The sequence below is a fragment of the Ipomoea nil genome, unplaced genomic scaffold (assembly GCF_001879475.1).
Source record: "Ipomoea nil cultivar Tokyo-kokei standard unplaced genomic scaffold, Asagao_1.1 scaffold3056, whole genome shotgun sequence".
NCBI lineage: Eukaryota > Viridiplantae > Streptophyta > Magnoliopsida > Solanales > Convolvulaceae > Ipomoea > Ipomoea nil.
Genome location: NW_017619484.1, coordinates 1,697,853 through 1,842,031, shown reverse-complemented (window position 1 = coordinate 1,842,031; position 144,179 = coordinate 1,697,853). Strand labels below are relative to the sequence as shown.

The following is a 144,179-nucleotide window of genomic DNA, read 5'->3' as shown; positions in this document are numbered from 1 at the left end:
TTTAGTGGGAAAAATGACACTTTCCGAGTTATATACCTATAGTATTTTTCCCCCCTAAATTATTGAAGTGGCTGTTTTTCCCCCTAAAATATTAAATGGACATATTTACCCTTAAACTAAATATTTAATTTATTTTTTTCTCCAACAAATTATGACCATAATTTGGTTCAAACCAAACAAACACTATAGCAACCAAACCGAAATATACCAATTACAATTTAGAATCGAAATTCGATATTTAGAGTTAATTAAAATTGTGAACCGGAACGGACGGTTCATGTTCCGAACTGGAAAAATAAAATACATTTATTGTTGAATTTAGACTATTTTAAAATAAAAAATAAAATTTTAAAATAAAGACGGTTCAAAATCGCGAATCAGATCCGGAACCGCCGGTTCACGGTTCAAGATTCAATTTTTTTGATACATAATTTTAATAAATTGACATTTAAATATTGGGTTCTAGATCTGAATTATAACCGGAAACTATTAATTCGATTGCTTTAGTATCCGGTTCAATTCAAACCGAACCGTAGTCATCCCTACGTATACGCAATAATTTGTTGGAGTAGTAAAATAAATAAAATGTTTACTTTAAGGGTATAAATGTCAATTTAATATATCAGGGGGAAAAAACACCACTTTTAAAATAATTGAGGGGGCTAATGTGCTTACCTAAACAATTGAGGGGGAAAAAATGCTATAAGTATATAACTCAGGGGTAAAAAGTGCCATTTTCCCAATTTAGTGAGTATAAAAAATTTATATATTTAAAAATTATACTAAAAGTACTATTAAACACAACAAATCAAATTTACAATGAGTAAAAGATACTCAAGAAAATAAACAAAGAAGAAAGAGTTGATTTGACCAATAAATAGTAAGTAGGATAGATAAAATGTGTCAGAGAGTATTATGGATCATATTTGACGTTGTAATATATTATTAATAAATATTTATTTTTAGTGTTTTAAAAATAAATTTTTAATATATTAAAGAGTTAATTCCATGAATGTTCACTTAACTATTGTTATTTATTAATTTTTATTCTTCGACTTTCAATTAGATCATAAATAGTTCTTTTACTATTAATCTTTATCAATTTTTGTCCCCAACTTTCAATTTAATCAGAAGTGGTCCATTAACTATTGATTTTTAAAATAAAAAAAAAATTGGTACTCTAGTTAAATATTATTTTAATAAATATTAAATTTAAGGATAAAAATGTAAAAATTTTAGCTCTTCACAATGATGAACTCAATGTATTAAATTTATGAACTCAATTTGTCCATCTCAACAACAAGCTAATTTTACATTATTATTTTTAAATTTAATGTTTATTAAATGGATATTTAACTGAAGGGTCAAATTTGAAACAAAATCAATAGTCAATGAATCATTTATGGTCATATTGAAAATCGATGACGAAAATTGGTAAAGATCAATAGTCAATGGACCATTTATGGTCCAATTGAAAGTCAAAGGATAAACATTGGTACATGTCAATAGACAATAGATCATTCCTGGAATTAATTAACTCCATATTAAAAATAAACTTTTAATATATTAAAAAGAGTTAATGAACGATTTGGTCCCTCAATTATTAGCGAACTGTCAATGTAGTCCCGTAATTGCTTATTCATCGATTTAGTCCCCGAAAATAATTATTTTTAGTCGATTTAGTCCTTCAGGCCGTCTTCCGTCGACGGCCGGAGGGACTAAATCGACTAAAAATAATTGTTTTTGGGGACCAAATCGACGGCCAGAGAGACTAAATCGACTAAAAATAATTATTTTCGGGGATAAAATCGATGAATAAGCAATTAAGGAACAACATTAACAGTTCGCTATTAATTGAGGGACCAAAAATCTAGTTATTTTTAATAACTATTAAAAATAAACTTTTAATTTTTTTGTTGAGTACTAAAAAGTCTAAGCACTGCTACAGCATTTAGATTAGCGTTTTAAGAAAAAAAAATTGTTTACCAAAATGCCCATTCATTAATAATAATAAAAAAAAATAACTATTTTAATATTAGGAGCCTTAGGCTCCCTTTATATTAGGAGCCTTAGAGCAACCCTATTAAGGGGATTTTACCTGACTTTTTCAGATATTCTTGTCACATGGAAAAGAGAGGGGGAAGAGAGAGATGAAGGGAGGTGCTCCTGCAAAGACCCAAGATTTTGCAGTTTGTGGATCCCATCTTGGAAAGAGAGAGTTGCGCCTCAAACTGAGTGAGGCGCATAAATCTATTTTTTATTTTATTTTTTTTATTTTCATATTTTAATTTTTTTTTTCTTTTCTTTTTTTTCTCCCCTCTCATTTTCTATTTCCTAGTCACACCTGCAAAAACTATTCAAAAATCTCACACTATTGAGGATGCCCTTAGGATCCATTTTTGTTGCCCATCAGATGTGGGAACATCGAATGGGAAACTTTCAAAGTAGGAGGGGCGTTGGACCTAAGGATCCATTTTGTTGCTCATCTGATGTGGGAACATCGAATGGGCAACTTTCAAACGCCCTTCGTCCACAAATCTTTAGATGTGATGATCCCACATCACTATTGGTCCTAGTGGGGTTAGGAAACAAGTCTAGAGGTAGGGTGAATAGACTTGTTAGATTTTTGAAATCGATTTACGAAACGTTAAGGCAACCAAGAGGTAATTTTAACGACTCGAGAGTATGCACAGTGGAAATTGTTAACCCCCTTTTTAAAAATAGTTTACACATTTTTGTATTTATTAAATTTATGTTTGTTGTTGGCAGTATGCAATATGAAAGTAGTAAATAAAAGATAGAGAGAGAGAGAGAGGGGTTTTATAGTGGTTCGGCTAAACCAGCCTACTCCACTATTCTCCTTAAACCCAAAAGAGGTTTGCACTATCCACGAGTACAAAGAAACCACCCTAGCCTTGAACACTAAGCCGGCCTTGAATGTCTAGATTTTTCAACTCCACACGAGTTTACCCTGCCTCTTTCTACTTCGACGAGTAGAGTTACAATTGTTGAAGATAAAATTCTTCATTTCTCCAACTAAGAACACTTGGCTTTTGAACGTCTTGAACTTTGCGTGTAAGCAGCACAAGCTTCTTGTAAAAACTAGATTTAACATGCAGATTTGATCTCTTTCTCTCATTGGTCGCTAGATGGTAAAGATTGCTTGAAGGTTTTGAGCACTTGAAATTATTTTATTGACCAGTCCCTTCTTCAGTCTTAGAAGAGGGTATTTATAAGCGCATTGAAAAAGGTTCGTTTGAGGGAAACCAATTTCAAACGGCTATTAACTAGTGGGTAGAGACCGGCAGGTAATTCGGATGGTAGGTAAGCATGTCAAATTTTTCAATCCCGTTAAAGACTTAATTTGCGTTAAACATATTTTTTTGTTCTGCACAAAAAAGTCAATGCCTTAGGAAATATCTTTCTTGGAATGTGTTCCTAGGACTCACTTTGCCTTGGACACATTTGCTTAGTATTTAAGGTTTCGAACTATTGGCTCACGTAATGTCTCAAGCAGTTCTTGTATGAATAGTTAACTAGGTTAATGTTTCGAACCTTAAACCTCTCGGATACGAATGGTTGACTTTACATTTCCTCCCTTTTACACCTCGAAAGGTAGGTAGATCTATCTTTCGACCTTTGCAACCTTTTGGCAACGAATGGTTAACCTTACCATTTGTCCTACTAACACTTGGAAATGTAGGCCCTTCCACCTCTCGACATTTGCAACTTTTCGGTCTTGTAGTATTCTACACATTGAATCTTCAATCTTCTAGTCTTCTTCAATTCTTCTTGAACCATTCGAGAGGTAACTATTTAGGTTACTCTACGAATCGTTTGTTGAGACTGACCGAAACGTGACCCTTTGAGTTACCATTCAGATATTTTGTTTAACCGAATTGTGACTACTCGATGTACCATTTGGTTTGTTCGAATGTTGAGCAGAAATAAACGTAAGTCCAAAAATTAAAATAATTGGGGTCTAAAATTCCTATCATTTGGTATCATCAAAATCTAAAATACAATGTTCCTAAAAATTTCTCCCTTTTGACGATGTCAAAACTTATACCTAGATTATGAAGTTGTAATTATCCATGAAAAGGATTTTTCATTACAAACAACTCATAATTGAGTTTGACAATATGAAATTCTAGGAATTTAAATGTTGGAAATACTTAAACTCCACGCAACCCACACAAAATATTTTATTTATCAACTCAAAAATTACAATTACATAGATTTGACAATAAAAGCTCAAATTAAGTAAACATTACAAATTTACTCATTCCGTATCCTATAGCCATGTTCTTCTTGTTGCTTCGTCGCTTTGGTTGTTGCTAAGTCGAAGATCTTGTTGATCTGCTCTCTTGTGTCCCTGATGTTATCTCTTAATACCAGGTGGTCAAAGCAGTTTGGGATCCTTAAGCTTAGATAATTATGGAAAGCTTCAAGGATGTCACTTTCTACAACAACACTACATCTCCACCATCTGATTAATTCAGCAGAATTCATTCCATCTGCGAATGAAACATTGTTGTCCCTCAAAATTTCAAAGATAGCGCTGGTAAGAGTTACATCTGGCTCATTCCTTGTGATTCTCCTAAGGGAGTCAAATCTAGTTTTAATTCTCCTCTCGGCTTCAGCAGCTTCAACACGTTGTCTTTTCTTCGCTCATTCATTTAATCAAGCATTTTCTGTTTCTCAATAGCTTGATTACGAGAATGAACATAGTGTATCCTCCTTTGTTTGTCCCAGTTCTTTGTCCGAGGTGGCAAGTTTTCTCCTCTAAACCTATTGCCACTTCGCTCCTGGTAGGGTACGTAAGGGACTACTTCGCCACTAGTGTTGACGGTAGTTTTTTACCTTCTTGCGCTGCGACCTCTACCTCTTGAACTAGAACTTGGAACTCCAAGTATGTTGACTCTCCTCTCTTCCATCTTTTTGGCAGCATCAATATCAATACCGGAGGGTGAAACGTCAAACTTGGAATGGAGCTCACCGAGACTATTGTGAATGATCTCCATGTCCTCCTTTAGCTCCTCGATGTCTCCTTTGATGGTTATTTGACCATCTCCTAGTTTTCTAATACCTCTGACAACATCCTCGAGCATTTTTCCCTCTAAAAATGATAAAGTAATAATGACAAAATTAAATTGTACCGTAACGGCTCGGTGCGTAAGATTGACATGTTACTCTTGTCCCTTTGAATTCCGCACTCCTCGTTTTCATTTGAACCGTTTCACCATTCAAACCTTTGATCATTTAATCATTGAGAACCTTTTACCATTCGAACCATTAATGATGACCATTCGGTTTCCCTTGTCCATTCGCTCAGCTTTGATCATTCGAATTGTCCATTCGGCCTAACTTTAACCTTTCGACCATCTTTTCTTCTCAATACCTATTCGGATGTAACCAACCGTCCATTCAGTCATTTTTAATGTCTCGGTCTCTCTGTTAACCTTTCGGCTACTCTTCCAACCTTTCGAATCATTATTCTTACAACGATTCGAACCACCATCCGAAGGTACTTCATAACCTCTCGAATCTACAACACCTAGATGAATTTGACTTTAATTCATCTCAATCATTCCCAACTCTAGAACACTAAGGAAGAGAACGAGAAGGAGAACAAGAAGGAGAACAATGGTAAGAAAATGGTAAGAAATGAGAATAATATTGAAGGATAACAAGGAAATCTCCTAAGAGAAGGATGATATATATCTTCACACATATCATCCATATATCTCTATTGTATTGCATGTGTTGAACACTTCACTAAACACTTCATTTTTTAGTATAACACTTTACGTACATTTATTCCGCTGTGCACTTTAAGTTAGATTTTCGTTAATATGATTTACCTATAGTTATTTTGATAAAGTGTTTTATAATTTTTAAATTATTTGAAAAGTCTATTCACCCCCACCCCCCCCCCCCCTTCATCTACACTTTTCACCACTCATTCAGGACCAGCAAATCAAGCCACATAGATCATTGGTACGATATAGCTTCTTTTCTAATCTTCCAATGCATTTCAATAACATGTATTCAAGAGCCAATAAAAATATTACACAAAAGAGGCTATTGATAGGAGCTACTTTGAATTTGATAATGCTATACTTTTGTAACGATGTAACACTTTACAATGCTATACTTTTGTTCTTTTTATTGAATTTGAATTTCTTAATATAATATATTTTGCAATTATATTATTGAAGTACTATATTATAGGTTTATTACATGTACGGGGTAATAATTAGTGGGCATATTTAAAAAAAAAAAATTAAAAATTTAGCGACAGAAAATTCCATAGCTAAATGACGTCTATGTGTAAACAACACAAACAAACTAACAACAGAAAATTTTGTTGCTAAATTTAGCGACGGAACTTCTATCGCTATTCTGTAGCAGAAAGGTTTTCACTTGTATAAAATTGAAATAGTATAGCGACGGAAAATTCTGTCGCTAAATTTTTGTGATGAAATATTCTATCGCTATTTCCTTGCAAGTTTCATCCTCACAATTGTCGCAGAGAGGAAAATAGCTATGTTTTTTTAAGTTTAGCAACGGAAATATTCGTCACTAAATATCGCGATGGACTTGTAATTCGACGCAAAAATTTAGCAACGTCACTTTTAGTGACAAAAATTTCCGTCGCTATTGTTACATTTTTTTGTAGTGAGGCTTTAATTACAATTTGTTGGTAGTATGGAAGAGTCATCATTCTTGAATACTTTGGTTAGTAAGATGGTTTTTTAAGTAAACATTGGTTTCACCATTCGATCTGAGAGTTTTTTAAGAAGTAGGGTGTTGATCATGCAGACTAGTTGAAACATCACTTGATCCTCACCTGAAATGAGATTGACTTTCACATGATGTTAAAAATCTAAGCCTTGCAAATTGATATTGCTTAAGTGGTGTAATAATAGCGTTGATTTAAATTACAAAGTTATAAATAACTGGGGGCAATTATCCTTTTGAGAATAAATATAACATTTGTATTGATTTGTATTATACCAATGATATATATGAGTTATGTATTAAAGTTATGCATGTTGAATTCACCTTGTTGAAATTTATGTAGATAAATTATTCTATAATAAATGCAATTTGAATATATTCTTTGGATATGAGATATATTTCTCTCAAGAACATTATGTGAAATTTGTGATTATGGTGTTCAACTTGAAGTAACATGCAAACAGCATACATTACCTTTGTGACTTACTGGTAATGAGCGTGCATTTATACATATTATTTAAAATCTTGGTTGAATCATCTTAAAGATCTAGGATTTCTATTTAAAGGGAAATCTTGGTGCATGGTTTGAGGTAACTAAGTTTCTTGAAATATACTCAATTATTGAGTATGTATTAAACAAGTTCGGAGCTGTTATAAAGTTTCACAAAGTAAATTTTCAAAGCTCAGTCTACTAATAAGGAGCCAAATGTTTGGCACCAAAGACCAATCTAGGTAAGAGATCTAGTACTTTTGAGAAAAGTATTTAATTTGTAATTGTTGCATTGTGGGGTCGGGCAATTAGCTCCTTATATTTGTTCCCTATAAAAGAAAATATGGTTCATGTTCAGCATGAAAATCTCAAGGGAATTATTTGTGTGTAAATAAAGTACTCATCAAAGCCCAAGAGGTAATAAATTCATGGTGGACCCCACTTTTGTGGTCAAACGAAGCCGTGGAAAGAATCACAAAGTAGTACACTAATTGGTCATTCATGTGATATGTGTACTTGTGAGGTTGGGCTACAGCGCTTAATGAATTTATAACCCTATGAGACGGGTGGTCATATTGAGACAGACTTAATGAATTCATCGTGTAATATTTGAGAAGGTGAGCATAAATTGTTCTTAATGATTTCATACCCTAATTTAGGTAGTCTATATTGAGATAGACTTAATGAGATCACCTACTTGAATGAAAAAGGTTAGCTGCCTTTTATGGAAGATAATGGGCTATCTTTCAAGAGCACTCATGAGCATATATATATATATATATATATATATATATATATATATATATATATAGAGAGAGAGAGAGAGAGAGGAAGGTTCAAGTGCGGCGGTGTCTTACGGTGCGGCGTCACCAATAGTTGAAAGATTATACACCATCAACGTTAGGAAAATACACCACAAAAACACACACAAATTAGGTATGCATCACCAAAAACAAACCATTAGGTGTGAGTAAAACACCATACAGTTTTCGGAAATACACCATTGGGGTGTGGTGAGTTATATGGTGTATTTTTTTTTTGGGTCTGTTGTGTATTTTTTTGATGTTTTTTTTGCATTTCATTGTGGTGTATTTCCCTTACACTGGTGGTGCATGTTGTTAATACTGTTGGTGTATTCTGAAATTCCGCCGCACCGCCGCATTTGAACTTTCTTCTATATGTGTGTGTGTGCGTGCGTGCGTGATTTATCGCGGAACTTACACAAGATCTAAGGTGTGGTGCGTGTCACTTTGGTTTAAACCTCTAGTCTAAGAGTTCAAGATTCGTTCACTCATTAGATTAGAGGATACCATGTATCACTACGTGCGAATTCAAGATTTGTTCACTAGCAATTTAGTGTCAAACCTTTACACTTCTTAATGTCTTCCTTGGCATTCCCTTGCATTTGTGGGGATTGTTGGGAAAAATGCAAGACAAGGAATATTCTATGGTTCTCAATTATTATAAGATTTAGTCTGGACAAATCGACGGCTCAAATCTTACCCTATTTTTTACTATATTTAGCTTCCAACTCAAACCCTATGGTTACCTATATATTTATTTTCTATTTCTTAATTACCAAATAATTGAATATAATTTCTTTTTTATTCCATAAACTAACCAATCCAACAATAAAATAACAATCGTATTCTATTATTTTTTCCTATTACATTCAGGGCTTGTTTTTTTTTTGTTTTTTTTTTTTTTTTTTGCCCCATTCTTGTAAATAAATGAGACCCTACGAGATTCATGTTTTCTAATGTGAGGAGCCATGATATGCAAATATGCAATTCAGTGATTCAACAATTGAAACCAAACAACAATGAACAATTACGGCAAAGCAGACACAAAGGATTGAAACAACTTTACAACAAAGCAAACACAATATATATATATATATATATATATATATATATATATATATATATATATATATATATATATATATATATATATATATATATATATATATATATCTAAAAACATAATAAGTGTGAATGAAAGTTATACCCATCATTTATATCCATTTTTTTCGTTAAGTTTTTTTGTACATTATGCTATAAAAGTTGTACATTAAAATATTTTGGACAAACATACCCCTACCGTTATAACTTCCGTTATCTTTTCCACTATTGTTACCATGCACATGCATCCATCATATATTTTCTTATCTTCTTCATTAATAATAATATATACACATTATATATTTGAGTTATATGTTAATTATTACCTAAAATATAAATATCAAATTTATAAAAATGATTTACATTATTATACTAGTATTAGTGTGTGTGTATATATATATATATATATAATAATAATAATAATAATAATAATAATAATAATAATAATAATAATAATAATAATAATAATAATAAATTGACAATTCACAAAGAGCAAACACATTAGACATTTACTAAAATTAAAAATTTAAAGTAAAAAAGGAATAAAGGATTGAAACAACCTTGGTCTGCTACTCTGCTACGCCTACGGAAATACGCAATTGAAGAAATCAAGAATGCAGAATGGAAGAATGCCAGTCGCCACACTCGCCAGAAAGCCCAGAATGGCAGAACCCAGAATCCCAAATTACAGAATTGCAGAACGGCATCGGCCAGAACCCAGCCTGCGCAATTTCGTCGTGATTCCGTGAACCAGCCGACCACTCCGACCAGCCTGTGCAATTTCGCCAATTTGCTTCGTGACTTCGTGTCTTGACTGTCTTCGTGGACGACTCAGAATAGAACTCTTTCTGGACGAACTAACGAAGAAGACGAAGACAAATTGAACTCCTCTCACTCTCTTAGTCTAGAGCCATCTGCCAATGAGCCAATCGCCAATGAAAACGAAGAATCGAATTCAAAGAGTCAGAACTCGAAAGAGACGAACAATAGAATTAACGTCGGAAGAGTGGTGAAACAACGTTCTTCAATTAATTACCGTGTTAAATTTTTATTAACGTTGGAGTCTTGGAGAAACTGATATGTTTTAGACTTAGTCTTTTAGGATTAATTGTCAATTTTTTTTTAATTTCTTAACTAGCTAGGTATATTGGGCTCTCTAAAATTGAGAGCCCTTTAAAATTTAGAGTCCTGTGCTATAGCCCAACTTGTACAGTCCAAAATCTGACCCTGTTTCCATTCATTATGTAATCCTATTCATATTCCCTCTAAATTCATTTTATGAATAAAAAACCGTGTTAACATCTTATTGGAAACACCCTATAAACTTACACCATGACTACAACTCGGACTGAAGATGTTATTATTTCCAAATGGCCAGGTTAAACTAAAAATAGAGAAAGACAGTAGTCATTACAACATGACAAACCAATGAGGACCTACTAGCCAAGAGATCAACATGCATCTTTCTTCGTTGCTATGAACTGTAATCGCCCCAACAAGCCCCCATGTTCACACTCTTTCATTGGATTAAGAACTGCGGGCACTATTGCACAACCTAACATAGATACAAAAGTAGTCGAACTGAGATGCGACATTTGAAGTCTAATTGGGCGATAATATAATAATCATCATTCAACTCGATCTTGGTGTAACGTCAAATTCGTTGATGCTGCTGATAGACTATTCCAAGTTGTACATCAAATGAAAACATTTGACTTCCTTGTGCTGTACGACACATTGTCTAGTCTTCATTAAATATTCAATTATTCTTTTCACTTTTTGTACTACAACCACCAGGCCATTTTCATATTTAATCCATAAATATTAATTTAAAAAAAAAAAACATTTATGAAATGTTTGGTAAGATGGAATTACAATTTCATTCCTACCAAAATTCATTAAATTTTTATTCTATTATTTAGTTGAAGGGAATATAATTACAATTCATAGTATAGGGTCTCCCAGCCAGGAATTGCAATTCTACCATTTAGGGAATTGGAATTCCACACTAAATTACGGTTTTCCATTATTATTATTATTATTATTGTTGTTGTTATTATTATTATTATTATAAAATGACATTTTAGTCTTTATACACTTTTTCCTTTTCAATTCCCAACAATTATATTCCTATCTATCACCAAACACCCTTTTAGTTTATAATTTATATTTTTTTTTCTATTTAGTACTTACTAAATTTTTGTATAAAAATAAAATAATACAAGTGAAATGTATCACATTTTAATATTTGAAATCATATTTACACTACTACAAAAATAACATACAACATCAAACATATAACGTAGATTTTTAACAAAACCGCCACTATAACGTTAAATTAATTTATAATTTAAAAAAAAAAACGTTTAACGTCGATTTTTCAAAAAACCCAACGTCGTAAACTAAATATAAAAAATATAAAAAAATGAATATACTATACGACGTTGGTTGTTTATACAACCGACATCGGATATTATAACTAATTTTTTAAATTTTTTTTTTATAATTAGTATACGATATCGGTTTTTAATAAAACCTAGTCGTATGCTACTGAATTTTTTTGTTTTTTTATAAATAAATATACGATGCCGATATTAAGCAAACCGACGTTGTATTTTTACGTTTTTTTATTTTTTAATCAACGAGTATACGACGTCGGTTTTGTATAAAACCGACGTTGTATACGTAAATTATTTTATATTTTTATTAATGGTACGACGTCGGTTGTTTCTTATATTCTAAATTTTAAAATAAAATTAAACACTTACGACATCGGTTTTTCTGCAAAACTGACGCCATAGGTCTTTTAAATTAATAAATAAAATAAAATAAAATAAAAAAACAGGATACGACATTAGTTAAAACCGACGTCGTATCCTCCTAATATATTTTAAAGTTTGACCATTGTGCTTATTCTTCTTCTTCAAATTTTGACTGTTATGCTTCTTCCTCTTACTACTGCCGCCACTACACGGCCTTCTCCTCTATTACCGCCACTGCCATTCGCCACACTACCGCTACCACCTCCTTCATTGTGAGTTTTATATATTTTTTGAAATATTGTTTTAATTTTTAAATTTTTGTGAGTTGAAAATAATTATTTTAATATATTTGGAATTATTTTTTAATATATTTTGAATTTTCGTAATTATTATTAATACATTTTGAATTTTAGAAATTATTGTTAATATATTTCAAATTTAAGAAATTAGTGTGTATTTTAGGAATTATTGTTAATACATTTCAAATTTTATGAATTATTGTGTATTTTAGGAATTATACATTAATTTATATATATTTCTGAAATTTTAAATATATTATTATCATTAGATTGGATTATTATTATTGAATGTATGATTATTTTAAAGCGAAAATTTCAATTTTGGTCCACTGACTATTGGAGTTGTGTTAATTGTAATACTTGACTTTCAAAAATGTTAATTTAGTATCTTGACTATGCAATTTCTATCAATTTTGGTCACGCCGGCCAAATTGCCGGCCAATTCTCACCGGAAAAAATTAATAGGTCAAATAATGAGAGTATTTTAGTCATTTTACCATCTTTTCTTTTTCTGATGAGCTTCTCTCCATTTCCGGCGACGAACAATCTCCGATGACCCAATCTTTGATGAAAGGACCGGTTTCATCGATCACGACAGAGGCTATGTTAACCAGAACCTGGAGGGGAATGACGATCATCAACACCTTATTTTCCCTCTCCTGTAAGAACGGTTTCAGGAAAGACCAGCCGATGCCGATCAGGATGATGACTGTGAAGAGCAAAACCACGCGGATGATCTGGAAAATATAGAACAAGGCGTCCCAGCCGTGTGCGGTTCCGGTGACCTTCACAAAATGCTTTTCCTCGGCGGCGCAGAGGAGATTTAGGGCTTTCATAATCAGGAGAACTGTAACACCCCAGGTTTTCAAGACATTTAAAACTTATAAAATAAAGGTGAAATCTCATTAAATCCCAAAACATAATACAAGAGTACGGGGTGCTATGCCACACCTGAGCTAGAGAACTCAGGTGCATAGGCTAACTAACTAATATCCTCAATAATGTAAATGCATAAGCATGGCACACAGGCCGAAAGGGAAACTATCTACTTCTACGCTCCAAGTTCTAGCGCGCTCCAGTGACTTATTCTTCTGTGCCTGAAAGCCAAATATATCTATTCAGCGAGAGATGCTGGTAACCCACTCCAACGCGTTGAAATACAATACATATAGTTATATACATAGATATACGAAAAGTCATTTCGAAACATGAAGATATATCCTAAGAGACTCTAGCTTTCAAATCAGGAAACCGACTCGACAAATAGGGGTACACACAATCAATAGCCATAATCAAGCATAGACAATTCTCACATAGGGAACAGTTATAGATAAGCACAACCAACGGTCACAATTAAGTATTACTAGTAAGAGTCCTATGGTCATATTTCCATAACAGTCACATCATCAATTCTTCTCATCTCATCACATAGCACACTTTGTTGGCGCCACAGGACCAATCGCATGACCATACATGAGGGTCAGCACATATAGCTCTGACACGGCCCCGCAGCACCATGCCCCGTCTCACATTACGGAGGAGTCGATCGCAACCGACTGATGAACCGCAGTAATATATAATATTTATATACCTGACCGGTCTTTACCAGCCTGGTTAACAGTTGGGATGGTTCTCAGCCCATTCAACTGCCCGTATAGTGGACCTTTGTCCTATATAATATTTATATACCTGACCGGTCTTTACCAGCCTGGTTAACAGCCGGTATGGTTCTCAGCCCATCCGACTGCCCGTATAGTGGACCTTTGTCCTATATAATATTTATATACCTGACCGGTCTTTACCAGCCTGGTTAACAGCCGGTATGGTTCTCAGCCCATCCGACTGCCCGTATAGTGGACCTTTGTCCAATATAATATTTATATACCTGACCGGTCTTTACCAGCCTGGTTAACAGCCGGTATGGTTCTCAGCCCATCCGACTGCCCGTATAGCCCGATTGATCTCAACCAAATCGGGGTAACATGCACACATAACACATAGCAAGCACATGCAGCCCATATTAGCACATTGGGAAGGGGGAAAACGTATAACGAAACCTATGCGTGGTCATCCACAACTAAGAATACTCCTAAGGGGTTCATACTTCTTATACCTGGGTCAACGGGATACCAATTCAACTAGCATGCAATATATGAGACTCATACAACCTACGAACGGTACCCGAAACATCAACTAGACATAGGCACGATAGACGGAGTTCGCTGGGACACCACGGGGGTCGGGGAAACATCAAACGGGGAAGCCGAGGTCCCGAGGGTGGGAATTTCCAGCGGGTAGCCGGTGGGTGAGGGTTCACCCACCGGCTGCCCGCCGGCGTTACTGTTCCGGGCAGCGGGTGCCCGGCGGGCAGCTGCCCGCCCGCCGGAGCTGCCCCTTTTTTACCGCGGGTAGGTGGCGGGTCCCCTACCCCCCACTGACTCATTAACACCAAAAACGCCCCGGGAACCTTCGTGGAACCCGAGACCATGCTCAGACACTTTCAAACGCTATTGACAACACACGTAGACAATTAACGGATCAAAATCAAGAAACAAACGGCACATAACCTATCATGCTTTTCTAATCATAATAAACACCCAATCATGAGAAATCCCACCCAATATACCAAGAATAACACCATACGAATTCCACGATATAACCTAGGGTTCTAATTATTTTTAAACCAACAAGAACACAATTCATCTTCTAAAATCAAGATTCGGTAGGAATATCATATAACTATCAAGAACCTCATATAATCATTAAGAACATCAAGAACACCATGTAATTATCAAGAACGTCATTTAATCATCAAGAACGCCATAATTATCAAGAACCCATCATCGTCAAGATCATCAAGAATATCAATGGAATCATAACACCAATATAACGAATCCTCAACATACAATAATATGGGGGAATCCTAAGGGGGAATCATAACTATGAAAATAGGTTTTGTTGAGACATGGGTTACCTCTTAGCCTTAATTAATTCCTTGGCTATGAAGGGTCTTTCTTTAAGCTTTCTTCTTTCTTGATTTCTCCTAAGGGGATTCTTGGAACTTCTTGTGTGGTGAGAGATTATTGTGGTGAAAGATCTAGGTGCCTTCTATATCCCTATTTATATATTTAAGACTCCTAATTAGGGCCTGAATGGTATGGGTTTACTAATTCTATTCCTTATAGGACTAAGGACTTGTTTTAGGGATAAGGGTCCATGGTCCATAGTGGACCATATTAATTAATTAAAGAGAATCCTAATCATAATCTGAATAAAAGGTTTACTTTCTTTATTCCTAATAGGCTTAAGACTCTAATTTAGGCAAGGGTCCACGGTTCATGGTGGACCTTATTAATTAATTAACCGAATAAAATCATATTTAATTATTATTAACGGGATTAATTTAAATAATTAATCCGGGATTGAAGGCCGTAACATGGGGTGTTACACTCTCCCCCCCCTTACGAGAAGCTTCGTCCCCGAAGCTTAGAAATCATTCCGGGCGTAACGAGTCAAAAGTAGTATGGTGGTTCTATAGAGAAAGTATTCTACGGGAAACTGTATAATTGTATGTCTATGTGTGCTGGGTTTTTGGGAACGATTAGGGTTAAAGAGCTACGGGAGTGGGTTTCAAGCTTGAGGACAAAGTGAATTTAGGAATTAAGATCGAAGTTTTCAAGGTTGCAACTTAGGGTGTGAGGTTGCCACCTTGTATGGAATCGTTAAAATAGGGAATCAAAAATGTGGTTTGAAGGGTAGAAAGGGTTTTGCAATAAGGAGGGGCTTGGTTGTTCAAGGGAGGGAAAAGGGATTCGGCTAGGATGAGTTTGAGGGTTCAGGATTCAAGTGACCATTTTGGGTTTGATGCTTTGATCACGATGTATTGATGAACTGATGATCTTTCTCCTTTGGTGTTGGCACTTTCCTTACTTTAGGTCCTTGTCGGACCTTGCTTCCCAAGCTTAAGTTTCATCCTTCTTTTCCATCTTGAGGGAATCTCCCGTGATGATTTAATACTTACCTTTTTAATGCGTCCAAGGTTTTGACCAAGTCTGGTCAACCAAGCCAATCTTTTAGGGTGTATTCCCCAAATTCTTCCCCAAAGTCTCTTGGGAGTCGATAAACTTTGGATTGAATTTCATCTCCTCTTTAGTGAATGAAATTCTTAGTAAGACTTTATGTCTTCCTCGAGGTTCGGCTTGTCGTGCCCCTTTTGTGTTACTTTTAATGATGGGGGGTGCCCTTGCATGCTCTTTTTCTTCTTGAAGCGCGGTTGGTTACCTAATCTCGTTGTGGAATGACTCGGTGACTTTACGAGTCATCTCATTTCCTTGTGGGTCCTTAATAACCCTTGAGGCCTGGACACAATGTGCTCTTTTACCTTTTTTCCTAGCACCACGGACTACGTCGTTCTTGATTTCATACAACTTGTAAGGAGCCCTCTGATTTGCTTGAACGATATCCATGGTTTAAAGGGGTCTCGGTCCATCCTTAGCATTTTGCCTTTTAAGGCCTTTGTGAGTCCCTAGCACGAGTTCCCAACTCGCCTCCTTGGTTTGCACAATCCTTCACGCCAACCATCCCTAGTCGGTTGCATCGTAGAGTCCAACTTCAACTCCACGTGTAATGCAATTGGTTGTGCTTTTCCGATGGTGTCGCGCGTGTCAAGGTCTTTTACCAAGGACACCATGTTTGGGCAACCCATGGTTCTTTACCCAAGTCTCGCGTTCATCAATCGAGGCACACAAGTGCGCCACGAATCAATAAAATGAGGAGTTAAGAAATCAGTACATTGTACCAGTGGGCGCGAGGTGGGCGGTCGTCCGCCTGCCAAGCTCCTGTCAGGGACCCGTCAAGGTCCCGCCAAGGTCCCGTCAAGGACCCGTTAGGGTCCCATCAAGGTCCCGTTGGGGACCCACGGGAAGTTGACTAGGAAGGGTGAATTCCTTCGGGAAAGATCCCAAGAATGCACAGATTCATGTCCCGACAAGTCCCATGCCTTTGTGCACAATAAAAGGGACTTGAATACATAGGATGACCCATCGCACAATGTTTATTGATCCTTAAGCACGAGTTCTAGCTGAGTCAAGACTCTCGTATGTTCTTTCCGCTTAGTAGGTCGGATCCGGTTTCCAATTAGCAACCTCGTCATCTTCACCGGGTAGTTGGTTATAAGCCAACTTCGTCTTTTCCTTGCTTGATTAATGATAAGCCTTCTTGGTTTTTCTTGGGGTTCGGCTTGTCGCTCGCTCTTTGTTCAATCCTTTGGTGACCAAGTGCTTGGTGATGCATTTCCCTTCCTTGGAATGCATTTGATTGACTGCCCTCGACGTCGCGCGGTGTTTTGGCGATTTTGTGTGTCTCATGTACTTCTTACGGTGTCTTAAAACCATCGAGGTCTTTGTTCCAAGGTACGACCTTGATTGCTGGGGAGCTTTAGTTGTGTGGTACTTTCCACACGTCTGTCGCCTCTTCTTGCCATGTCGAGTCCCTTTCGACAATTCGCATTAAAGGTTGAGGAAGGATGTTGTTTATGTGTTACCTTACATCCTTGTATTTAATTGGCGTTTCCAGTCCCTTTTACAGGTGGTCCCCCACTTCTGTTACTCCTTCCCTTGGGTTTGTTCCTAAATTTCTCGTTGTAGAGGTTGGATTTGATAGAGGTCTGCAGCACTGGTGTAGGCTTTGTTAGTGGTTCGGGGTTTGCTTATTATTAGGGTCTTCTGGGTTTCGTAGTTTGCGGTCCATTGCAGACTTCTTTATCTTGGTTTTCTTCCGCGGGGTTTGCGTGGTCCTCGTCTTCTGGGGTTTGGTTCCCTTCTTCGTGGTTGTTCTCGTTCCCGAGTTTGGCCTGGGTGCGGATCATGACAAATATCTTTCCGGGGGTGCCGTAGTTTCCTTGGCGAGTGGTGTCCTCGTGTTGACCCGTGGTGGTGGTGCGTGGTCTTTGGGGTTGAGTGCACTGGAAGGCCTTGTGTCCTTCCTCTCCGCAGTTGAAGCAACGCCAGGGGTTGCCCATGCAGTCTTTACCTTTATGGCTTTTGTTGCATTTTGGGCAAGGGAAGCTCCTTGCGTTAGCTTCGTTGTTCCCTAGGGGTGGCCTTTGGCTGACTAGGTTACTCGGTCTTGTGTTGGTGTCGTTTCTCGTTTTTTTTTTTTTACAGGTGGTGCTCCACCTCCGGTGTTTCTCTTTCGTATCTGTTCCTGAACCCCACGTTGGAGTAGTTGGATTCGATAGAGATTTGCTGCACTGAAGTAAGCCTCGTTGAGGGTCCGAGGTCTGCTTACCACTAGTGCTTTTCGGGCTTCGAAGTTGAGGCCCGATACTAATCTTTCTATTTTGGTTATCTCGGTGGGAACTAGTTCTGGCGCGAAGCGTGCTAGTTCGAGGAATCGTTTATGGTATTCCATGACGGTAGCTGTCCCTTGTTTCAAATGGAGGAACTCTTCGTATATGGATGCTTTTACGTGTGTTGGATAGAATCGTTCTCATAGTCGCGTTTTGAGGCTTTCCCAGTCGAACCCTGGTTCTTGTTGGTAAGGGATCGGCCTCGTGTCCGAAGTAGAATGAGGCTATCTCTACGCGACGTTCTTCTGGGCATTCCACTAACCTGAGGATTTTCTCTAAGGTTTGGATCCATTCTTCGAGGGATGTGGGGTCCTTGACTAACTTCTCGTTGGCGCCGTGCTGCTGGTTCTCTGGGCCAATATTTATTGTAATGATGCGTTGATGTGTTGTACCCTTACCTTGGTGTGGTAAGCGAATGGGAGTTCTTTAAATTAGTGAGGGATAAAGTGAGGGGAGGTTATGTGTAGGTTTCACAATCTCACCGCGCGTCCTAAGATTCCTGAGTCCTATGTTCCTAAATACCTAGAGTTCAAGCCTAATGTCCTAAAGTCCGGTCTTAAGAGTCTTATCCTAGGGTCAAACTTAGGCTCTGATACCAACTGTAACACCCCAGGTTTTCAAGACATTTAAAACTTATAAAATAAAGGTGAAATCTCATTAAATCCCAAAACATAATACAAGAGTACGGGGTGCTATGCCACACCTGAGCTAGAGAACTCAGGTGCACAGGCTAACTAACTAATATCCTCAATAATGTAAATGCATAAGCATGGCACACAGGCCGAAAGGGAAACTATCTACTTCTACGCTCCAAGTTCTAGCGCGCTCCAGTGACTTATTCTTCTGTGCCTGAAAGCCAAATATATCTGTTCAGCGAGAGATGCTGGTAACCCACTCCAACGCGTTGAAATACAATACATATAGTTATATACATAGATATACGAAAAGTCATTTCGAAACATGAAGATATATCCTAAGAGACTCTAGCTTTCAAATCAGGGAACCGACTCGACCAATAGGGGTACACACAATCAATAGCCATAATCAAGCATAGACAATTCTCACATAGGGAACAGTTATAGATAAGCACAACCAACGGTCACAATTAAGTATTACTAGTAAGAGTCCTATGGTCATATTTCCATAACAGTCACATCATCAATTCTTCTCATCTCATCACATAGCACACTTTGTTGGCGCCACAGGACCAATCGCATGCCCATACATGAGGGTCAACGCATATAGCTCTGACACGGCCCCGCAGCACCCTGCCCCGTCTCACATTACGGAGGAGTCGATCGCAACCGACTGATGAACCGCAGTAATATATAATATTTATATACCTGACCGGTCTTTACCAGCCTGGTTAACAGTTGGGATGGTTCTCAGCCCATTCAACTGCCCGTATAGTGGACCTTTGTCCTATATAATATTTATATACCTGACCGGTCTTTACCAGCCTGGTTAACAGCCGGTATGGTTCTCAGCCCATCCGACTGCCCGTATAGTGGACCTTTGTCCTATATAATATTTATATACCTGACCGGTCTTTACCAGCCTGGTTAACAGCCGGTATGGTTCTCAGCCCATCCGACAGCCCGTATAGTGGACCTTTGTCCTATATAATATTTATATACCTGACCGGTCTTTACCAGCCTGGTTAACAGCCGGTATGGTTCTCAGCCCATCCGACTGCCCGTATAGCCCGATTGATCTCAACCAAATCGGGGTGACATGCACACATAACACATAGCCAGCACATGCAGCCCATATTAGCACATTGGGAAGGGGGAAAACGTAAAACGAAACCTATGCGTGGTCATCCACAACTAAGAATACTCCTAAGGGGTTCATACTTCTTATACCTGGGTCAACGGGATACCAATTCAACTAGCATGCAATATATGAGACTCATACAACCTACGAACGGTACCCGAAACATCAACTAGACATAGGCACGATAGACGGAGTTCGCTGGGACACCACGGGGGTCGGGGAAACATCAAACGGGGAAGCCGGGGTCCCGAGGGTGGGAATTTCCAGCGGGTAGCCGGTGGGTGAGGGTTCACCCACCGGCTGCCCGCCGGCGTTACTGTTCCGGGCAGCGGGTGCCTGGCGGGCAGCTGCCCGCCCGCCGGAGCTGCCCCTTTTTTACCGCGGGTAGGTGGCGGGTCCCCTACCCCCCACTGACTCATTAACACCAAAAATGCCCCGGGAACCTTCGTGGAACCCGAGACCATGCTCAGACACTTTCAAACGCTATTGACAACACACGTAGACAATTAACGGATCAAAATCAAGAAACAAACGGCACATAACCTATCATGCTTTTCTAATCATAATAAACACCCAATCATGCGAAATCCCACCCAATATACCAAGAATAACACCATACGAATTTCACGATATAACCTAGGGTTCTAATTATTTTTAAACCAACAAGAACACAATTCATCTTCCAAAATCAAGATTCGGTAGGAATATCATATAACTATCAAGAACCTCATATAATCATTAAGAACATCAAGAACACCATGTAATTATCAAGAACGTCATTTAATCATCAAGAACGCCATAATTATCAAGAACCCATCATCGTCAAGATCATCAAGAATATCAATGGAATCATAACACCAATATAACGAATCCTCAACATACAATAATATGGGGAAATCCTAAGGGGGAATCATAACTATGAAAATAGGTTTTGTTGAGACATGGGTTACCTCTTAGCCTTAATTAATTCCTTGGCTATGAAGGGTCTTTCTTTAAGCTTTCTTCTTTCTTGATTTCTCCTAAGGGGATTCTTGGAACTTCTTGTGTGGTGAGAGATTATTGTGGTGAAAGATCTAGGTGCCTTCTATATCCCTATTTATATATTTAAGACTCCTAATTAGGGCCTGAATGGTATGGGTTTACTAATTCTATTCCTTATAGGACTAAGGACTTGTTTTAGGGATAAGGGTCCATGGTCCATAGTGGACCATATTAATTAATTAAAGAGAATCCTAATCATAACCTGAATAGTAAAAGGTTTACTTTCTTTATTCCTAATAGGCTTAAGACTCTAATTTAGGCAAGGGTCCACGGTTCATGGTGGACCTTATTAATTAATTAACCGAATAAAATCATATTTAATTATTATTAACGGGATTAATTTAAATAATTAATCCGGGATTGAAGGCCGTAACACAGGGTGTTACAAGAACCGCCATCAATAAATGGCCAGATCCGGTGCATTGATTATCGATTGCCGCAGCAGATGTGCGTCCAAAAGGAGGTGATTCTGAAATAAATGAGGGAGAAGAGGAAGTAGAGAGCGGGGAGTTGCGTGAGGCCGGCGGAGAGGTAGTCATTTATACGGCCTTTCCGATCCAGATTGTAGAGCACTGTGCGGACGTCAGTAGACCAAAATGAACGGCAGTGGGCAATTTCCGGTGATGAAAGCCCTAAATCTCCTCTGCATCGCCGGAAATGGAGAGAAGCTCATCGGAGAAGAAAGAAGATGAATAAAATGACTAAAATACCCTCATTATTTGACCTATTAAATTTTTCCGGTGGGATTTGGCCGGCATGACCAAAATTGATAGAAATTGCATAGTCAAGGTACTAAATTAACATTTTTAAAAGTCAAGTGTTGCAATTAACACAACCCCAATAGTCAGTGGACCAAAATTGAAATTTTCTCTTATTTTAAATATTATTGTTGAATTTAGAGTTGTTTAGTATTTTATTGAATTGTATTATTTTGAGATTTTTTGTAATATTATTGTAAACTTGTAGGTGATTAGTTTCATTCGAGGTTTGTTTATCAACGTGGACAACTCTTTAGTGAGGTCAGTTAAGATCTTTCTCTATCTTTTTTCCTACGAACTTTCGACTTTCCTTTGTGCATCCGGTTATTTGCCACACTGTGGTCTATGTTTATTTTTGTTTTCGTCTTTCCCTTGTGCATCCAGTATTAGCCACACCGTGGTCTATGTTTAAATTAGTTTTGTTCATTGTATTATTATTATTTTAGAAATTTGTTGAATTAGTGTTAACATAAGTTTAATTAGGGCTACTATTATTTTAGATTGGTTTGTGATGGATAAAAGTTGGATGAATGCTCCTATAATTAGTAAGAAATATGAAGACAGAGTTAGCTAATTTTTAGACTTTGCAAAATATAGTCTTCCGAATAATAATGAGAGATTCTTTTGTCACTGTAATAAGTATGGTAATATGAGAAAATCAAGTGCAGAAGACATATTTGATCATCTAATTTGTAATGGAATTAATCTAAATTATACAAAATGGATATGACATGGTGAAGGGGAAGTGTGGCTAGTACATCTAACATGTATGTTGACAACGAAGCAAATGAAGATGATGGCTCTGAAGATTAGTTGGATGAAATGTTTCACAATGTTGGAGAAGAGCTCATCGATCGATCAAATGAGTTAGATGAATTATTGAGTGATTCAAAACAACCTTTGTGGTTGGGGTGTAGTAAATATACATGGTTATATGCTTTTCAAAAATTATTCAACTTGAAAGCTGGGAATGGATGGAGCGATAATAGGTTTACTACCTTACTTGAGATATTAAAGGATATGCATCCAGATGGGTAAGGAGTATACAAAGATACATGCTTGCCATAAGGATTGCATATTGTTTAGGAATGACTACCAAGAATTTCATGCATGTCTAATATGTGGGGCATCTCGTTACAAAATAAGAGAGCATGTTGTTGTTAAGGCAAGTTTGAAAGGGAAACCAGCTAAAGTTCTGTGGTATGTCCCAATTCTTCCGAGATTTAAGTGTATGTTTGCAAATTCAAGCGACGGGAAGAACTTAACATGGCATGCAAATAAAAAAATTTCTGATGGAAAACTTCAACACCCGATTGATTCTCCTCAATGGAAAACATTTGATAATGATTTTCCTAAATTTGGACATGAGTCAAGAAATCTTAGACTTGGACTTTGTACTGATGGTATGAACCTTCAGGGGAACCTTAGTACCATGCATAGCTCGTGGCCAGTTATGTTGGTGATTTATAATCTACCTCCTTGGTTGTGTATGAAATGCAAATATATATTACTGTGCTTGATAATTTCTGGGCCAAAAGAACTAGGGAATGATATATATGTCTTTTTGGTGTCTTTGATTGAGGACTAGAAAAAATTGTGGGATGAAGTTATGTTAGTGTTTGATGCATATCGAAAAGAGAGTTTTAAGTTGCATGCCATACTTTTCTGCACAATCAATGGCTTTCCAGCTTATGAAAACTTGTATGGGTGTAGTGTCAAAGGACATAAGTCATGCCTTATATGTGAAGATAATACATGTTATCATCAACTTGTTCATGGTAGAAAGACAGTATACTTGGGTCATCGGAGATTTCTAGATAGATTTCACCCTTATCGAAGATTAAAAAAGGCTTTCAATGGGGTACAAGACTATACAGATGCTCCACAACTACTGACTGGGATTCAAGTTTATGAACGTGTATAATGTATAAATATTATTTTTGGTAAGACTCAAAAGCTTAAATCTCAAAGAGCTAAGAAGTCAAAAGCTAATGTTGAGATACCTCCAAATGAGAAGATCCCATGGAAAAAGAAATCTATATTCTTTGATCTTCCATATTAAAGACACTAGATGTGAGGCGTAGTATTGATGTGATGCATATGAAGAAATATGTGTGTGATAGTCTTGTTGGAACTCTTTTAGACAAAAGGTAAGACTAAAGATGGACTCAGTGCTAGATTAGACTTGATTGAAATGGGTATACGACCTATATTAGCTCCACACTGTGGTAACAAAGGCACACAGCACAAATCATCTAAACGATATCAATTAAAATGTGTTCCAAAGAACTCAGCTCCGCTGACTCACAAAGCCAAAAGATCAAATGTGTTTGTTAACAACGGGTATTATCGACTGCACCTTAGGAGTAAGGGAATAACTCTAAGGATGGGTGTTAGCAGATTATACCCATCTGATCATGATTGGCTTATGACTTATCATATGTCGAGACAAAGACAAAGTCATAGAAGGTGTCCTAGACCTCATTACACTTTTTGGATGCACCAAAATTTTCAAAAAACCCTCAAATAATTCTTAAAATGGTGCACCCAAAATGTTTTATGAATTTTCATTTGATTACGATCTTGAACGGGAAAGAATGATGGCTCAAGTACCTCACAATGGACTAGGGTTATTCCATAAACCGACAAAACTAACTATCAAGGACCCAAATTTGTTTGGGTACCAAAATTCTTGATCAATTGATTTATCAGGAGCAAGTGAATAACAGTTTAATTTAGAATGAGCTGAGAATGAAAGAGCTATCAAACAACAACTGTTCAAGACGAAAGAAATTCCAAAGTGATATCGCAAATAAACAACATCAACAAGCTTTAGGTAGTTCCAACAAGTGATAGCAGGCTTATACGGAAGAAGCTAGTATAATGTTGAATCAACAAATATATATCCAGCTGACAAAAGTTCAGAGCACAAGAACCAACCGTGATCATGAGGGCATGGATTTTGATGAAGGATAAACAAGCTTATTGAGAAAGCAAAGAATTCTTGCTGAACCCAGGCCTAAGTTAACAGCAACTGAATGATTAAGCTAACAGCTTGTCAAGGTTTTGTAGGTTGAGAGCATAGTAATTTAAAAACATGCTAGTTCTTAGGGGGAATGCTCAATTCCTGATCTAATGATTGAACCACTTTGTATTTTGGGATAGAAATACATAGTGAAACCTCCTCGGAGTTTAAGGAGAAGGGTGGATGTAGGCGGAGTTCCCAAACCATTTAAAAAAATTCTATCTCGCACTTACTTTATTTCTTGTGTTTATTTTACAGTTCATTTATTGTTTTCATGCAGCTGACTTTATCACAAGGCTAGCTGATCACACTTAACTAACTTCAAAACGGTTGTGTCTCAAAAACTTCGCTACATACGATAAATTATTCCGCGACGCACTTTTTAGCTAGCCAGCTTATTACACTTTGTTATAGAAACTAGCTTTTAAGCTGAGAATATTCTTTTTGAAAATTTGTGAAAGTCTATTCAACTCCCCTCCCCTCCCCTCCATCTAGACTTTCATCTCTATCTAATACTTTCGGGACCAATACTCCGGCCTATCACTTCTTGGGCAAATTATATCATGGACCAGGATTTACCTTGCATTGTAGACCCTTGTCCAAAACAACCTTCAGATAATTGTCTGTAGTTGACATATTCTGTACTTGCAGTTAACAGTTTATGTGCCTACAAATAAAGTGAAGACACATAACATCGTAACTACAGACACATAATATGGTAACTACAGACACATAATATAGTTAACATATTGTGTGTCTGTAGTTACCATGTGGTGCATCTGTAGTTAACATATTATGTACCTTCAATTTATTTATAACACATAAACAGTTAATTGCAAATATAAAATATATTAATTGTAAATATAAAATTTTTGAATCAGGATCTACAATGCAAGATTCACCCGTAAATGGTATAAGAATTACAATTCTTGACTAACTTTGTGTTTTGTGTTCTTAGTTCAACTAACATGTTTGGTCCAATTTCCGGATAGATTCAACTCCATCGTGCATAAACATATAATATTAACTCGATTGTGATGAAAGTTGGAAAGATTTTTTTTTTTTAATTATTAAATTGGTAAACTCGAGATGTCTGCGTACCACTGTAAAGTCACCAACTCAACTTGAACTGTAAATTTCAATGAGCGTATCTTACCATATAAGTAGTCACGGTGTTACTTTATTTTATATGTGTATATATAATATAATATAATATTTAGAAAATGATGAGTTGTTTTGATAGTAAATTTTGAATATTAAATTGCATCCACAGATTCTAAACCAAACCAGTCTAGAATCTACAAGATTCTAGAGCAGTATAGAACCATTGCCCGCATGTGGTGTGACGTCAAAAAGAAGATTGCGCTTCAATTCCAGATATACTACATTTAAATACTTCAAATAATATAATATAGTTCCAAAGCATTACATCATCATGAAATTCAGCTCGTATCTTTCAACAAAGTGGACAAAACGTTTTGCTCCTACAATTAAACATTTTATTAAAAGGTTGGTCTCTTTGAGATTCTCTCACAATTCTTAATCCGTAAAAGAGATCAATCTATTAAGACTCTATGTATTTGAGTTTGATTATGATTCTCTATCCCAGTCTCTCTGAGACTTCCTTCTTATATATACATGTAATTTGTATATTGTATTAGTCTATTCTATACACAACTCTATTAGCTCTCATATATATGGTATCAGCCAAGCGTGGGTTTTCTTTCCAAATGGCTGACGGATCTATTAATTCTTCTGAACGGACCGTCTCTAATGCTCATATCTCTTCCGCTACGTCGTTGGTTAATTCTTTATCCACCGCTCACCACTTCATCAGCATTAAGTTGACCTACAAGAACTACTTGTTTTGGAGAGCCCAGGTTGTTCCTTTTCTTGATGGTCACGATCTTCTTGGATTTGTTGATGGAACGAATCCATGTCCTCCAGCCACCCTAACCGGCGACGGCGATGATACGGTAATCGCGCAACTCAATCCGGGGCATCGTACGTGGGTCCGGCAAGACCAAGCCTTATTGTCCATGTTGATGTCGTCCTTCTCCGATGAGGTCACGCCTCTCGCCATCGGCCACCGCACCAGCCGAGCTGTCTGGATTATTGTGGTTGGTGCACTCGCGTCGGCTTCCCGCTCCTGGGGTCTCAATCTACTCGGACAATTGCAGACACTTGATCAAGGAGACATGTCTGCGGCTGACTACATCGGCAAGGCTAGGGTTTTGGTGGAGGAGCTCACTCTCGCCGACCGACCTATGACACTAGAAGAACAAAACCTGTACGCTCTTCGGGGGTTACAACCAGAGTTCAGGGGTCTCGTATCGTCTCTCAACGTACGCGGCCAGCCTATTACTCTCCAAGAGCTTGCGGATCTCTTGGGCGCGGAGGAATTTATGATGCGCGGTGGTCTTGGAGGTGGCTCGCCGGCCGCTTTCACGGCACAAAAGGGTGGCCAAAAGGGCCGCGGTAACGATGGTCGTGGTTCCGGCCAGAACAACGGTAAAAACAACGGCCAAATCGGCCAGCCGCGTGGTAGCAGTCGCCGTGGTGGAGGACACAACGACAACTGGCAACCCAAGTGTCAACTTTGTCATGTGTTAGGTCATACTGCTTCCACATGCCATCTTTGGTGTGCCAAGGATCCTCAGGCTAATGTCATATATCAATAAACTCCTTCAGATCCTCAAAGTTCCCACACCTGGCTTCCAGATACAGGTGTCACTAATCATGCCACTCTGGACATTGCTGCTCTCTCATTCTCGGAGGACTACAATGGTAATGACACATTACGTGTCGGTGATGGTATGGGATTACCTATTACTCGTATTGGTCATGCTACCTTTAATTCCCCCTCTAGATCTTTTCAATTGTCTAATATCCTTCATGTTCCTAATTTGTCTACATCTCTGTTGTCTATTCAAAAATTTGCATCAGATAATAAGGTGTTCTTTGAGTTTCACCCGTCTTTTTTGTTGTGAAGGATATCAACACCAAGGAAATTCTTCTACAGGGTAATAGTTCTGGGGGGCTTTACAAGCTTCCCATTCCGAGTTCGTCACCAACTGCGTTTCTTTCGGCTAGAGTCTCAGCATCTGTGTGGCATGACCGTCTTGGTCATCCTCATCAACGAGTTCTCAGTCAAATTCTTTCGTCATGTTCGGTTAGTAGGTCTAGTAGTAATATCCGTTGTTCTTCCAGTCTATGTAATGCATGTCAGTTAGCGAAATTTGCACGGTTTTCCTTACCACGTGTTGAGTCCTCTAGTTCGTGTGTCCTTGATTTAATTTACATAGACATTTGGGGACCTGCTCTTATTCTTTCTACTAATGGATATCGTTATTTCGTTATCTTTGTTGATGACTACTCTCGTTACACTTGGTACTTTCCTATGTCACAAAAGTCTTATCTCTATGCTATCTTTGATAAGTTTAGGGCTATGGTTGAACGTTCATTCAATCGCAAAATTAAATCCATTTAGTCTGATCTAGGAACTGAATATAAAAAGTTGCATACCACCTTGGCTCAATTAGGCATTCTTCATAGACAATCATGTGCGTATACTCATGAACAGAATGGTCGTGTCGAAAGAAAGCATAGATACATTATTGAAACTGGTCTAACTCTCTTAAGTCGTGCCTCCATTCCTTATAAGTTTTGGGATTATGCTTTTGAGACTGCGGTTTATTTAATTAATAAAATGCCATCCGTTGTGACAAATAAATCCAGTTTTCATCTTCTATTGCATAAATCCCCTCCATACTATTCTTTTCTTCGTGTCTTTAGTTGTCTGTGTTATCCTTATTTGCGTCCCTACAATCATCATAAGATGTCTTACAGGTCCTCTCCATGTGTCTTCCTAGGCTATCCTGAGTCATTTAGGGGTATAGGTGCATGGACCTTTAGACTAACAAGGTATATATATGCAGGCATGTCCGGTTTGATGAGAATGTTTTTCCTTTTACAAAGATAGTTTTGCAGGCACCACCAGTTCAAACGACTCAACCATGGGCTGAGTCTGTACTTATTCCAGCTTCATCATCCGTCTTTGCTCAACCGGTCTCGCCTGAACCGGTCCCGGCCAGCAGCGCATCTAGCCAGCCAGAACTGGCCCAGGATGGGCCCTCGGAGGACATCGAACCTGCTGCCGCTCAGCGACGCCATGGCCGGCCGAGAGGTCGGTCGTCGCGCCCCACGGTTCGGACTCACTCCATGGCCACTCGTAGTCACGCTGATGGTCCTCTCTTGGCTCTATCATCCCAGGTTTGCCCCATTAAACCTACTTGTTATACATAGGCTGTTAAACATGATGAATGGCGCAAGGCTATGGATGATGAATTTAATGCGCTCCTTCAGAATGAAACCTGGTATCTTGTCTCATCTCAGTCTAATATGAATATTATTGGGTGTAAATGAGTTTTTCGCACTAAAAGGAAAGCTGATGGGACAATCGATTAATACAAAGCAAGATTGGTAGCAAAAAGATTTAATCAAGTACCCAGTCAAGATTTTTTTGACACCTTCAGCCCAGTGGTCAAACCAACTACTATTAAGTTACTTCTATCTTTGGTTATATCCTCTGGTTGGGTTATCAAACAGCTTGATGTGCATAATGCTTTCTTGAATGGGTTTTTATCTAAGACTGTCTATATGAAGCAACCACCGGGATACATTGATAAACAATTTCCCAATCATGTTTGTCTGTTGAAACGTTCCCTATATGGATTAAAACAAGCCCCTAGAGCTTGGTTTACTCGCTTACATACCTTCTTGATGGCAGCAAGTTTTAAAGCTTCAAAAACATATGTATCTTTGTTTTACTACTCATAGGGTTCAGGTTTCATTTATGTTCTTGTTTATGTTGATGATATTCTTGTAAAGGGCAATGATCAAGGTCTTATCAGCTCCCTTCTAACTGCTCTATCATCTACATTCAAGATTAGGGATCTTGGTAAACCTGGTTTCTTCCTAGGGATTGAAACAATCAAGTGTAAGGATGTAATTTTGCTCTCTCAACAAAGATACATGACAGATATCTTAAAACGTACTGGCATGACAGACTGTAAACCTTTAGCTACTCTTATGTGTGCTTCTAAACCCACTATCTCCAATGCTGATTTATATGACGATGCCACACACTATAGAAGTCTGGCAGGTGCTTTACAATATCTTACAGTTACCCGTCCAGACTTGTTCTTTGCACTAAATCAGTTGTGTCAACACATGCATGCGCCTACAGTCTCGCATTGGGAGCAATTGAAGCGTGTTCTAAGGTATGTAAAGGGAACTATCACTTCTGGTTTGCGAATTCGTCGATCAGTATCCAGAGAATTACATGCTTTCTCACATTTTGATTGGCTGACTGTCTTGAATATCGTAAATCAACCAGTGGGTATGCAGTTTTTCTTGGTTCTAATCTTATATCGTGGGTATGCAAGAAACAACGGACTGTTGCTAGATCATCTACTGAAGCCGAGTATAAAGCTTTAGCAGATGTCTGTGCCGAGGTAATCTGGACTTTCTCGCTTCTACGATAAATCAGCATAACCGATGTGCCCGCTCCCAAGCTTTGGTGTGATAGTCTTAGAGCTACATATATGTGTGCAAACCCTATTTTTCATGCTAGAACCAAACATATAGAAATTGACTACCATTTTGTTAGAGACAGGGTTGCGAATGGTGATGTACAGGTTAACTTTATTTCAACCAAGGATCAGTTGGCAGATATCTTTACAAAGGCTCTACCCGGTCCTCGGTTCTCGTTTCTTAGGGACAAGCTACAAGTCACCAGTGTACCTTGTGCTTGAGGGGGAGTATTAGGACTCTATGTATTTGAGTTTGATTATGATTTCCTATCACAGTCTCTCTGAGACTTCCTTCTTATATATACCTATAATTTATACATTGTATTATTATATTCTATACACAACTCTATTAGCTCGCATCCAATCAAATAAAAATGAGTCATAATAAAATCGTAGAATTTAAAGATATAATTAATATTTTAAAGGGAAAATTGTAATTTATGCCCCTCCATAATATGTAAATTATCAATGTTATCCCTGAATTATTAGTGGTGTAAATATTGCCCCTCAATTTTAAAAAACGGTACATATAGTGCCCTCCCGTAGTGTAAATGTTGCCCCTCATTTTCCAACATAGTACATATATTGCCCCTCCCGTATAGTACGGGAGGGGCAATATATGTACCATTTTGAAAATTGAGGGGCAACATTTACACCACTAATAATTCAGGGGTGACATTGATAATTGGCATATTATGGAGGGGCATAAATTACAATTTTCTCTATTTTAAATTTATGTATAATACCTTATAATATAAATGTAGCACTTTATAGCAAAACTTTAAAAAACAATTTGTAAGAAATAAAGTAATGACATAGCAGAATTGTAAATATAATCAATACTTTAAATTTTATATATAATACTTTAAAGCATCAAACTTTAAGCTTTATATATAATACTTTATATGAAAACTATGATAACCAATTTCTAAAAAATAGTATCATTACATAGTTGAATACTAGAATTACATATATAATCAATACTTTAAACATTATATATAAAACCTTAAAGTATAAATGTAATACTTACAGCAAAATTAAATTGTAATAAATAGTTTATAGCAAAAAATATTACTAAACTCATATATTATAATATCAAGTTTTCATGATATGACATATTTCAAGAATTGAGACCCTGATACGGTCTCACATGAAAATTTACCCTTTTTAAATGGTTTGGGAATGTTGATTGTACTTTCACGTTAATTTATGTTTCAAGGATAATAAAATAAATTACAATATTAATATATCATTAAAAATGACAAGAGGTGATATTAAATATTAATCAAACACAAATACGCAACACACCATTTTGCATTTTCTTTTTAATGTGTTCACTAGATTGAGAAAGTATGTTTGAACAGATACTACAATGTAATAGCGTCAGTAGCATTCAAAAAAAAAAATAACCAGAGCGCTCAAGATTTTTTTATTTATTATTATTTTTTTATCAAAGCTGATGGGGATACCCAAAACACTAGTTTGCATCACTTCCCCTTTGACTAGCTTGGGGAATTCGTCTTGAGGTCGATGCTCCGACCTAGTCGTGATAGAGTATCTCCATGACCTCCGGCGGGGGTTCCTCAAGGAGACGCATCCCCATTTGGTGGGTAGTCGCCATAGAAGCCAATTTGTCAGCAAGCTTGTTTTGTTTTCTGTAGACATGCTCATACCTCACCTCACTAAAATTCACAGCTTCTTTGGCGCAACCCCTGATAATATTATGTCTTCGATTCATCCCCTCTGTTATCCTGCACAGGCTTCCCACAGTGGTCTTTGAGTCACACTCGAGAACGATCCTAGTTGCACTATAGTCTTTGGCTATGCGTAATCCCTAGAAAACGACCCAAACCTCGGCTTCATCCACTACACACCTGCCAATGTTATAAGTGAAACCTCGACGCCAAACCCCATGCATATCTCATAAGACGCCACCACAACCTGCCATTCTGTTTCCTTTAAGGCAGCCATCTACATTTAGCTTTAGCCAACCGTCCACCGATTTGGTCCAAGCGACTCGGGTGTCAACAGTCGACATGTTTCTTCTCAGAGGTCTCAGCTTCGTCGCAAAAGCCCCCTTCACCTCGTTGTCATATCGTCTCAGCTAGTCTATCTTCTGATCAAGCGGCAAAGAGCGATTATTAAAAATCCCATCGTTCCGCCAGCGCCACATCCACCAAAGTCTGATCCCAAAATGCTCAGGCCATCCTTCTTCAAAGCATTTCCTCGTGTCACCGTGAACATTCTCCGCAAACCAATCTTTCCAGCTCAGGTGGCGGATGGCATCTGCCATTTGCCGGTGCAACGACGAGTCCCAAATGTGTTGCGCTGCTGCACAGCTTCTAAAGAGGTGGTTTAAATCCTCCCGCTGCCCTGCACATTGAAAGCAAAATTCATTAGATGTGAGATGTCGTCTGGTTCGCTCATAGTTAGTTAGAATTTTCTCATGCTTCACTAGCTAGAGAAACATGCAGATCTTGACTGGCACGCGTAGCTTCCAAATTCTGCTCCAGTCGTTATCCGTGTTGTTGCTCTGCTCATTGACTATCAGGCCATAAGTCGAACGCACCGAGAACTTGCTATGGCTGTCCGGCCCCATCCCAGTTCGTCTTGCATGTTTTCCTTTGTCAAAATATAACCTGCCAGTTTCTCCTTAGCCTCCTGAGGTAGAGCCTGCCCCAACTTCTCCCATTTCCATCAATGTCTCTATCCCAATACTCTGCCACAGTTGCATACAACTCTGGAAGGCTCAAGGGGGTGAGGAGCTGTTCATAGAGAGGCCCCGGTGTCAGCCATTTATCCATCCAAAACTTCGTGGTCATGCCATTCCCAACGACGTGAGTGAGGCCTCTGTCCAGAAACTCCTTGGCTGCACTGATACCCCGCCAAACATTCGAAGTTTTCCTTCTGATCATTGTTGCTATTTGAGAAGTGCCCACCCGTTTATATTTATTCGTTAGACTTTGAATGTCCAAAATCAAAATTAAACTCGTGATTAATGTCAACTGTAATTCTTTCAAAATATATACACAACGTTTTAATTATATCATAGCTGAAGGGATATATCTTGTAAAACAAAGCATATACAAAACTTGATGTATATAAAAAGTAATGTTGATTTTTAGGCAATAATAATCAACCAGGCAGAGATTATGAAGGCTCTGATACCAAATGTTAGATATACAATAGTCTAACTATAATGAATAACAGTATACGAGAAACCTGACCTCGTATGATAGCGGAAGCGTAGCCATGTAGATCTCCAGCCATAGTTGATGTTCCTGTAGTATTGCCTCTTAACGGTAGACCGTTAGCCATGTTTTGCCTCAGACCTGACTCAGAACCCTAGATGGTGTATTGGTATCTACTGAGCGGTCTGAGTACCGTAACTGAATGTGCTATCTAATCTATAATCCTGTATCCCATCAATCCAGGTTATATTAGGCACAGAGTTTGGTTGACTAACAACTACTAGTTATTAAGTCCAACCAGACCACTTAATAAGCCTAGTCAACTTGCACCACTTAATTAAGGCCCTAATATATAATATATAATATATATTATTAGGGAAAATCTTACATTTGCACCCAGAGGCTCTGAGCTTCCGTGTTTAGTCTCCAAGGTAGTTTCACCATGCATGCTGTATTCATTTCATGGAGCCTCCTAATCCCCAGACCGCCAACCGCTTTCGCCGCCGTTACCAGGTCCCAACTTGTGAGGTTCATTTTTCTTCCTCCCTTCACACCGCTTCCGCCCCAGATGAACTTCCGAGTCCTCTTTTCGATCTCTAAACAAATGCCCTTGGGGAGGGCCGCTATTTGCATGGTGTACACGGGAATGGCATTAAGGACTGACTTGGCCAGGACGACTCTTCCAGCTAGTGAGAGAGTTTTTGCCTTCCAGCCCTCTAGACGCGCCGCTATATGGTCAAGCAAGCCAGAATATGTACTGCAAGTTACCCTACCGTGAAGGGATGACACACCAAGGTATCGTCCTAAGTCAGTAGTCTTGACAATTATAGAACTATATTCATATTCATAATTATTGAACTATATTCATAATTATGTTCACAACTCTATGTTCACAATTATAGAACTATATGTTCATAATTTTTGAACTATATATTCATAATTATGAACAGTTTGGGAACCAAGGTGGACACGATTCCACAGCATAATTTGCCTAGCATAGAGGGATACATCATGCAATGAGATTATAGTGTAAGAAGCTTTAGATTTGCCTTGCTGTATATATGACTGTGATCTTAGTTGTACTATGAACTCTTTATCTTACAAGCACCTATTGATATTTGATAGTGGTAGATTTCCCCCTACATGTTTCATGTGTTGTGAGATGTGTATCTGATAGTACTAATTCCCCCGTATAGAAGGGTGTATGTACTGGATGAATATGTATATGTATATGAATGTATAAACAATAAGGAACAACACAAGAAATAGCTCAAACTCCTCTTTTATTCATGTGTTCTTGTAATTGGATCTAGAGAGAAGGAAGAGATAAAGAGATTAGAGAGAGAGGGCCGAGAGATGGCCAAATAGGCCTAAGGTGGCGGGTTTGACCCATCTCGGGTTTGACCCGTCACCTTTGACCCCGACCCGCAGGCCAAGACCCGAACCGCGAGACCCCGACCCGACTGTAAGTGATGGCACGGACCCGAGGTATATAACTTATCATAAAGCCCCCACAGCCCGTGCTCTGACGACGAATTAACGAGGAAGGGCTCGGGCTGGAAAAACGGGTCCTACGGTCCGTGACATATGCCGGTTGTCTCGTTAAAAACATTAGGCTAACAAAAAACCCAGTGGGAAAAACTTTAGCCAAAGGAAAAAAGAGTGCAACGTTTAGACATAGTCCGGTGGACCGAAAGGGAGCGCCCGACCCAGTGGTCGAACTTGCAACGCAACTTGCGAAAGGTCGAGCCCAACCGGTTCAACGACTGGATTGCCGGGCACGACCGGGTTGCCGATTCGATTGCGATCGAGAGATTTGATTCATTCGGGCAAAACATTTATTTGGACAAAGCGAACGCGATTCGACCGTTTTGACCGAAGAACGTGCTACTCGGGCAAACTAAAACGCAGACGAGCTACTCGGCCGGTGCAGCCCCCACTCCCGTGGGTGTGAGAATTGTCAACACAAGGGAGTGGATACGACAAGTTGCCGAGCGGGAAACGACATCGCGGTCGTGAAATGACTCGACCGGGTCCGCGATGCGAATGCACCCAGCTACAACTACCGCGTCGACGATTGGGAACGACATCGCTAATGAGCAATACATACACATTGCTAAAAAAGCGGTAAAACATCGCACAAAGATGGTAAACACATTGCTAAAAGCGGCATCGCCTAAAGGCGGTATATATATCGTTGAAAAGCGACATCGCTAAGAAGCGGGATAAATACATCGCGCGGCATCGCCCAAAGGCGGTATATACATCGCTGAAAAGCGGTATCGCTAAGAAGCGGGATAAATACATCGCGCGGCATCGCCCAAAGGCGGTATATACATCGCTGAAAAGCGGCATCGCTAAGAAGCGGGATAAATACATCGCGCGGCATCGCCTAAAGGCGATATATACATCGCTAAGAAGCGGGATAATACATCGCGGGGCATCGCCTAAAGGCGGTATATACATCGCTGAAAAGCGGCATCGCTAAGAAGCGGAATACACATCGCTGAAAAGCGGCATCGCTAAGAAGCGGAATACATCGCTGAAAAGCGGCATCGCTAAGAAGCGGAATACATCGCTGAAAAGCGGCATCAACCGGTATAACCGGACTCATAGCCCCGGTGGTGCCAATGCCGACCTAACCGGTCATAGAGTGCCAGTGGTGGCGAGGCCAACCTAATTGGTCTTTAGAAACACCGGAGGCGGCAGTGCCAACCTACTCGGTCTAACAAGGCTCGTGGCTCACTTTCCCTTCTCGTCGGAGGTGGCAGTGCCGACCTACTCGAGGTGGAAAAGCGCGTTGGACGACCGGGCTCATGGCCTCCAGGCGACCCCCACGCCAGCATGCCTTATCCGGGACACCGGAGGCGGCAGTGCCAACCTACTCGGTTTAACAAGGCTCGTGGCTCACTTTCCCTTCTCGTCGGAGGTGGCAGTGCCGACCTACTCGAGGTGGAAAAGCGCGTTGGACGACCGGGCTCATGGCCTCCAGGCGACCCCCACGCCAGCATGCCTTATCCGGGCAGACGAGTTGAACCGGCCGCTCTAGGCCGACCGGGCGCATGGCCTCAGGCGACCCACATACCAGTAAGCCGACCGGGCGCATGGCCTCAGGCGACCCACATATCAGTATGTTACCAGAGCAGACGATTTGAACCGGCCGCTCTAGGCCGACCGGGCGCATGGCCTCAGGCGACCCACATACCAGTAAGCCGACCGGGCGCATGGCCTCAGACGACCCACATATCAGTATGTTACCCGAGCAGACGATTTGACCCGACCGCTCCTCAATCGACCGCCGCCCTACCCTGTCCAGCCCCCCACTGTCGGACGCACTTAAGTATAAGGGCGTGTGGTAGTGGAATTAGCGACAGGGCGAACTCAGGGCGTGGTCTCGCTATCGGGCTATTGCCCTCACCGGCTTTAACCGGAAAAAAATTTAACGACATTGCGGTCGTCGGGCTATTGCCCTCATCGATCGGTGACCGGAAAAAAAGTTTAACGACATTGCAGTCGTGGAATCGGAGACTCGTCCGATTGGTCCGGAGGCCAAAATTGCCTACGTGGTAGGGCTTGGTGCCGTGAGTTTTTCCCGAGTTTAACAATGGCGGTGGTGGCGAAGCCGACCTGACCGGACTCTAAGTGCCGGTGGTGGAAATACCAACCTGACCGGACTTATTACAATTAATTCTAATTATTATAATTTTCTTGTATAGACCCATAACCTATACAATTTGTAATTGGGCCTATACAATTTGCTATCTAAAATGCTACGGCCCATTTTAGTTTAATGGCATGGCTAATACACCTTAACAATGGCAAATTATGCCTTGGAAACGTGTTCACCGAGAATGGTGAACACAAGGCCAAACAACGTCGTTTTTAGGTAAAAAAAAAAAAAAAAAAATTCGCGGATGTGGACTTAACGGCGCGCGTTGATCAAATTATGAATTTTCTTTTATGAGATTATGAATTTTCATAAAATTCATAATCTCATAACAGAAAATTCATAATCGCATAACAGAAAATTCATAATCTCATAACAGAAAATTCATAATCTCATAACTGAAAATTCATAATCTTATAACAGAAAATTCATAATCTCATGGTTCCAAAGTGAATGTGTAGGCATGGTTCCAAAGTGAATGTGCAGGCATGGATTCATAATTTATAAATGTCCGTAATTTCGGACGGGAATGTGTAGGCATGGTTCCAAAATGAATGTGCAGGCATGAATTCATAATTTATGAATGTCCGAAATCATTGTTCACCTCAAATTAAAGTGAAACCGTAAAATGTGAAAATGAAAAAGAAAAGTCACGCAATTAATTAAGAAAAAAAAAAAAAAAGATAACAGTGTACTAACACCGTTGGAACCGTGTTCACCATGAATGGTGAACACGGTTCCATGGCATAACGCTCGCTTAATAATACACTTAAATCTTACAAGACATAAAAATTGTATTAGAGCATCCACAATGGTTGGGGAGAATTGAGGGAGAATGTAAGAGTGATTAGGAAAGAGAAGGTGGGAAGGGGAGGAAAAAAAAAAAAAACCAAAACCAAAAAACAAAAATAAAAAAAATAAAAAAAATAAAATAAAAAGTAAAGTATGTCAGGCGCGCCGCGAACGGCGCGCCTGACGCGCAGCCGGGCGCGTGCACTGCACGCGCCCGGCTGTGGGCATGCTGTGCGCCACGAGCTCACTTTTTTCTTTTTTTTCTATTCTCCCCATATTTGCAGGCCCATTCTTTCCACTATTCTTTCTTCTCCACACTAGTTATTCACCCCATTCAAAAAAAAGCATCTGACATTATCTCCACATTCTCCCCTTAGTGTGGATGCTCTTAGAGCATCTACATCAGAGGATAAATGGGGGAGAATTCACTACTTTTGAGGCCAAAATGCCATGGTGGCAGAGAGAGAATCAAGAGAGAGAAGGGGTGGGGAGCATCTGCAAATGTTGGGATATTACTTTGTCCAAGAAAAAAAATTAATGATGGAGGAAAGAGAACCAATAGAGAAATGACATGCTTATTTTTTTTTTATTTTTTTTTATAAAATCAATTTTGATTTTTTTTTCTCTCCCATCCCACATTATTCTCTTTCCTACTCACTCTTACATTCTCCCCCTAATATCTCCAACTGATATGGATGCTCTTAGTGAGGCTGCCAGCTTTTGAGAGGTCCAAGACCACCACCCACTATTGACCAATCACTATCCATGCATTTTTCCTTGATTTTGTAAAGAGCGCACAACACTCCACCGCCCACACATCCACTTATTTTTTCTTGACATTGCAAAGCATGCACAACACTCCACCGTCTGCTGTTTGCCAGAGGCCCCCTGCGCCAACCTGCGCTTCGCATTGTTGCAAGAAAGGCCACGGCGGCTTCGTCTCTACGCTTATCCGCTGTACCACAGCGCGACCAAAACTGGAATTTAGCCGAAGGGCCGCAACTTCCCGAGCGGACGGTGGGTGGTTGTGCATGTCGGCGATCTTCGGTTTCTCCGGCGAGCTGAGCACCGGCAGTGGTTGGGTCACTCCAATACCGACGTCACCAGAACCCTCCGGCGAGCGATCTATCGAAGGATGGTGGATGGTGAATCCGTTTACCTTGCGAAACGACAGAGCAGATTGTTAGACTAAAATATCACATGCATCATAAATATGTGATTACAGGATCGACTAACCTCCAGCCATAGCTCTTTACACGGTTGCACGATCCGGACTGCTGCAGAGATAACGAGTATTTTGTCTCTCACTTTACTCAGCTCTCTCTAGATGGTGTATGAGGTATGTAATGTGAGCAGTGAGAGGACTAGTGACCTTATATAACCACTGGCCATCATTGTGGTTGATTGTCTTTAGGTCTCCTAAACCCTAACCAGACTCCTAATCATAATGGTAGTCTAGCTATTAGGTTATTAGTGTTGCACCACATATCAAATACTGAATATTATCATAACTTATCCTAATGTTATAATAATAGTAACGGATAAACGTTACATTCTCCCACTTGGTGCAAGCACTAGCACTCAATAACAGAAAACACCAACCATAATGATATGTTCTCATTAGCACGAGTAGTATCCATTATGATCAAATGCAAACTGTCATTGGGCACTTAATTAGGAAACAAAACCCAACGAAATAAACCTTATGTTTATTCCAAGTCCCTGAAGTACATTTTCTCATCAATATAAAGTAAATGAAGGTGTACACACTTAATTGAGAAAATGTCTGAATGCCAAAGAATTTTAAACTGAATGTATATACAAATTCCATAGTGGGAAAAAGTCCCATTTTCTGAACCAGATCCTTGAATTTAACTGAAGGCATGCATTTAGTCAAGGGATCTGCTGACACCAACTCAGTATGAATGTGTTCAAAGAATACAACTTTATTTTTTACACGATTCCTAATTGCTAAGAACTTGATGTCGATGTACTTAATCCGACTCCCACTTTTGTGGTCTTAGCTAGGAAGACTGCAGCTGAGTTGTCACAGTAAACTTTCAATGGCTTAGATATGGAATCCATAATTCTAAGCCCAGAGATAAAATTCTTTTGCCAAACACCCTATGAAGTTGCCTCGAAACTGGAAACGAACTTGGCTTCTATGGTAGAAGTAGCTATTAAGGACTGTTTAACACTTCTCCATGAGATAGCCCCACTGCCATAATAAAGACGCACCCTAAAGTTGATTTTTGAGAATCAACACAGCCAGCAAAGTCCGCGTCTGAATAACCGACAAGATCTAAATTGTCCGTCTGCCTAAACCCAAGCTTGTAACATTTGGTTCATCTTAGATACCTTAGAACTCTCTTTACAGCTCTCCAAAAGTCTAACCCTTAGCTATGGGAGCAACATTAGATGAACAATTTTGCACATGAAATCTCTCTAAAACTTTGTTTATATAGGTTTCTTGAGATAAACCCAGTATACCCCGAGACCTATCTCTCTGAATTTTAATGCCAATAACATAAGAGGCATCACCCATATCCTTCATATCAAAGTTCTTAGAAAGAAATTGTTTCACATCACGAAGCATCCCCTTATCATTGGTGGCAAGTAAGATGTCATCCACATATAAAACAAGAAAGCAAATTTTACTCCCACTCACCTTTTGGTATATACAGTTATCTGAGGGATTTTCAACAAAACCAAATGAAGAAATTACCCCATCGAATTTGATGTACCATTGACGGGAGGCTTGTTTTAAACCGTATATGGATTTCTTAAGCTTACATACTAAATGCTCACCACCCCTAGAAGAGAAACCTTCAGGTTGTTTCATATAAACCTCCTCTTCTAGATCACCATTTAGGAAAGCGGTTTTCACATCCATTTGTTGCAACTCAAGATTAAAATGTGCAACTAATGCCAGAATGACCCGAAGTGAATCTTTCTTTGATACAGGAGAAAAAGTCTCCTTGTGATCGATTCCTTCTTTTTGAGTAAATCCCTTGGCAACAAGCCGGGCCTTGTATCTCTCAATGTTGCCTAATGAGTTTCTTTTAGTCTTAAAAACCCATTTACAGCCAATGGCCTTGGCCCCATTAGGCAACTCAACAAGATCCCAAACTCCATTGTCCTTCATGGAATTCATTTCATCCTTCATGGCTTCTAACCATAAGTCAGACTGTGCACAATTTGTGGCTTGAGAGAATGTTTCAGGATCATTTTCAGCCCCTATGTCAGATTCTTGTAGATACGAAACATAATAACTAGGAACTGCTGATCGCCTTATCCGAGTAGACCGTCTTAAGGTTGGACCCTCATCACCTTGTACAGGCTGCGGGGCAACTACCTCTTCAGGAACTGGTGGCAGTTCTTGAATCGGTTCAGTCTGCATCGGCTCAGAATCTTGCTGTATATCCTGAGTTGGTTCAACCATTGGTTCGAAATCTAGTTCAGGCGGTTGCTGCAAGTCCTGAACTGGTTCTTCCAAAGGCTGATCCTCAACAGTTTGTGCATATCCAATAAAGAAAGCACTAATCGTCCTTGGATCAAGTTTCTTCTCGTGTGGGTTATATATCCTCACCTCAGACGGACATCCCCAAACACGCATATGTTGCAAACTCGGTTTCCAACCTTTGAATAACTCAAACGGTGTCTTAGGGACAGCCTTGGTTGGAACACGGTTTAATATATACGTTGCCGTCTTAAGCGCTTCATCCCACAACGACTTAGGAAGCTTAGAGTTGCTAAGCATACTCCGCACCATATCCAGAAGGGTCCGATTTCTTCTTTCAGCTACACCATTTTGGTCCGGAGAACCAGACATGGTGTATTGGGCAACAATCCCATGCTCTTGAAGAAACTTAGCAAATAGACCAGGTGCTTGCCCATTCTCATTGTATCTACCATAGTATTCACCACCCCTATCAGACCTAACTATGTGTATTTTCATGTTACATTGGTTTTCAACTTCAGCTTTAAATGATTTAAAGGCATCCAATGCTTCATGTTTATGATGAAGTAAATACACATAGGAAAATCTTGAGAAGTCATCAATAAAGGTGATGAAATATTTCTGACCAGGTATTGTCATATCAGGACAACATATGTCAGTATGAATAATTTCCAACAACGTTGAACTCCATTGGCACCTTTCCTTTGACTTGTTTGTCTGCTTACCCTTAATGCAGTCAACGCAAGTCTCAAAGTCAGTATAGTCTAGAGTAGAAAGTACTCCATCATTTACCAACCTTTTAATACGCTCAAGGGAGATATGACCTAATCTCCGATGCCACAACATTGAGGAATTGTCGTTAATACTACACCGTTTGGTGCCGTTTTGAACATGTAAAGAATTGTAAACTGAATCATTCTTTAATTTAAGACGGAAAAGACCATTAGACAATGTACCAGTACCAACACAAGTAGAATAACGAAATAACTTGATATTATTGGTATTAAACTCAAAAGAATATCCGAAGGGTACAAGTCTAGATACTGAAACTAAGTTCCTAGAAAAACTAGGAACATAAAATGTCTTTTCTAACGTCATTACAAAATCATTGTCCAAAACTAAATTGCAAACTTCGACAGCTTCAGCTTCGACTGGTGACGCAATCTTGTTTCCAGAGAAGATGCTACACTCAGTTCCCGTTGGCTGTCTCAATTTTGTCAAATCCTGCAAAGAGTTTGCAATGTGGATTGTTGAACCAGAGTCAACCCACCAAGAATTAGTATTAACTTCTGACATATTAGATTCGAACCCAAGCTTAGCCACAAGCCTTTGTTCCTCCATTGCACACATGGTTATCAACTCATTGATAGACCAGTCCTCTTTATGTGTGATGTAGGAAATCTTAAAAGGATTGTACTCCTGAGGGAGGGTATCAAGTGCAAAAAGCACCAAATAATCATCTGGTAGAATGATTTCCAACTCCTTTAATTGAGCCGCAATATCCCTGAGTTGCATAATGTGATCACGCGTTCCCTTGACAGTGGAAAGACGCATATTGATAAACTTCATTATCAGGGTACTTGCCAGAGATTTGTTCGCGTCAACAAATTGATCATCGATGGCCTTGAGTAATGGCTCAATGTCCTCAATATCATCGACGGGACCACGAATCTCTCTGGCAATTTTAGACTTAATGAGGAATACGCCTAAGCGATTGGCTGTTGCCCATCGCTCGTATAGCGTTTTTTGTTCCTCAGTGCTTTGCGCAGTAAGCTCAGCAGGCTTCTTATTGCGAAGAGCATAATCAAACCCCAATATTCCTAAATTCAATAGAACAGCGTCTTTCCACTCTTTGTGATTGTCATAATTAAGGATAGGAATATCAATTGTTATTGATTGAGTGATTGGAAGAGTGACTGTAAAAGAAAAATTGAAAGCTTGGTTAGAATATTTTCGAGGCACAAAATTAGAGAGAGATACTGAAGTACACAATATTACCAATGTAAAATTATGCAAAAGATAAATTCGGATGCCATAAAAATTGCCTGTGGGCTAAATTTTTACGCATAATGAATTTACCAAAACTGAATGGTGGAAACGAAATGGGTGCGATTTTAATTTTTCCACCCTTAATGACAAAACTACCAAAACTATATGCCGATACATAATCCCTGTGGGCAAATTATGATCATAGTATGGTATTTCATCCTAATTAACCCTACAAATATAACAAAATTGCCTGTGGGCTAAAATTTTTGCCATATCACGCAGAGTGAATTACAATATTCTTGCATTAACTTTATGTGAGTAAAACTTAATATGTAATTTTGGAAAAATTAAAGATGCTGTGGCTACTCTTTAATTAACCAAAGAACATAATCACATTAGCAAGAAAGCCTAATAAACAAACAGATTAAACCAAAATATGATAGACAATCCTTAGGTATACTCCCAGGAAAGTTGGTCGAGACGAAGCTCGGTTAAAAACCAACTCCTTAGACAGAGTAGTGTCGCAAGGGGACTAGTAGCAACAAGGCTTTTAAGCCAGGGCCATAGAACTAGTATTCCTCCCCAAGAAACTTCCCTAATTCATGTGTTCTCATTTTTGAAGTAAAATCGTTTGAGAGATCTAAAGAGTAGTTTCACCTATGGATAAGGCTTTGAATAGGTTAAAACTACGAATTGTTTATGTACTTAATGTGCTTTAGGAACTTTATAAAACACGAGTGGAGTAATAACCGAAGGTTGAGTAATAATATGCATAATCTAACCTGAAAGGCACTAATTCACCTAAAAGGCACTAATTCAGGCATAGCATATAATTCAGACCTAAAAGGCTCTAAATTTTTCTTAATGAACATGCTTTTCTACAGGCATAATTATAACAGTCAAATAATTATTGCAATAAAGAGATAAATAGCATGCTCAGATTATGCATATTACTCACAAATACTCCACAATTAAATTGCAACACTTAATACAATTTAAACTGAAAAACATTATTAAATTAAAATTCAACTGAAAAATTAAAAATTGAATAATTATTCAAAGTTGAATAATAATTTAATAATGGACTTAATAAAAAAAAAACAATTGGATAATTTAATTAGAAGAAGTCCAGATATGATGATGATGTTAATCTGAATGAATTGATGTAGTCCAAATATCAATTCAGATTTGATCCAGAACCAAAACAGGCCCAGTAAAAAATAATAATATTATTATTATTATTATTATTTTTTTTAAAAAAATGAGCCCAGGTCTGGCCCAAATGGCCAGACCTGGCCCAATTAACTTAAGCCAAACATTCATCATCCATCTTCTTCATCTGAATAATCGCAAGTCAGCACCGGAATTCGAAAAACAAGAAGCAATTTCCGGCGAAGCAGCGAAAAGGCCAAAAATTAATTATCCAATTTCAATTTTTTTTTTTAATTTCTTAATGCGGAATAAACCAAATTTCCAGCAGCCCAGACAATTTAATTGCGAACCAAAGAATATTCACCATGTGTAATTTAATTATACAAATATGTATACAACATATGCAAATATTATATGCAATTAAACAAAAAAAAACTAGGTAGAGATTATTTACGGCGACTGATACCAACTGTTAGACTAAAATATCACATGCATCATAAATATGTGATTACAGGATCGACTAACCTCCAGCCATAGCTCTTTACACGGTTGCACGATCCGGACTGCTGCAGAGATAACGAGTATTTTGTCTCTCACTTTACTCAGCTCTCTCTAGATGGTGTATGAGGTATGTAATGTGAGCAGTGAGAGGACTAGTGACCTTATATAACCACTGGCCATCATTGTGGTTGATTGTCTTTAGGTCTCCTAAACCCTAACCAGACTCCTAATCATAATGGTAGTCTAGCTATTAGGTTATTAGTGTTGCACCACATATCAAATACTGAATATTATCATAACTTATCCTAATGTTATAATAATAGTAACGGATAAACGTTACACAGATTCCTCCGGCGAGTAACGTGGATGGCGATGGCGGACGTCATGCATGGCACTTCCAGAAGTGGCGGTGAAGATGACGATGTAGGTGATCGTGATGATGAGCGGTTAATACTGGAATAGCAAACATTGACATCACCGATTTTCCCATCCACACAATCTGGAAACAGAAATATCAAATAGAAGATCTATTAGATCGTCCAAATGGCAAAAAAAAATAGAGAGGAAAAGCAAGAAAGCAGTGCGGCAGAGTGGTTGGGGGTTGATCTGGCAATCGAGCTTCTGGGTTCAAACCCCATTCTAGCATCTTCAGTGTCTTCTTGCCGTTCTCCAGAATTTCGCCATTGAATTTTCTTTGATTGCCGGAACGTAGCCTTTTGCCACGGTACCCGCAGACGGCGCCATTTGATAGTACTAATTCCTCCGTATAGAAGGGTGTATGTACTGGATGAATATGTATATGTATATGAATGTATAAACAATAAGGAACAACACAAGAAATAGCTCAAACTCCTCTTTTATTCATGTGTTCTTGTAATTGGATCTAGAGAGAAGGAAGAGATAAAGAGATTAGAGAGAGAGGGCCGAGAGATGGCCAAAATGGCCTCCCTTGCCACAAAGGGCTTTAGGCCCTTTTATAGGCCTAAGGTGGCGGGTTGGACCCATCTCGGGTTTGACCCGTCACCTTTGATCCCGACCCGCAGGCCAAGACCCGACGGTAAGTGATGGCACGGACTCGGGGTATATAACTTATCAATATCGCAGATTATCATGTGAAAGTATTGAACAAAATATTAATATTTATTATATTTGTATAAAACACTTGGTAAATAAATACATATAACATATTTTGTATTATAACTTTGATATTTAATTACAAGATAATGTAAAAAGAAGACAATGGACAATGTAATGAATATAATAAATTATTAAATTTGAAGTAAGGTAGGGAATCTTTGACTTGTAGAAAATAAATATAATATAACTAATGAAGTTATATCTCTTTTTAAATTTTTTATAATGAATAATTTTTTAAAATAAAGGCATTATAGACATCTAATTCTAAATTAATTAAATGCACATGTATTAATTAAATGCAAATGTATTATTTTTTTGTTGTAGCTACTAATTTATTTAATTTAATAAGATTAATAAAGTGGCGTACATGCTTTTCATCCACAATAATGAAATCATTGATTTTTTAAATTTCTATTCGTTGTTGAGACAAATTGTTTTTAGAGTTTGTTAATAACAATTGCTACAATTGATGTCAATTCATAATAACTAATTCAAAATATTATGGTCACAATAGATATTATTATAATGATATAGTAAAAATTAAATTAACTTACAAATTTCTTTAGAAGTTTTCATGCATTGATAATATTCTGATGTGTAAACTTATTCAATTGGGGCCAGTGTGATGTCAATATTGTCAATTATTTAAAAAGTGGTCGTACCGTTTTAGAGTCCAGGTGTAATTGTATTTATGATCAATAATTTTGTAGTTAGGTCGCGCAGGTCTGACAATGATGTAAAAACAATTTTGTCCGATAAAAAAAATAATATAATATTTATAAAGTAATTTACAATTGTACCATTATACAAATACATACATACAAAAAATATTAATACCATAATGACCTAAATCATTCCAATAATGCAAAAGCATAATTAAAATATTAAGTTTTGTTCTAAATACTCAAAAGAAGATTAATTAAAAAAAAAACTTAACCTATTTTTTTATATATATAAAATCAAATAGTTTTTAAAGTTCCTGATTTATAATCTTTGATACTCAACTTTGAACGCTATGTATTTAGTCGGGTTAATTATTTGACCAAAGTTTATGTTAAATTATATATATATATATATATATATATATATATATATATATATATATATATATATATATATATATATATATATATATATATATAGGGACGCACTCAGGTGCGAATAAGTGCCCAGGAAGGAAATGCGAACGAATCAGCGCGCGACACGTGTCCCGACTAAATAGGAATGGATTCTGTTCGTCCACGTGTCCAGATCTAGTGGATGAGAAACACTGATTTTAAAAAAAAAACGCGGTGGCATTTTCGTAAATAATTGAACATCGAAGTGCAAGTAAAATGTATTACAAGTGCATGTAAAATGTGTTTTAGGTGCAAGTAAAAATTTACACTGAGCATCAATACTTAGTTGCACTTATAGTTCTAAGTAGTTGCACCTATAGTTCTAAGTAGTTGCACACATAGGTATAAGTAGTTGCATCTAGGTGTATGAATGTTTGCGAGTGGTTTTCAGGAGTATTACTACCCGCTGAACTCAGATCAATGAATGTTAACAAGGCAAGATTACATGCACTTATAGGTGAAAGTAGGTGCACCTATAGTTATAAGTAGTTGCACCTATAGTTATAAATAGTTGCATATATAGTTATAAGCACACCCAGGTGCATGAATGGTTGCGGAAAGTGAATGCTAACAAGGCAAAATTACATGCACTTATAGGTGAAAATAGGTGCACTTATAAGAGATTTTACTTGCACTTCGATGTTCAATTATTTACGAAAATGCCACCGCTTTTTTTTTAAGTTATTAGATCTGGACACGTGTCGCGCGCTGATTCGTTCGCATTTCCTTCCTAGGCACTTATTCGCACCTGAGTGCGTCCCTATATATATATATATATATATATATATATATATATATATATATATATATATATATATATGGTAGGGAATGTCCCGACCGACATAAGCTCCACCACGACCGACTTTGCCTTTGTCTTTTTCTTCTGATCTTTGCAGGTAGCAGGTCGGGCTTTTTCATGAAGACCCCGGTCGGGAACGGCCGGAAGTTGCCCGAACGCTGGTGTCGATCACCGAGCGGTAGCCCTTTGACGAGAGAGCTGGCGAAAGGACGCGAAAGGACGCGTGGCGGCTCTTCATGATGACAGACAGGGCACCCGGGAGGGTGACACGTGGTGGCTACGTGGAAGACATGCCGAGCGGCCGGAATCCTGTCCCCGGCACGGCGGCTATAAATACCCACAGTAGCTACAGTGGAGGGGACTTTTGGACGATCGATAGGTTGTTGTTAGAGAATCCCGACCGCAGTCAGTCGGCACTCAGAGCAACCAAGTAGATTGTACTTAGGGCCTTTACCGTGATCAATAAGATATTTACTTGCTTTAATTGGCCTCGGGTTGTTATATATTGCTTACGTATAATTAGCAGTATCATTTTGGCGCCGTCTGTGGGGAACCGCGCAAGAAACCAACGTCTTGACGAGCACCCTATCTCTATATCAACATGTATCCGTGGGCACACAACAACTTTGCCGACGACCAGGCGGATGCGGCGAGCTCCTCCGACCACTATGCTACCCAACAGCAGGGTCAGACGATGGACCTCAACCTCAACCTCTCACCACCGCATCCGTCAAATGCATACCCGGCCACCCAGCAGCCGGTGAACTACATACAACCGGGGTACCCAACACCCGGTCTGCCATACCAGCAGCAGCCGATGATGTATCCCGCCCAGTATCCGTACCCGGTCCCACCTCCGCCGTATGGGTATTGGCCAGGCCAACCGATGTGCTACACTTCCCCGGTTGGTTATCCACCATATACGCCAGCTTATACAGCTCCAGCCGCCGCCCCTCCAGTACAACCGACCGCACAGGTAGAGCCGCAGCGTCAGTCCGCATCTCGGGCTCGACGCTCGGCTCATTCGCGGTTGGGGTCGGGGGGTGCTGATGCGATGGAGGCACCAGCTCAGGCCGTCCAAGCGGAGGACCCTGAAGAAGTTGCCCGGGCGGTAGCTTTTGATCGTCTACGACCGGAGATGCGCCAGCGTTTGGGACCCCAAGACCCGAACCGCGGGCAAGAAGACGTATAGATGTAGGAGGCTAGCCAGGAGGCTTCATCTGGGTACAGCGGGTCGAGATCTCATCGATGGCGACGCGCTCGGGATACAGCCCAAGCCGCTCAAGCCGCCGAGCTCAACGAAACCCGAGGATTACTCTATAACCTCCAGGCGGAAGTTGCGCAGCTCAGGAATGCGTACCCTGCAACACCCCCGGTCAACCAATCGACCCTGCACCAGACGCCTTTCACAGCAGCGGTAATGGCCCAGCCTTACCCGCTTGACTTAAAGGTCTCTGGAGAGAAGAGTTACGACGGACGGGCAGATCCTGAGGCCCACGTGAATGATTTTTTCAGCAACATGATGCTGAAGGGCGTTTCGGACGCCGTGATGTGCAGGGCCTTCTACTCGACCCTCACCGGTCGGGCGGCAGAGTGGTTCCGTACCCTGCAACCGGGGTCGATCGATAAATTTGAGACCCTGGCGATCAAGTTTGTGAGGAAGTTCATCACTTCCAAAGTGGTGAGGAAGTCCTATATGTATCTCGAGAAGGCCAAGCATCTAGAAGGGGAAAGCTTGACCGATTTCCTCATCAAATGGAAAGCAGCGGTCGGGGAGGTCGAGCCTATGGACGATGCGACCGCCACCCACATGCTTCACATATCTCTCCGGGCGGGACATTTGTATCAGGACTTCATCCTACACCCCCCGACCAGTTACGAGGAGGCCCTTCGGAGGGTCACAGACTATGCCAACGCCGGCGAGGCGAATGCGGTAAAGCGCTTGCAGGAGGTCGGCTCTTCGTCCCGTAAACCGGCCGGCCGGGCGGAGCATCGGTCAGGAGATGACAATCCCCGATCCGGCACCAGGCCTGGCGAGTTTACGGCCTTGAACCGATCCGCAGCGGAGGCCATGCAGTACGCCCAGTCCTGCAATCTCATCAAACTCCCCCATCCCGATCGAGACGGCCCTGACAAGAGTAAGCACTGTGCTTACCATCGATGTGCCGGGCATGATACCGAGGAGTGTACCCACTTACGCCAATTGTTGGAAGATTTGCTTAACAGGGGAAAATTGGACAAGTGTGTGGGGAAGAGAGAGGACAACAAGAGGAACACCGAGCGGAGGGATCATAGACGTTCCCATCACCGCTCTGATCGATCTGGGCAAGACAGAAGGGACGATCGACGGGATGATCGTCATGATGACCGACGAGACCCCGACCCTCCGTCTGGTAGCCGCCCGTCCGGAAAGCCTACCATCCACGTCATTTTTGGTGGACTGGAGGATGCTTCCCGACCGCGGGCTAATTGCCCGGTCGCTGTAGTGGATTCCCGGGGAACCGGGAAGAGGCAGAAGATGGAACCCATAACCTTCACCCTCGAGGACCAACCTACCAGCAGCGACCACGGCATGGAGGCGCTCGTGGTCACGATTGACGTTAAGGGGACAGACGTCCAGAGGGTTATGGTTGACACGGGCAGCAGTGTGAACGTCCTATACTTGGACGTGTTTGAGAAGCTTGGCCTCGACAGGAAGGAGCTGACTCCGGTCGGTGTACCACTGTCAGGATTTACCGGGGCTCTTATTTACCCCGAGGGAAAAATAACGCTCCCGGTCGAGATCGGCACACCTCCAAAGTCGATCCAAACGGAGCTAGAATTTGTTGTGGTCAACCTCCATTGCGTCCACAACATTATCTTGGGCCGACCCGCCATTATGAAGATCGGTGAGATAATTTCTATGCCCCACCTGTGCATGAAATTCCCCACCCCTAATGGGGTCGGCGTGGTCCGTGGCGATGTCCAATCCGCCCGGAAGTGTTACACCCGAGCGGTCAATAGACGTGACTCCGGTCCATCTTCCCGGGTGAACACCATAGCCAAAGAGGAGGCTAAGGATCGGAAGGAACAGCCTGAGCCTTCCGAAGAAATTGAAGAAGTTCCCTTGTCCGAGGACCGCCCGGACAGGAAGATAAAGATTGGTCGAGCCCTCACCCCCGAGATCCGAGCGGAAGTTCTGGCCGTGCTCCGGGAGTATGCTGATATCTTCGCATGGGGGCCCGAAGATATGCCCGGGATTGATCGTTCGGTCATCTGTCATAAGCTAGCCGTCGATCCCGCAGCAAAGCCGGTCGTGCAGAAGACACGCCACCTTTCCTCCGATCGCCGCGAGTTTGTTAGAGAAGAAGTCAAAAAGATGGCGGCGGCGATCGAGCACATCCGTCCGGTGGTCTATCCCGAGTGGGTGGAAAATATCGTTCTTGTTCCTAAGCCCCCAGCATGGAGGATGTGCATCGACTTCACGGACCTCAACAAAGCCTGTCCGCTCGACCCGTATCCTCTACCGAGCATTCACCAGATGGTCGACGAGACGGCCGGGGCCGAGTTAATGAGCTTCATGGATGCCTTTAAGGGGTACCATCAGATCATGATGCACCATGAAGACGAGAGCAAGACAGCCTTCGTGACCCCGGATGGGCTGTATTGTTACCGAGTGATGCCGTTCGGCCTCCGGAACGCAGGAGCGACCTACCAGAGGATGGTCAACATGCTCTTTGCCGATCTACTGGGCCGAACGATGGAAGCTTACATCGATGACATGCTGGTCAAGAGTCGGAACCGATCCGACCACACTCGGGACCTCCGGGAGTGCTTCCAGATCATGAGGAAGTACCAGTTGCGGCTGAACCCGACCAAGTGCACGTTCGCGGTTCAGACCGGCAAGTTCCTCGGCTATATGATGACCAAGAGAGGAATCGAGCCTAACCCGGCCAAAGTAAAAGCGATTCTGGACATGCAGCCACCTTCCACCGTTCGGGAGGTCCAGCAATTGACCGGTCGGTTGGCAGCCCTCAGCCGGTTCCTCTCCAAGCTAGCCGAGCGCGCTTTACCTTTCTTCAAGGTATTGCGGAAGGTTAATGGATTCGTCTGGGACGAAGAATGCCGAGCGGCTTTTGATGAGCTGAAGGAATATCTCATGTCACCGATCGTGCTCTCAAAGCCTGAGCTCGGAGAAGAGCTAGACGTGTACCTCGCTGTGTCCGATCGCGCAGTAAGCGCAGTGTTGTGCCGAACCGATCCGGAAGGGGTCCAGCGACCGGTGTACTATGTAAGCCACGCGCTACATGGTCCCGAGCTCCGGTATTCCCGGCTAGAGAAGGTCGTCTACGCCTTATACATTGCCGCGAAGAAGTTGGCTCCCTACTTCAAAGGTCGAGCAATTCGCGTGTTGACCGATCAGCCGATCGGGCCAGTCCTCCGAACTGCTTCATCATCAGGTCGCCTAGTCAAATGGGCGTTAATGTTGACCCAGTACGCGATCGAATACCGACCAAGACCGGCTATTAAAGGTCAAGCTCTTGCGGACTTCTTGGTTGAGTGTACCGCCCGGGATACCCGGCCTCCTGAGGTTGCGGATCCCGAGGCTGAGTGGTGGTCGCTGGCTACAGATGGGTCAAGTAGCAAGAAAGGGGCAGGAGGAGGAGTGGTGGTCACGAGCCCGGAAGGATTCAAGGTCTATTTTGCTCTCATGTACCAGTTCCACCCGACCAACAACGAAGCCGAGTACGAAGCGTTCGTTAACGGCTTACAGTGCGCTCGGGACTTGGGGGCTGAGTACATCCGAGCTCAGACAGATTCCGCGCTCGTGGTCGGGCAAGTTCTCGGAGATTATGAAGTCAATGGTGAGCGTTTGTAGTTATACCGAGACCTTGCCATGGAGAAGCTCGCTCAGTTCCGGGGATATACCGTCCGGCACATACCCCGATTGGATAACGCCGATGCAGATATCTTATCCAAATTAGCTCAAGACGCCCCGGAACATATGTCGAAGATAGCTCGGATCTTGGTGATCCCGAGACACAGTATTCACCGTCTACCGGTCAATCCCATCCAACCGGTAGATGACAATTGGATCACCGATCTGAAGGAGTACCTCGAGCACGGTCGCCTCCCAGACGACCCACAGCGTGCTCGGAAGGCCAAGCTTAGAGCCCCAAGGTTCCAAGTCTTGGACGGTCGCCTATATCGGCGATCGTATGGAGGCCCGCTTATGCGTTGCTTGACCGCATTTGAGGCCGATTTAGTTATGAAGGAACTGCACTCGGGAATTTGCTCTTCACATCAAGGAGGCCGATCCCTGGCCCGTCGTATCATGCTGATCGGGTACTATTGGCCGTCCCTCCAGCTAGACTGTGAAAAGTTAGCTCGGGAATGTGAGACGTGCCAACTGTTTGCCCGGATGCCTGGACGACCGGCAACCTTCTATCAGCCGGTCACGACCGTAATTCATTTCGCTAGGTGGGGAGTAGACATCTTGGGCCCCTTCCCTCAGCTCTCTGGTCGGAGAAAGTTCGTGATCGTCGCCATTGATTACTTCTCCAAGTGGATAGAAGCCGAGCCCTTAGCCACGATTACCTCTCAGCAATGTGCTCGCTTCGTTTGGCGCAATGTGGTTTCCCGCTTTGGTGTGCCCGTGCATCTCATCAGCGACAATGGCCGCCAATTCGTAAGCCAATATTTCCAGAACTTCTTGGCCACGATCGGGACGACTCACGTCCGGTCGTCGGTGGCTTACCCTCAGGGAAACGGTCAAGTGGAGAACGCGAACCGGACGATTTTGGAAGGTCTGAAAAAGAAGCTACACTCGGCTGGTCGTAGTTGGGCCGATGAGTTGCCATATGTCTTATGGACTTATCGGACGACCCCGAGGGAAGCTACTTTGGAAACCCCTTTCGCCCTGGTTTATGGAGCAGAAGCCCGACTCCTGATCGAGGCTTGGATCCCGACCGATCGAGAGAGAACCTACAATGCGGAGGAAAACGAACATGCGATGGCCGTGGATCTCGATGCGGTCGAAGAAAAAAGAGAGCTAGCCGCTCGGCGTATGACCGAGTACCAGAAGCGTGTTAAGAGTTCGAAAGACGTTCGAGTCAACCCTCGTTATTTTCAGGTCGGAGACTACGTTCTACGACGAAGGGAGGCCAGTCAACCTCTAGAGGGCGGAAAGCTAGCTCAGAATTGGGAGGGGCCGTATATCATCAGTGCGATCATACGGCCGGGTACATACCGACTGGAGACGACAACTGGTCGGGTAATCGAGGGGACTTGGAATTCCGAGCACCTCGTTATGTTTAGGCATTAAGCCTCTTTTTTGTAATCTTTGGACGAAGAGGGGGCTTGACCTGCGTGTAGGTCCCGGTCGTCGTTTGTAATTAAATTCCTATGTTTGTAAATATTTACTCAACCGCCTGCGAGCGGGAAGGATTAATGTATATACGATCGGTGATTGCTCGACCGTTGGCATACGGCGGCCCGATCGGTTATTTTCTATACCTTCAGTGCATGCAGATCAATTTATCTTCAAGCTACACCGACCGGGCGAATCTATCGACCGGTCAGATGCGCTCCACATCGGCGGACATTCGAGTCACGCCATTGATCGGGGAAGCCAGGAGCCCTCAGCATATCCCCGATCCGTCCAACTTCTGTCCACTATTGTACCCACTCGTGCCTCGAGGGCACAATAGTGTGGGGGCTGGGATAAATGAAGTGTTGATAGGCCCATATCGCTCGATATATCCTGACCGTGGGGCTAACTTCTTTTCGGAGAATTCGTCAAGACCTGGAGACCGGGTAAACTTGGTCGGGTAGATCAATATTATGACGAATCTACTTTCAAAAAATCGTCAAGGCCGGGAGATCGGGTAAACTCGGTCGGGTTGGCCAATTTTACGACGAAACATCAGATGTGCGACCAAACATCAGATGTGCGACCAAGCCATAAGGCCCTAAGGTCGGGCGTTAGCAGGGTCGAGTATTGCAAGACCGGGCCTGAAGGCCGGGCGGTCGAGCGATTGAGATCAGTGTGTGCTCGAAGACGAAAGGGATAAGTTGGACAAAAAATTTTTTTTTTATTAATCAGCAAAAATGCCCGGTACAAATTCGGGACCGGGCTCCCGATCGATGTCCCTTTACAAAAAAACAGAAGAAGCTTATCCCTACTTCTTCGTTTCCTGAGCTCCAGCAGCTCCCCGAGCTCCAGCAGCTTCCTTCTCGCTCGCGGCGGCTGCAGAAGACCCGCCTTGCTCGGCCGTTTTCTCTTTTGGGCTGAAGGGAGAAGGACCGGGATCGGCCAAGTCCGGGGGCAGCGTCGAGAGAACCAGCTGAAGGTCCTCCCCCTCGAGAGCTTGCTCCATCCGGGTACGAGCCCGCTCAAGCATCTTCCGCTGCCCGGCCTTGAAGGCCCACCGCCCAAACGAGAGGATCAGATCCTCCCCGACCTTTGTTCCTCGGGCTGCTGTGAGGAAGGCTGAGCCCGAGTCGCTGTCTTTGAAGACCGCTTGCGCCAACTCGATCGGGTTACCGAGCTGAGCCTTCAGCTGTTTGGCCTCCTCGATTGCCCGATGGGCCACCTTCTCCGCCAGGGCCCGGTCCTCGTCGCCCTTTTTTAAGGCCTTTTGGGCCTTCTCGAGCTCGGCTTGGAGCTCTTTAACCTCCAGAAGGCGACGGGCGGCCGTCTTCTTGTGGTGGTCGGCCTCCTCGGCCAGCATGGCCCGGCCCTGTAGTAGTTGGGCCGCTCGGGAGATCTGCAAAGGCAAAACGGTCGGGGTTAGCCCGGTCGAAGGCACTTGCACAAAAGATGGATAGCTAAAGGAGGCTTACCTCGGCCAGATCATAGCCGATCCTCTCGGCCACCTGTGTGGGGGTCATCTTCCCCAGATCTTCTTTGGCCCGCCCCGCATTGCCAATCCGGGCCAATATGGACGAAGCGTCCCTTTCTCGCCCGACCGAAGGGCTCGGACTGCGTTGTTCACGGCGGCGTTTCATGCCGCCCACCTCCCTCACGCCCTGCTCGGGCACTTTCTCTTTTCCCCGGGCGACTTCCACCCGGGTGATCAGGACGTCGGAGGGCTCGACGATAAAGCCCTCGCCCGTCGTCACGGTCGAGGTGCTTAGTGGTCGGGCCGAGGGAATCTCCTTTTCCCCGGCGGGCTTCGCCTTCGCCTTTTTCTTGCCACCAAGGGAGATCTTGGCGGGCGGGGGAAGGGGGGCCTCTTCATCACCGAATTCTGCCATAGCTGCAAACAGAGAAATCAAGTTAGTGCGATCGAGGCATAAAGTTAAGTCGGGAGGGTTAGCTCGAGTTAAAACCTTTCTTCGTTCGCCTCGACGGTTTGGCGACCGTCACGCCCATCGGCACGGGCAAATATTTCTCCTGTAGCTCGTATGTGGGGGGCGGGAGTTTAGCCGCCTCGAGACTCTCAGCCGTTCGGAAGATTGTATACTCGTGCAGCTCGCTCGAGATCCGACTGACCGTCTCCCTGAGCGCTTGCGTCTCGTCCGGCACCACTTGTTTCCGAAAGTGGGTGCTCCAAGCGCGGTCAACCGGGAGAATCCAGGGGTCGTATTTGAGGGAGAAAATCCTATTCTTCCACCCCCTGTTGTTCCCGGGCAGGCCTCTTATTGCGCACATGTCGGCTCGGGACTGTAGCATCAAGAACCCGCCCCCGTAGCTGCCCGGGAGAGCTTTGACTTGGTAGATGAAGTTGAACAGCTCCATCGTACAGGCGGCTTCATGCCGAGCGCATATCTGCGGAAAGCAGGCGATGATCCGGTGCGCGTTGGGGCAAATCTGGGCCGGGACGACCCGGTAGTAGGCCAAGAAAGCGTTCAGGAGGGGGGTGAAGGGAATGGCGATCGGGGCCATCAGGGAGTCGTAATGCATCCCGATCCATTTGCCCCGATGCCGATCGATGACATTCCCTAGCTTCCGGCTCGTGTCAAATTCCACCCGACCTACGAGCCTTTCGGCAATCCTAGCCGCCTCGCCTTTGGTTAATCGGCTCATTTGTTGTTCGACATTCTCGATGTTCAAGAATTCGAACTCTGTTGCGGCTGGTGCGCTTGGCCCAGCTATGTCTTCCTCGGCCGGCTCGGGAGCAGGTTCCGGGTGGTCCCCAACCACCCGGATGGGCGTTTCCCTAACGCCTTCGGTCGGAGATCCTTGTCTCCCCGACGTGGTTCCTTCTTCTTCTTCTTCGCCGGAGCTCCCCGATCCGCTTGAGCTAGAGCTCGACGACCCGGATGAGCTGGACGACGTGTCTTGTGCGGCGGCCTGCTCGGGGGCTGGCGCCGGTCGGTAGATAGCTTCGGGGGAGTAGGACATGATGTCCACCTCCTCGTCGCTGAGATGCTCGACCTCTTCGTCGTAATCCGCGATCGAGGCATTCTGACTGTCAGAGTCCGTCATTTCGATCTACCTAAAGGTCGGTCGGGGTTAGTAGAGGACTTAGAATGTCCGGGACAGTTAGCTGACCTAGAAGTTCTACCTAAAATGGAAGCATAAAGAAGAGAGAAGGGTTGAGAACTTACCGAATGAGGGAACTTCGCGGATGAGAGCTTGAAAGTCTTTGCTCGACTGCCTTGCAAAGGTGCTCTGCTCGGGACTCTCTGAGGGTACCGATTGAAGCAAAAGAGTGAGGAAAGTTCAAATGAGGGCCTCAAGGGCCTATTTATAGGAGGGCATTTAGGCGGGAAAAGAGCCCACTTGCGTGACACGACTGGCGCTAACTCCGAGGCGACGGTTGCAGTCGCAGAGGCCGGCAGTGGCCGACACGTGGCGAGGAAGGGAATGACAGCTGGCAGGTCGGCTTGGTGGCTGACGGTTCGGCTTCTTCATCCCGTCCCGTTTTTTCCCGAGGGATCAAAAAGACCCGGGCTGGGGGGCTTTTGGTAGGGAATGTCCCGACCGACATAAGCTCCACCACGACCGACTTTGCCTTTGTCTTTTTCTTCTGATCTTTGCAGGTAGCAGGTCGGGCTTTTTCATGAAGACCCCGGTCGGGAACGGCCGGAAGTTGCCCGAACGCTGGTGTCGATCACCGAGCGGTAGCCCTTTGACGAGAGAGCTGGCGAAAGGACGCGAAAGGACGCGTGGCGGCTCTTCATGATGACAGACAGGGCACCCGGGAGGGTGACACGTGGTGGCTACGTGGAAGACATGCCGAGCGGCCGGAATCCTGTCCCCGGCACGGCGGCTATAAATACCCACAGTAGCTACAGTGGAGGGGACTTTTGGACGATCGATAGGTTGTTGTTAGAGAATCCCGACCGCAGTCAGTCGGCACTCAGAGCAACCAAGTAGATTGTACTTAGGGCCTTTACCGTGATCAATAAGATATTTACTTGCTTTAATTGGCCTCGGGTTGTTATATATTGCTTACGTATAATTAGCAGTATCAATATATATATATATATATATATATATATATATATATATATATATATATATATATATCTAGTTATCTACTATACTAATAAGAGCCCAAGAGAGTTAGGCCTATAATGGGTAGAAAAAATGGCGGTCCGGTCAAATTTTTTAATCAAATGAATGGCTCAGATTGATCAGATTTTAATTTTTTCTTAAGATTTCCTAATTTATCCTTAATGAATATGATTATCCGTTAACTTTTCCATTAAATATTATCTTTTCTGTTAATTTCTGTTAGTTCACCGTTAACTTACTCATTGATTTCAATAAAAAAAAGGTCTTAGGTTCGAATCTCATCCCAATCAAAGTTGGCATAATTAGTATTATATTTTACTCTTATTAAATTAAATAATAATTTAGTAGCTACAACAAAAAATAATACATATGCATTTCTTTAATTTAGAATTATGTCTCTACAATGTCTTTATTCAAAAAAAATATTCATTATCAATAAATTAAATAATAGAAATAATTTCATTAGTTATATTGTCTTTATTTTTCTCCAATATAAAAAATCTTTATATTCAAATTCATCAATTGATAATATTCGCTACATTGTCCCTACAATGTCATTACTAAAAAAAAAATTATTCATTATCAATAAATTAATTAAGAGACATAATTTTATTAGTTATATTGTCTTTATATTTCTCGAAGTAAAAATTCTTTACATTCAAATTTCAAATTCATCAATTGATCGATTATATTCACTACATTGTCTATTATTTTTTTGTGCACTGTTTTTTAATTAAATATCAAAGTTATAATACAAAATAATGCTATATATTTATTGACAAAGTATTTTATTAATACCATGAAAAAATTAAAAAAAATATATAATTAATAAAGTCAATCGTATTAACTACTTGAGGGATTTGTTGACAAAGAGAGTATTCAAATCACATAACAAATTGAAGTGAGAACTACCTCGCAATGTCCTTGTTTGACAATCAGCAGTTAGCGGTTAGCGTTAGCGGATTATATTAGCGAATTTGACCAGCGAATTATATCAACGGTTGGTAAAAAGATATTTGAAAAAATTAGCTGTTTAGATTAACATGTAAAATGACCTAAGGGTATACATAATAATAATAATAATAATAATAATAATAATAATAATAATAATAATAATAATAATAATAATAATAATAACAATAATAATAATAATTGTTTTAAAAAAATAAAACATAATAAAATTAAGCTAATCATATTAACTACTTGGAGGATTTATTGACAAAAAGAGTATTCAAATCACACAACAAATTGAAGTGGAAAACTATCTCGCAATGCCCTGGCAGTTAGCTCTTTAATATTAGTATATATTTAATATTTTATGCCCTAATTTTTATTTGCTTTCCCTTATGTCCCGTATTTGATTTCAACCATACCTATACAATTATTTATTGACAATTATAATCAATCTTGACTATATTATCTTGCATTTGTAAACTTAGAATTGTCTATTTAAATACGCAAATTTAACATTCAATTATCTATGCATGAACAATTTCAATATAATTTTGCCTTGATATACTTTAAAGTACTTATTAAAAAAAAACATTGGGCATTATCCTAATCGCGCAATGCGCGTAAAAAACTAGTATATTAATACGTTTTAACATATTCGTAGTATATGTTTAACAATTATGTCAACTCTAATTGGGATGAGATTCGAACCTAAGACCTTTTTGTAAAAATTAATGAGTAAGTTAAGAATAATAAATAGTTAACGGAATATTCCGTTACTAAAGTTTATACTAACGGAATTATGGTTATTTAAGGGAAGAAAATAATATAATAGAGGGTAAATAAGAAAAATCATCATTAAATAATACTAAAATCAAAATAATATGAACCATCCATTTTAAGAAATAATTACACCGACATTTTTTGTTGTTCCAGTTAAGGGCCTAACATTATTTACTCTTATTAGATTTGTAGATGTAGATGTAGATGTAGATATATTATCAAATGAAACTACAGTTATATCAAAATGATACTGTAGTTGTAGTGAAATGAAGCTGCAGTGTATATAAAATGAAACTGAATAACATTTCACATATTTGAGTGTATATTGTGCAATGAAGCTGTAGTTATATCGAAATGATCATGTAGTTGTGTTTTCATGAAACTATAGTGTATATAAAATAAAATAAAATAACATTTTCACATATTTGAGTGTATAACATTCAAAAAAAAATAAAAAAATATTTGAGTGTATAAATATCAAATGAAACTGTAGTTATATCGAAATGAAACTGTAGTTGTGTTGAACTGAAACTGTAATGTATACAAAATGAAACTGAATAACATAGTTACTTTTTGCGAAACGGCGCGGAACGGGTGCCGTTTCTTTTCATTAAACAAAACGACGTCGTTTTGAAACTCGGTGCATAATCGATTATGCGATTATGCACCGGTTCACGATATAATTTGCCACACAAATGTGATCCAACCTATAATTCTTTCCAAAAATCAACTGAACATGAACCACAAATGCTAGACCTTTGCTTACTGCGCACAAAGAGCCCCCATCACTTTGAGAGCAACTGGTCTTTCTTTCCAACTTTCACCTCTATAACCAGTTGAGCTGCCCATACAGGCGTGATCTTTTTGTAATCTATTTTTTTTTTTTTTTTTTATCGACAACAATTATAAAATGAATTTTATCCAAAATACACACTTTGAAATAATATTACAAACTCCTCCTACAAAAGAAAAAATCGTCAATCAGAAGTCAAGAAATTAAAAAAAGTAAAAAACGGGAAAAGGTGTTTTATACCGTTTAACACTTTGACCCCATCGAAACATGTCGATATACTGTATTCAAACAAATTTTATTTTATTTTAATTTTTATATTTCTGCCGATGCGTTTTTCAATTTAATTTCGTTTCATTTTTGACTTCAAAACGTTCCCGCCCACTGCTATCTCTCATTCTCTCTCTCTCTCTATTCAAATCCCAAATCTCAGAATTACAGAAAATCCTCTCTTCACTCCAATCATAATCCCTTTTCTCTTTTCTAATTTTCTACATCTACACATTTACATATATACACTAGTGCATAGAGGGAGTAGGGGAGAAGCAAGTCTTGCTGAGATTCGGAACCCTAGCTGAATTTCTCCCAGCCAGAAAGGATGGATCAGTACCATATCTACGAAGCCATCGGCCGCGGCAAGCACTCGGTAAAGCTCTTTCCTACTCCGCTTTCGCTCAGTTGTATTTTCCACACACTTGAGCTAAGTTAGTGATTTCACATCTTCCGAAATGAGAGATTTGCGCTCTTTTTTGCATCTGTTTCGTTCATGTATGTTATCAATAGCGAATAGCTTCTGAATTCTGAAATACGGATTGAGCTCACAAAAGTTTAGTTTAGTTTAGTTTTTTTTTTTAGTTTTTTTTTTTTTAGTTTTTTTTTCAGTAAACTTTGGAATCAAAATCGTAAATGAGGCTTGAAGCATAGGAAGAATGGCAAATTTTGGTGTTTGCTTCAATGCATGGGGACAGTTATGGAAGTAAAATACATTGTAGTGGACAAAATTTACTTTTACTTTTGTGTTAAGAAACATTTTAACGAATCACTTCAGAAATTAGCATATGGTATGCTGTTCAAACAATAGGCTAAAAGGAATTGTTTCTGTGAGAAGTTCATTTAGTATTACTGTGAAACTATTCAGTAATGTGCATAAAACAGATTTCTAATACAATCATCAAATTGCAATTTTGTACATTTCACTTGCACAGACTGTATACAAAGGAAGGAAGAAGAAGACCATTCAGTATTTTGCAATCAAGAGTGTGGATAAGTCCCAGAAGGCCAAGGTTCTTCAAGAAGTGAGTAATCTTTTAAAGCATTTTCCCTTACTTGTAGTCATGTATATTTATTTATTTATTTTTTAAAATTTTATTTTTTAAGGGTTGAATGATCTGAACTTGCTTTTAACCAATTTATTCTATGAAAAAACAAGGAATACTACTCCTGAGAGTTAATACCATGAACCAGGAGGGATCTGAATTGTCTCTCTTTTGTATTTCCTTTTGCCCTAATCTATTATTCTCTTTTGAAAATTAATAGATATTTCCTATTGTCTCCAAATGAATGTAATAGGAATATTTAAATTTGAATTGCCATCTGATGAGCAAGAAGACCCTATTAATTATTTAATGTATTGCTTGATTAAAAGGTACTCTGCTAAATTTTAAATAGAAGTCCCAAATTGTTTTCCTAGAATTCAAAAAACTACAAGATCTTTGTATTTAGTTGCGGTTGAATGTGTTTTGATTGTTAGACAAAAGGGGAACATTTTTTCTTACACTAAACGTCAGGTCTTTTGTAAGCAAGCATGCAAGAGATTGCATTCATCATTTTGGTATTGTATGGTTAGGTTTGGAGTTACCGTTCTCCTAATGTTTGCTAATAATAATTGACAGACTTTCCAATATTGTTTTACTTTTATCCACAGCCATAATATGTTTTGTTCCCTAGGCTTACTTCACCACTGTTCTCTTGGCTTATTTCTCCACATCTTCAAAGGTCCATGTTGCTTATGGAGCCTCAGAAATGTTAAACTTCTTTAGAAACTTAGTTTTTAGTAAAACAAGGTTGTCATTGTGGCATTGTGTTACCCACTACATAATATGTGAATGTCTAGAATGCATGATGCAATATTTTTTGGTTGACCTTTGTGGGCTTGTGGAGTTGTGGTTACTCCCAAGTGTTTTGTGTATGAAATATAAGACTAAGCTGTCCACACATTAAAAGCTTAACAATATTTATTTCATTAAAACATAGTAAAAGCATAACTGTATTTATCATCATCATCATCTATTTTACGCTTTCAATTTTCAAAATTGGATAGGAGATACATATTTGGTTTATCTATGAGCCTATGATATTAAGTTAATTTAAACTAAATTCTTTGCTGCCTCCTTAATATTCTCATTGCATGATGCATGCCAACCATGTAAAAGTTATATGGGTGCGGATGAGTTCATTGACACCTGCGTATAAGCATTTTGCTTTTCACTGAGAAAAGAAAGATGAAATCTTTTTTTTTTTCCTTTTCCTTTTCCTTTCATCTTTAGATACTCCATACGGTTTGCTTCTTAATTGCAGGTTAGAGTTCTTCATTCTCTTGATCACTCAAACATTTTAAAGTTCTACTCCTGGTAATTCAGTCTCATCTTATTTCTGTGTTTAGTTTTGGAGCTCATTGGCATTATGCCTTCTTACTCTTTTACTTAATTGATACTTAGGTATGAAACATCTGCTCACTTATGGTTGGTGCTAGAATATTGTGTTGGAGGAAATCTCATGGCATTATTACAGCAGGTAGTTTGGTGTGCTAGATATTTGAGCTCCTTCTCATTCTTTCCACTAGTGAAATTTTCAGTATACTTTTGGAGTTTTAGGTCTCTATGTATGTTGAGAAGTGTTATTACAATATGGTCCTGCTTTTTTCTTTGATTAATAAAGAATGTTAATATATGCATAATTTTTACTGTTGGAGGGTGCTTTTTACAATTGTAGTAATTTTCTTCTGTTTTAGTGCTTGATTTTTTTGGAAGACAACTCCTCTAGTATGTAATTCATATATAGTTATATCCCTTTTTAATTGACAAATTGTAGTCCATATATATCATTGTCTCTAACTGATTGAACATATTTTTTAGTCATATGCAGTACATATTTTTATGCCAGGTGGTACTCAGTGCTCTGCAAGTCCTTTTCTTTTTCCTTGAGCATCTGAAAAGCATTTGAATAATCATTTGGTGCTTGCATTGGTTTGAGCTCTAGATCTCATAGAAGTACTGAAATAGGCACAAAAAACCATCATTTGCATACCTTATGGACATTGTATCTAGGCTAAATGTGACAATTTGGCAACATTGAATAATTGAGTGCAGGATAGTAGGCTTCCAGAAGATTCGATACATGATCTTGCTTGTGGCCTTATAAGAGCTTTGCAGTAAGTAAATCTAGCTTCACTCTTTCATTTTACCAACATTTATTTGTGGATAGCATAAAGTTGATAGTTGTGTTGGTATGGCCGTTTGGCTATTGGTCTTGTTGCCAGGTTTTTACATTCAAAGGGAATAATATACTGTGATTTAAAACCATCAAACATTCTATTGGATGAAAATGGACACACGAAGGTATTCTGATGCATTTATTGTATTCTTTTTCTAGTCATCACTTTTATCTTTTAGCTACTAATTTTCTCTTTATTACAGTTGTGTGATTTTGGATTATCAAGGAAACTAAATGATATTTCAAGAGCACCCTCCCAGGTACACTCATGCCACCATGAAAAAAGATATCTTTGCTTTTTGCAGTATGTGGCTGTATAATGCTATATATGTATGTATGCATTTCTTTCAGATGCATATTGTTTTGTCCTGTCCCTGCAGTTATTTATTTGCTATTCTTTATTAAAATTTTCAGTTACCACAAGCAAAGCGTGGAACTCCTTGTTACATGGCTCCGGAGCTGTTCCAGGATGGAGGAGTCCATTCTTATGCTTCTGATTTTTGGGCTCTTGGCTGTGTGCTGTATGAATGCTATGCTGGGAGACCTCCATTTGTTGGAAAAGAATTCACCCAGTTAGTGAAATCAATACTTGCAGATCCAACTCCAGGCCTGCCTGGTTCTCCAAGTCGCCCCTTTGTGAATCTGATCAATTCTCTTTTAATCAAGGATCCAGCTGAAAGAATTCAATGGTCTGAACTCTGTGCACATGCCTTTTGGAGAACAAAATTTTCTCCGGTCTCATTACCTCCTCAACCTGCTTTTGATAATATGATTGAGATTTCTTCTAGACCATACCTTTCAGAACGAAATGGTGAAAAGCCTCCACAAAACAAGACTCCACAAAAAGCTCGTGAAAAAGATTCTAAAGTGGTTCACCGGCATGATGAGCATCCAAACATTGGATCTAAAGGTCCAGAGACACCTAATAGGTGCATATCCAGTGGTCGAAAACCTCAACTAAAAGCTTCTGGCAGAATTATTGATGACAAGCACAAGGATACAACACATAATACAAGGGAGGTCAATCTACTAAGGCTATCCAGAATTGCAAAATCAAATATAAGGAGGGAAAATGAGAAGGAGAACTACAGGAGGCCATTGCCCAATGGCTCTGAGAATGATGCAGAAGTCAAAATTGAAAATAATGATATGGAACTTGATTTTGGTGAGAACACTGAAGATGAGACGAATGATGAACCTGATGACACTGAAGGCATCAAATGTACCCCAGAATCCACTGGGTCAACTCCAAGGCAGCAAGAGGGGAAGATGGAAGAGATGGATAACACCAATTCAGGAATATCAGTTAACACACCTTTCTCAGATGACTCAAGAACAATGGACCAGGAGCCATTTTCAGAACAGACTGAACTTGCTGCAATGTTACCCGCTGATAGTCCTCAACTAAAGACTCCTAGAAATAAAGAGGGTCCTAGTTCTGACTCCGGTGTACCAAAATCAACAAACCCCTTAGAGGTTCTCTGGCATCCTTCTGATCTTTCAGTCAGACCTGTTATGCCTAGTAGAAAATCAGATAAAGGTTCGGGGACAATTCCTTCACTTCCATTTGATGCTCTTCAGGCATCTGATTTTGTCAAAATGTCAAAGGAACAATTGGATTCCCTGATTAACAGGATTATAGGAATTGTCACTGGGAACACTCCTACTGGGGAGAAACAAAATGTGATCAGGTACCTTGAGATGCTAAGTTGCAATGCAGATGCGGCGAACATCTTGACAAATGGCCCTATTATGTTAGTACTGGTAAAAATGCTAAGGCAGTCTAAGGCTTCACTTTTGCGTGCTCAACTCGCTTCACTTATTGGTTTGTTGATCCGCCATTCTACTTTTATTGGAGATGAACTGTCAAATTCTGGAATCTTAGGTGCTCTAACTGATGGCCTCAGAGATAGGCAAGACAAAGTGAGAAGGTTTTCCATGGCTGCATTGGGTGAATTGCTGTTTTATATATCTACTCAGAATGAGCAAGCTAGGGATTATAATGCATTGGAATCTCCATCTAAGGATAATCGACCTTCATCTGGCTGGCAGGTCAGTGTTTTAATTCTAGACATTAATGTGCTGGAGTAAATCAAGTAGAAGTTTTCCAATCATCAAGTTTCCTTTGTGTTATAAATCTATTCATTCATACTGGAGTATGCTAGCAGCATTATTATCTAGTTAGCTCCTTGTTTTAAACATAAACTTCTTTAGCAATGCATTATCTACCGAAACATGGGAAAATTGCTTTCCTCATAAACCATGAAAGCTCTTACAGGATTAAGCTTGTTCAAATATTTTGAAATATTTAGAGTGAATTTGAAAATCTCACTGGTGTAAATAGTATAACAAATTTCAACTTCATTTTATTTATTTATTTATTTATTTATTTTCACTACAGCTGCATTGCAATTAGTACGTGAAGTATACACTTGCAACCTCTTTGGTATTCTTTCATATTCATTTTGCTTTTCTGCCATGGATAAATTTCAATTGTTCTATGGTTTCCTTTTTCTTTTATGGTTTCGTTTAAAATGAATGTGACATCTTAAATATAGTGGGATGAGAGAAGGGGTCTTTTCTTTTCCCAGTTGTCATATTCTAAATCCCTTTATTGCACTGGGAGAAATTACAATTAAGGTGTCACCATTCTTTTTAGATTGGTTGCATTAGTTTAAACTGTCAAGGATATTTGAGTTAGAATTTATTAGCAGTCTCCATACTGAGATGGGGTTCTTTACACATTCCCCTCAGGTACTTCTACATTATCAATTAGGAAACCTAGTTAACTATAGGCACGATTATACCATCTGCATAAAATGTGAGAAATACCAAAGATGCAATCTGCTTCAACATGACTGAGATTATATCTCCAATAAATAAGATTGTAAAAGATTAAAATTAGGTCATTAAGTTTGATTGATATGCTATCCCAATATAGGCAGCACTTTCAGAGTTCCAAATGCTATTGCTTGGGCAATGATGACTATTGAACTATTACCACCGCATGTAGTACTTTCTTACTCACTGGTGCTTTCTTGGTCCTTTCAACAGCATTATTATGGCTGTTGTGGTAAGAGAAAGGTTAACTCATCCTTCCTTTTTTTTTTTTTTTTTTTTTTGCTTTCATATAAAGATCTGATTCACATGCACTGGCTTAATTGTTTTTGTCCTATATGTTTACCTGTTCAGGTTACGAGTTCAATGATTTCCTTAATATCATCAGTTTTACGAAATGGAGAGGATGATTTAACTCAACTTTATGCACTTAGGACAATTGAAAACATTTCCAGTCAAGGAGGCCACTGGTCTGCTCGTTTCACAAGTCAGGATGTAATTAGTAACCTCTGTTATATATTTAGGGCTCCAGGTAAACAGGAGAGCATGAGGCTAACAGCAGGATCTTGTTTGGTACGTCTTGTTCGTTTTAACCCTTCCTGCATTCAACGGGCTTTGGATAAACTTTCATTAAAGGATATTTCATCAAGCCTAGTTAAGGGTAGTCCACGAGAGCAACAAATCTGCTTGAATCTTCTAAACATGACCCTTTTTGAAAGTCATATGCCTGCAAACATTGGACGGTACCTTCCTCCCTTGTTGGAAGACAAGAACCTTGTCCCACACCTCATCAGTCTAGTAGAGCAGGGGGGTGAAATTTTGAAGGGAAAGGCCCTTCTATTTGTGGCTCTACTATGTAAGAATGGCAGGAGATGGCTTCCACAATTTTTTTGCAATGCAAAACTACTTTCAACAGTTGATAGGCTGGTGAAGGATAAGGACAACTATGTGAAGCAGTGTTTAGATGCATTTGCATATGTTGTGGCTTCAAGTGTACCAAGTCTGTTGGAAACTATTATTGCAGATATTCAGCAAATTATGGGTGGTAGACGCCGTGGGCAGATTATGGGAGTCACAAGTCAGAATTCTTCAAAGAACAACATTCACTTTTTTCCTGTTGTTCTCCATCTTCTTGGTTGCTCTTTACTGAAGCAACGGGTTGCAAGTCACCAGGTTATACAGCAGTTGGCAAATCTTATGAAGCTGATGGAGTCACCTTTCCAGGTAAGTTCAATCTTTGCACTCCTTAGTACCTTAAAGAGTTAAAGTTCATACCAAATCTGTCTTGAAGATAATTTCCCAAATCCCAATACAAAGTATAATATTGCCTCTATTCCCTGATTGGACCATGGAATATAGTAAAATAATTGTAATTTTTAGATTATTTAATTTATGGCATGCATGACCTACCTGGCTACCTTGCTGTATTGAGAAACCTGGAATAATTTGTTTTTCTTAAATTCCAACTGTTTTGTTTGCCCATCATAAGCCATGTAATTGGTAACTCTTTTATGTGCATGAATAGAATCTGGACAGGTAAAGTATACATACTGTCAGGTATTTAATGTGGCATAACTTCTGGATTTACTGTAGAACAGAAGATGTGTATACACAATTGAGTTTGTTGTTGGTTTGTACCAATATTTATATAAAGTTATCCACTGAATTTCAGGGAAGAGATGATTTTCAGATAACACTTCTGCGGATTCTTGAGTCTATTGCAGAGGAGATGTCTGTGTTTAAAGAAAGTTCTAACATACTTACTTGTCAGATCCTACCTAGTTTATCTGTGCTATATAAAGGAAATAAAGACGGTGATGCCAGGTTTTTGTGTCTGAAGGTTTTCTTTGATTTGATGGTCACTTTACTGTATGAAGTGTCAGAGAATGAACAGAGGATGATTGAATTAAAGTCTATATCAAATTCTTATTTCCTTCCTCTGTACCCGTCTTTGATTGAGGATGAAGATCCAATTCCTGTTTATGCACAGAAACTCCTAGTGATGCTTATCGAGTATAGTCACATAAAAATTTCAGACATTCTTCATATGAAGATAATATCACAGTGCTTTGAATTTCTGCTCGGTGATTTCTCAACTGTGAATGTCAACAATGTCATGCTGTGTCTGGCTTTGGCATCTGCTCCAGAACTGGAGACTAAAGTCCTTTCTCAACTCAAAGCTGTGAGGAAGCTTGGAAGCCTGTTGGAGTTTGTACGTGCAAAGGAAATGGAGGATTTCATTGAGCCTACTCTTTGCCTGTGTAGGGCTTTCCTTTTGCGCTCGGTGGGCAGTAAGAAAGGCTCTAGCTATGCAAAAGAACCAGTTCTGTTATATGATAATTCCTGTGATGCGATTGACCAGAATGAGTGCATCCGAGATATAATGGACTTTGGTGAGAATGTTGGAGTCCTGCTCGAACTTAGCAAGTCCAGTGAGAATAGCACATCAGATGTAGCTTCTGAATGCTTGATCTTGTTGTTCAAGGCAGCACCGAGGGAAGCTACGACTGGCTTCCTAACCAACCTCGCCAGAGTGACAGTCATCCTCGAGTCCTGGAGTCCAAGCATCTCCCACTTGCTACCGCAAAGGATTCTTTATGCTCTCGGTTATGCTTGTCGCCAATATTTGTCACATGCCATGATACTAGCAATACATTTGCCAGAGATATCAAAACTCGAAAGAATTGTGTTTCAGCTCAAAAGCTCTAGCATACAAGCTGTTACAGATGCTGCCTCTCATGCTGCATTGGAGCTTCAAAGACTTCCACGTCGTTATTGAATTCCAAGGTCAGTCTTTCAGCTACAATTTCATGCCACATTTTAATACTCATTCAGTGCATTTATACATACTGCTTGTAATAAATTTTTCCAACAAAAACCCTTGCGTTTATCATCAATGGGCATTTTGTGCGATTTAGCTAGCTTACATGCCTTTTGAAATTTGCTGCCAATGGAGAGATCATTTCCCTTATGCAACTAGTTCACTTAAAAGATTAGTGTACGAGGCTCGCCCAGGTTTATAGCTCACTGGTTTAGTAGACAGCATTTGGAGGAAGAGACCAATGTGTAAAACTCGGCAGCGGCAGTGTGGGGATCCTTTATGCACACTAGTATTTGGCCCTGCTTGCTGAACTATTGAGTTATTATGATTTACATTTTTTCAAATACTGTCAGGTCGAGGTGTAGGGAGCCTTTGGGGCTGGGGATACAACCTTTTGGTGAAGAAAAGATGAGTGTACAAGTGTTTTAATAACTTGTAATGTAATTATTGCTTCATTGAGTGTTAACAATGTTTTGATTAAATTAAAATAGGATTTCACAAAGCATTAGTCTACATACTTTTAGTTGAAATTAACATCAATAACGAAAATTCTTGCAACCCCAACTTGTTTGTATTCTCTACTAGAATACTGCTCAAATAAACGTTGCATTTTGCAGGTGCGTATGGAGGTGATTATTAGGCTTCATTACATTATTCGCATTCTTTGAATGCGTTGTAAGGCAATTTCATCCATCCTGAGGTTTCTTCACTCTCTTAAAGGTTGGTGGAGGAAGAAGAGCCCTTCTCGTCATTTTCATCAACCTATTTGTATAATGCATGTATGGTTGTATCATTCTTAATATCCTCAAATGATTTGTTTCAGTTACCGTGCTTTCAAGCATTTATATGATGATATTATTTATAAAAACATTTAATCTTCAGTTATATTAATTCGACTGAAAATTGCTTATGCGATGTTGTCACGCTATAGTTAGCCTATCGTTGATTATAATCATAGATTATGAAGTCTTTTTTTTTTTTTTTTTCAATGTTTTTTTTTTTTTTTTTTTTTTTTTTTTTTTTTTTTTTTTTTGAGTACTACTGACTTTGTTACAATGAAGTATCTGTTTATAATTAATTTCTCAAACTTATTGAAGTTCAAAGAGTGCATTCTCTTTAGTTTTAATATTATTGTGATTAGATTATTTTTAGTCATTTATTAATAAAACTGTTTAAATTTCATAAAATACAAGGGCACTTAAATTTTTCATATGATTTTGTTTAAAAGTAAAAATAAAAATATAGCGGGTCAATTCATTTTGTATAAAAAAAAGATAAAAATGTCTTTATATTTAATGACATTTTAACGATTTTGTTTATGGAAGATCAAAATTGGTCATGCTACAATAATACTAGGAAAAAAAAAAGACAAAGTGATTTGCTACATATAAATCTATGACAAAAAATGAAATTAACTCAATTATGAATAATTCATGATTTACTCATATTTGCTTGTCTTATTTGTAATAAAAATACATTTTTTTTTCTCCTTATATATTTTTTAGAACATAAATATAGAAAATATATCATTAAGATTTGCTTGGGAATATAAGATTCCTATGTTTGGTTCAAGTTTATATAAGATAATTAAAGTTAGGGAAAATGGCACTTTTTCCCCTTGAGTTATATACTTATAGCACTTTTCCCCCCTCAATTATTCAAGTGGCTGTTTTTCCCCCCTAAAATGTTAAATGGACATATTTACCCTTAAAATAAATATTTTATTTATTTTTCTTCTCCAACAAATTATGACCATAATTTGGTTCAAACTAAATAAACACTATAGCAACCAAACCGAAATATTTAAATTACAATTTAGAATTGAAACTCGATATTTAGAGTTTATTAAAATTCCGGAACGGACGGTTCATGTTCCGAACTGAAAAAATAAAATACATTTATTGTTGAATTTAGACTATTTTTAAAATAAAAATAAAATTTTAAAATAAAAACGGTTCAAAATCGCGAATCGGGTCCGGAACCGCCAGTTCACGGTTCAAGATCCAAATTTTTTGATTCATAATTTTAATAAATTGAAATCCAAATATTGGGTTCTAGATCTGAATCATAACCGGAAACTTTTAATTCGATTGCTATAGTGTCCGATTCAGTTCGAACCGAATCGTAGTCATCCCTACGTATACGCAATAATTTGTTGGAGAAGTAAAATAAATAAAATGTTTATTTTAAGGGTATAAATGTCAATTTAATATATTAGGGTGAAAAACAACCACTTTTAGAATAATTGAAGGGGCTAATGTGCTTACCTAAATAATTGAGGGGGAAAAAGTGCTATAAGTATATAACTCAGGGGGAAAAAGTGCCATTTTCCCTTAAAGTTATATTTGCTTGGGAATATAAGATTCTCATATTTGGTTCGAGTTAAGTAATTTTCTCAGGGAATGTCATGTAACCACCACATTAAGGGGTCGTTTGGTTCACGAAATTACATGAGCTTATTTATTCATTGTATCTTTCTTTGAATCCGTTGATATCGATCGATTGCTTTGAGATTAGGGGTGTAAACGAGTCGAGCCGAGCTCGAGCTTGGGTTGGCTTGAGCTTGAGCTCGTTAAGGAAGGCTCGGCTCGAGCTCGATCGAGCTCAACAATTGATGCTCGAGCTCGAGCTCGGCAATTTTCAAGCAGCTCAAGCTCGGCTCGAACAACTCGATTGTTCGAGCTCGAGTTCGAGCTCAATCTTGAGCTCGAGTTCTAGCTCGATTTTGGGTTCGAGTCCGGACTTGATTTTGACCTCAAATTTGACCTGTTTGATTTTAAATTCATGTTCCAATTAAAAATAAACTACTTTGTTTTATCCATACATAATTGGTAGTTGTCGGCTAAGTAAATTGACAGAGACCGGAGACTACTCGACTGTCTTCGTGTATCGTCTTCTGTCGGCTGAGTGCCTGAGCTAGGGCGTGGGGAATGGGGAGTTGGGGAAGCGATAGAAGATTAGAAGGGTAGAAATTTAATAATAATAATAATAATAATAATAATAATAATAATAATAATAATAATTATTATTATTATTATTATTATTATTATTGTTGTTATTGTTGTTATTGTTGTTATTGTTGTTATTATTGTTATTATTATTATTATTATAATAATAATAATAATAATAATAATAATAATATAAGGCTCGCGAGCGGCTCGACGAGCCATGAGCCTAGAATAATTAGGCTCGGCTCGAGCTCGATTATTAAACGAGCCGCTCGAGTTCGGCTCGAGCTCGATTTTGACTGAGCTCAAGTCGAGCTTTGACCGAGTCGCTCGCGAGCGGCTCACGAGTAGCTCGGCTCATTTACACCCCTATTTGAGATTATATCTTTCTTGTATCTTTCTTTGGAATCCGTTGATATTGAGCTATTGTCTTGAGATTGTCCGTTGTATTCTTTCTTGGCTATTGAGCTGTTCTTTTGGAATCTATTTTATTGTCTTTGCTTCGTGAGATTCCCTTTGTTGAATTGATTCCTTGTTGAGATTGTTATGCTGGCATAATGGACAGTGTGGGGAACTTATTTGATTGATTTGAGTTGATATTTGATTTGCGGGCAACTTGGTCGAAACATATCCTGGGTTGTCAGATCTAGTTCTACTTATTGGGGCTTGGAGATCCCAATAAGGGTGTATACACTTAAGGAATTAGAACTGCCTCCACTTGTATTCGAGTCATTGAGATTGACTCCGCGATGTATTGAGATATTGATTGGTCACTTGGTGACATTGATTTCCGTCTGAGAGTCTTCCACACTGATCCACTAATATTCGAGCCATTGAGATTGACTCCGCGATTTTGAGATATTGTTATCCTTGTGAGGACTTGAGAATTGATATTGATATTGATTATGCATTGTCAAAAAAGATTAGGTGTGTAAGGGTCGTGTATGGGAATGTAGGTGGAATAAAACGGGGAGTGAGAACCACCCCGAGTGTCGTGCTCAAGGAATGGCAACTTGGAAGTTTGGGCAAAAGGTACGGTGAGGTTGATTTGACTTTGAGTGACTCGATTCAAGTAAGGTTGAGCAAAGAGTTGATTGTTAAGGAACAAAGAATGAAAAGCTTTGAAGAAATAGAAGACAAATAAAAGAAAAACGGATTAGGATTGTGCTTCAATTGCATTGTGTGATTGGTTATTCCCGCAATTGAGAGGTTGTGGTGATTCGAATGTTGAGTTACAAGTCTAAGAGAAACGTTGCTAATGCGTCTCCATTTCGGTCTAAACGCCTCCCATAGCGAATTATGACACCCAGGTGCTCATATTTCCTATGGGGCAATTTCTCGAACACCTTACCTACATTCCTTCCTGGACCATTATCCTCTCGGATCTAGGGGGAATGTATAGGATTAAGAGGCCTACCTAGATTTTGCAATCTCTTGCCTAAATCTAGGAATCTAACATCATCCAAGGAGTTGGGCTCCACTCCAAAGAAGCTATAAAGATCTTCTTAACAACAAGACATTCATAACATCAACAATCAATCACCACAATATAGGAAATCAAATCAAACCCATCAACACAATAACAATTTACATAACAATCCTAATCCCTAGAATTTTAGCCAACCATCATTAAGATCAAGCAATTGCAAAATAGGCAAAATATAAGCAAAGAAGAATAAGGGGTAGATTTTACCTAAATGCAAGCTAGATCTCTTTAATGACAAGGAGGTAGTGAAGATCCAAACCACCAATTGCTTCAAATCTCCAAATTCCCTTGCAAAATCAAGTAGTTTTTTACTAAAATCTAGTGAGGGAAAATGTAAAACTACTCTAGATCTAAAATCTCTCTAAAATTTCTCTCTAAAAATTGTGGAACTCTCTAAAATTTTGTGTAACTCCCCTCAATGAATCAGATTTTTGGCCTTTATATCTGTAATTCCCCTTCGGCATCCTAATGACGCCGGCGTTAATGAGATTTTATTCCCTTTTCGCGGGTGTTCTGCTTCAGCTTAGTTGGTCACGCTGCCTTTTATGCTGTGAGCCTCTGCGTAAATTGGAAATAACTCTCCATCCACGCTGCTTTGGCTCATCCTTCTTATGCCACCGTCACGTCGTGAGACCGGGCATAAATGGGAAATAATTCCCCTTTTCTCCTCCTTACGTGCGTGGCTGTGGCGTGTTTGGTCCTTGGATGCGCTCTTTTCTTGGCTTTGATATTTTTAACCTCTTTTTGTCACTTTTCTTGTCCAAAAACACCTAAAAACATTAAAAATACAATTGGGAAGGTATTTACGTGCTAAACCGTGTTTCTAGGATAAATTACTCTCAAACGCAAGACTTTAAGGCTAAAACAAGCACAAAAATCCTTTAAAGTGCTCTTAAAAACTAACATCTTTTGACGCTTATCAAGTACCATCCTTCAACTAAATAGAGATTTTACCTTTTCATTTTCCTAAAATTGGCACCTTTGATTTATTGCTAAATGTCACTTTAGCCAGATTGATTCATCTAGTTTAGAAAACAATTCTTTCTCCAACACATATGGTTATTATAACTAGTACCCAAGAACCATATGTTTTCATCTGCATAAAAACATCCTCCTTTGATATTCTAATCTGGGACAACTAAAAGACTGAGCCATTCGGTTACTTTCACAGTCACCCTCTATTACTAGGAAAAAAGTAAGGTTTCAGAACTCTTAACAGAGTTTTCAACAATACAACGTTTGCTGGATTCCCATGATTGTCTTCATTATACCAGCAATATGCAATCTTGTGCTCATGCTTGCCACATAGGAATGAAATTGAAATTAACCTTGTTTGGTTTTACCTCCACCTCTTCCTTGGTTGGAGTTACCATGTCCTCTTCCTCTAGATCCACATCTTCCCATTTCACAACCTCTGCTAGATCCTCCACCTCTTTGATTAGAGCCAGTCGTGTTAAAGCCTTAAAGGTGACTTGGCTCTTCAACGCTTCTTCTGCTAGTGGCTCCTATTTTGACTCAATCCTGTCAATATGACTTTCTATTGTACCTTTTAGCTTTGCAACTAATAAGAGCTCGATTTTATGTGACTCTATTATTGAAGCCACCACATGGTCATACTTCATTGGCATAGTTCATAGAACTTTTTTAACCACTGCACCATCTTCAATAGTGTCTCCAAGTAACCTCATCTTATTCACCATATTAATAAGACAAGAGAAATACATATCTACTATTTATGTAGAGGTCATCTTACATCGATCATACAACCTTCTCAATGATTGCAACTTGCACTTCTGTGCCTGATCAAGTTCTTTGTGTAACACCTTTCAGATATTCCAGCAAGTTTCCTTTGTTGTTTTAACACCAACTAACTGCCTTAAAATGGAGTAATCAACCCCTTGCTGAATCTATCCCAAGGCTAATTCATCTCACATTCTCACCGTATAGTGGCGGCATAAGCTCTATCTAGTAGACCGGGGTCAACAAACTTCCAAAGATTTTAACCTTTCAAATTTGTGGTCATCATAATTTGTCAATAATTATATTGTAATTGAGTTTCCCATTCAATTTGGACCTGACCTTACAATATTGAATTTTGTTGCTGTATCTTACTACGGAGAATATCTTGGGGTTAAAAGATTGACTAGCTTTGATACTAAATGTTAGATATATTAAAATATAATATATCTGTATATAATTTAACAATGCTTATTGCTTCTATAATAATACTCCCTCCGTCCCATTTTATGTGTTTAGTTCGGTTAATGAGGCTTGAGTGAAGTTATTTTTAATCTAATTTTTCATAATATTAAGTTTAGTATTAGTATACAAAATTTATATATTTAGAAACTACACTAAAATTACTATTAAACACAAAAAATCAAATTTAAAAATAGTGAAAAATACTAAAGATAATAAGCAAAGAAGAAAGAGTTGGTATGACCAATGAATAGTAAGTAAGACAGATAAAATGGGACAGATGGAGTATAATAAAATGCTTTACAATAAAATCTATTTATAGTAAAAGAAATAACAAGTTATAGCTAAAAGGAAAAAGTGTCAAATAGGTCATCGAACTATTGTAACAGGCGTTTGGTTGGAGCTGAGGGGGGAATTACGTGGGAAAAGAATTGCAATTCCATGGGAGATGAATTACTGGGAATAAAGTATGAATTTAAATTCCAGTGTTTGGTTTACAGGAATAGAATTACTGGGAATTTCAATTCCAATGTTTGGTATACATGGGAATTGAAAGGAAATAAGTAGTATAAAGTCCAAAATACCCATTGTTGTTGTGGTATTAATTTTAGATTAAAAAAAAGGGAGGGATAATTTTGTCTCATCACTAGCTTTTTTTCTTCCTAAAATCACAGGAATTAAAATCTCAGGGGGACATGAGATTTTAATTCCATGAAAATGGGGGAATTGCAATTCCTTCCAACCAAACAAAGAAATTTTATGGCCTTTGAAATTAGGTGGGAATTAAGTGGAAAGAGAATTTAAATTCCCTCCAACCAAACGTCCTGTTAGTGTTTGTGCGCAAATTATGCAATGGAAACGTGTTCACCAACGGCGTTTTGCATTCTATGTTCAGATTATGAATTTGCATTTATTAAATTATGAATTTTCTGTTATGAGATTATGAATTTACAGTTATGTAATTATGAATTTTCTGTAAATTCATAATCTCATAACAAAAAATTCATAATTTCATAACAGAAAATTCATAATCTCATAAAAGAAAAACATTTATTAAATTATGAATTTTCTGTTATGAGATTATGAATTTACAGTTATGTAGTTATGAATTTTCTGTAAATTCATAATCTCATAACAGAAAATTCATAATCTCATAAAAGAAAATTCATAATTTCATAACTGCACATTCATAAATCCATGCCTGCACATTCATAATTTATGAGTGTTGAAGAAGCTTGCGCGAAGAGGAAGTGAAACCGCGAAATGTGAAAATGAAGAAGAAAAGTCGTGCTGTTAATTAAAAAAAAAAGATTGGTGGAAGATAACGGTGCTACTTACGGGCGCCGTTACCGTTTGGGACCGGTGTTCACCATGGATGGTGAACACGGTTCCATGGCATAACGATGGGTGTTTGTGTAATTGGGCCATCGAACAAAAAAAAGTATGCAATTAAACCATTCAACTCTATAAATTTGTGCAAATAGCATTTTTAGCAGGTTGCTTTCAGATTAAGCATGTAATATAAATGACTTGGCATCTTATGTGGCGATTTTTAATATTTAAATTAATTTACTATGAATTTAATATTAAATCAAATTAATTGTACACTTACCTGATTAACCTGAAAGCAACCTGCTAACAATTCTATTTGCATAAATTTATAGAGTTGAATGGTTTAATTGTACACTTTTTTTTGTTCGATGGCTCAATTGCACAAATACTAATAATTTGATAACCTATTTGACACTTTTTCCTAGCTAAAGATACCTAAGCCACATCCCAGTTACTCATCCATGTATGGAATTCTAACATTTTTTTTTTTTTTTTTTGCCTTGACTTGGTTTTATTAATATTAATCATACTCATTATTATAACACTTTTGAGCCTTTTAATTGCATGAATGACTTGACAGGAGCAAGTCACTCAAGTCTACAATTCAGCAAGAGGGGTATGGTGGGGACCAGTGTGAAAGTGAAATCCCGATAGGCCGGCCATAGCCATATATAGTGCCATATAAGTTTGGGAAGAAGAATATATAGTGCCATATACAATCATACATAATAAAACAAAACGGTTTTCGCACCTGCTGTCCAATTCAAAACCCCGAACTTATCCAGACTGGTTTTTGCAATTACCTTAATTACCCCCAACGACCCAGTCCCAAGTCATCGCGAAATGCCCCTGCCCCTGCCCATTTTGGTCCACTCACATACTATATCACTCCCCTCATCATTCTTATTGCTCTCGAGATGTCTTGTTGTGTTGTAAAGAAAAAATATCGCAAATTATTCTATGGACCGCGCGAGTTCACATTGATCTAAATATTTACAATTTATATACTAAATATTCATAATTTGTATAGAGTTAATACCCAAATCGTCCTCGACTATAGTGATTTTTCTCAATTTCGTCCTAAACGACTTTGGTGACCTAATATCATCCCAGACTTTTGTGTTTCGCTCAATTTAGTCCTCCATTTGTTATTCCATCAAATTGGTGTTAAATAAAGGGACAATTCAGTAATGTTAATATTGATCTCTCTTTACTTTCAACTTGTGAAGTGCGAAATTCTTTTTTCTTGTACGAATTACACCCAGAATTACTCCCGGACGTGCAAATCAAATTTTATATTCGCAGTTTTAGGAGTAATTCTGGGAGTAATTCATAAAAAAAAAAAAAGATTTCGCAATTCATATGTCTATGAGTAAAGAGATGCCAATATTAAAATTACTGAATTGTTTATTTATTTAACACCAAATGGACAGAATAACAAATGAGGGACTAAATTGAGCAAAAACACAAAAGCCTGGGACTAAATTGAGCGAAACGCAAAAGTCTGGGACGATATTAGGTCACCAAAGTCGTTTAGGACGAAATTGAGAAAAACCACTATAGTCGAGGACGATTTTGGGTATTAACTCAATTTGTATATATTACGAATATACAATATCAACATATATGTAATTAATTGATAACTTTGTTTGTATTCAAAAGTTTCTTTCAAATACTGCAGTCACATCATATTAATAGATTAGGATTTGATGACATGTATTGTATTCACAAATTCCTTCTACAGTTCTTACATGTTTTGACTTAGAAACAAAATTTATATTCTAGAAGTTCATGATTTAACATCAAAAATATACAATTTATACATCGTTTAGGACCATAGTCCACCTTGCAAGCTGGACCCTGGTCCATGGTATAACAACTCGAAAAATACTACATGGATTCCAAAAATTTACTTTCAATTTTTGTTTTTTGGTGTACCCAGGGTGTTCACTATCGGACACAGTGACTAATCCCTCTTGCTGAATTGTAGGCACTTCTTTTGGGTGTGACAACGGTTAAGGATGGATGAGTCTCTTTCACTCAACGTAACCACACCCCTTCCAAAAATTTACTTTCAATTTTTACTCTCACTTGTGTTCAAATTTGATTGGAAAAAAACTAGCTTGGTTGGCGTGAGTGGCCGTGCACTCTTGTCCCTTAAGAGAGGTCGAGAGTTCGAATCACCTCTCGTATGGAGAATCAATCTGGCCAACACTGTGCCCCGTAATTGGGCTGACCCGGTGCGAACGGGGATTAGTATGAGTATGGTACGAACTTAAAAGGGCCTCCTACGGTTAAGGTCTGCTCAGGCCATCTAAAAAAAAAGGAATGGATAAACATCATGACTCCCTATTAAATTAAGCAATCAAAGCATACCAGATCATAGAGCGTAAAAATGGGAAATACATGTAAAATTACTCGTTTGCAAATATATATTTTTTCATTATCTTCTAAAAAGAGTTAATTCCCAAAATGGTCCTCTGACTGTGGCCTTTTCTCAAATTGGTTCCTTGACTTTTAATCGCACCCAAAGTGGTCCCCCGACTATTGAATTTTAAGCCAAAATGGTCTTCCGTTAGTTTTGACGTTAAGTGGGTGTTAAAAAGAGGGATAAAACTGGTAATTCAGGGTTTTCACTATAGTCAAAGGACTACTTTGGGTGCAATTGAAAGTTAAAGGACCAATTTGAAAAAAGTCCATAATTAGATGGCCATTTTGAGAATTTTTATTTTCTAAATAAACAATCTTTTTACTTTAATTGTTACCTAGAATTTTTTTTTTTAAAAAATAACTTAGAATAATAATTTTGATTATTAGCCTAGTACTTATATATAGTTGTACAAACTAACATTAACTTACGATAAACTCTTTATTATTCAGGAATGCTTGACATTATGTATTTGGATTTTGATTTTCTATGATCATAAATAGACATAGGCATATATATAATGACAAAATTATTGTGAAAAATTACAACCAAATGGACAATAGACATAAACCATTGCTTATTTATTTATTATTATTTTTTAAAAAAGGCAACAGTTAAATACAAACGGATAAGAAAGATAAAAAAAATCATTGTCTATTACAAAAAGACAATATTGGTTTATAGGGGCAAAACAAAAAATGTCGATCAGTGGAGGCGAAAAATTTTGTTAAAAAAAAAAAAATTCCAAAACGTGATAAAAAAATATTTATAATAAAATATATGAAATGGTTGGAATAAATTGTATATCATCGCTATTAATATTATATTCATAAATATTTTTAATTTAATTATATCAACTTTAAGTATTTTATATTAATTTAGATACGATAATACACAATTGAAATTTTTAGATTATATTAACTAGATAGTTCAAAAAAATGAAATTTTCTTTTTAAATATTTTTCATAATTGAATTACAAAACATATTTTATATCAATTAATTAATCAATTTGACTAATTTTTACCACATGTAACATATTAAATTAAAGTGCACTAGGGAAGGATAAAATCAATATAAAAAGTTACAAATGTATTAATCGAAATTAATGTTAGTTTGTACAACTATATATAAGTACTAGGCTAATAATCAAAATTATTATTCTAAGTTATTTGTTAAAAAAATAATTTTCTAGGTATCAATTAAAGTAAAAAAGATTGTTTATTTAGAAATTGAAAATAAGTACAAGATCAACCCCTTTTAATCACAATGAATACAAAATCATGTTTGAACTATAAAGAGAAAATTCTCAAAATGGTCTCCCTGACTATGGTATTTTCTCAAATTGGTCCTTTGATTTTTAATTGCCCCTAAAGTAGTCATCTGACTATAGCGAAAGCCCTGAATTACCAGTTTTACCCCTCATTTTAACACCCACTTAACACCAAAAATAACGGAGGACCATTTTGGCTTAAAATTCAATAGTCGAAGGACTACTACCTTTGGGTGCAAATAAAAATTAAGGAACCAATTTGAGAAAAGGTCATAGTCGAAGGACCATTTTGGGAATTAAATCGTCTAAAAATTATTGCAAATTTGTTATTTGTAAGAGATTAACTACTGTATTGTTGTCGATTTGTAAAATTATTCTCCATTTATCACATTTATCTATCATACTTACTAATAATTGGTTTTTTTGAATTTTTTTTTTTGCTTCATTAAAAGTAGGCCGAAATAACATCCGATGGGAGTAGATCCCAATACATAGTTGCAGTTTGCTGATAAGCCGTAGTAGCTAAAGCATGAGCTAAATGGTTCTCTACTCTAGGAATAAAATGAAACGAACAGGACTGAAACGAAGATGCAATAAACCTGCAAGTGTCAATGGCATAGCCTAGATATGTGCGCAGCACAATAGTTGGTGTAGTAAGATAACGATGTAGTGTGAGGCAGTCCGTATAAACCTTAACGTTCTGCTCACCCCGATCCTTCAACCATGATAGAGCTTCTTTACATGCGAGCGCCTCTGCCATAAGTGGCGAGGAGCATCCTTGTAGTGGTCCACTGAATGCCGAAACATATCCCTCGTCCATGTCTAGTAAGAGTACCCCCAAAGCAGCTTGTCCTGTCTCCTGCAAATACCCCTCGTCCACACGGCATATGCGCCTTGGCGGTCCAGGTGGCTCGGCAGCGAAGGGATTCGGCGCATGGATATTGGCGTTTCCTTGCAGCAGGTTTGGCGTGGCTAGTAGCGTGGTGGGCGGGGCCGTGGGCTGTGGGTGCGCCCGAGTCCATGCCAGCTTGGCAGCAGCGGCAGTTTTGAGGACCACTTCCGGCCGTGGTAACGTTACTTCCCAAACGGCCCTGTTCCGTGCTCTCCAAATATTGTAAAGTATTGCTACTGCATAGAATATCCCATCAGAGTCTAGAACATTTAGAAGTTCATCAAACCAAACATAAAAAAATATTTGTGATTATATTTGGAATTGTGAGGTTAGATTTATCCCAAATGTTCCTTGCAAAATCACACAACACCAAAGCATGCATTGTGTCTTCTTGAGATAATCCACACATGGCACATCGTGGATCCACATCCACCCTCTTTATAAGCAAGTTTGCAGTAGTAGGAAATATATCACTAATGGCTCTCCATAGAAACATTCTCCATTTTGGGGGGATTTTTAACTTCCATAGGGATAACCATTTTGTAAATACCCCATTGGTGTGTTGATAATTTCCCACTACTTGCTTATATCCACTTTTAACAGAATACTCTCCTCTTGGATCCCCATGCCAGTACCAAGTATCATCATATTCCGGGGAGATGGGTACTTTCATAATTTCCGCCACATCATTGGGTTGAAATAAATCAGTTAAGATTGAGGGATCCCAGACACCAGTTTGCTGGTCTATCAAACCTGCCACCTTGGCTTCCTTCAACTGTATTGGCATTTCTGTTTGTATCATTGGGTCATGGTCATTCGTAGTCAAGGGTGGGTCCATATGAATGTAGATTCCCCATTACCAATTCTGCGCCTGACCCCACCACAAATAATACTCTTTGCTGCTATGATGCTGCGCCAGTAGAAACTGGGATTATTTCCCACCTGTGCATCAAAGAAAGGTCCTTTCAGAAAATACCGGGCCTTATACACACGTGCCACCAGAGAGTCAGGCTTAGTCAACATTCGCCACGCCTGCTTTCCTAGCATTGCTAGATTAAATGCACGCAAATCTTTAAATCTCAGCCCACCATATTTCTTCGGGACACATAACTTATCCCATGCCTTCCAATGTATTCGCCTGTCAGTTCCAGAATCCCACCAGTAACGATTCATCGTCCTTTCTATCGCCGTACACATTGATACAGGTAACAAGAAAACACTCATTGAAAACGTAGGCATAGATTGTGCTACAGTTTTCAAAAGAATTTCTTTCCCTGCCTGTGATAGTAGTTTTTTATTCCATGACCCAATCCTTTGACGGATTTTATCCTCCACATACGCAAAAACTGCTTTCTTGTGTCTTCCAATAAAAGAGGGGAGTCCCAAATACTTGCCAAAATTCGGTGCCTGTGCCACTCTCAGAATCTGAGCCACACTTTGTCTATCCTCGTTACTAGTATTTCTGCTGTAGCAAATACTCGACTTATGATAATTTACTGCCTGTCCAGATAAATTCTCATAAACAGATAGGCACTTTTTAACCTCAGTTGCTTCCTCCGCCTTGGCCTTAAAAAACAGTAAACTATCATCTGCAAAAAAAAGTGAGAAATCGGGGGGCTCCTCTTAATGAGAATTCAATTCTTGATTAGTTGTAACTGAACGCGAATACAATTAGATAAAATGCTAAGTTGACGTGAAACTCTCCTAACTAATAGAGAGCTCAGGTCAACACAAACTAAACCACATAAATAAAGAAATATAAAACTATACATTATAACACTTATTAACACACCCCCTCAAGCTCAAGGGTGGTGCGAGACAACATTGAGCTTGTCTCGAAGAAGAGTGAACCTGGGCCCTGTCAGTGGTTTAGTCAAGATATCCGCAAGCTGGTCCTTCGTAGACACAAAGTTGACGACGAAGTCTCCAGAGGCCACCTTATCTCGAACAAAGTGGTAATCAATCTCGACGTGTTTCGTCCTTGCATGGAACACGGGATTGGCACACAGGTAGGTGGCGCCGAGGTTGTCGCACCAAAGAGTAGCTGGCTCGGAGGAGTGGAGTCCTAGTTCACGAAGCAGTGACACAACCCAAGTAACCTCTGCTGAAACATCCGCTAGAGCCTTGTACTCAGCTTCTGTAGAGGACCGAGCTACCGTACGTTGCTTTCTAGATAACCAGGATATCAAATTAGACCCAAGAAACACTGCATAGCCACTGGTGCTCTTCCTGTCAATCGGACAACCTGCCCAGTCGGAGTCTGAGAAAGCATGTATGGCTGTCGATGTGGACGAAGTGATACACAAGCCGTAACTGATAGTCCCCTTTATATAGCGCAACACTCGTTTAGCCATGGCCCAATTGTCATCGGTCGGTGAGTGCATGAACTGACACAGTCGGTTCACCGCGTAGGACAGATCCGGTCGTGTGATCGTCAAGTACTGTAGTGCCCCGACAATCCGCTGATAGTGTGTTGGGTTATCGTAGGGATTTGCTGTAGGAACGGCTGATGTGGTGACTGACGCCGGTGTGGTAAGAGACTTGCAGTCAAGCATGCCAGCACGGTTCAAGAGGTCCGTCATGTATCGCCGTTGAGAGAGAATAAACCGTGTAGGTGTCGATATGGTTTCGATTCCCAAAAAGAAGCCCGGTGCGCCCAAGTCTCGGATCTTGAAGGTAGAGGCTAGTCACTGTAGCAAGGTGTTGATTAACTGAGCATCATTCCCCATCATGATGATGTCATCAACATAAACTAGCAAGAACACCCGAGACGTGCCTGTCGTGTAATGGAACAAAGAGACATCCGTCTTTGACGCAGAAAACCCTGCAAGGAGTAAGAAGTCATGTAGTCTCTTGAACCAAGCCCGAGGGGCCTACTTCAAGCCGTACAGTGAACGCTGCAGGTGGCATACGTGATCCGGGTGCACTGGATCTTCGTAACCAGGTGGCTGTTTCATGTACACAGTCTCGGCTAAATGCCCATTTAGGAAGGCATTATGTACGTCTAACTGACGCATTGTCCAGTTAGATGAGACAGCAAGAGCAAAGAGCAACCGAACAGTGGTCGGCTTGACTACCGGGCTGTAGGTGTCGAAGAAGTCCTCGCCTGCTACCTGGTTGAACCCCTTGGCTACCATCCGAGCTTTATAGCGCTCAACTGCACCATCAGCTGTGCGTTTGGTGCGGAACACCCATTTGCAGCCAATAATATTCATGTGGGGTTCGGGGGCAACCAATCGCCAAGTGCTGTTGTGGAGTAGCGCATTGAACTCCTCGTCCATGGCTTCTCGCCACTGTGGATGTCCTACAGCCTGGGAATAGCAAGTAGGATCAGTTGTTATGTTTAAAGCCTGAAATTGCTCATCCGTGCCTCGAGTCTGATGCCGAAGACGCATCACATGGCCACGATCTTGGGGCACGACACGGCGTCGTTTTGCCCTGGCACGAGGTGGTGCCGTGACCGCCTGAGGCGCGGGTTCACACGCTAAGGGCACGGGTTCATCCTCTTGCACCAGAATGATGCTGGTTGTCGGAGCTATCGGGGCAAGTCGTGGGACTATTGGCCCGGATGCCCACGGCAATGAGGCCAGCGGTGTAGACGAGACGGATGACCGAGTTTTAAACGGGAACACTGTCTCGTCAAACCGAACGTGGCGGCAGATGTAAACTTTCCCAGTCGTACGGTCCTTGCACCTATATCCCCTAAAAGACGGGGGGTAGCCAAGGAAGACACAGGGTGCTGAGCGGTATTCCACCTTGTGCCGATTATATGGCCTAAGGTAGGGATAGCACAGGCACCCGAAAATTCGAAGAAACGTGTATGGAGGAGACACTTTATGTAGGTGAGAGTGAGGACTATCAAAATTTAGCACAGGAGTAGGGAGGTAGTTTATCAGGCATGTGGCAGTTCCGAAGGCAAAGTCCCAATAATCAAGTGGTACTGAGCCTTCAGCGAGTAGAGCGAGACCCGTTTCGACAATGTGCCTATTACGGCGCTCAACTCGCCCGTTTTGTTCATGTGTGTACGCACATGACTGCCGATGTTGGATACCCAGAGTTTGGAACATTGTTTGCAATTTTCTGAATTCACCCCCTAAATCCGATTGGACACATTTGATAGAGCGCGAGAATTGTCGCTCTACCAACACCCGAAAAAATTCAAACGTTTTATAAACATCCGATTTTACCCGTAACGGATAAAACCAACAGTACCGAGAGTAATCGTCTACAAACAATAAAAAGTAGCGATTACCACTAGAAGAGACTACTGGAGCCGGGCCCCATACATCAGTAAAAATTAAATCTAAAACATTCGTGCTAGATTTATAATTCCTATCTAACTTAAAACGGGACGACTTGCCGAGATGACAAGCCGTACACGACTCCGCGACTTTTGACTTATTTGATGAAACTGGACAGTCTTTTAAGATGTGTTTCTGAACGACCCCATGCGGGTGACCTAGCCTGCGGTGCCAAACGTCTTGTGTGGCCCGGGAACTGACGAACGCAAACTGAGTGTTTGACAACGGAAGCTTGTATAATCCCCCGGAAGTTGGTCCCTTAAGCAAAATATCCCTGGTGTTGGAATCCTTCACAATAAAACAATCATTGTGAAATTCAAAATAAACACCATTATCTTTTGTAAATTTTTGTACGGAAAGTAAAGGGACCGACAGACGCGGAACATGTAGCACATTAGATAGACTTAAACATTTCGACACGGACGGGATTGATGCATGACCGACACGGGTGATAGCCAAACCTGCGTCGTTCCCGACCCGTAACACATCGGGGCCGTTGTACTCATCCGACCGGGACATCATGCTTGCGTCCGGCGTGGCATGTGCGGTAGCGCCAGTGTCGGGGTACCATCCGTCCGCTGACGTGGCCGAGGGAGTCGCCGGAATGTCGCCGGCGGTTGCAACGTGAGCTTCGGCCGGTGGTTGTGTCGTATACCGCTTGTAGCAGTACACCGCCGTGTGGCCTTGAGCACGGCAAATCTGGCATCGTGGAACACCACGATTATTTCGACCGCCTCGACCACGGTTGTTCCGGCCATGATTGTTCCGGCCACCTCCACCACGCCACTGTTGGCCCGACGTCCGTCCGCCGTCTCCGCTGGATCCACGACCACGCCCGGCATATAAGGCCGCCGGAAGGTGACCACTGCTGCCGTCACCTCCGATCGAGTAATCATCGGAGATGATGAATTCCTGCGCAGTCAAAAAATTGGACAATTGTGATAGAGACACGGCTTTGTTGGTGGCGGTAAGAGAAGCTGCCAACACGCGCAGGTTTTGGCGTAAACCACGCAAAACGTAAAGATTTTGCTCGGTGGATGAAAGCGGCCGTCCAGCTTGTGCCAATGCTTCGACGAGGACCTCCGCACGTCCCAGATACTCGGCCGTCGACTGGTTCCCTTGCCTCAGCATCTGGAATTGGCCTAAGAGGCTGAGACAACGCGCTTCGGTGGAGGATCCAAGCGCCGAGGTGATCGACTGCCATACCGCCGCCGCTGTCTCCCGTCCGACCGCCAAGTGAAGAACTTCGTTGGACATAGAGGAGATTAGCATGGATAGAATAGACTGGTCTTGCAAGACCCAGGCCTTGTACGCGGGGTTGGGGACGAGGGCAGACGTCGTCGCACCGGAGCCGGACTCGCCTGAGGCGGCAGCCGCGATCGTTGGGGAAGGACACGGCGTCGAGCCGTCTACATAGCCCAGTAAGTCTTGCCCACGGAGGAAGGGGACAAGCTGAGTGCGCCAGAACAAGAAATTCCGGCTGTTGAGCTTCATGGAGACGTGATGATGGGCTCCGGCGAGGGAGACGCCGGTCGCCGGCGACGGGGAGCCTCCGGCAGTGACGGTCTTTTCCGAGGAATGGGAAGACATAGTGATCGGCCGGTGGTGGTTTGAGGTGGAGAGAGAAAAAAGGATCTACCCTATCTGATACCAAATGAGAATTCAATTCTTGATTAGTTGTAACTGAACGCGAATACAATTAGATAAAATGCTAAGTTGACGTGAAACTCTCCTAACTAATAGAGAGCTCAAGTCAACACAAACTAAACCACATAAATAAAGAAATATAAAACTATACATTATAACACTTATTAACACTCTTGCTACCCTGCAGCCATGTATTGATCCCACATTATGTGCCTGCTGCAACATCAAAGATAGACCCTCTGCACAAATAATAAATAAATATGGGGACAATGGATCCCCTTGCCTTATTCCACGAGTGGGTATAATAGGATCACACCTTAAACCATTCACCTGAATATTATATGAGACAGAGGTTACACACTTCATAATCAACTCCACCCAACCAGCATGAAAACCCAGCGCCAACATCATCCTTCGTAAGAAGGACCATTCGACCCGATCATATGCCTTTGCCATGTCTAATTTAAGGGCACTCCATCCCCCCACTCCACATTGTTTCCTATTCAGAAAATGCCCCACCTCTGCAGCTAATAATATATTATCCGTTATTAGCCTATCCGGGATAAATGCGCTTTGTGACTCAGATATTACTCCTTCCATTAACGGCTTCATTCTGTTAGCCAACATTTTTGCCATAATTCTATAGACCACATTACTGAGGGCTATAGGCCGTAAATCAGTGACATACTCAGGGGTTTTCTTCTTCGGGATTAAAACAATATCAGTCTCAGTCAACCCAGGTGGGAAATCACAGGACTCAACACAATTTATTATAAAACTGGCCACATCACCCCCCACCACATCCCAAAAATGTTGGTAAAAGCCTGAATTCATTCCATCCGGGCCTGGTGCCTTGTCCGGGAACATCGCAAATAATGCACACTTAACCTCATCAAGTTCAAAAGGACGTAACAAAGACTCATTCTGTGCCTGCGTGATCCGCGGGACAATTCCCTCAAAAAATTCCTCCCCAGTTCCCGGGGCTCCAGCACAGAAAATACGATTATAATACTGCAGAATAATATTTTTCATAGGATCCCCCTCAACCCAATCCCCATTATCATTCATCAATCTAGAAATAGTATTCTTCTTTTTTCGGTGAGAGGCATACCTGTGGAAAAACTTCGTATTATCATCTGCCTCCTTAAGCCAGTGTTGCTTGGCTCTCTACCTCCAGTAGGCATCCTCCTGAGCTTCAGTACAGCTTAACAGCTGTTCAAGGCGCTGGAACTCAGCTAGGGAAGCCGGGTCAGTACGCCCCCTGAGTCGCTGCTGCTCTCTTGTCAGTTCATTGATCCGTTTTCCGTACTTATGATACCGGACTCCACCCCATCGTGTTAACCGAGTCCCACAGTACTGAATACAGTTCTGTAATCCCTGGCCCCTCCCCTCCTGCCAGGACTGCTCTACCACATTCCTGCACCCCTCATCGTGCAACCAGGCCATCTCAAAACGAAAACCCCTCCTACGAGGCCCAACACCCCCAGCGGAGTCTTGAATCCCCAGAAAGAGAGCCGAGTGATCAGACTTCTGGGTTCTCAGATTCATCACTTTAGCCCCCATCACCATACTCCGCCACTCATCCGTCACTAGAACTTTATCGAGCCTCTCCTCCATCCAGTTGACTGTCCCCTTCCCCTTTTCCCATGTGTACGGATAACCAACCATAGGCAACTGAGCAAGCCCACAGTCCTCAATAGCTTCCCCAAAATCGCGTAGGAGGCTATTCGGATGCGGATTTCCCCCTCTCTTCTCATTCTGATATAACAAGTCATTGAAATCACCAATAACAACCCATGGGAGATTCGACCTGCCCGAGAGTGTTCTCAAAAGATCCCATGACTCAGCGCGTCTTGTTCGTTCAGAAAACCCATAATAACCCGTCATTCGCCATTCAGGAAAGCCAGCAATAGTTACCCCAACATCAACATAGTTCGTTGAGTAACTGATTAGTCGGGCCGTACTATTCTTTTTCCACAGTAATGCTATACCACCACTTAAACCATCACTATCAACATAAAACAGTCCCCTTCATAGCCAATCTTAACACGTAATCGTTCTGCATGATCGTGTGCCGGCCACTTTAGTCTCCATAAGAAATACAAAGTCGAGTTGCTTCCGGGACACCATGTCCACAATCTCCCGAACTGTCCGCGGATTACCCAAGCCACGACAGTTCCAACTTAGAGTACTCATTGATTCGTGCGGGTCTGGGAACCAGAACCCGCCAGCTGCAAGTTTTTTGGAATTTCGGCCATGACAATATCTTCTCCCTCGCACCTCCGTCCCTCACCATCCACCTCCCCCCGGCGCCGTTTGGCAACCGCTACCACCTCCCCCTCAACCACCCCCTCGGTCCGGTTCACACCTCCCGAAGACCGCCCCACATCCGGCCGAACCTCCTGCGGTTTCCGCCCCACGACCTGCCGGCCCATCGGCAAAAGCCAGCTGCCCCCCACCGGCCTAGGGCCACGGCTCCCTCCTGCCCGTAGCTCCGGGCCATACAAATACTCCTCCACCGGCATCTTCGAGTCCCTTGCCCCACGACAAAACTGATACGAGTGCCCTAGCATCCCGCAGAAATAGCAATAAGTATGAAGGCGTTCGTACTTGAACATGACCCAGCAACTCGTCTTATCTCGTTTAATAAAATTCATTCGTCTTTTCAAGGGCTTGTCAACAGGCAGCGAAACCCTAATACGGTGATACATCTTCCACGGGGCATTGTCGAAGCGATCATCATATTTCACAAACGTACCCAAGAAATTTCCAATTTGTTCCAAAATCCGACTAGACGAATATCCATTCGGCAGTCCATGCAATTGGACCCATAAATCCACCGTATCCGACACTACATCAACCGGCATAACTCCGTCAGGGACATGTTTGCACACGAGCGTACTGTTATCAAAAGACCAGGGACCCTCGTTCAGAACTCGTTCCATGTCCGTTACATGATGAAAAACAAACAGGAACCGACCCGGCTCTACCTCCGTTGCCTCAACTCCGCTCACCGGTTGCCACACCGATGCCAATACCTGACTCATAAATTCCAACCTGACTAGCTTCCGTGTCAAGAACCTTCCCACCACCCCCCAACACTCCTCCACCTCGCCGGTCCCCTCCTCAGCACCAGCCCCCTCGTCTGGCATAAATGCCGTCGCCTCTCCCGCCAGCACCATGTCAGCCCACCTGGCTGTCAGACCTGCCACGTCCGGCTCACTCGACGTCGAAGCCATCACACATGCAAGGGTTAGATCGCGGTTGTTGTTCCCGTCCGTCGGAATTGCTCCGTAGTGAAACGTCGAAAAAGCAACCGGAAAACCTAGAGAAACCCTAGGTAGAAAAAAGATTCTCTTACTAATAATTGGTTAAATTTACTTTTTCTTCTTTGTTTATATTCTTTAGTATTCTTTACTTATTATTAAATTTGATTTTTTTTATTTAATAATATTTTTAGTGTAGTTTCCAAATATATAAATTTTGTATACTAATACTAAACTTAATATTATGAAAAGTTGAACTAAAAATAACTCCAGTCAAGCCCCGTTAACTAAAGTAGACATAAAATGGAACGGAGTTATTATTATTATTATTATTATTATTATTATTATTATTATTATTATTATTATTATTATTATTATTATTATTATTATTATTATTATTATTATTATTGCGTAATTATATCGTGCACCAGGGCGCACAATGCACAATGCATTGTGCGCCCTGAATAATTTTTTTTTTTTTTTTTTTTTTTGGAAATTTCGTTTTCAAAAGTTCCCTGTTTCGTATGTATAAAATTGTATAATAGAGTACGCATAAACTCTTAACATAATACACATAATCTAAAATAATACATAATATACCTAAACTATTAACATAATATACATAAACACAAGTGTTAAAAAAAAAATAATAATACACATAAACTCTTAACATAATACACAAACTCTTAACATATATAATACACAAAAAACACAAGTGTTAAAAAAAAATGTAACGGAATTGAACGAACGGAACAGTGTCCGTCACGTCAACTTCCCACCAACTTATTAAAACGTCGTCGTTTTGACTAGGACGCACAATGCATTGTGCCTGGTGCACGATATAACGATTGGTTGATTTGTGAGACAGGTTATAGAACTATATTTGGGTTATAAAGGGGCTGCCAGTGCTGGATTGTTATGCTGTGCATCTGTATGCACCATGCATAGTGCATACGGATGCAAAAACGACGTCGTTTTATTAAAAACACGCATCCCACTTAAAAAAAATTCAGTTTCGATTCTCCTCAACAGCATTATGTTGTTCATAGATTCTAGAATTTTAGTTCATAGATTCTGGAATTTTAGTTCATTGATTATGAATATTTAGACGTGAATCGAAACTGATTTTTTTTTTTCATTCATGCTGGATATTTAGTTCATTCATTATGGATACTTAGTTCATTCATTATGGATTTTTAGTTCATTCATTCTGGAATTTTAGTTCATAGATTCTGGAATTTTAGTTCATAGATTCTGGAATTTTAGTTCATCGATTCTGGAATTTTAGTTCATCGATTCTGGAATTTTAGTTCAAATTATGCACAATATAATGTTGTTGCTGGGAATCGAAACTGAATTTTTTTAAGTGAGACGCGCGTTTTTAATAAAACGATGTCGTTTATGCATCCGTATGCACCATGCATGGTGCATACGGATGCGTAGCATAATTTGCCGCCAATGCTTCACCCAACCAATTGATAATTTTATTTAAAAAAATAATTCATGTAGTCCCAAAAACTTACTCCCAACATGTATTCTTATTTGTGTTTAAATTTGATTGGAAGAAGAAAAAAAGATATAAATAAACATGTTGCCCGATGTGCGGCCACGTGACGGAGACAACGGAGCACCTGTTCGGCGAATGTGTGTTTGCGAGAAATGTATGGGAAGCAGATGATGTTTTGCAGGGGAGAAAGCTGCTTAGTTTGATGGACTTCATGATTGGTAACTCGCCCACTGTTGTGTCTGTTAAGCTAGCTGCCGTCTTCTGGACCATTTGGCGCCTTCGCAATGAGGTTGTCTGGCACAACAAGACGTTGCCCGTGGTGGAGGCTCGCGAACGAACGAAATATCTCCAAGGGACCTGGGCAACAGCCTTTTCCACAACACATCTACCAGCCAGACTCGCCGGTAGCACTGGGGTCTGGACGCCACCGCCTCGGAACTCCATGAAATGTAACGTTGATGCGGCTATTTTCGCGACTGGGGCTAGTTTTGGCGCTGTCATACGGGATCATAATGGCAGTTTTGTTGCAGCGAAGAGTGGGTGGTTCGATGGTGTTAGCGATCCGTTCTTGGCCGAGGTTCTTGCAGCCAAAGAGGCTTTGGCTTGGATCAAAGAGCAAGACCGAGAAAACTGCTTGATAGAGTCTGACTGTTTGAATTTTTGTAATATTTTTAATTCCCGCAATGTTGATTTTTCTTACGTAGGTTTAATTGTGAAGCAATGTTTGTCGATTGCTAATGATATGGAGACTGTAAGGGTGGTCCATATTAAGAGAACAGCGAACCGTGCGGCTCATGAGCTTGCTCAGGCAACCGTTTCGGAGTCTGTCTCGGGGGAGTGGGAGTTTATCCCACCGACTTGTATCGCCATTTTATTAAGTCATTAATGAAGGTTTTTTTTTTTTTTTTTTTTTTTTCTTTTTTGCTTTGGTTCAAAAAAAAAAAAAACAATAAAAGCATTCTAAATTATAAGGAGTAAAAAATGGGAGTATGAATTGAGAGTACATGTAAAATTACTATTTTATTTAATATAGTACCGTCACTGGCAAGACAACTAATTAAATTTGGGCAGACCTAGTGGGGGGCAAATTATGCTATGCATGGTGCACACGGATGCAAAAACGGCGTCGTTTTACTTAAATAAAAAAAATCATTTTCGATTGCCGTTAGTTACGTAGACATATATTCATAATTTTATAATTTCACATTCTGGATTTATAGTTATGAAATTATGGATGTGTAGTTATGAAATTCTGGATTTATAGTTATGAAGTTATGGATGTGTAATGATGCATGCAATTCTGAATGTATAGTTATGAAGTTATAATTTCACATTCTGAACGTATAGTTATGAAGTTATGGATGTGTAGTTATGCAATTCTGAATGTATAGTTATGAAGTTATGGATGTGTAGTTATGCATGCAATTCTGAATGTATAGTTATGAAGTTATGGATGTGTAGTTACGTTATGCAATTCTGGATTTATAATTATGAAGTTATGGATGTGTAGTTATGCAATATAATTCTGAATGTATAGTTATGAAGTTATGGATGTGTAGTTATGAAATTCTGGATTTATAGTTATGAAGTTATGGATGTGTAGTTATGCAATTCTGGATGTATAGTTATGAAGTTATGGATGTGTAGTTATGCAATTCTGAATTTATAGTTATGAAGTTATGGATGTGTAGTTATGCAAATCTGGATGTATAGCTATGAAGTTATGGATGTGTAGTTATGCAATTCTAATTTTTTTTTTTATTTTTTTTTATTTTTTTTAAAGTTGGATGTCAAAACGATGTCGTTTTTGCAACCGTGTGCACCATGCATGGTGCACACAGTTGCACAGCATAACGCTCCCTAGTGGGGAGGGAGTTGAGGTGTTTTCAATTCATATGATGTGATATATATGTATACACACTAATTTTTCACGTGCATTTTGCAAATGAGACAATACCAAACGATTATTTTTAAATAAGTACTTCAAAGTATATCTATGTAAGATTATATATGAGATGTTCACGCATAGATAATTGAATGCTGTATTTTTTAATTATTATTTAAATCAGTAATTCAAAGTATATGAATGCAAGATAATATATGAAAAATTGATTATAATTATCACTAAAATAAATGTTTGCAACTTTGTAATAACGTTAGAAAATAAAGATAATGTAACTAATAAAATTATATTTCTTTTTAATTTTTTTCTATAATGAATATTTTATTTTAATTTTTTTTAAATAAAGACATTATAGACATCTAATTCTAAATTAAAAAGATGTATATATATATATATATATATATATATATATATATATATATATATTATTTTTTGGTTGTATCTACTAATTTATTTAATTTAATTAAAGTAATGAAATGTGTGCTTACTTTCCATCCACGTACAACAATGAAATCATTTTTTTTTTATATTTTTAATGACAAATTGTTTTGAGAGTCTGTCAATGACAATTATTACAATTGTTGTCAATAGAGGATGATAATAAATAATTCGATATATATATATATATATATATATATATATATATATATATATATATATATATATATATCTACAATAGATATTGTAATAATTATATAATAAAAGTTAACTTACACATTTCTTTAGAAGTTTTTCATACATTGATAAAATTATGAAAATGATGTGTAAACTTATTCAATTGAATCCACTGGGATGTCAACATTGTGCATTCTTTGGACAATCGTCCTACCGTTTAGAGTCCAAATGTATTTGTATTTCTGATCAACAGCTTTGTAGTTATATGACTTATATCACACAGGTCTGACAATGATGTAAGAACAATTTTGTCTGATAAAAAAATAATAGTAAAATATGTGTAAAGTAATGTACAATTGTACCATTATAGAAATACAGAAAAAAATATTACTAACATAATGATCTGCAAAAGCATAATTGAAATATTGAATCTTGATCTAAATAATCAAAGGAAAAAAAAAATTAACCTAAATTTATTATTATTTTTTAAAATGCAAGAAAATGATTTCAAGGTTCCTTATTTATAATCTTTGATGCTCAACTTTGAATATTATGGATAGTTGGGCTAATTATTTGACCAAAGTTTATGTTAAATTTTATATTATAATTTTAATACATTCTTACATATTCATATAGTAGTATATATTTAACAATTATGTCAATATTGATTGCGATGTGATTTGAACCTAAGACCTTTCTTATAGAAATCAATGAGTAAGTTAAAAATAATAAATAGTTAACGGATATTCCATTACTAAAGTTTATACTAACGGAATGCAGGGTTATTTAAGTGAACAAAATAATATAATAGAGGGTAAAGAATGAAAATCATAAAAATACTAAAATCAAAATAATCTGGACATTATTTCATCAAATAATTTCATGGACATTTTTTAGTTCTCGTTATTGGCCTAACTTTATTAGATCTTATTTGTTATGCACCCGCGCGCACACACACACACATGCAGTAATAGCGTAATAGGCTTTAGGTAAATGATGTGGTTTAATCTCAACCCTTGATCTAATCAAAATCAACAGCCTAGATTGAAGAAAACTTTTTAAAAAAATGCAGTGACAATTTGCGTATTGGTCAAACTTAAGGTGCGCCGTTCTCCTTCTTAAGGTGCGTCGCTTTTCTTCTTAAGGTGTGTGGTACGATTTTTGTGCTTATAGTGCGTTAGTTCTTCAGTTGAGAACTTAAGGTTCATTTTTTTTTGAAACTTTAGGTACGTCAGTCTAAAGCTTAAGGTGCGTCTTTCCATAGCTTAAGGTGCATCGTTTCCTTCTTAAGGAGCGCATATTTAAAGCTTAAGGTGCGTCTTTCCATAGCTTAAGGTGCGCCATTTTCCTTCTTAAGGTGCGTATACTTAAAGCTTTAGATGCGTCACTTTTCTAGTTTAAGGTGCATCAATTTAAACTTAAAGTGCGTTGTTTTATACCTTAAGGTGCGTATACTTAAAGCTTTAGATGCGTCACTTTTCTAGTTTAAGGTGCATCAATTTAAACTTAAGGTGCGTTGTTTTATACCTTAAGGTGCGTGGTTTTATAACTTAAGGTGCGTAGTTTTATATCTTAAGGTGCTTCAGTTTGAGACAGTTAATCATTTGCATGCATGTTGGCAGAAGGGCATATGTTTTTTGTTTAATTTTTCTTGATTTGTGACTTTGATTAGGATTAGATCAACGGCTTAGAATTTATCACATCTTTCACCTGGGAGAGTCTTTGCACATAACTAATATATATATATACACATTAAAGTTCTACCTAAAGTACATTAAGGATGACTTTAATTTTTTTTTTTCTATATTTTCTTCCTCACTTTTCATTTAATTGTACAAAAGTAGAGAAAGAGAAGAGGAATGACAAATTATTAAATAATTTGAGTTCAATAATGAAGTATCAAAAGGAGACAAAAAAATATCTCAATTAAAATCAAATATGATATGATAATAAGGCATAAATGAAAGTGTTCAATCATTCGCCAAAGCAAGTTCACCGACAGTTATGCTATGGATCCGGGTTAAAATACACAATTTATATACTGAATGTCCATAATTTACAAGCTGGATGTTTTCAATTCAAATTGTGAACATTCAGTATGTAAATTATGAACATTTAGTATATAAAATTGTGAATATTCTATATCTAAATTGTGAACATTCAGCATGTAAATTGTGAATATTTATTATATACAAATTGTAAATTTATTCAATATTTAAATTGTGTATTTTTTTACTTGGGTCCACAGTATAATTTTTCCAAGTTCACCGCATGCTAGCGAAAGTAAGCAGGTAGCTTCGCAAATCTGTGCTATAAATGGTTGATCTTAGAGCAAATACCATCACCAGCCCACCTTGAAGTACAGTGCAACCATTTCTCTTATAAACACGAATTCAATTACTCAACCCTTCAATATATATATGGACCACAACGGCAGTGAGGTACGTATGCTTGTTTGATCTTTCAGCTGCCTCCTTTCTTATTACTATTTCACTTGTTCATCTTGGTACTATTTTATTTTATTCCATAATATTACTTCTGGTTGTTTGTTTTTTAAAAAATAAAATTAAACCCAGGCTTTCTTTGTTACGTAGCTTTATTATGGTCCTATTTGGTAAAATAGTTAGCTTATCAGTCAATTTTAATTTATTTCACCACTATTAGTTGTTTGATTTGATTAAACAATTAATATGATGAGTGTTTGATTATTTAGCTTTTTATAATAATTTATTGTTCCGAAATGCTAAAATTCATAAAGCTAATTAAAGTAGTTTTTTCGATCAGCTTTTTGAGAAAATCATTTTGCATGTATTCAGGTATTATTAGCTAACAGCTAATTTACCAAACACTTTTCTACCATCAATTAATGCTATCAACTAGTCAAACACACTAATCCAATCAGAGTAACAACTATATATTTACCAAACACCCCCTTTGTGAAACTTCATGTTTTAAAAATATATGTAGCTCTTTATTTGTGAAGTTTACCTACTTTTTCAATTGTTTTGGCAAGCCTAGTGCGAGTTACAGTAGTCGTGAAGATAGATATCAGAACAGTAATAACATGTTAAAGAGTTTATAAAGGATTTTTAGTGCGAGTTTGACCTGTTTAACCCATTTTATACGCGGGTTGGGTTGGAGGTTTCTCAAACTCGGCCCTCCACCTCACTCCACTCCAAAATTTATCTTTAAATTTATTTTGTGTAATTGGAATTTGTATTAGTAATTTAAAATGTTGTTGATTACAATGATATCTGTTGGTTTTATGATTACGAGTAGTTATCGGCGGTATGAGATGATAATACTGAATTTAAGAAAAATGGAAACAATGAAGGAAAAATGGATAGATGGAATCTGATGAGAGAAATGTTGGTTTCCTTGACTTATTTTGAATGAAGGGTTAGGGCTCTTTATATAGGCGTAGCACCTATTTTTCAGGAATATAATATTATATCAATAATACAATGAATATAATATTACATCGATAATTTAATGAATATAATAATCTATCCAGCAATAATATAATCTTGATGGGGCTGCTTATATCGGTTGTTATATCATGCACCGCGCGTCAGACACTACGGTATGTCTAAACCGACACTGTCTCACGTATTATTTTTATATTATCAAATAAAACTACAGTTATATCAAAATGATACTATAGTTGTGGTGAAATGAAACTACAGTATATATAAAATAAAACTGAATAACATTTCACATATTTGAGTGTATATTGTACAATAAAGCTGTAATTATATTGAAATGATCATGTAGTTGTGTTTTAATGAAATTATAGTGTATATAAAATAAAATTAAATAACATGTTCACATATTTGAGTGTATAAATATTGAATGAAACTGTAGTTATATCGAAATGAAACTGTAGTTGTGTCGAGCTGAAATTGCAGTGTATACAAAATGAAACTGAAGAACAAAGTTATTTTTTTTTTTAAGATTCTGTTTCTTTTCATTAAATAAAACGACGTCGTTTTGACAGTGTCAATTTAGATACACTGTAGTATCTGACGCGCGTTGCATGATATAATTTGCTTGCTTATATAGACTGGGTCATCATATGTTTTGGGCCTTCATCTTTACAAGCCATATATAGTATCATAACCAACAATATACAATTTCACAAGGAAAAAGGGATCGTTATGCTGTGCAACCGTGTACACACGGAATTAGATTCATAATTTCTATACTATAAATTCATAATTTTTATACTATAGATTCATAATTTCTATACTGTAAATTCATAATTTCTATACTATAGATTCATAATTTCTATACTGTAGATTCATAATTTCTATACTGTAGATTCATAATTTCTAAACTGTAGATTCATAATTTCTATACTGTAGATTTATAATTTCTATACTATAGATTCATAATTTTTAAACTGTATAGTAATCAAATTATGAACATATAGTTCTGTGATTTGTGAATACAGAGTTCAACAATTGGGAATATGAACATTGAAAATTATGAACATAGAGTTTTGTAATTGTGAATATAGAGTTCAATAATTATGAATCTATAGAATAGAAATTATGAATCCAATTTCGTGTGCACCATGCATGGTGCACACGGTTGCACAACATAGTTTGCTAGGAAAAAGAATATGGAAATAATTTATTGGAATAATTTAAATTGGAGTAAATTTCAATTTTGGTCATATGACTATAGGGGTCTTGTTAATTTCAGTCATTGACTTTTAAAAGTGTCAATTTAGTACCTTAACTATGCAATTTTTGTCAAATTTGGTCACTCCGGCCAAATATCGCCGGAAAATTTTAATTGTTAATATAATGAAGGTATTTTGATCATTACACGTCTCTTTTCTTCTTCCCAGGCGAGTCCATCCCTTCCTCTCCCGTTTCCGGTGAATGCAATGAACTAAGATGATGGGGAAAGGAGGCTTAATGATATTAAAGATAGGGTTTAGAGGGAGAAAGAACGCTGGAAACGGGAGAGAAAGAGATGGACTTGCCGGAGAAGAAGAAAAGAGGCGTGAAACGACCAAAATACCCTCATTATTTTAACTATTAAAATTTTCCGACGAAATTTGGCCGGAGTGACTAAAATTTACAAAAATTGGATAGTTAAAGTACTAAATTGACACTTTTAAAAGTCAGAGACTGAAATTAACAAGACCGCTATAGTCATATGACCAAAATTGAAATTTCCTCTTATAAGTTAGTTTTTTTTTTTTTTTTGAAAGGAGCCTGTTCGGCATTTATTCAAAATATGCTGAAATAGCAGCTGGTGGACTTGAGTCTGAATACAAAATAGTCGTCTGAGTAGAGGCAATAGATGCTAGAGTATGAGCTAAATAATTATCTAATCTAGGAACATACCGAATTAAACAGTTCTCAAAAGCCAATATACTAGTCCTGCAGCTATCAATAGCATAGCCCAAGTAAGACCGTGGTGATCGAGTCGTAGATGATAGATATTGTTGTAATACTAAACAATCTGTGAAGAGCTGGATAGAGTCTATACCGCGATCTCTCAACCATGACAAAACTTCTTTGCACGCTAGGGCCTCCGCCATTAAAGGTGTAAAACAATCTGACATAGGGGAGGTCATTGCGGAAATATATCCTCCTTGCGCATCTAGAATAATTGCACCCGCTGCCGCCTTGTTTGTTCGTGGGTCGTATGCCGCGTCGAAGTAGCATTTTAGGGGAGTCGCGTATGGCACATTCGGCTGCTGTTGCTGTCCGTGTGGCTGCATTATATTGCTGCTCAAAGGCAGCCCAGTTTCTGCCGGTTCGACAGTGACACCCACGGCATTTTGCTGCCGTGTGGTTGGGGCTTCGACTTGATCCAACACGGCCGCATTTACCTGCGGCTGTGTATGTGTCGGGTGCACAATTTTCCAAGAGTGTACAGCTGAAGACGCCATCGCAATTACCTTCTGAGGTCTGGGCAAACATGCGTCCCACACAGCCTCATTCCTCGCACGCCAAGTGTAGTATAGAATTGCCACTGCATAAATAATCTCATTATCACCTAAAACATTCATCAAATCATTAAACCAATCACTGAAAACATTTGTGACACTATTGGGGATTGGAAGGTGAGATTGTGTCCAAATGTTTGTTGTATAGCCACATGTGATCAAAGAATGCACAATATCCTCATGTGAAGCCCCACACATAGCACATGTTGGATCAATATCCACTCTCTTTATAAGTAGATTGTTTGTAGTGGGCAAAATATCATTCAGAGCTCTCCATATAAATGTCTTCCACTTTGGTGGGATTTTGAGTTTCCATAAAACCTTCCATTTATCAAAGGTCCCTAGTGGTTGGGAGTAATTGCCCACTAGTTTCCTATACCCATTCTTGACAGAATATTCACCATTTGGATCTCCATACCAGTACCACAAATCATCATACTCAGGTGATACAGGTATTTTTTTAATTCGTTCCACATCCTCCGATATGAAAATATCTGTTAGAATATCCGGATCCCAGGTTCCAGTTTGTTGATCCATTAAGCCCATCACCTTTGCCTGCGCCAATTGGGGTGGTTTTTCTGTTTGTATTCTCGGGTAGTTTTCATCATGCAACCATGGGTGGTCCCAAATCAACGTTGTTTCACCATTCCCAATCCTCCTCCTCACACCCCCACAAATTAACTCATGAGCCGCCAAAATACTCCGCCAGCAAAAACTCGGGTTATTACCCAAACATGCATCATAGAAAGAATTTGTGGGATAGTACCTGGCCTTATAAACTCTCGAAACTAAAGATTGCGGCTGTGTCAGAAAACGCCACCCTTGCTTCCCAAGCATAGCAAGATTAAAGGCATGTAAGTCCTTAAATCCCAGACCTCCATACTTCTTTGGAATACATAGTTTATCCCATGCCTTCCAATGTATACCTTGGTCATTCTTGGACCTCCACCAATATCGATTCGTGGTTCGCTCAATAGCGGTGCATAAAGTCATAGGCAGTAAAAAAACACTCATTGAAAAGGTAGGCATTGACTGGGCCACACTTTTCAATAAAACTTCCTTTCCTGCTTGTGATATCAATTTCTTATTCCATGAGCTGATCCTCTGTCTTATTTTATCCTCAATATAAGAAAATGCTGCCCTCCTATTTCTGCCCACAAACGATGGAAGTCCTAAATACTTCCCAAAATTCTGAGCCTGCACCACCCCCAATATATTGGCAACCTCATCCCTTATCTCTCCACGTGTATTCTTACTATAACAAATATTCGACTTATGATAATTGACTGCCTGTCCAGACATCTTCTCATATTCTGATAAACATCGCTTAATTACTTCTGCCTCCTGCACATTTGCCTTGAAAAAAAGTAAACTATCATCGGCAAAGAAAAGGTGGGTAATAGAAGGTGCTCCTCTTGCAACCCTACATCCATGTATTTCTCCTTTTGCCTGCGCCTGCTGCAATAATAGTGAGAGCCCTTCAGCACAAATAATGAACAAATATGGTGAAAGGGGATCACCTTGTCTCAAACCACGAGTTGGTATTATCTGTTCACTCTGTGTCCCATTTACTAATACATTATAAGATACTGTGGTTACACACATCATCAGTAATTCCACCCATCTTCCATCAAACCCTAAGGCCATTAACATTCTTTGTAAAAAGGACCATTCCATACGATCGTAGGCTTTGGCCATATCCAGCTTTAAAGCTCCCCAACCCATGAGTCCACATTGTTTCCTGTTCAAATAATGGCCTACTTCTGCAGCTATCAATATATTATCTGTAATCAATCTGCCAGCTATGAATGCACTTTGTGACTCAGATATGACACTTTCCATCAAAGGTTTCATTCTAGCTGTAATAACTTTGGCCATAATTCTGTACACCACATTACTCAATGCAATTGGCCTATAATCAGAAATCATCTCTGGGGTTTTCTTCTTCGGAATCAATATAATATTTGTCTCATTCAATTTACTTGGAAACGAATTAGTATTGAGACAGTTAACAATATAAGCAGAAATATCAGTACCCACCACATCCCAGAAGTGCTGATAAAACCCAGGGTTCATCCCATCCGGTCCTGGTGCCTTATCAGGAAACATTGAAAATAATGCTGATTTAATCTCACTTTCTTCAAAAGGGCGCAACAGGCCCTCATTCTGCGCAGCTGTCACACGCGGTTGTATGCTCTCAAAGAAATTGTCGTTAATAATAGGAGAACTCGACTCAAAGATATCACGATAATAATGCAATATACTATTCCTCATGGCATCTCCCTCAATCCAATCCCCATTACTATTCATAATTTTCATAATAGAATTCTTTTTCTTTCGGTGAGTAGCGTACCTGTGATAAAACTTGGTGTTTGCATCCGCGTTCTTAAGCCAATGCTGCTTGGTTCTCTGCCTCCAGTATGTATCCTCCTGCAACTCAATACTAGTCAGACAGTCCTCTATCCTCTGAAATTCAGCTAGAGACCCCGGGTCCGTACGCCCTCTAACGCGCATCTGATCTTTCTTCAAGTTCCGTATTCTCTCCCCGAATTTGTGAAAATGGTCTCCACCCCAGCGTGTTAACCGTTCACCACAAAACGTGACACATTCCTGCAGCCCCCTACTCCTTCCGTCCTCCCAGGCCTTTTCTACCACACCCCTACATCCTTCATCATGTAACCATGCCATCTCAAATCTAAAACCCCTTCTTAGACCACCTCTCCTTTCCCGAAGATTGAGAATCCCAAGGAAAAGAGCAGAATGATCTGATTTCCGGGTCAATATGTTAAGCACACTAGCATCAGGTACTAGATCCCTCCATCCCTATGTGGTCAGAACCTTATCCAATCGTTCCTCTATCTAGTTTGGTGTACCCTTCCCCTTCTGCCAAGTAAAAGGATATCCTGTCATGGGCAACTGCGCCAATCCACATTCCTCGATAGTCTCTCCAAAACCTCGCAATAAAGCATCAGGATGCGGATTACCTCCCCGTTTCTCATATTGAAATAAGAGATCATTAAAATCTCCTATCATAACCCACAGTAGGTCAGATTTGTTTGCCAGTGTACGAATAAGGTCCCACGGTTCCCTTCTCTGCGGACGCTTCGAAAAGCCGTAGAAACCTGTCATCCTCCACTTTTCAAATCCGGGCATACTCACCTCCACGTCTACATAATTATCAGAATAACTCAACAACCTCGCTGTATTATTTGTCCTCCACAACAATGCCAAACCTCCACTCAATCCAGAATTATCAACATTAAACAAACCATCAAACCCAAGTTTAATCCGGAGTCGCTCAGCATGATCCCGGTTAACCTTGGTCTCAATCAGAAATACAAAATCGGGTTTCTTGCGGGACACCATGTCCTCAATCTCCCGAACTGTCCGTGGATTACCCAAGCCACGGCAGTTCCAGCTCAATGTACTCATTGGGTCGGGCGGGTCTGCACCGCAGCACCCGCCATCTGCAAGTTTTTTTGAACCTCTGTCATTGCAACGTCCTCCTCCATCACCAGCCTCTCACCCACCCGATTTCCCCTACCATTCGGATCCCCCAACCCCATGCCATCCGAATCCACACACACCCCCTCATCCACTCCATCCCCTAATCCTCCATCCGTGCGGCGTCTTTTCGGATCCACTCTCACCCCCTCCTCCTCCCTAGCTACCTCCTTCTCCCTCACCAAGCCCAAATTTCCACCATCCCTCTCGGCTAGCCCCCTAATCTCCACTACCCGCCCCCTCATTCCAGCCATAGCCTGCCCACCACCCGCCGCGACCCCCTGACCGTATCCACCCCCAAAACCTATTTCTTTCCGCCTCTCTTGGCCCAGTTTGAACCACTTGTCCCCCAAAACCCTTGTCGGGTTATTCCCTCCCGCCCTCAAAGCCGTACCAAAGGGGTACTGTTCCGGAGGTAACGAAGAACGTCTTGCCGCTAAACAGAACTTATCAGTATGCCCCATGATACCACAAAAGAAACAAAACATATGCAGCCGCTCGTATTTGAAATTAACCCATGTCCATGTCCCATCCCGCATGATCATCTTCATACGACGCTTCAGTGGATTGGTAACATCATGTGTTATCCGTACCCGATAAAACGAGGTCCACGGTCTCTCAAAATTATGTTCATCATAGCGTAAGAACACCCCCGCAAAATCCCCAATTCGCTCAAGTACCTTAACTGTCCGGTAGCCCAAAGGAATATCATAAACTTGCAACCATAAGTCAACCGTATTCAAAACCACCTGCTCCGGATCATGTCCATCATTCAAGACTTGGCAAAGAAACGTAGCATTCTCGAACGCCCATGGCCCCTCCTCCACCACGCGGCGCATGTCTGCCTCGTCAAAAAAAGTGAAGAGATACAAGTTTGGAAGCACATCTGTTATCTCTATTCCCATGAGGGGACGCCAAGCCGAGGCCATTACCCTCTTCATCATGTCAACTTTCAAGATTCGATCCGTGAGAAACCTTCCGACAATCGTCCACGTCTGGCGTTCCTGCGGCTGCGCACTGATGCCGTACCCGTCATCCTCAAAGCGTACGCCTTCCTCCTCATCTTCCAAGCTGATATCCGCCGTGGAGTCGATAATTCGCTGGACGTCCATGGCTTTCGCATCCGTGTCCGTTGTCCGAAACCGAAGAAAACCACCGTAACCCTAGATCGCAGGGAGCTCAATGTAGAAAAACCCTAGTCGCAGGGAGAGAATCCTAATGCATAGACATATTCTCCTCTTATAAGTTAGTTAGATAGTTAGATATGCGAATTTACCAAAAAAAAAAGAAAGATAATGTGGCCAAACATGCAACACAAGTTCATAATAAAGTAACCCAACCAATAACTCAGTAGTTATTTTATTGCTATTAATTTCTCTTAGCTTCATATTATTTTCATAGATATATCTTATGAGCGAAGCCATGGGAACCCGTATTGGTGATAATCCTCAGGAGCACAGTTCAACAAATATGAATATTAAAACGTTTTGAGTTTGTATATATTGACTAGTGTAGGCCCTTAACCTAATCTCTACATATTAAAAAAAGGGAAAAATGTAAAAAATGCCCCTTTGTAATATATCAATTGTCAATGTCACCCCTGAATTATGGGTGGTGTAAATGTTGCCCCTCAATTATCAAAACGGTGCACATATAGTCCCTCCCATAACGAAAATGTGGTTCTCCGTTAGTGTACGATACCGTTAAGTCAGAGTAAATATGTAATTTAGTTGTTTTTTCCTCCCTCGATTCGAAGTACCAGCGATGGACAGCGGTGGGGAACCACAGGTCCGTTACGGGAGGGGCTATATGTGCATCATTTTGATAATTGAGGGGCAACATTTACACCACTCATAATTCGGGGGTGACATTGATAATTGGGATATTATAGAGGGGCATTTTTTACAATTTTCCCTAAAAAAAATCAATTGTATTTTTTTCCAATGTTAAAGAGATTAATTACATTTTTTATTTGGATAACCTAATTCATTTTCTCATATAATTCAAGGGCTTCTTCAAAGTTTATCCTTTTTTGTGAATAAGGGATATGATCTTATTATATTTTTAGCATAGAGTTAATCTATTATTGTAAATTTAAGGCAAATCATGACGTCGACTAAAATCCACCTTACATTGTATACCTTGATCCAAAACAATGGCATTTTATATTAAATATCAAGTAGTGTATCATGTTTAATAACATTATATATCATCATGTACTATGTTAATAATATTTGTTCTATACGTTCATAAACATAAATCTTAATGTATATAAATATTATGTTGGGTAATAAGGTGGAAAATTCCAAAAAATAATAACCCTTTATTATATGGGAAAAACAGAAAGAATTGGGAAGGAAAAGGTGGATGATTTGGATAGAGGTCAGCACGAGTTTGAACAAATCGTTCTTTTCCTTAAAACCTTATTTGTCACCTCCCACAAGTGCTAGGAGCGTTGTAGCCTAGGTTTCCCAGGATAAAACGTGCTACGATTCTGTGTTTGAGCACCCAAACAAAGAATCCGGCGAACAAAGCAAAGTATAGAACACACTTGGCTAAAGAAAGAGTAGAAGCAGAGTTTTGGAAGCTGAGAACGTAGTGGAATTCCTTGTTTCTTGTTGTGTGAAAAACCTGCTGCTCTACCCTCTCTTATATAGGGTTGAAGGAGTTGGGTAGCCTTCAATATGGCATTTAAATTGGTATTAAAACCAATTATATAACACCTGCAACAGCCATGCCCACTAACTAGGATTAAATTCAGAATTCAAAATATTGGAATTAAAGCAATATTAATTCTGTAACTGATGAACTTAATCTTCACAACAGTCAGAACTTTCGGGTTCTAGACCATTGGCTGTTCAGTTTCGGCCTCAAGGCCGAAACTTCATTGGTGTTCAGTTTCGGCCTCAAGGCCGAAACTTCACTTGGCTGCACAGTTTCGGCCTGAAGGCCAATACTTTACTTAGCTGTACAGTTTCGGCCTCAAGGCCGAAACTTCACTTGGTTGCACAGTTTCGGCCTGAAGGCCGAGACTTCACTTAGCTGTACAGTTTCGGCCTTCAGGCCGAAACTTCATTCGACCTAGTGGCTTTGTGTTGGAAAAAGTATATCGAAGTTGGACATAACTTAGCCTGCAAGGCCTGCCAAATTCCGGACGACATTCGTGCCGCAGGTGCCGGTGTACACGAGCTTAGGCGATTTGATTTGTCCCCCCCCCAGAGAGAGCCTCTATGCTATAGAATTCAATAAGCTTAATTAAAAAGAATAGTGGGGCAAATCCACTTCCAAAATTTGACAGCCTCCAGTGGCGATATATTTCAGGATTTGATTTGCACCCGCCATGCGCACGAAAGAGAGCCTCTATACTATACAATTTAATAAGTTTAAAAAGAGCTCTTGTATAAATAGTAGGGCAAATCCACTTCCAAAATCAATGTGGGACAAAAGCTTCACTTTTCCCTTAATTTTTCCAACTCAAATGGGTCTACTTTGATAATCAATATCTCATTCACTCATTATCTGTTTTGAGTGTACAGTATATCAATCTCTTCGTCTCACTACGAAGAATCTGAATCTACTTTGAACCGACCCAAATCGGAAGTGGACCCCACTGATAATTGTACCACAAAATAGCCACTTAATATGTCATTTTATGTCATTTTAAACTAATTTTTCCAACATATTAAACGTAATGTACATCATACGTATTTCCATTTACTACATAGTAGGTTTATAATATTCATTCTATTTGTTTATAAAAATAAATTTTAAACATTATATTGCGTACTGAAAGTAGGTTAGAGTGGTATGTGATGGAATGAAGGATATCGTCCTCGAGTGGACCAAGGTAGAGTTAAATAGTGAGCAGCTAAACACAATAATATAGTGTTTGGAAGGCAATTCAAATGAAGAGATATGATTCATTTGCGTAAAGTAAGAACAACGAAATGAACAATCAAATTGACAACCAATTGAAAAATGTGGATTTGGACCAAACTACTTTTTCACAGATACTACAGTGATCCTAGAAAGAGACACTACTATACTTAGGTGTCAATGTCACTTTCGTGAACATTGAACTCTCAATTAGTTCACAGTTCCATTAAAATCAACAATAGCTCCCACAACATCCAACCACATCAACATAACACCAATACAACATCTCTACCACAAAATAAACATCAAACACCATTCATATCAACATTTCTAAACCTCAAATCACTAGATATCATCACAATACATATTTCACAGAACACTTAGGGTAAATAATAGATTTTGGGAATCCATAGATTATACCTCAAACTTCTCAGCTTTAACTTCAAGAGTCATCCATCTCTATCTTCAAACTAGGCCTTCTCCTTCACCATCTTCTAAGACTCCAAACCAAACAACACAAACATACATGCACACGCACATTCACTGTGAGAAGCAAGGGAGAAGAAAATAAAGAAGAGGATGATATATATCAAACTAATTATATGTATTAGGTTCTCTTGTATGTAGCTACTTTTATAGTTCCAAGATACGCTCTCTAGGGTTTCTAGAGCTTTTCTCCTCCACTAGGGTTTCTAGGCTTGTTGATCGGCTTTCTTGGCTATTCTGATCGGTGGCTACCGATTTTGCGCCTCGTTTTCTTGGTTACGGCAGATGGCAGCGACGGGCGAAGGTGATGTGGAGGCCATAACGCGAAGCTGGGCAGACATCGCGCTCGACGACGAGGAGGATGCTGTGTTCGCCCCGGCTGGTGCGGCGGATGGTGGAGGACCGGCAGAAACGGAGCAGTCGTGGGGGATGGTAGGCAGGTTCCTAACTACGAAGATCATAAAAGTGGAATACATGTGGCAGGTAATGGCTTCTGTTTGGCAACCGGTAAGGGGGATGCAGGTTACGGAAATTCAACCGAACTTGTTTCTCTTTATTTTCTACCATGAGACTGACGTGGAGTATGTGTTGGATGAGGGTCCGTGGTCATTCAATAATCATTCACTTGTTTGCAAAAGAGTTCCGGATGGGGTGTTACCGGTTGATGTGGAGCTAAACACGATTGATCTCTAGGTACAGGTGCATGACCTCCCACTGGGATACACGGGGGTTCCGATTCTTGAACAGATTGGAAATTTTATTGGAACTTTTGTGAGGTTGGATGATAGGTTTATTGGGGCTCCATGGTTAACATATTTTCGAATTAGGGTTTCAATCCCTGTGGATAGACCAATTAAACGAAGGATGAAATTGTTGAAACGTGACAAGACAACGTGCTGGGTCAATTTTAAGTATGAGAGGATCCACACTTTTTGCTTTTGTTGTGGAATGCTAGGGCATTCGTATAAGTTCTGTTTGAAAGCAAGGGAAGCACGGATACCGGTGGGACAATATCCGTACTCTGCGGATTTGAGGGTAGGGGGGAATAAGGGGCCACGTGAGGTTGGTGGGCCGTGGTTGATTCCGTTCGGCGGTAAGCCGAAGCCATTACCGGCGTCGGGATATCCGGCACGGCGTCCGACGGTGGAGGTGGACCCGAGAGAGGAGGCAGAGAGGAGGGAGAGTGAGGAGGTGGTGGCCGTGGTGGCTAAGCGCCGCCGGGAGCAGGAGGGAGGTAGTACTGATGTGACGATGCTAGATGGCTCAAAAAACTTGTTTTCGGCGGGTTCTGGATCACAGACCCGCCCGAGCCAATGAGTACGCTGAGTTGGAACTGCCGTGGCTTGGGTAATCCACGGACAGTTCGTGAGGTGGTGGACATGGTGTCCCGTAAGCAACCCGACTTTGTATTTCTGATGGAGACTAAAGTAGCAAGAGATCATGCAGAGCGACTTCGTGTTACGATGGGGTTTGAGGGTTTGTTCTATGTTGATAACGATGGCTTAAGTGGAGGATTAGCGTTATTGTGGAGGAGGAATAATACGGCAAGATTACTGAGTTATGCGAAGAACTATGTTGATATTGAGGTCACTATGGCAGGTTATCCGCGCTGGAGGATGACGTGTTATTATGGCTTCTCAGAGCGTAGCCGTCGTGCCGAGTCTTGGAACTTGTTGAAGACCCTTGCGGCAAAATCGGATCTCCCTTGGATCGTGATGGGGGATTTTAATGACTTATTATATCAGTACGAGAAGAGGGGAGGAAATCCGCATCCAAATAGCCTTTTACGGGGTTTTGGAGACACATTGGAGGATTGTGGCCTAGCGCAACTGCCGATGGTGGGGTATCCATATACCTGGGAGAAGGGGAAGGGAACTGTGAATTGGATTGAGGAGAGACTAGACAAGGTTCTGGTGACGGATGGGTGGCGTAACGTGGTTCCCCATGCTAAAGTTACGAACCTGAGAACCAGGAAGTCGGATCATTCTGCTATTTTCTGTGGAATTAATGAGGGAGTACGGGTGAATGGAGCAAGAAGAAGGGGATTTCGGTTTGAGATGGCCTGGTTGTACGATGAGGGATGTAGGGGAGTAGTGGAGCAAGCTTGGGACGAGGGAAGAGGGCAGGGGTTGCAGGAATGTATTCAGTACTGTGGAAACCGGTTAACACGCTGGGGTGGGGATCGGTTCCATAAGTATGGGAGACAGATTCTAATGCTGAAAAAGGATCAGGAACGGTTGAGGGGTCGTACTGATGCGGCTTCACTTGCTGAATTCCAGCATATTGAGAGACTTTTAAGCAGAACGGAGGCCCAGGAGGATGCATACTGGAGGCAGAGAGCCAAGCAGCACTGGCTCAAGGAGGCGGACTCCAACACGAAATTCTTTCACAGGTATGCCTCGCATCGTAAGAAAAAGAATACTATATCTAAGATAATGAATGATAATGGGGATTGGTTGGAAGGGGAACTTATGAGAAAAAATATTCTGGATTATTTCAACAATATTTTCACTTCTGGGACTCCGGGGACAGGGGAGGAGTTTTTTGGGAAGGTAGAGAAACGGGTATCACAGGCACAGAATGACTCTCTATTACAACCTTTTACGGTGGAGGAGGTGAAAGATGCATTGTTTGCGATGTATCCTGATAAGGCTCCGGGCCCGGATGGAATGAACCCGGGGTTTTATCAGCACTTTTGGGATGTAGTGGGAGGGGATGTGGCGAGCTTCGTGATTAATTGTGTTGAAACGTGTGAACTTCCGCCTGGCTTAAATAATACGGATATTGTGCTGATTCCAAAGAAGAATAACCCGGAGATGGTAACTGACCTACGTCCAATTGCTCTTAGTAATGTGGTCTACAGAATTATTGCGAAGATAATGACTAATAGAATGAAACCATTGATGGATGATATAATATCTGAGTCACAGAGTGCTTTCATTCCGGATAGGTTGATAACGGATAATATTTTGCTAGCAGCGGAGGTAGGCCATTTTTTGAACAGAAAACAGTGTGGATTAGGGGGATGGGGTGCACTTAAGCTAGACATGGCAAAAGCTTATGACCGGATGGAGTGGCCCTATCTTCGTAACATGATGATGGCGTTGGGTTTTCATAGGAACTGGGTGGACTTGGTTATGAAATGTGTGACTACGGTTTCCTATAGTATCCTGGTGAATGGCTCTAGAAGTGATCCAATTATACCTACCCGTGGACTGAGACAGGGAGATCCGTTATCCCCATATTTATTTATTATCTGTGCGGAGGGACTTTCACTTATGTTGCAACAGGCTAACAGGGAAGGGCTGATTCATGGATGTAGAGTGGCAAGAGGTGCCCCCCAAGTCTCTCATTTATTTTTTGCGGATGACAGCCTATTATTTTTCAAAGCTAAGGAGGAGGAGGCAAATGAGATTAAGCGATGTCTGACAGCATATGAGAACCTATCTGGACAGGTGGTTAACTACCACAAGTCAAATATTTGCTATAGCAGAAATACAGGAATTAATGACAGGGATAATGTGGCTCAGGTTTTGGGAGTGACACAGGCCCCGAATTTTGGCAAATATTTGGGACTACCCTCGTTTGTTGGAAGGAATAAGAAGGCAACCTTTGCTTATATTGAAGATAAAATACGCCAAAGGATTGGGTCTTGGAATAAAAGATTACTATCCCAAGCAGGGAAAGAGATATTATTGAAAAGTGTAGCACAATCCATGCCTACCTTCTCAATGAGTGTCTTTCTACTACCACTATCAGTATGTACGGCAATTGAGAGGACCATGAATAGGTATTGGTGGGACTCGGGAGGTGATAGACGAATACACTGGAAGGCTTGGGATATACTTTGTGTCCCAAAGAAATATGGGGGATTGGGATTTAAGGATTTACGGGCATTTAATCTGGCAATGTTGGGAAAGCAGGCGTGGCGAATGCTCACTAAACCTGACTCTTTAGTGGCTCGTGTCTATAAAGCTCGGTATTTTCCAAAAGGAACGTTTTTTGATGCACAGGTAGGAAATAACCCCAGTTTCTGTTGGCGGAGTATTATGGCAGCAAAGAGTATAATTTGTAGTGGGGTCAGGCGAAGAATCGGAAATGGGGAAACAACTTTTATATGGACCCACCCTTGGCTACAAGATGAGGACGACCCTATGATACGAACGGAAATGCCAGTACAATTACAAGGATCAAGAGTAAGGGGGTTAATAGATCAACAAACAGGAACATGGGATAATGACATTCTAACAGATTTATTCCAACCTGATGATGTGGGAAGAATTATGAGAATACCTGTCTCCCTGGACTACAATGATACATGGTATTGGCATGGGGACCCAAAAGGACTATATTCTGTGAAGAGTGGATACAGGCGGATAGTGGGAGACTACGAGAGCCAAAGTGGCGAGTTTATGAATTGGCTATCTCTATGGCAACTCAAAATACCCCCAAAATGGAGAATGTTCCTCTGGAGAGCCATTTGTGATATACTACCCACTACTACAAACTTACTTATAAAGAGGGTGGATGTGAGCCCTTATTGTGCCATGTGTGGGATATCACAAGAAGATACAATGCATGCTTTAGTCTTGTGTGACTATGCAAGAAACATTTGGGAACAATCAAACTTTCCAATCCCCAACATTGTCACGAATATTTTTCATGTTTGGTTTGAGGAACTTCAAAATGTTTTAGATTCTGATGGAATGTTATATGCAGCATCAATTCTATACAACATTTGGAGAGCGCGGAATCGAGCGGTGTGGGAGGCATGTCTGCCACGGCCACGCTCCATACTCCGAGCCGCTATGACCGCCAAGGATGCATGGCTTATGACACGCCCGATTCGCCAACCAGCACCACTGCCCGCCAGTACCGGGACCGACGCTGCCGAAGCTGTCCATGGCGCTGCCGAGAATGGAATGCCGAGTTTGAGAAGGTGTCGGGTCGACGCAGGGTATGCACACGACACGGGACGGGCCACCGTAGGGGCGGTTTTGTTCGATGCAAATGGAGAATATATATCGGCTTTCAATGCACCATTGTCAACTTGTTTGACACCACTTATGGCCGAAGCCTTGGCATGCAAAGAGGCTTTATCATGGTTGAAGGGGAGAGGGGAGCAGAATATTGAGTTATACACGGATTGTTTGACATTGCAACGCTATCTTGCAACACCGACTACTACGATTCGCTCCTATGTGGGCTATGCTATTAATGACTGCAGGCAAATTGCCACTTTATTTCAGCATTGTTTATTTAAATTTATTCCTAGATCAGACAATTATTTAGCTCATGCATTAGCTGCTACGGCTTATCAGCAGAATATTGCTATGTATTGGGATAGCCACCCACCAGACATTTTATCAGCATTTTTCTAATGAAGCACCCATATATTTTTCAAAAAAAAAAAAAAAACTAATTATATAATTATAAACCATATTGCAAAATAATTTTGAAATGTCAAAATAATAATAATATGAAGATATATATTTTTCCTCGGCTAAGCGTAGACGAGCTACGTATGCCCGTACTATTGTCATACACGAGAGGATAGAAAGTTACATGCTAGGAAGTACGCCCGTACTTAGGAAAATTTCAAAATTCTAGAATGATGCACGAGCCGTCGTACGCCCGTACGGGCCATGTATAGAGTTACCCAGAAAGTTTTAGCAGTTCGCTCATACTAACTTAGTGCGAGGCTACCCAAAATAATTTTTATGAACCAAGCCATAAAGGTTTACGAGTCGCAATACGGTCGTACTGGGACATCCAGAAAGGTTTACTAACCCACTTACGTCCGTACTGAGGGGATACTGAGTAAGGGATGCCACGTATGAGCTCCGTACTATACACACGTACGGGCCATGAACCGTGTTCTGAAAATACCAAGTGTTACATCGCAAATTATATCGTGCACCGTGGTGCATAATCGATTATGCACCGCGCATCAAAACGAAGTCGTTTTGTTAAATGAAAAGAAATGACATTTGTTTTCTGTCGTTCCGCACCCGTCCGCAAAAAGTGATTCTGTTATTTAGTTTCATTTTGTATACACTGCAGTTTCAGTTCAACACAACTACAGTTTCATTTTGATATAATTACAGTTTCATTCGATATTTATAGACTCAAATATGTGAAAATGTTATTCAATTTTATTTTATATACACTATAGTTTTATTAAAACACAACTACATGACCATTTTGATATAATTACAGCTTCATTGTACAATATACACTCAAATAAGTGAAATGTTATTCAGTTTCATTTTATATACACTGCCGTTTCATTTCACCACAACTACAGTATCATTTTGATATAACTGCAGTTTCATTTGTCGTGAGACAGTATTGGTTTGGATATACTGTAGTGTCAGTTGATGTTTAATACACCAAACATGCAGATTCCGTTAACGGTAACGGCGAGTCGTTTCTTTACTTAAAGAAACGCCACCGTTTTTGACCGCGGTGCACGTGCACCGCGGTCTACGATATAACGACTGGTGTTACACTCACCAAACATTATTGCATGGACCATGGTCCACACAATTGTGTGGACAATAAATAAAAAGTACATTTTTAATATACTAAAGGTACATTATTTGTATACTAAAAGTACATTATTTGAGGGTACATTATTTTATACTCCGTATATAATATCAAATAATGTACCTTCAGTACACAAATAATGTACCTTTAGTATATTAAAAATGTACCCTATATTCATGGTCCATACAATAATTTGCCTACATTCATCCATTTGACTTTCACGCTTCAGTCGTTATATCGTGCATTAGGGCGCACAATGCATTGTGCGTCCCGCCCTACCCAAAATGACGTCGTGCATTGTCCAAAAAAAAAATTCTCTGTTTCGAATACACATAAACTCATAACAGAATATACAAAATCTAACATAATACATAATAGACATAAACTCATAACATAATACACATAAACTCTTAACAGAATACACATAAACTTTAACATAATACACATAAATTCTTAACTGAATACACATAAACTCTTAACATAATACATATAAACTCATAACACAATATACAGAAACTTTTAACTGAATATACATAATGGGGTTTGGTTCGTTTGGACGGACGAAGTGGCGTCCGTTACGTCAATCCCTGTCAACAGCAATTGAAACGGCGACGTTTTGTGACTGGATGCACATTGCAATGTGCGTCGTGGTGTACGATATAAATTGCCTTCACGCTTGTGCATGTCGTCGTGCAACATTCTCGTTTATGAAATCTTCTAAATACGCCTAAAATCTTGTCCAAATGTTTGCAATTCAGCCCCAAAATCATACAAAATACAAAATGCACTCACTATTGGTTCTAGATTTATATGTGTCATTCCATTTTTAGTCTATTTTTTCAAAACATCCACATCAGTCCTAAACATTATTGTGTCATGACCATTTCTTTGACCTTCAATTCGTCAACAAATATGTTTAAATGACGTTATTAATCATTCAAAACCCTTATTTTTTCTCCTTAGTAACAGAACCACAAGTCTTGTGGATTTGTGTGAAGTAGATTTATGCACTAGACTTATAGTTTGCAATGAAGTAGACTTGTGATTTTTTCAATTGCACTTTTTTGGATTTTGCAGTAAACTCATATATTGATAACTATTTTATTATCAAGAAGAAAAAAAAAAAAAAGGATTTTGAGTGTTAATAACGTCATTTTTAATATCATTTAAACATATTTGTTGGCGAAGGACAAAAAACGATCATGCACAATAATGCTAGGACCAACAAGGATGTTTTGAAAAAAAAATAAAAGGACTAAAAGTAGAATGACACAAATAAATCTATGAGAAAAAAGAAAGATTTGAACACTTAGAACTGAATAGACCGGAATTCTCTTGTATTTAACATTGTTTAAACGGTTTTGTTGACAGAGAATAATGGTCATGCCACAATAATATTTGGACTAAAGGGGAACATTTAGAAAAAAAAAAAAAAAGAGAGATTAAAGTGGACATTTAAAACTAATGACATTGTTGTCTAGTGACATGTAGTGACTCTTTCAAATGAGAGATCATGAGATCGAGCCTACATTGCAATAGATATTGCATTGTAATAAAGTCAGCAGTACTAAAAAAAATTATGTGTCTATCATTTAAAAGATTTCAATTAGAATTTTTTAATGAAATATTTTTTATACAATAATTTTATTTGTAAAAAAAAAAAAGAAATAAATTTAAGAGAAAAAAACAATGATCTGTTAGGTGAATGTACCAACATGCACTTGGTCCATGATAAACTATTGTACATTTTTGTAATTGATTATAAATGCTCTTTATAAAAATTATTATTGAAATTAAACAATTAAGTTTGTGTCGTACAGATCAGAGTAGAATAAATAAGTTTAGTGTGGACTATAATGATTCAAATAACAGGCAGCAGGTGGTAGTATGATTGAAGGCATGGAGGGAGGGAGCCATCAACAAGATTTAGCAAACTGCCAAGCATTACAAAGCATTTCTGAAAAGATTCAAAATGTAAAACAATTATCTCCAGAGGCATGCTTATTCAAAGTGCAGGAGGAGCTGCGTAAAACAAACCGGGATGCTTATACACCCTTGATCATTTCCATCGGGCCTTACCATCATGGGAAGCCGGAATTGAGCAAGATGGAAAGGTTGAAGGGATTGTATTTAAAATCATTTTTGAAGAGAGCACGTGGAAAAGGATTCGGTTTGGCGGATTGTTGGAAGAAATTAAAGAATTTGAAAGACAGACCAAAAAGGTATTATGGTGACGACCACGGCATAAAAGTTAGTGGCGATGAATTCGTGAAAATGTTATTGTTGGATGGTTGCTTTATAGTGGAATTTCTTATTAGACTGGGCTACGAGAATGAAGAAGTAGAGAAATATGATACCATTTTCAGAATTAGTGGGACAGCTAATAGTGTTGTTCGTGACATGCTGCTTTTGGAAAACCAACTCCCTTTCTTTGTTCTGCGAGAACTCTATGACATGATTACTATTCCTTGCAAACTAGAATTCTCGGAGATGGTGAAAAGAACATTAGGATTTGTCCTACCAAAGATGAATGTTATCTCTATACACTCTACCAATGTCAATATCGAAGAGATAAAACATTTACTTGAGGCAGTGCACATTCTTTGCCAACCCCGCCTAAGTACTAATGGATGCATTCAGCAGGAGAGGGATTCAACATGTTTTTGTTGCTGGTTTTCGAAACAACCACAAGCAAATGCTGCACAAGGCGTTGATATTGAATCCCATTCTTGTATCTTTTGCAAATTTGGGAATTGCACTTGTCTCCTTTGCAAGTTTGGGAAACAACAACCAAGTACTACAGACGACCTTGACGCTGAATCATATCATATACCTACTGCAACTGAGCTTCGAGAAGCTGGAGTTGACTTCAAAAAGGTTGGAAAGATTGGTAGCATTAACTCCAATGAAACCACATGTCTATTTGATATAAACTTCAATCACAACGTACTAGAGATCCCCTCTTTTGGTCTCTACGATGATTCAGAGAGCTTCTTCAAAAATCTCATAGCTTACGAGCTATATTCGCCTGATGTGCATCCCAAGCATTTCGTAAGTTTTGCCTTATTCATGGATGATCTTATCAATACAGACAAGGATGTCATCTTACTTCGCAAGAAGGGAATTTTTATAAGTGGACTAGGTGATGACGCAATGGTGAGTGATCTTTTTAACAATCTATGCAGAGGGGTTACATATTCCCATGATGACTTCTATTACGGGGATGTGTACAAAAAATTGATTCAACATTGCAATATGCCGTGGAATGTGTTGAAGGCAAAACTAAGACGCGATTACTTTCACAGTCCGTGGGCAGGGATTTCAACCATTGCAGCAATATGGCTCCTTTCTCTCACTACTGCACAGACTGTCGTAGCTTTCATTGATCTATTTAATTAGTAATATATATAATATAATGCATGCATGCATGCATGCCATTTCTTTCCAAGTATGTAAACCTTCAAGTTGTTTATGCATGCATATAATATGCAGGGTGACAAGAAGTAAGCATTGTAGCCTGTTATCATTGTAGCCTGTTGTAATAAATCAAGTTCGTTAGACTATAATGTGTTGATAACGATCGTGTACAAAATCTTTCAAATGCATTTTTTCCCCATTTAGTTTGTTTCTAATTAAGCTGTCTAGAGTTGTGTTACTTACATGGACTCTTGCACTGATAATTTTGTTTTGGGTCAAATTACGTATGAAGTCTCTATACTATAGTGTTTTGTTCAATTTAGTCCGTGTACCTTTATTCTATTCTGATGAGTCGAAAACGTATGTCAAGAAGGGTGTTTGTGTTGGGATGAATCCCGGATTATGTCGTTCTCAAGGACGGCAAATCAGAGTTAGTCCTAAGTTGCTAATTTCAGAAATTAAAGACATCGATGTTGTTAACACACATAAGATGGATAATTGTAGTGGGCCTAATGAACAATTACTACAAGTTGTAAACAAATGTAAAGTAGATATGGTTGAATTGCTTAGTGTGGATTAAGATGCTCTTAAGATCATTTAACATAGGGAAAGAGGATTCAAATGTTATGTCTAGGGAGTGGCTTGCGTCCTTTCGTAACTTAGACTACTAGGACTTGTTTAGGGCTCACCTAAACCTTTCATCGAATACCTTGCCTACAATTCCTTCCCAACCAAGTCTCGTATGATTCCTTAAGCTAGGAAATGCTAAGGATGGGAGCTTAAATTGACCTAGCAAAGGTCAATCCCTCAACACAATCATAGGAGGTGATCAAGCTCCTTATATGCAAACAAATCAATCCCCAACAACAAGACATATAAGCAATGCAATCAATCAATCCCTAATTCAAGAACTAAGTCACAAAGGCATCATCATCACACACTTTCACAATTCAAACCCTAGCTAATCTAGCTTACAATAGCCATAGAAATCATAAAAGCATTCATGAATCTAAACCTAATCAAAGCAATCAAAATGAAAAGAGTAGAGATTATACCAAACAAGTAGATTAGAAAATAAGAAGAAGTCTTGCAAAATCTCTTGAAATGGAGGTTGTCAATCTCTTCCTTCAAGGAATCTCCCAAGCAATCCAAGTATGGATCTACCAAAATCTCTCTCTCAAAGCCTCTCAAATCTAAAAATGTAAAAGTGTAAAGTTCTAAGTTGTCCCAAAAGTCCTCTAAAATTCTTATCTAAAAACTATTAAATAGCCTCCCCTTTCAATCCATTTTCGCAGCTCTTCCACGCCACCTTCAACGCCCCGGACAACGCACGTTGTTCGAGAACTTATTCCGTCCAACGGCCGTCACAACGCACGTTGTGATGCGCATTGAACTTTCTGGAAATCAGCTCTGCTTCTGTCTTCCCACAACGCACGTTACAACGTGACGTTGTGGCCTGCGTGGTTCCTTTGGCTTGCCTATTTTGTCCCGCTTTCCTACGAGTTGTGCCACTTTACGTTGTTTTAGCCCGAAACTTACCTAAAAACATATAAAACACAAAGTGTGGTGGTAATTTATGATAATATGCGAAACATAGTTAAATTGGCACATAATGGATACACAAATGATTGTTTTTGGTTTACAATTCACCCCAAATGGACCTTAAAAGCGTGTCTTTTACACTTATCATATTCATTTAGTCCATCTATTTTAAAAAATAGTGGAACTAAGGACAATTGTTCTAATCTTATTAGGAACATGATTGAAATTATTTATTTTGAACATACTAATTTAATATATTGGTGGTAAAAATAATTAATTTTAAATATTTATAAATAATATACGAGTAGGAATATAAATATCGTTAGCGCCACGTAAACTAAGTTAACAGTAATATTAACACCGTTAACTATTGTCCTTAATTGCACCACTTTTGAAAGTACAGGGATTAAATTAAACAAAATAAAGATGTAAGGATTAAACTGAACAAAATGCTATAGTATAGGGACCTTGTAGCCATTTGTTATGATGTTGTAGTCTCCTTCAATTTGAATATATGGTGAGAAAATGAGTTCACGGAAGAAGACACCTTTCCAGAAACACCGTGAAGAGGAAGATGCTAAGAAAAAGGTAATAATTTAAATGGAATTGTGAAACTTCTACTTTCTAAAATAAAAATGTTTCTTCTTTCTAACCTTTAGTATCCCCTGCTGGTTTTCTTTTGCAGAGAGCTGAGGTCTGAGGATGGAACATATCGTCTGATACTGCTAATACAGGGTGATGTATTTGTACGGGCGCGGGCAAGGCTCGGATCCCTCTAGTGGGTCGGGAAGCTCTCGTCTTTCCTCTGCCAAAAGTCCCCTCCACAATGCATTTAATGTGCAATATATAGGGTCCTAAAGGTAGGTGCTGCCGGGTTTTCGGCATGGTGGACACGTGGCGGACATGCACCGGGCGCCGCCAGTGGTCGTATGACCACCTGCCACACGGTGCCCAGGATTTGACTTCTCTCCCCTTAAGTGGTGTCTTCTCAACCGGACTTCGACTGACATCGACCAGTGGGTCCGTCCGCCTAATGTTTTGATCCCGGGGAGACCCCGTCGCCCGGAGCACCCCGCGGATTCCCGGTTCCGGTCGGTCGGGGCAGGCCACACGGCCTCGGTGGGACGATCGTGTGGTTATCCGGTCGTGAGACATTCGGACCCCGGGCGTGTGGTGGTTACCCGGTCGTGAGACATTCGGACCCCGGGCGTATATCCCTATCACATAGCCCCCCTGGCTCGTGGGTCGGACGATGCTTCCCTGGAGGAGGAGCCCGAGCCAAGCTTCGTGGTGATGTTTTTTGGGGGTCGAACCCGTGTGGATCGCGGTACACCTGCACTCGCATCACGGACCGTCTCTGGGCGAGGAGAGGCACGCGTCAGCCAGAGGATCTCTCGAGATACGGGTCCGAAAAGTGAGGCGCTGAAGCGTTTTCCCGCCAACCTTTACCCCTATAAATAGTGGTTTGGCTGGGGTCCCACTGTGCTTTCACATTTTCCTAGCGACAACCGGACATTCCCGAGCGGCCATCCGTTTTCTCCTTGACGCGATTTCTAAGTCTTTCCAATCGGTACGTGAACGTCTCCTTTCTTTTTCCTATCCCTTTTCTTTAACGTTCTAGGATCGCTTAGGCCCTTAGGAAACGGTTGGTCGGCGACTTGGGCGCTTTTAAGTGGGGCACTAACGTTTGAACACTACCTCTCCCCCTTGGTCTCTTAGGGGTGGAACTATGTCAAGCTCCGACAGTCAAAACCGCTCGGCTCGGGACTACGCGACCGGTAGTGATGACGGGTCGGCGAGAACAACTTCCGAAGGTTCTTCGTCTGGGCGCTCGGATGCAGCCAGCAGTGGCGATGCTCGCACCCCTCGGGCAGATGCTGGCAACGTGACGGCCGCTAGACGGCCCGATAGTCGCGATATGCCGAGCGATGCCCTCGCGCTCGATCGTGCAGCCGAGGAGGACCGGGCACGTTCCGGGTCGGGAGAGCGCGATGACCCTGCGGAAGCACCCGATACTTCCAGTCAGGATCCCCCGACGTACGGCAATAAAGGACAAGGATTGCCGCCAGGCGTCATGGCCGCAACTCTCGACTCTTCGCTGTCCCCCAGGTCGGCAGCCCGCTTAGCCGACGAATTGATGACCAAGAAGAGGATCTTCTTGAGTAGTATGTCCGTCGAGAAGCATCAGAGTCGGCTGACCAAAAAAGAGGCGGAGGATGCTGCTACCCTTCTGACCGGGCGGGTTCTGTTCAGCACCCGGAGGTCCCAGGGGACGGTCGTGGAACGGACGCAGGGGCTTTGGCTTGGGATGCACCTTGATTCCATCAAGACCCCCTTGACCTATCATTTTAGCTCCTTTCTCCCCACCTTCATGAAACATTACGGCGTTCTCCCGGGCCAAATCTGCCCCAACGTGCACCGGATCATAGCGTGCTTTCCGCAGATTTGCGCCCGGCATGACTTGGACTGTACCAGAGATTTATTCAACTTCATGTATTCGGTTTACCCGCTTGCGGCTCGGTATGGGGGCGGGTTCTTAGCCGCCCAAAGTCGGAGTCGTCACTGCAACATTCTCGACCTACCGGAGAACAACCGGGGTTGGAAAAACCGGTTAATTTCTATCGAGTACCCTTGGCAACTCCCGGTTAAGAGATCCTGGTCCCTTCACTTTACCGCATGCAAGCGTCCCGAGCCTACGCGGGCTCTGAAGACCGCGGCAGCAAAGATTTCCTCCGTATATTACGAGTTCTTGATTTTCCGATCGGCCAACGAATACGAAGAGGCCCATCTCGAGCCGCCCAGGTACGACCTGCTGGAGAAGTACGTTCCTCAATGCCTTGAGGTAACTGTGGCCGCGCAACCAGCAGCACCGGCTTCCGAACGGGAAGGTCTGTTCGTGTAGTACCTCTTCGGACGAGGGGACTTCCTCCCTTTTCTTTTCATATGGCTTATTCGGTTGTTTTTCCCTTGCAGGTATGAAGCCCGGTCGTAGCTTCCAAACGGCTCCTTCGACCGTCAAACTTCCCCGGCCTAAAGCGGCCCTTGGTGGGAAGAAGGTAACGACATCCGACGCCCCTTTGACGGCGGTTCCCGTGTCCTTTGTCCCAACCGCAGTCCCGCTTGATGTGACTGCCCGGGTCGAGGAGACGGGTCCGACCTTGAGCACCGGGTCGGACTTGCAGATCATTAAGGCCACGGGCAAGCGTGGCAAGGAGAAGGTGGGGGAGTTTGAAGGCGCTGTCAAACGGTCGCGCCGCCAAAGTCCTCCCGAGCTGACCCCTCTCATGAACTCCCTGACGGGCGGCGATTTACCGGGAAATTCGTTGGCGAAAATGAGCGCCATCTTCCCGACCGAGGCCGATATGGCCAGGTGGACCCCGGAACAAGTTTCCGAGCGCGGGGCTCAGAACTTAGTGTAGGTATGTTTTTTCCTAATCTGGTCTTTTTTATGACTGCCACTCCGGCTAACAAGCTTTATCACAGCTTACCCGGGTGCTCACCTCGCTCTACTACCGGTTAAAGAGCGGGTCGGAGAGCGACTATCTCAAGAAGGAGGTGAAAGAGCTACGGAAGAAGTTGAAGGCGTCTGAAGATGGCAGGGAGATTGCCAAGTCCATCGCCAAGAAGGCGATCGGAGAGACCGACGAGGTCCGAAAGGAGGCTGAAGACCTTCGCTTACGACTGCGGGACCCGGTTGGCTTGACCGCCTCTCTCTGCCAAGACTCGGCAGTTGCTGAGCAGTTTTTCCGGGCGTTCATCAAGCACAAGGTGGCCGAGGATATGGTGTGGACTTTCGACAACTAGGCTTATGCTTCCGGTCAACGGGACACACACTGGGAGGTGAGGTCTGTTCTATCCGAAGTGTTCGAGGGGGATGACCTCGATACGATCTTAGCCAATCTGCCGGAGAGCGTTGCCGATCCCGGCCCGATGCCATACGCCGAGGCAGACACAGGCGAGCACTCCGCAGCCACCGAAAAAGACCCCGCAAGTTAGGCCACCGTTAGTTGGCGTTTGGTAGGTTTTAGTTCTGAAACTTCGTTCGGGAGTTCGGTCCCTATTGTACCGGGCATTTAATTGTTCCCTTTTTGAACAACCCCCTTTTGGTCGCTAAGTGATGTCGCTCGTTTTTTTTTTTTTTTTTTTTTTTTTTTTTTTTTTTTTTCGCTTGTGCTTCAAGCCTTAAATTTTTACGTTTGCATGTTTCGATTTTTCCGCCGTTTTCCTTTCGATTTCGATTTTATCCACTCGACACGTGAGCTATCCGTCGCTCGGGTCCCTTATGGCCCCGCGAGTCCGAGCGGCTATGACGTTCGGTCAATTCCCGGTCGGACTAACGAGGAAAAGAGGGGAACGCGAAAAGATGCGTGTATGGCCCCCTGAGTCCGAGCGGCTATGACGGTCGGTCAATTGCCGGTCGGACTAACAAGGAAAAGAGGGGAACGCGAAAAGATGCGTGTATAGCCCTCCGAGTCCGAGTAGCTATGACGGTCGGTCAATTGCCGGTCGGACTAACGAGGAAAAGAGGGGAACGTGAAAAGACGCGTGTATGGCCCCCCGAGTCTGAGCGGCTATGACGGTCGGTCAATTGCCGGTCGGGCTAACGAGGAAAAGAGGGGAACGCGAAAAGACGCGTGTATGGCCCCCCGAGTCCGAGCGGCTATGACGGTCGGTCAATTGCCGGTCGGACTATCAAGGAAAAGAGGGGAACGCGAAAAGACGCGTGTATAGCCCCCCGAGTCCGAGCGGCTATGACGGTCGGTCAATTGCCGGTCAGACTAACGAGGAAAAGAGGGGAACGCGAAAAGACGCGTGTATGGCCCCCCGAGTCCGAGCGGCTATGACGGTTGGTCAATTACCGGTCGGGCTAACGAGGAAAAGAGGGGAACGCGAAAAGACGCGTGTATGGCCCCCCGAGTCCGAGCGGCTATGACGGTCGGTCAATTGCCGGTCAGACTATCAAGGAAAAGAGGGGAACGCGAAAGGACGCGTGTATAGCCCCCCGAGTCCGAGCGGCTATGACGGTCGGTCAATTGCCGGTCGGACTATCAAGGAAAAGAGGGGAGCGCGAAAAGACGCGTGTATAGCCCCCCCGAGTCCGAGCGGCTATGACGGTCGGTCAATTGCCGGTCGGACTATCAAGCAAAAGAGGGGAACGCGAAAAGACGCGTGTTATAGCCCCCCGAGTCCGAGCGGCTATGACGGTCGGTCAAATGCCGGTCGGACTAACCGACAAAGGCTGTAAGTCTGGGCGACCTTGTGGTCGTTCGGGCAACAAAGGCCGTAAGTTTAAGCGACATTGTGGTCGTTCGGGCAACAAAGGCCGTAAGTTTAAGTGACATTGTGGTCGTTCGGGCGACAAAGGCCGTAAGTTTAAGCGACATTGTGGTTGTTCAGGCAACAAAGGACGTAAGTTTAAGCGACATTGTGGTCGTTCGGGCAACAAAGGCCGTAAGTTTAAGCGACAATGTGGTCATTCGGGCAACAAAGGCCATAAGCCGGTCCCGGACACAGCATGTCGGCGGGATTTTTGTCTTCGGTGAAAAGGTGATTCTCATTGCGGATATCAAAGTAACAACCTTACAATCACTCGAGCCAGCTCTGATGGTCTCGAAATAAAAATACAACAAGGGCGAGCGGGAAGAAAAGAAAAAATGGGAAATTACAACATTGTCTACTCATTTTACTGTCGGAACATCACTAAATTCTCCGAGATCCAAGTCCGGTCGACCGAGCGTCCAGTGGTCGTCTCTAGCTTGTAGGTGCCCGGGCGTACCACTGCTGACACTACGTACGGGCCTTCCCAGTTTTGCGCTAATTTTCCTCCCTCTTGAGGTTGGCTAGCTTCGCGTCTTCTTAGCACATAATCGCCGACTTGAAAGTAACGCGGCCGGACTCGGACGTCACGGGTTGCCTTAATCCTTTTCTGGTAGTCGGCGACCCTCCGGGCCGCTAACTCCCTTCTTTCCTCAACACAATCCAAATCTAAGGTCCGGGCGGCATCATTTTCTTCTCTCTGGTATTCACTTTCTCTTGGAGTCGCTATCCAAGCTTCGACCGGCAGCCGGGCTTCAGCCCCATAAACCAAGGCAAAGGGCGTCTCGCCGGTCGCTTCTCTGGGCGTGGTGCGGTACGTCCACAAGATGAACGGGAGCTCATCTTCCCACGACCGGCCAGTCGAGTGGAGCTTTTTCTTCAGGCCATCCAAGATGGTTCGGTTGGCGTTTTCGACCTGGCCGTTCCCTTGAGGGTAAGCGACTGATGAACGGATAGACTTGGTTCCGATCGTGGCCAGGAAGTTTTGGAAGTATTGTCCTTCAAACTGCTTCCCGTTGTCCGTTATGAGCTGTACCGGTACTCCGAACCTTGATACCACGTTCCGCCACATGAACCAGGCGCATCGCTGTGATGTGATCGTTGCGAGGGGCTCCGCTTCCACCCATTTAGAAAAATAGTCTATGGCGACTATGATGAATTTACGTCGACCCGACAGCGGAGGAAACGGTCCTATGATGTCTACTCCCCACCTTGCGAAGGGGATAGCTGTGCTAACCGGTTGGTAGAAGGTGGCCGGTCGTCCGGGCATCCTTGCAAATATCTGGCAGGTATCGCATTCCTTAGTGAGTTTCTCACAGTCGAGCTGTATCAACGGCCAGTAGTATCCGATCAACATTATTCGTCGAGCAAGCGATCGTCCGCCCTGGTGTGACGAGCATATTCCCGAGTGTAGCTCGTCCATGACTAGTTTTGCCTCGAAATCGGACAAGCATCTCATGAGGGGGTCCCCATATGACCGTCTGTACAAGCGCCCTTCTTTTATCTGGAATCTCGGTGCTCAAAGCTTCGCCTTTCGCGCTCTCGTTTCGTCAGGCGGGAGCCTACCGTCCTCTAGGTACCCCATTATGTCAGTGATCCAACTTTCCTCGACCGGTTGAACCGGCATGACCTGGCGGTGGTCGATGGATAGATATGGTATGAAGAGGACACGGGCCATCCGGGAGATGTGCTCTGGTGCTTCCACACTTAATTTTGAGAGGATGTCCGCATCGGCGTTGTCCAGCCGGGGGACATGCCGCACGGCGTATGCTTTGAAAACGGTCAATCGTTCGATCGCCAAATCTCGGTAGCGCCCTCGACGTTCGCCATTGACTTCGAAATCTCCTAAGACCTGCCCCACCACTAGGGACGAGTCCGTCCGGGCCTGTACGTATTCCGCTCCTAGGTCCTTTGCAAATTGCAATCCCGCGACAAAGGCTTCATACTCCGCCTCGTTGTTCGTGGGAGAAAACTGGTAGATCAGAGCGTAATACACCTTAAATCCTTCGGGGCTTGTGATGGCAACTCCTCCACCTGAACCTTTCCGGCTGCTTAACCCGTCGGTAGCGGCTTCCCACCATGAGGCGTCTTGGACCGTCTGGTCTGCGGTCGGGGCCTCACGGGCAGTGCATTCCACAACAAAATCAGCCAACGCCTGTCCCTTAATGGCCGGTCTGGGCCTGTACTCAATCGCGAACTGTGTTAGCATCATCGCCCATTTGACAAGGCGTCCGGAGGAGGAGGCCGTTCGGAGGACAGCTCCAATTGGTTGGTCGGTTAATACGCGGACGACTCGCCCTTGGAAGTAAGGGGTGAGCTTCTTCGCAGCTGCATAGAGGGCAAAGACCATCTTTTCCAAACGGGAGTATCTGAGTTGCGGGCCTTGGAGAGCATGGCTGACATAATAGACCGGTCGTTGTATGCCCTCAAGATCCGTGCGGCATAGTACAGCACTTACGGCCCGGTCGGAGGCGGCAAGATAGATGTCCAGGTCTTCGCCCGGCTCCGGCTTGGAGAGGACGATCGGGGACATCAGGTACTCCTTCAACTCTTTGAACGCCGCTTGGCATTCCTCGTCCCAAGTAAACCCGTTGATCTTTTTTAGCGTTCTGAAGAAAGGCAACGCCATTTCCGCCAACTTAGACAAGAATCGGCTAAGGGCAGCCAGTCTCCCGGTCAGCTGTTGGACCTCCCGGATGGTGGTGGGCGGCTGCATTTCCAAGATGGCCTTCACCTTAGCTGGGTTGGGTTCGATTCTCTTCTTCGTCATCATGAATCCCAGGAACTTCCCGGTTTGTACCGCAAACGTACATTTTGCTGGGTTTAGACCTAACCGGTACGTGCGCATCACCTCGAAACATGCTCAGAGATCTCGGGCGTGATCCAACCGGTCATTACTTTTGACGAGCATGTCGTCCACATATGCCTCCATCGTCCGCCCGAGCTGTCCTTCGAACAAGGCATTGATCATTCTCTGGTACGTGGCCCCGGCATTTCGGAGTCCGAAGGGCATGACCCGATAACAGAAAAGGTCGTCCGGGGTGACGAAGGACGTCTTAGCTTCATCTTCTTCGGCCATCATAATTTGATGGTATCCCTTGAATGCGTCCATGAAGCTCATGAGGTCCGCCCCTGCCGTGTCATCGACCATCTGGTGTATACTTGGGAGAGGGTACGGGTCCAGTGGACAAGCCTTGTTTAGGTCCGTGTAGTCGATGCACATTCGCCAAGTCGGTGGTTTGGGCACTAGGACTACGTTCGTAACCCAGTCGGGGTAAACGACCGGACAGACATGTCCGATCTCAGTGAGAGTCTTGATTTTGCTTCTGACGAATTCCCGACGGTCGTTAGAGAGATGTCTTGTCTTCTGTTTTACCGGTCGTGCTGTCGGACTGACGGCCAATCGGTGACATATCACCGATCGGTCTATTCCTAGCATGTTCTCCGTTCCCCAAGCGAAGATATCTGAGAATTCCCGCAGTACCGTCAAGATGGCTTCTTTGAGCGTTGGGGGGAGCTTTCGACCAATCCGGATCATCCTATCCGGCTGCTGATCTCTATAGGGATCTCTTCGACCTCATCTGACGGTTACGGTTGTTCTTTCCTTTCGGCCTCCGCTTTTTTAGAGATGGAATTTGCTTGAGAGTTCCAGGCTTCCTTCCAGTCCACCGCTTTCTGATAGCATTTCCTGGCTAATCGGATGTCCCCTCGGACGACCCCGACTCCCTCGGGGGTTGGAAACTTCATGCACAAATGGGGCATGGAGATGATTCCTCCGACTGAAACAATCGCGGGTCTCCCCAGGATGGCGTTGTGGACGCATCGGAGGTTGACGACGATGAATTCCATCAAGGTTTTGACCGTCCGGGGTCGGCTGCCAATTTCCACCGGCAACGTTATCTATCCTTCCGGATGGATGGTATTGCCTGTGAATCCAGATAAAGGGGTCCCAATCGGAGTCAGCTCGATCGGATCCAGCTTTAATTTCTGGAAGACGTCTATGTACAAGAGATTTACACTGCTGCCCGTATCCACCATGACGCGATGGACGTCGGTCCCCATAATGTCGATTGTGACGACCAACGCTTCCGTGTGGCAGTCCTCTCCCTCGGGCATGTCGCTCGGGGTAAACGTGATTGGTTCCAGCTTTTGCCTTTTATCGCTTGGCTCCGACCCTATCAATCGGATCGGAAATCTTTCCCAAGAGCCAGGGTTTTCCTTTGGACCGCCGAAGATGACATGGATAACTTGCTTTCCAGTCGACTGTCGAGAATCGGGATCCCGGTCATGGTCCTTGTCCTTTTTGTTCTTGTTCGACTTCTTGAATGGGTTCTTCCAGGTTGACTTTTTCTCCTCCTTTTTGGTGGTGAACTCGGTGAGCTTGCCCGATCGCAGCAGCTCTTCTATCACCTGCCTCAGAGTGGTGCAATCCTCCGTCTCGTGTCCTTTGCTGCGATGATATGCGCAGTACTTCGTCTTGTCACGGCCCTCGCGCTGAGGTTTCGGAAGCTGGATCATGTTGCAAGATTGCGCGAACCGGAGGACGTCGACTGCCGGCCTGTTTAAGGGTGTGAAGTCGGGCAGCCTTCCCCCGCCTCTACCAGGTCTATCGTTCGACCGTCCACCCTCCTGCCAGCCCGGTGGTTTCCGGCTGCCCCCGGCTTCCTATTGTTGCTTTGCGAAGTTTGCTTCGCCCGCATTAGCGTAGTCGGTCACTCGTTGGATTGCTTCATCATAGGTGGTCGGGGGGTGCAGAATGAACTCTTGGTATAGGGCTCTTGCTCGCAAATTGGAGTGAAGCACATTGATCGATGTCCGGTCGTCGAGAGGTTCGACTTCGCCGATCGCGGCTTTCCATTTGACCAGGAAATCAGTCAGAGATTCGCCCTCCAGCTGTTTGGCTTTCTCAAGGTACGTGAAGTGTTTTCGCACTTCTTTGGACGTGGCGAACTTGTGCACAAATTTCTTCGCTAACTCCGCAAAACAAGCGATTGAACCGGGTTCTAGTGTCTTGAAATAATCGGCCGCCCTTCCTGACAAGGTGGAATAGAAGGCCCAACACATTACTGCGTCGGTCACTCCCATCATCAGCATGTTTCCGTAGTAGGAGTTGATGTGGGCCTCCGGGTCGGTTTTCCCATCGTAACCTTTATTTCCCGGTATGCGCAAGTCATGGGGGTACGACAGGCTCATGATATCAGCCGTGAACGGGTTGCGCAATAGGGGCACTTCAGGTTCGGATGATCGGTGGCCGTGCTCCCGCTTCCACTTGCTGAACTCTTCTCGGACTTGTTGCAACAGTCCTTTGGCCTCGTTTTGCGGGTCCTCTCGGTCGGCAGCTCGTCGAGCCAGCCTCCTGGACCAACAACTACTGGCTTCTCCAGATACTTCTTTATGGCCGGATATTGGGGCGTTTACGGATTCCTCCACCTCTTGTCGGGCTCCGACCTGCTGATGCACGGACGGTTGGAGGCGTACGAAAGAACTTGTTCTCGCAGCGACTTCTTCAGCCCCCCGCTCTTGTGCTCCTCCCGGTCCCAGTCTTGATCGGGCGGGTCGTTGCTCGGATTGAGCTCGGGTGCCGCCGCCGATGCCGACGCTACTGATTGGCCCGGTTCGGGCACGTTCGGCATGTTTGGTACTGGCATAGAAATGTACGGCTGATAGTCGCCCGGGCTTGGGGGGTACTGATACTGGGCTCCGAAGAAACGCGGTGGGCTCTGCCAATACGGGTAAGCGGGATCGAGCATTCCGGCGGGATACATCGGGTACTGGAATGGCATTTGTCCCGACACGCCTGGGAATGCTAGTCCTGGTTGGATGAAATTAACCGGGTCTGGGGTTAGCCCTCTTCCCGGCGGTGTATTGAGGTCCATTCGTGGATTCATCTGTGAGCGGAGATCCGATGAGCTCTCTTCGGCTTCCGCGTCGTTGTTGAAGTCCATGAATGGGAACATTTTTAGGGATCGGTTTCGCTTTTGCCGGGCGACTTTTAGTTCGATCCCCACAGACGGCGCCAAAATGATTACTGCTAATACAGGGTGATGTATTTGTACGGGCGCGGGCAAGGCTCGGATCACTCTAGTGGGTCGGGAAGCTCTCGTCTTGCCTCTGCCAAAAGTCCCCTCCACAATGCATTTAATGCGCTATATATAGGGTCCTAAAGGTAGGTGCTGCCGGGCTTCCGGCATGGCGGACACGTGGCGGACATGCACCGGGCGCCGCCAGTGGTCGTATGACCACCTGCCACACGGCGCCCAGGATCTGACTTCTCTCCCCTTAAGTGGCGTCTTCTCAACCGAACTTCGACTGACATCGACCGGTGGGTCCGTCCGCCTAATGTTTTGATCCCGGGGAGACCCCGCCGCCCGGAGCACCCCGCGGATTCCCGGTTCCGGTCGGTCGGGGCAGGCCACACGGCCTCGGTGGGACGATCGTGTGGTTATCCGGTCGTGAGACATTCGGACCTCGGGCGTATATCGCTATCATCGTCTATATCAAAAGTTTGTGGAGTAGGTAAACATATGCCTTTTGTTTGACTATGTTGATGGAACTTGGACTACGAGTAGTTAACCAAACATGCACCAGATAGTAATCGGATTAGCTGTTGCAATTGATTGGAAAAATGCAAGTGTGTGGTCAATATTTTACTGATAACTTAGTCTTGGTTAACTATTCACCACAAAGTGGTGAATGACTAAGATTTGTTAGACAGTATATGGCCCTCTAATTATTTGACCTTTTATTATTTAAGGTGGGTATTATTGAGTTAGGACCCACAGACAAACATTGTCTTGTTAACTCTTCTGTCCTCTTTCCACTCTGAGAATGTTGTGTATGTTCCAATCCCTGCTCCCGGTGCACAGAGGTGGGGATTGCTGTGTTAACCTTCGGGGGTGACGTCGCAGTTGTGAGCCTGCATCGGTAGCGACGAATTCGCTTCTATGACAGTGGTTATACCACGTCACAACAGTTATTTATTTTTCACTTTATCAACTTATACTTTCCAACAATATAGAAGTGAATTCATGCTAACAATGGTGAATTTGATATCTCGCCCAACCATGTATATGATACACTTGTCAATTTGCTACGATGTTCAGGCTAAGGCGGTGGTATTGTTACAACATGAACACCAACTGCTGCATTTTATACCACTTACATGCAAAGCTAAGTATCACATATTATTAGTTTATGCATTCATAATTCATGTGCTTATTCATATAATGAATATATATTATACATTTTGTGTGACCAACTGCATGTATATATACACTAATCTTAGTGTATACAATTGGTGCTCATATATTATTTTATTATTGTCTTTATGTTTTATTCGTATGGGCAGTTACAACCAATTCGGTGGCTAGGTGCTCCATATGTGCTTTTGGTGATTATGTATTAATTAATTGCATCTGTATACACGTATGTGTCTTTTAACAAAGTAAGTAGATAAACAATGGAGAACAAAAGGCAAACACTATTGGGAGTTTCAATTCAAATAATGCATGCGTATATCAAAGCTTATTTCTTTGTTCAATTCCTGTGATCCCCCGCCCCGCAATCCCACCCCACTCCCCATACCCGCACTCGCACCTGCACGGGTAATGAAATTCCTTCTCGTACACCCCCCCCCCCCCCCCCCCCCCCCCCCCCCCCCCGTGGGGATTTTACGAGTGCGGGGAATACCCGTGGGGATTTTGTATGTAACCTTAGTCTCATTAATAATGTGAAACTTACATCTAATAAATTTTTATTACTACAATTTATAATATTATTAATGCATCAAAGTCTTCACCAAATAACTACCAACTTAATATTACATTTGCTTCCAACTTCAACATTAGTGTATAAAATCTTAGCCACTAGCACCAAAAAATAATTAGAAGCTGTAATATTAATGAGTTAGACCTTCCCTTACTACCCAAAAATCTATACAATACTTCAAGTTTAATGCTTCAAATCTTCATGGATTATATTAGTGCTTTAAATCCTCGACTTAGTACAAAAAAGTAGTTACTTCAACACTAGTTCTTCACATCTCCATTGCCTTGCGCAGCTTAGGTGGAAGGCGAAGAAGGCCACCCCAGATACCACTCTGGAAGGGCTAGAATTCTAACCTTGTGCCAGGACCTACGGGCCAAGGGACAGTTTCAGGTAGACAGTTTCTATGGGGCGTACGCCTCCCAAAAGGTAACGGAGGCGTGCAAAGGTTTCCTCGGGCCGGACGGAGATTGGCCCTCGAGTGCAAAGGCAGAAGGGAGCTTGACTGCAAGACCCACCCGTTGAGCAGGGACGAAAGTCGGCCTTAGTGATCCGACGGTGCCGAGTGGAAGGGTCGTAATACATAAATAATTCATGTCGATTTCATTTTATTGTATTAATTTAATACATAAATTATGTTATATTTATAAGTTAAGATGTACCTCTATTTCTTCCAAAGTCCTCTTCATTTTCATAATCATCATGAATAGTGTTGCATGTATCATTTTCCTGGGAAAGTTTACCTACAAAATAACAAATTATATCAAGTAAACTACATTTTCCTGGGACCAAACTACTTTTTCACAGATGCTACAATGATTCTAGAATTAAGACCATGCAATACTTCAACAAGGGAACTAGGGAGACACTACTAGGTGCCAATGTCACTTTCGTGGACATTGAACTCTCAATTAGTTTACAGTTCCATTCAGATCAACAATAGCTCCCACAACATCCAACCACAACAACATAACACTAATACAACATCTCTACCACAAAATAAAGATCAAACACCATTCATTCAACATTTCTAACCCTCAAATCACTAGATATCATCACAATATATACATATTTCACACAACACTTAGGGGATGTTTGGTTCATGGAAAATATTTTTCAAAGGAAAATATTTTCCTTAAAGCGAAGGAAAATGTTGTTTTCTGGCGTTTGGTTTATGGAATTTTCCATTGGAAAACAAAATCCTTGGTTGGACCAAGAATTTTGTTTTCCATGGAAGATGGGAAGAAAAAGTGATATGGATTACATATTTTATCCTTGCTTTCTTTTTTAATTATATTACTTTTATTCTCATTATTCCTTACAATTCCAAATCTAACCAAACAATAAAATTAGTATTCCCAGTAATTCTTTTTCCACCAGCCAAACAATGAAATTCATCTTTCAAATAATTCTTTTTCCATGAAATTTCAATTCCACTTCCCTTAAAATATTTTCCGGGAACCAATCGAGCCCTCGCACAACCAAACAACATAAACTAGGTCATGAGTTATACCTCAAGCTTCCCAACTTTAACCTCAAGAGTCATCCATCCCTATCTTCAAGCTAGGTCTTCTCCTTCATCATCTTCTAAGACTCCAAACCAAACAACACAAACATACATGCACACGCACATTCACTATGAGAAGCGAGGGAGAAGAAAATAAAGAGAAGGAGAGATATATATCAAACTAATATAATTATAAACCATATTGCAAAATAATTTTGAAATGTCAAAATAATAATAATATGAAAGATATATATTTTTCCTCGGCTAAGCGTAGTACGAGCTACGTATGCCCGTACTATTGTCATACACGAGAGGATAGAAAGTTACATGCTAGGAAGTACGCCCGTACTTAGGAAAATTTCAAAATTCTAGAACGATGTACGAGCCGTCGTACGCCCGTACGGGCCATGCATGTATAGAGATACCCAGAAAGTTTTAGCAGTTCGGTCATACTAACTTAGTGCGAGGCTACCCAAAATAATATTTACGAACCAAGCCATAATAACAAAGCAGTTAACCAAAACAATAACATTTTATAGGAGTGCTGAGTTGACCATTTTATCCACAATAGAAAGAGAAACAAATCAAACAACGGCAGAGCTGATCCTTTCCTTGGTGCGGGGCTGCAGTGAGTGAAATAAACTAAAACCAAGGAAACAATTAATGCTAAATAACAAATTAAAGCAGTTAACCAAAACAATAACATATACCCAGTAGCATAAATAAATTACTCAATGACAATTGACAAACCAAAACATTGCAGAAAGGAAGAGTGGGAAAGGGAGTTCTAATGGGAAAAGATTGGAATGGGTGGAATAGGAAAGACTAGAGCATTCATTTTAAGAATTTCAAGTCTTTCATATCCACCCACTCCAAAACCCTTTCCCTTAACTCGCGCGCTTTCCACTTCCCCAAATTTCAAATAATATAAATAAGCAAATATTGAGCCATCAGTAACCAAAGGTTTTCCACACAAGCTTTGAGCTAATTGTACGGTCCGCATCATGGTTGATCTGAAAGATCACATCATTAGGCACATAAAAATTATATTTTTGCAAAATCCAAAAGAAAAAAAAAACGCTTTTGATTGTGAACTCAGCAGACAATCATACTCCGTATTTGTTTACGCTTTCAAAAAAAACAAAACAAAACAAAACAAAAGGAAAAAAGAGCTCAGAAAATAGTATGGGTAGGAGAAATTATCATCACTTTCAAAGAAGTCAGAGTGGTGCATGACTTTCTCAATATTTCATCAGTGCTCCGTCTAATATATTCACCCAAAAAAAAATATAAATTCTGTATAATAAAAAATCGTAGAGAAATCGAGAAGAGTAACAAACAGGTTGAGGATGGAGGCTGAGCATATACGATTATATTGAGACGAGAGATGCAGACGTAACGTATATATAGGGGAAATGAGGCATCACTAAACCCTAATTTTCCTGCAATCATGGGTGGGGCGGAAAGGGGAGATGAGTGGCTGTTGCCTGTTGGAGATACTTGAATATAGTAAGCCCCGGCCCAATACATCCAGTCGTTATATCATAGACCACGGTGCATGTGCACCGCAGTAAAAAACGGCGCTGCTTCTTTAAGTAAAGAAACGGCCCGCCGTTATAGTTAGCGGAGTCCGTTTGTTTGGTGTATTAAACACCAACTGACACTAAAGTATATCTAAACCGACACTGCAGTTATATCAAAATGAAACTGTAATTACAATGAAATGAAACTGCAGTGTATATAAAATAAAACTGAAAAATATTTCACATATTTGAGTGTATATTGTACAATGAAGCTGTAATTATATCAAAATGATCATGTAGTTGTGTTTTAATGAAACTATAGTGTATATAAAATAAAATTAAATAACATTTTCACATATTTGAATCTATAAATATCGAATGAAACTATAGTTATATCGAAATGAAACTGTAGTTGTGTTGAACTGACACTGCAGTGTATACAAAATGAACTGAAGAACAGGGTTACTTTTTGCAAAAAGGTGCGAAACGACGGAAAACAAACGCTGTTTATTTTCATTTAAAAAAAGATGCGCGGTGTGTCATGCACCGTGGTGCATGATATAATTTGCCCAATACATCACCCAAACTTCTGCTTGCCACGTTATTTGGTCAACTCACCACTCCTATAAAGGTTTACGAGTCGCAATACGGTCGTACCGGGACATCCAGAAAGGTTTACTAACCCACTTGCGTCCGTACTGAGGGGATACTGAGTAAAGGATGCCACGTACGAGCTCCGTACTATACACACGTACGGGCCATGAACCGATCAGAAAATACCAAGTGTTACACTCATCCATTTGACTTTCACGCTTCAGTCGTTATATCGTGCACTAGGACGCACAATGCATTGTGCGTCCCGCCCTACCCAAAACAACGTCATTTTGGTGCATTGTCCAAAAAAAAAAAAAAACCTCTTGTTTTGAATACACATAATCTCATAGCATAATACACATAAACTCATAACAGAATACACATAATCTAATATAATACATAATACACAAACTCTTAACATAAAACACATAAACTCATAACATCTACCATCTACTATATATATTATACTAATAAGAGCCCAAAAGAGTTAGGCCTATAATGGGTAGAAAAAATGGCGGTCAAATTTTTTAATCAAATGAATGGCTCAGATTGATCATATTTTTTTTTTTTCTTAAGATTTCCTAATTTATCGTTAATGAATATGATTATCCGTTAACTTTTCCGTTAAATATTATCTTTTTCGTTAATTTCTATTAGTTCACCGTTAACATTCTCCTGTATGAAATCTTCTAAATACGCCTAAAATCTTGTCCAAATGTTTGCAATTCAACCCCAAAATCATACAAAATACAAAATGCACTCACTATTGGTTCTAGATTTATATGTGTTATTTCATTTTTAGTCTATTTTTTCAAAACATCCACATCAATCCTAAATGTTATTGTGTCATGACCATTTTTTGACCTTCAATTCGTCAACAAATATATTTAAATGATGTAATTAATCATTCAAAACCCTCATTTTTTCTTCTTAGTAACAGAACCACAAGTCTTGTGGATTTGTGTGAAGTAGATTTATGCACTAGACTTATAGTTTGCAATGAAGTAGACTTGTGATTTTTTCAATTGCACTTTTTTGGATTTTGCAGTAAACTCATATATTGATAACTATTTTATTATCAAGAAGAAAAGAAAAAGGATTTTGAGTGTTAATAACGTCATTTTTAATATCATTTAAACATATTTGTTGACGAACGACAAAAAACGATCATGCACAATAATGCTAGGACCAACAAGGATGTTTTGAAAAAATAAAAGGACTAAAAGTAGGAATGACACAAATAAATCTAGGAGAGGGATTCAACACGTTTTTGTTGCTGGTTTTGAAACAACCACAAGCAAATGCTGCATAAGGCGTTGATATTGAATCCCATTCTTGTATCCGAACCTTGAAAATTTGGGAATTGCACTTGTCTCCTTTAATTTGCAAGTTTGGGAAACAACAACCAAGTACAGACAACCTTGAAGCTGAATCATATCATATACCTACTGCAACTGTGCTTCGAGAAGCTGGAGTTGACTTCAAAAAGGTTGGCAAGATCAATACCATGAACTCCAATGAAACCACCGAGTCGTTCCATTCTGTAAGACTCAATGCACAGTGAGCAACAAGTAAACCAGATAAACAAAATAAGAGACAGATGCTGAGATCTTGAGTTCAAAAAACACGTGATAGCTAGATCGGTTAGACTAGTAATTTAAGTCCCCGGGCTCTTATACCAATTGAAAAATCACGTGAGTCTTGAATGCAAGATAAAGCCTTTAGAACATTTAATTTATTTCAATTATCACGCTAGACTAGATGAAAACATATTCCAGATATAACAAAGAACATGAAATAAATAGCAGTAAAAGAAAGCATGCACCAGGATATGTTCACGCAGTTCGGAGCCTCACTCCTACGTCTGCGGGGCCACTCACATCAACCCAAATCCACTATGATGAAAAACGGAGTACAAAAGGATAGTTAATTACACTCTACAGTATAACCTATAACTACTCCAGAACCTACTCCAGTGGATCCGATGTGCAAGCGTTCTTCATTGCTTCATGATCTGATTGCAAGATCTTCTTCACACACAACAGTATCAAACTCATCCAGCCAACGACCAAGTGCTTCTCGGAACTCTCAATCTAAAGACAAAACCGGAGGCAAAGGGATCAAATGTTATGAATGTGAAGGGTATGGCCATGTGCAGGCTGAATGTCCAACCTATTTGAGAAGGAAGAAGTCAATGAAAGTTGCCCTTACCTGGAGTGATGATGATGAACCAGAAACTGATCCAGGTTCTGATCTAGATGAGATCTCCGGAAACTTTGTTGCCTTTACAGCTCTTACAACTACCGTATCTGCTTCTACAACTAGCGAAGAATCAGAAATTGAAGAGTATGTGTCATCAGAAGACCAAGATTTATCTGCACCTTCATTTGAAGTAGAATATAAAAAATTGTATGCTAAATGGGAAATTCTTGTAAAAGTCAATAGGTCTCTGTCTAGTCAGGTTAGCATTCTAGAAAATGCCAAAAAAGTGTATCTATCTAAAATATCTGACAGGGACAGCATCATTGAAGACAGTCACAAGAAAGAAGAAAATCTCAAACATGAGTTAGAAGATCTCAAAAAGGAACTGGAGCAACTCAAACGCAAGATAAAAATGATGGACAACACATCCACCTTAGACCAAATTTTAGATTCTGGTCGAAAGACGTCTACCAAATATGGGTTAGGCTACTCTGGAGGAAAGGACAAAGCTACTACAATTTTTGTCAAAGCCTCAGGCTCTGACTCAGTCTCTGGAGCAGATCAAGATCGTCCAGAAACTAGTACAGCTCGGCGTCAAGTTAACTTTGCTCCAAGGAAAACATCAATCAAGGTTAGAATGTATAATCCTATATGTCATTACTGCAGGGTACGCGGACATACAAAACCTGAGTGCTTCTACTTCTACAAAGACCAACGTTGTGAGAAATACACAAACAAATCTATCACCCCGTTTGTCAAGCAAATTTGGGTGAAGAAAAGTGACTTTGTATGTCATGTCTCTTTCCACTCTACGAGTACTAACAGAAAAGAGAGATGGTACTTTGATAGTGGATGCTCGCGGCATATGACGGGTGATGCAAAGTACCTAAACAACATAAAGGGAAGTACAGGAGAAGTAACTTTTGGCGACGGTGTTAAGGGAAAGATCACTGGAATTGGCACTCTAAATGTCACAGGTCTACCTAAACTCCAACAAGTTCTATTGGTGGAAGGTCTGCATGCAGATCTGATTAGTATCAGCCAATTATGTGATCAGGAGTGGAAAATCTGCTTTACAAAAGACAGCTGCAACGTTACAGACTACAAAAAGAACTGTGTCATGGAAGGTAAACGCTCTTCTGATAATTGCTATATACTTACTAACGATTCTCATTGTTACAGGTCCAGCATAAAAGAATCAAAACTGTGGCATCAAAAGTTAGGTCACTTGAATTATCGCTCACTTGAAAAATTGATCAAGATTGAGGGTGTTCGAGGTCTACCTAGTATCAAGGTAGAAAAAGCTGGAGTATGCAGTGCCTGTCAAGCTGGAAAACAAACTAGAGCAGCGCATACCTCCCAAAATATGATCAATACCACACACTGCCTGGAACTCATTCACATGGACCTCATTGGACCTACCCGAACAGAAAGCATTGGAGGTAAAAGGTACATTTTAGTTTGTGTTGATGATTTTTCCAGGTTTTCGTGGGTCAGTTTTCTCAGGGAAAAGTCAGAAACTTTCGAAGCCTTCAAAGCCCTGGCCCTAAAACTCCAAAAAGAGAAAGATGCGCCAATCATACGCATTAGAAGTGATCATGGACGTGAATTCGACAACCAAGTATTTGATGATTGGTGTGCATCATTCGGTATTTTCCATGAGTATTCAGCACATAAAACACCACAACAAAACGGCGTGGTTGAAAGAAAGAATCGCACAATTCAAGAGATGGCTCGGGTTCTACTCAATGCAAAAGACTTGCCTCAGAGATTTTGGGCTGAAGCAGTAAGTACTGCTTGTCACATGATAAACCGAGTATATCTACGACCCGGAACGCATCATACTCCATATGAAATATGGAAAGGTAAGAAGCCTAATATTAATTACTTTCATATTTTTGGCTCACGGTGTTTTATCTTGAAGGACAGAAACCCAATCGGAAAATTCGAGCCTAAAAGTGATGAAGGGTACTTTCTTGGGTATTCAACGAATAGTCGTGCCTACCGTGTCTATAACAAAGTTACAAAATCCATCATGGAATCGGCAAACGTGGTGGTTGATGATCAACCTGAGGAAATAACTGTGGTTATAAGTGTCTCTAACCCAGAAGTTACTCCAGAACCTGACACAGATAATCCAGAACCCCCTGAAACTACATCATCAGATTCTACTCAATCTCCTCCAGATACTAGTCCAGAACCTAGTCCAGACCCAGATGCTTGAGCACTCGAAGGGGCTATCCGCCTTCACAAAGATCACCCTACTCAAAATATCATAGGGGACCCATCCTCTGGAGTAAGGACTAGACGAATTAAACGAAATTACCTCGAGCTTGCAGGGTATACGTGTTACACATCAAAGATCGAACCCAAGACGGTAAAAGAAGCCCTATCTGATGAACACTGGATTAAAGCCATACAGGAAGAACTCGGATAATTTGAACGTAACAAGGTATGGAATCTAGTCCCTAAACCTGACGGTGTAAATGTTGTAGAAACAAAGTGGATATTCCGCAACAAGACCGATTCAGCTGGAAACATTGCTCGCAACAAAGCAAGACTGGTTGCACAATGCTACTCTCAAATTGAAGGTATCGATTATGAAGAGACATTTGCACCAGTAGCACGCCTAGAATCTATTCGCCTTCTTCTATGTATAGCGTGTGCTCTAGGGATAAAATTGTTCCAAATGGATGTCAAAACGGCTTTTCTAAATGGATATCTGTCCGAAGATATATATGTTGCTCAACCTAAAGGGTTTGAAGATCCTCATCATCCTGACTATGTCTACAAACTGGACAAGGCTCTATATGGTCTAAAACAAGCTCCGAGGGCCTGGTATGAAAGGCTATCCCAGTATCTTCTCCAGCACGGCTACAACCGAGGAGGAGTCGACAAACCCTTATTTATCAAAAGGTCAGGTAAGCATATTACAATTGCTCAGGTTTATGTTGACGATATTATCTTTGGTTCCACTCAAACAGGTGCTACAGATCAGCTGGTTCAAGTCATGCAACAGGAATTCGAAATGAGTATGATTGGCGAACTAACCTATTTTCTAGGACTACAAGTCCAACAAACCAATGAAGGTATTTTTATATCTCAAGAAAAATATGCAAAAGGCCTGCTAACAAAGTTTGGACTTGAGTCAGCCAAAGAAGCAAGAACGCCAATATCTACAACTACAAAATTAAGCAAAGATGAATCACGGAAGCCAATTGATCCTACTTTATATAGGAGCATGATCGAGAGTCTACTGTATCTGACAGCCAGTCGTCCAGAAATTATGCTCAGTGTTGGAATATGTGCCAGATTTCAAGCGGCTCCTAAAGAATCACATCTTAAAGCCGTGAAAAGAATAATTAGATATATCAAAGGTACTCTCAATTATGGCATTTGGTTTTCGAATGATACTAATCTGAATCTTGTAGGATACAGTGATGTCGACTGGGCCGGAAATGCAGAT

At 40.6% G+C, this 144,179-nt stretch overlaps 4 protein-coding genes and 1 long non-coding RNA gene across 5 annotated transcripts; 3 read left to right on the top strand and 2 right to left on the bottom strand.

The window, feature by feature from the left end:
• Window positions 1-55,708: 55,708 nt before the first annotated feature.
• On the bottom strand, window positions 55,709-57,960 carry LOC109164062 (segmentation polarity homeobox protein engrailed-like). The gene is made up of 3 exons (XM_019312816.1): window positions 57,699-57,960; window positions 56,373-56,788; window positions 55,709-56,173 (listed from the first exon to the last, which is right to left on the bottom strand). Exons 1-3 carry the CDS (start codon window positions 57,958-57,960, stop codon window positions 55,709-55,711), a joined length of 1,143 nt encoding a protein of 380 aa, XP_019168361.1.
• A 3,937-nt stretch (window positions 57,961-61,897) lies between these two features.
• On the top strand, window positions 61,898-71,580 carry LOC109164154 (serine/threonine-protein kinase RUNKEL). Its single transcript, XM_019312942.1, has 11 exons — window positions 61,898-62,165; window positions 62,725-62,814; window positions 64,097-64,149; window positions 64,237-64,312; window positions 64,888-64,949; window positions 65,058-65,136; window positions 65,215-65,271; window positions 65,426-67,063; window positions 68,204-69,073; window positions 69,522-70,636; window positions 71,288-71,580. The coding sequence occupies exons 1-10, from the start codon at window positions 62,118-62,120 to the stop codon at window positions 70,626-70,628; spliced, it is 4,080 nt and encodes a 1,359-aa protein (XP_019168487.1). The 5' UTR covers window positions 61,898-62,117; the 3' UTR covers window positions 70,629-70,636; window positions 71,288-71,580.
• Window positions 71,581-80,968: 9,388 nt separating this feature from the next.
• LOC109164097 lies at window positions 80,969-97,988 on the top strand. Its single transcript, XR_002051382.1, has 3 exons — window positions 80,969-81,055; window positions 97,845-97,848; window positions 97,977-97,988. It is a non-coding gene; the product is annotated as an uncharacterized LOC109164097 (long non-coding RNA).
• A 763-nt stretch (window positions 97,989-98,751) lies between these two features.
• Window positions 98,752-120,448, top strand: LOC109164124 (UPF0481 protein At3g47200-like). The gene is made up of 2 exons (XM_019312899.1): window positions 98,752-98,906; window positions 118,721-120,448. The coding sequence occupies exons 1-2, from the start codon at window positions 98,886-98,888 to the stop codon at window positions 120,245-120,247; spliced, it is 1,548 nt and encodes a 515-aa protein (XP_019168444.1). The 5' UTR covers window positions 98,752-98,885; the 3' UTR covers window positions 120,248-120,448.
• An 8,194-nt stretch (window positions 120,449-128,642) lies between these two features.
• LOC109164061 lies at window positions 128,643-129,893 on the bottom strand. Its single transcript, XM_019312815.1, has one exon. The coding sequence runs from the start codon at window positions 129,891-129,893 to the stop codon at window positions 128,643-128,645; it is 1,251 nt and encodes a 416-aa protein (XP_019168360.1).
• Between the last annotated feature and the right edge of the window lie 14,286 nt (window positions 129,894-144,179).

Bases quoted from the DNA above. Each gene is read 5' to 3' on its own strand.
- LOC109164154 (XM_019312942.1), top strand. From the start codon at position 62,118: ATGGATCAGTACCATATCTACGAAGCCATCGGCCGCGGCAAGCACTCG. The intron at 64,950-65,057 runs GTAAGTAAATCT...TCTTGTTGCCAG, and splicing joins GGCCTTATAAGAGCTTTGCA to GTTTTTACATTCAAAGGGAA. The intron at 65,137-65,214 runs GTATTCTGATGC...TCTTTATTACAG, and splicing joins ATGAAAATGGACACACGAAG to TTGTGTGATTTTGGATTATC.
- LOC109164061 (XM_019312815.1), bottom strand. From the start codon at position 129,893: ATGACGAAGAAGAGAATCGAACCCAACCCAGCTAAGGTGAAGGCCATC.
- LOC109164124 (XM_019312899.1), top strand. From the start codon at position 98,886: ATGGACCACAACGGCAGTGAG. The intron at 98,907-118,720 runs GTACGTATGCTT...TTCAAATAACAG, and splicing joins TGGACCACAACGGCAGTGAG to GCAGCAGGTGGTAGTATGAT.
- LOC109164062 (XM_019312816.1), bottom strand. From the start codon at position 57,960: ATGACGGACTCTGACAGTCAGAATGCCTCGATCGCGGATTACGACGAA. The intron at 56,789-57,698 runs GCGTTAGGGAAA...CTCTGTTTGCAG, and splicing joins ACAAGGATCTCCGACCGAAG to CTATGGCAGAATTCGGTGAT. The intron at 56,174-56,372 runs GTAAGCCTCCTT...GAGCTCGAGAAG, and splicing joins TCGGCTATGATCTGGCCGAG to GCCCAAAAGGCCTTAAAAAA.